General features: G+C 43.0%; 6 protein-coding genes and 1 long non-coding RNA gene across 11 annotated transcripts; 5 read left to right on the top strand and 2 right to left on the bottom strand.

Moving 5' to 3' along the window:
- Positions 1-18,575: 18,575 nt before the first annotated feature.
- pask (PAS domain containing serine/threonine kinase) lies at positions 18,576-34,883 on the top strand. Of its 2 annotated transcripts, XM_084369379.1 has the most exons (21): positions 18,576-19,006; positions 19,186-19,407; positions 19,914-20,143; positions 20,228-20,398; positions 20,930-21,064; positions 21,275-21,409; positions 21,612-21,855; positions 22,475-22,656; positions 22,747-22,873; positions 28,806-28,977; positions 30,090-30,292; positions 30,563-30,686; positions 31,004-31,590; positions 31,696-31,838; positions 31,931-32,098; positions 32,321-32,446; positions 32,523-32,657; positions 32,927-33,126; positions 33,286-33,419; positions 33,524-33,673; positions 34,133-34,883. In XM_084369379.1, the coding sequence occupies exons 2-21, from the start codon at positions 19,203-19,205 to the stop codon at positions 34,315-34,317; spliced, it is 3,756 nt and encodes a 1,251-aa protein (XP_084225505.1). In that variant the 5' UTR covers positions 18,576-19,006; positions 19,186-19,202; the 3' UTR covers positions 34,318-34,883. The 2 variants fall into 2 exon arrangements, with proteins under 2 accessions (XP_084225505.1, XP_084225504.1); XM_084369378.1 differs by having other exon boundaries at positions 18,576-19,407.
- A 90-nt stretch (positions 34,884-34,973) lies between these two features.
- Positions 34,974-38,161, top strand: mterf4 (mitochondrial transcription termination factor 4). The gene is made up of 4 exons (XM_084369381.1): positions 34,974-35,460; positions 35,770-36,181; positions 36,311-36,495; positions 37,692-38,161. Exons 1-4 carry the CDS (start codon positions 35,434-35,436, stop codon positions 38,082-38,084), a joined length of 1,017 nt encoding a protein of 338 aa, XP_084225507.1. The 5' UTR covers positions 34,974-35,433; the 3' UTR covers positions 38,085-38,161.
- A 555-nt stretch (positions 38,162-38,716) lies between these two features.
- Positions 38,717-41,626, top strand: LOC311266256 (putative G-protein coupled receptor 148). Its single transcript, XM_084368540.1, has 2 exons — positions 38,717-38,785; positions 39,778-41,626. The coding sequence occupies exon 2, from the start codon at positions 39,852-39,854 to the stop codon at positions 40,809-40,811; it is 960 nt and encodes a 319-aa protein (XP_084224666.1). The 5' UTR covers positions 38,717-38,785; positions 39,778-39,851; the 3' UTR covers positions 40,812-41,626.
- Positions 41,627-45,307: 3,681 nt separating this feature from the next.
- klhl24a (kelch-like family member 24a) lies at positions 45,308-66,503 on the top strand. Its single transcript, XM_084369380.1, has 8 exons — positions 45,308-45,582; positions 47,045-47,163; positions 47,300-48,144; positions 50,024-50,208; positions 54,269-54,387; positions 60,002-60,190; positions 61,911-62,099; positions 62,211-66,503. Exons 2-8 carry the CDS (start codon positions 47,089-47,091, stop codon positions 62,409-62,411), a joined length of 1,803 nt encoding a protein of 600 aa, XP_084225506.1. The 5' UTR covers positions 45,308-45,582; positions 47,045-47,088; the 3' UTR covers positions 62,412-66,503.
- Positions 65,708-68,916, bottom strand: LOC311266814. The gene is made up of 3 exons (XR_014623772.1): positions 68,829-68,916; positions 68,004-68,086; positions 65,708-65,793 (listed from the first exon to the last, which is right to left on the bottom strand). It is a non-coding gene; the product is annotated as an uncharacterized lncRNA (long non-coding RNA).
- A 50-nt stretch (positions 68,917-68,966) lies between these two features.
- On the top strand, positions 68,967-91,366 carry yeats2 (YEATS domain containing 2). 4 transcript variants are annotated; one of them, XM_084369376.1, is made up of 30 exons: positions 68,967-69,134; positions 69,522-69,627; positions 69,743-69,840; positions 69,986-70,078; positions 70,168-70,401; positions 70,496-70,605; positions 71,994-72,155; positions 73,555-73,666; positions 74,415-74,459; positions 74,546-74,714; positions 74,841-75,083; positions 75,508-75,675; positions 76,647-76,738; positions 77,449-77,634; positions 77,756-77,987; positions 78,225-78,383; positions 79,482-79,618; positions 80,632-80,778; positions 82,189-82,389; positions 83,733-84,105; positions 84,230-84,364; positions 84,891-85,022; positions 85,304-85,454; positions 85,729-85,805; positions 85,924-86,003; positions 87,714-87,918; positions 88,472-88,707; positions 88,870-88,944; positions 89,289-89,362; positions 89,987-91,366. In XM_084369376.1, the coding sequence occupies exons 2-30, from the start codon at positions 69,528-69,530 to the stop codon at positions 90,093-90,095; spliced, it is 4,335 nt and encodes a 1,444-aa protein (XP_084225502.1). In that variant the 5' UTR covers positions 68,967-69,134; positions 69,522-69,527; the 3' UTR covers positions 90,096-91,366. The 4 variants fall into 4 exon arrangements, with proteins under 4 accessions (XP_084225502.1, XP_084225503.1, XP_084225500.1 ...); XM_084369374.1 differs by having other exon boundaries at positions 68,968-69,134; positions 84,888-85,022; XM_084369375.1 differs by lacking the exon at positions 68,967-69,134 and adding an exon at positions 69,177-69,274 and having other exon boundaries at positions 84,888-85,022.
- A 1,820-nt stretch (positions 91,367-93,186) lies between these two features.
- Positions 93,187-103,112, bottom strand: map6d1 (MAP6 domain containing 1). Its single transcript, XM_084369304.1, has 3 exons — positions 101,812-103,112; positions 99,778-100,108; positions 93,187-93,903 (listed from the first exon to the last, which is right to left on the bottom strand). Exons 1-3 carry the CDS (start codon positions 102,339-102,341, stop codon positions 93,826-93,828), a joined length of 939 nt encoding a protein of 312 aa, XP_084225430.1. The 5' UTR covers positions 102,342-103,112; the 3' UTR covers positions 93,187-93,825.
- Between the last annotated feature and the right edge of the window lie 2,986 nt (positions 103,113-106,098).

Raw genomic sequence — 106,098 nt, 5'->3', positions numbered from 1 at the left:
GGTGAATATTTTAGTGAAAGGGGGCCATTTTTCATGAAAACCTCGGCCGATTTTTTCAATAGCTTCCAGGTCTTTGGACCGATTGACTCGAAATTTCTCCCAAACGTGGTCCTATACTGGCTGAACGAGACACAGCAGTCCCCATTGGATTCGGGTGAAATTTGTATTTTTGGTGAATATTTTAGTGAAAGGGGGCCATTTTTCATGAAAACCTCTGCCGATTTTTTCAATAGCTTCCAGGTCTTTGGACCGATTGACTCGAAATGTCTCCAAGATGTGGTCCTATACTGGCTGAACGAGACACAGCAGTCCCCGTTGGATTCGGGTGAAATTTGTATTTTTGGTGAATGTTTTAGTGAAAGGGGGCCATTTTTCATGAAAACCTCTGCCGATTTTTTCAATAGCTTCCAGGTCTTTGGACCGATTGACTCGAAATTTCTCCCAAACGTGGTCCTCTACTGGCTGAACGAGAACGAGATGAAAACCTCGGCCGATTTTTTCAATAGCTTCCAGGTCTTTGGACCGATTGACTCAAAATTTCTCCCAAACGTGGTCCTATACTGGCTGAACGAGACACAGCAGTCCCCATTGGATTCGGTCGAAATTTGTGTTTTTGGTGAATATTTTAAAGAAAAGCGGCGATTTTTCATGAAAACCTCGGCCGATTTTTTCAATAGCTTCCAGGTCTTTGGACCGATTGACTCGAAATTTCTCCCAAACGTGGTCCTATACTGGCTGAACGAGACACAGCAGTCCCCATCGGATTCGGTCGAAATTCGTATTTTTGGTGAATATTTTAAAGAAAAGCGGCGATTTTTCATGAAAACCTCGGCCGATTTTTTCAATAGCTTCCAGGTCTTTGGACCGATTGACTCGAAATTTCTCCCAGATGTGGTCCTATACTGGCTGAACGAGACACAGCAGTCCCCATTGGATTCGGGTGAAAACTGTATTTTTGGTGAATATTTTAAAGAAAAGCAGCGATTTTTCATGAAAACCTCGGCCGATTTGTTCAATAGCTTCCAGGTCTTTGGACCGATTGACTCGAAATTTGTCATGAAAACCTCGGCCGATTTTTTCAATAGCTTCCAGGTCTTTGGACTGATTGACTCGAAATTTCTTTCAGATGTGGTCCTCTACTGGCTGAACGAGACACAGCAGTCCCCATTGGATTCGGGTGAAATTTGTATTTTTGGTGAATATTTTAAAGAAAAGGAGCAATTTTTCATGAAAACCTCGGCCGATTTTTTCAATAGCTTCCAGGTCTTTGGACCGATTGACTCGAAATTTCTCCCAAACGTGGTCCTATACTGGCTGAACGAGACACAGCAGTCCCCATCGGATTCGGTCGAAGTTTGTATTTTTGGTGAATATTTTAGTGAAAGGGGGCCATTTTGTCATGAAAACCTCCGGCAATTTTTTCAATAGCTTCCAGGTCTTTGGACCGATTGACTCGAAATTTCTCCCAAACGTGGTCCTATACTGGCTGAACGAGACACAGCAGTCCCCATTGGATTCGGGTGAAAACTGTATTTTTGGTGAATATTTTAAAGAAAAGCAGCGATTTTTCATGAAAACCTCGGCCGATTTGTTCAATAGCTTCCAGGTCTTTGGACCGATTGACTCGAAATTTGTCATGAAAACCTCGGCCGATTTTTTCAATAGCTTCCAGGTCTTTGGACCGATTGACTCGAAATGTCTCCAAGATGTGGTCCTATACTGGCTGAACGAGACACAGCAGTCCCCGTTGGATTCGGGTGAAATTTGTATTTTTGGTGAATGTTTTAGTGAAAGGGGGCCATTTTTCATGAAAACCTCTGCCGATTTTTTCAATAGCTTCCAGGTCTTTGGACCGATTGACTCGAAATTTCTCCCAAACGTGGTCCTCTACTGGCTGAACGAGAACGAGATGAAAACCTCGGCCGATTTTTTCAATAGCTTCCAGGTCTTTGGACCGATTGACTCAAAATTTCTCCCAAACGTGGTCCTATACTGGCTGAACGAGACACAGCAGTCCCCATTGGATTCGGTCGAAATTTGTGTTTTTGGTGAATATTTTAAAGAAAAGCGGCGATTTTTCATGAAAACCTCGGCCGATTTTTTCAATAGCTTCCAGGTCTTTGGACCGATTGACTCGAAATTTCTCCCAAACGTGGTCCTATACTGGCTGAACGAGACACAGCAGTCCCCATCGGATTCGGTCGAAATTCGTATTTTTGGTGAATATTTTAAAGAAAAGCGGCGATTTTTCATGAAAACCTCGGCCGATTTTTTCAATAGCTTCCAGGTCTTTGGACCGATTGACTCGAAATTTCTCCCAGATGTGGTCCTATACTGGCTGAACGAGACACAGCAGTCCCCATTGGATTCGGGTGAAAACTGTATTTTTGGTGAATATTTTAAAGAAAAGCAGCGATTTTTCATGAAAACCTCGGCCGATTTGTTCAATAGCTTCCAGGTCTTTGGACCGATTGACTCGAAATTTGTCATGAAAACCTCGGCCGATTTTTTCAATAGCTTCCAGGTCTTTGGACTGATTGACTCGAAATTTCTTTCAGATGTGGTCCTCTACTGGCTGAACGAGACACAGCAGTCCCCATTGGATTCGGGTGAAATTTGTATTTTTGGTGAATATTTTAAAGAAAAGGAGCAATTTTTCATGAAAACCTCGGCCGATTTTTTCAATAGCTTCCAGGTCTTTGGACCGATTGACTCGAAATTTCTCCCAAACGTGGTCCTATACTGGCTGAACGAGACACAGCAGTCCCCATCGGATTCGGTCGAAGTTTGTATTTTTGGTGAATATTTTAGTGAAAGGGGGCCATTTTGTCATGAAAACCTCCGGCAATTTTTTCAATAGCTTCCAGGTCTTTGGACCGATTGACTCGAAATTTCTCCCAAACGTGGTCCTATACTGGCTGAACGAGACACAGCAGTCCCCATTGGATTCGGGTGAAAACTGTATTTTTGGTGAATATTTTAAAGAAAAGCAGCGATTTTTCATGAAAACCTCGGCCGATTTGTTCAATAGCTTCCAGGTCTTTGGACCGATTGACTCGAAATTTGTCATGAAAACCTCGGCCGATTTTTTCAATAGCTTCCAGGTCTTTGGACTGATTGACTCGAAATTTCTTTCAGATGTGGTCCTCTACTGGCTGAACGAGACACAGCAGTCCCCATCGGATTCGGTCGAAATTTGTATTTTTGGTGAATATTTTAGTGAAAGTGGGCCATTTTGTCATGAAAACCTCCGGCAATTTTTTCAATAGCTTCCAGGTCTTTGGACCGATTGACTCGAAATTTCTCCCAAACGTGGTCCTCTACTGGCTGAACGAGACACAGCAGTCCCCGTTGGATTCGGGTGAAATTTGTATTTTTGGTGAATATTTTAGTGAAAGGGGGCCATTTTTCATGAAAACCTCGGCCGATTTTTTCAATAGCTTCCAGGTCTTTGGACCGATTGACTCGAAATTTCTCCCAAACGTGGTCCTATACTGGCTGAACGAGACACAGCAGTCCCCATTGGATTCGGGTGAAATTTGTATTTTTGGTGAATATTTTAGTGAAAGGGGGCCATTTTTCATGAAAACCTCTGCCGATTTTTTCAATAGCTTCCAGGTCTTTGGACCGATTGACTCGAAATGTCTCCAAGATGTGGTCCTATACTGGCTGAACGAGACACAGCAGTCCCCGTTGGATTCGGGTGAAATTTGTATTTTTGGTGAATATTTTAGTGAAAGGGGGCCATTTTTCATGAAAACCTCTGCCGATTTTTTCAATAGCTTCCAGGTCTTTGGACCGATTGACTCAAAATTTCTCCCAAACGTGGTCCTATACTGGCTGAACGAGACACAGCAGTCCCCATCGGATTCGGTCGAAATTTGTGTTTTTGGTGAATATTTTAAAGAAAAGCGGCGATTTTTCATGAAAACCTCGGCCGATTTTTTCAATAGCTTCCAGGTCTTTGGACCGATTGACTCGAAATTTCTCCCAAACGTGGTCCTATACTGGCTGAACGAGACACAGCAGTCCCCATCGGATTCGGTCGAAATTCGTATTTTTGGTGAATATTTTAAAGAAAAGCGGCGATTTTTCATGAAAACCTCGGCCGATTTTTTCAATAGCTTCCAGGTCTTTGGACCGATTGACTCGAAATTTCTCCCAGATGTGGTCCTATACTGGCTGAACGAGACACAGCAGTCCCCATTGGATTCGGGTGAAAACTGTATTTTTGGTGAATATTTTAAAGAAAAGCAGCGATTTTTCATGAAAACCTCGGCTGATTTGTTCAATAGCTTCCAGGTCTTTGGACCGATTGACTCGAAATTTCTCCCAGATGTGGTCCTATACTGGCTGAACGAGACACAGCAGGCCCCATCGGATTCGGTCGAAATTTGTATTTTTGGTGAATATTTTAAAGAAAAGCGGCGATTTTTCATGAAAACCTCGGCCGATTTTTTCAATAGCTTCCAGGTCTTTGGACCAATTGACTCGAAATTTCTCATGAAAACCTCGGCCGATTTTTTCAATAGCTTCCAGGTCTTTGGACCGATTGACTCGAAATTTCTCCCAGATGTGGTCCTATACTGGCTGAACGAGACACAGCAGTCCCCATTGGATTCGGGTGAAATTTGTATTTTTGGTGAATATTTTAGTGAAAGGGGGCCATTTTTCATGAAAACCTCTGCCGATTTTTTCAATACCTTCCAGGTCTTTGGACCGATTGACTCGAAATTTCTCCCAGATGTGGTCCTATACTGGCTGAACGAGACACAGCAGTCCCCATCGGATTCGGTCGAAGTTTGTATTTTTGGTGAATATTTTAAAGAAAAGCGTCGATTTTTCATGAAAACCTCGGCCGATTTTTTCAATAGCTTCCAGGTCTTTGGACCGATTGACTCGAAATTTCTCCCAGATGTGGTCCTATACTGGCTGAACGAGACACAGCAGTCCCCATTGGATTCGGGTGAAATTTGTATTTTTGGTGAATATTTTAGTGAAAGGGGGCCATTTTTCATGAAAACCTCGGCCGATTTTTTCAATAGCTTCCAGGTCTTTCGACCGATTGACTCGAAATTTCTCCCAAACGTGGTCCTATACTGGCTGAACGAGACACAGCAGTCCCCTTCGGATTCGGTCGAAATTTGTATTTTTGGTGAATATTTTAGTGAAAGGGGGCCATTTTTCATGAAAACCTCTGCCGATTTTTTCAATACCTTCCAGGTCTTTGGACCGATTGACTCGAAATTTCTCCCAGATGTGGTCCTATACTGGCTGAACGAGACACAGCAGTCCCCATCGGATTCGGTCGAAATTTGTATTTTTGGTGAATATTTTAAAGAAAAGCGGCGATTTTTCATGAAAACCTCGGCCGATTTTTTCAATAGCTTCCAGGTCTTTGGACCGATTGACTCGAAATTTCTCCCAGATGTGGTCCTATACTGGCTGAACGAGACACAGCAGTCCCCATTGGATTCGGGTGAAATTTGTATTTTTGGTGAATATTTTAAAGAAAAGCAGCGATTTTTCATGAAGACCTCGGCTGATTTTTTCAATAGCTTCCAGGTCTTTGGACCGATTGACTCGAAATTTCTTTCAGATGTGGTCCTATACTGGCTGAACGAGACACAGCAGTCCCCATTGGATTCGGGTGAAATTTGTATTTTTGGTGAATATTTTAAAGAAAAGCGGCGATTTTTCATGAAAACCTCGGCCGATTTTTTCAATAGCTTCCAGGTCTTTGGACCGATTGACTCGAAATTTCTCCCAGATGTGGTCCTATACTGGCTGAACGAGACACAGCAGTCCCCATTGGATTCGGGTGAAATTTGTATTTTTGGTGAATATTTTAAAGAAAAGCAGCGATTTTTCATGAAGACCTCGGCTGATTTTTTCAATAGCTTCCAGGTCTTTGGACCGATTGACTCGAAATTTCTTTCAGATGTGGTCCTATACTGGCTGAACGAGACACAGCAGTCCCCATTGGATTCGGGTGAAATTTGTATTTTTGGTGAATATTTTAAAGAAAAGCGGCCATTTTTCATGAAAACCTCGGCCGATTTTTTCAATAGCTTCCAGGTCTTTGGACCGATTGACTCGAAATTTCTCCCAAACGTGGTCCTATACTGGCTGAACGAGACACAGCAGTCCCCATTGGATTCGGTCGAAATTTGTATTTTTGGTGAATATTTTAGTGAAAGGGGGCCATTTTTCATGAAAACCTCGGCCGATTTTTTCAATAGCTTCCAGGTCTTTCGACCGATTGACTCGAAATTTCTCCCAAACGTGGTCCTATACTGGCTGAACGAGACACAGCAGTCCCCTTCGGATTCGGTCGAAATTTGTATTTTTGGTGAATATTTTAGTGAAAGGGGGCCATTTTTCATGAAAACCTCTGCCGATTTTTTCAATAGCTTCCAGGTCTTTGGACCAATTGACTCGAAATTTCTCATGAAAACCTCGGCCGATTTTTTCAATAGCTTCCAGGTCTTTGGACCGATTGACTCGAAATTTCTCCCAGATGTGGTCCTATACTGGCTGAACGAGACACAGCAGTCCCCATTGGATTCGGGTGAAATTTGTATTTTTGGTGAATATTTTAGTGAAAGGGGGCCATTTTTCATGAAAACCTCGGCCGATTTTTTCAATAGCTTCCAGGTCTTTCGACCGATTGACTCGAAATTTCTCCCAAACGTGGTCCTATACTGGCTGAACGAGACACAGCAGTCCCCTTCGGATTCGGTCGAAATTTGTATTTTTGGTGAATATTTTAGTGAAAGGGGGCCATTTTTCATGAAAACCTCTGCCGATTTTTTCAATAGCTTCCAGGTCTTTGGACCGATTGACTCGAAATTTCTCCCAGATGTGGTCCTATACTGGCTGAACGAGACACAGCAGTCCCCATCGGATTCGGTCGAAATTTGTATTTTTGGTGAATATTTTAAAGAAAAGCGGCGATTTTTCATGAAAACCTCGGCCGATTTTTTCAATAGCTTCCAGGTCTTTGGACCGATTGACTCGAAATTTCTCCCAAACGTGGTCCTCTACTGGCTGAACGAGACACAGCAGTCCCCATTGGATTCGGGTGAAATTTGTATTTTTGGTGAATATTTTAGTGAAAGGGGGCCATTTTTCATGAAAACCTCGGCCGATTTTTTCAATAGCTTCCAGGTCTTTGGACCGATTGACTCGAAATTTCTCCCAGATGTGGTCCTCTACTGGCTGAACGAGACACAGCAGGCCCCATCGGATTCGGTCGAAATTTGTATTTTTGGTGAATATTTTAAAGAAAAGCGGCGATTTTTCATGAAAACCTCGGCCGATTTTTTCAATAGCTTCCAGGTCTTTGGACCAATTGACTCGAAATTTCTCATGAAAACCTCGGCCGATTTTTTCAATAGCTTCCAGGTCTTTGGACCGATTGACTCGAAATTTCTCCCAGATGTGGTCCTATACTGGCTGAACGAGACACAGCAGTCCCCATTGGATTCGGGTGAAATTTGTATTTTTGGTGAATATTTTAGTGAAAGGGGGCCATTTTTCATGAAAACCTCGGCCGATTTTTTCAATAGCTTCCAGGTCTTTCGACCGATTGACTCGAAATTTCTCCCAAACGTGGTCCTATACTGGCTGAACGAGACACAGCAGTCCCCTTCGGATTCGGTCGAAATTTGTATTTTTGGTGAATATTTTAGTGAAAGGGGGCCATTTTTCATGAAAACCTCTGCCGATTTTTTCAATAGCTTCCAGGTCTTTGGACCGATTGACTCGAAATTTCTCCCAGATGTGGTCCTATACTGGCTGAACGAGACACAGCAGTCCCCATCGGATTCGGTCGAAATTTGTATTTTTGGTGAATATTTTAAAGAAAAGCGGCGATTTTTCATGAAAACCTCGGCCGATTTTTTCAATAGCTTCCAGGTCTTTGGACCGATTGACTCGAAATTTCTCCCAAACGTGGTCCTCTACTGGCTGAACGAGACACAGCAGTCCCCATTGGATTCGGGTGAAATTTGTATTTTTGGTGAATATTTTAGTGAAAGGGGGCCATTTTTCATGAAAACCTCGGCCGATTTTTTCAATAGCTTCCAGGTCTTTGGACCGATTGACTCGAAATTTCTCCCAGATGTGGTCCTATACTGGCTGAACGAGACACAGCAGGCCCCATCGGATTCGGTCGAAATTTGTATTTTTGGTGAATATTTTAAAGAAAAGCGGCGATTTTTCATGAAAACCTCGGCCGATTTTTTCAATAGCTTCCAGGTCTTTGGACCAATTGACTCGAAATTTCTCATGAAAACCTCGGCCGATTTTTTCAATAGCTTCCAGGTCTTTGGACCGATTGACTCGAAATTTCTCCCAGATGTGGTCCTATACTGGCTGAACGAGACACAGCAGTCCCCATCGGATTCGGTCGAAGTTTGTATTTTTGGTGAATATTTTAAAGAAAAGCGGCGATTTTTCATGAAAACCTCGGCCGATTTGTTCAATAGCTTCCAGGTCTTTCGACCGATTGACTCGAAATTTCTCCCAAACGTGGTCCTATACTGGCTGAACGAGAAACAGCAGTCCCCTTCGGATTCGGTCGAAATTTGTATTTTTGGTGAATATTTTAGTGAAAGGGGGCCATTTTTCATGAAAACCTCTGCCGATTTTTTCAATACCTTCCAGGTCTTTGGACCGATTGACTCGAAATTTCTCCCAGATGTGGTCCTATACTGGCTGAACGAGACACAGCAGTCCCCATCGGATTCGGTCGAAGTTTGTATTTTTGGTGAATATTTTAAAGAAAAGCGGCGATTTTTCATGAAAACCTCGGCCGATTTGTTCAATAGCTTCCAGGTCTTTGGACCGATTGACTCGAAATTTCTCCCAGATGTGGTCCTATACTGGCTGAACGAGACACAGCAGTCCCCATTGGATTCGGGTGAAATTTGTATTTTTGGTGAATATTTTCGTGAAAGGGGGCCATTTTTCATGAAAACCTCCGACGATTTTTTCAATAGCTTCCAGGTCTTTGGACCGATTGACTCGAAATTTCTCCCAGATGTGGTCCTATACTGGCTGAACGAGAAACAGCAGTCCCCTTCGGATTCGGGTGAAATTTGTATTTTTGGTGAATATTTTAAAGAAAAGCAGCGATTTTTCATGAAGACCTCGGCTGATTTTTTCAATAGCTTCCAGGTCTTTGGACCGATTGACTCGAAATTTCTTTCAGATGTGGTCCTATACTGGCTGAACGAGACACAGCAGTCCCCATTGGATTCGGGTGAAATTTGTATTTTTGGTGAATATTTTAGTGAAAGGGGGCCATTTTTCATGAAAACCTCGGCCGACTTTTTTCAATAGCTTCCAGGTCTTTGGACCAATTGACTCGAAATTTCTCCCAAACGTGGTCCTATACTGGCTGAACGAGAAACAGCAGTCCCCTTCGGATTCGGTCGAAATTTGTATTTTTGGTGAATATTTTAGTGAAAGGGGGCCATTTTTCATGAAAACCTCTGCCGATTTTTTCAATACCTTCCAGGTCTTTGGACCGATTGACTCGAAATTTCTCCCAGATGTGGTCCTATACTGGCTGAACGAGACACAGCAGTCCCCATCGGATTCGGTCGAAGTTTGTATTTTTGGTGAATATTTTAAAGAAAAGCGGCGATTTTTCATGAAAACCTCGGCCGATTTGTTCAATAGCTTCCAGGTCTTTGGACCGATTGACTCGAAATTTCTCCCAGATGTGGTCCTATACTGGCTGAACGAGACACAGCAGTCCCCATTGGATTCGGGTGAAATTTGTATTTTTGGTGAATATTTTCGTGAAAGGGGGCCATTTTTCATGAAAACCTCGGCCGATTTTTTCAATAGCTTCCAGGTCTTTGGACCGATTGACTCGAAACTTCTCCCAGATGTGGTCCTCTACTGGCTGAACGAGACACAGCAGTCCCCATTGGATTCGGGTGAAATTTGTATTTTTGGTGAATATTTTCGTGAAAGGGGGCCATTTTTCATGAAAACCTCGGCCGATTTTTTCAATAGCTTCCAGGTCTTTGGACCGATTGACTCGAAATTTCTCCCAGATGTGGTCCTATACTGGCTGAACGAGACACAGCAGGCCCCATCGGATTCGGTCAAAATTTGTATTTTTGGTGAATATTTTAAAGAAAAGCGGCGATTTTTCATGAAAACCTCGGCCGATTTTTTCAATAGCTTCCAGGTCTTTGGACTGATTGACTCGAAATTTCTCCCAGATGTGGTCCTCTACTGGCTGAACGAGACACAGCAGTCCCCATTGGATTCGGGTGAAAATTTTATTTTTGGTGAATATTTTAGTGAAAGGGGGCCATTTTTCATGAAAACCTCGGCCAATTTTTTCAATAGCTTCCAGGTCTTTGGACCGATTGACTCGAAATTTCTCCCAGATGTGGTCCTATACTGGCTGAACGAGACACAGCAGTCCCCATTGGATTCGGGTGAAATTTGTATTTTTGGTGAATATTTTCGTGAAAGGGGGCCATTTTTCATGAAAACCTCCGACGATTTTTTCAATAGCTTCCAGGTCTTTGGACCGATTGACTCGAAATTTCTCCCAGATGTGGTCCTATACTGGCTGAACGAGAAACAGCAGTCCCCTTCGGATTCGGGTGAAATTTGTATTTTTGGTGAATATTTTAAAGAAAAGCAGCGATTTTTCATGAAGACCTCGGCTGATTTTTTCAATAGCTTCCAGGTCTTTGGACCGATTGACTCGAAATTTCTTTCAGATGTGGTCCTATACTGGCTGAACGAGACACAGCAGTCCCCATTGGATTCGGGTGAAATTTGTATTTTTGGTGAATATTTTAGTGAAAGGGGGCCATTTTTCATGAAAACCTCGGCCGACTTTTTTCAATAGCTTCCAGGTCTTTGGACCGATTGACTCGAAATTTCTCCCAAACGTGGTCCTATACTGGCTGAACGAGAAACAGCAGTCCCCTTCGGATTCGGTCGAAATTTGTATTTTTGGTGAATATTTTAGTGAAAGGGGGCCATTTTTCATGAAAACCTCTGCCGATTTTTTCAATACCTTCCAGGTCTTTGGACCGATTGACTCGAAATTTCTCCCAGATGTGGTCCTATACTGGCTGAACGAGACACAGCAGTCCCCATCGGATTCGGTCGAAGTTTGTATTTTTGGTGAATATTTTAAAGAAAAGCGGCGATTTTTCATGAAAACCTCGGCCGATTTGTTCAATAGCTTCCAGGTCTTTGGACCGATTGACTCGAAATTTCTCCCAGATGTGGTCCTATACTGGCTGAACGAGACACAGCAGTCCCCATTGGATTCGGGTGAAATTTGTATTTTTGGTGAATATTTTCGTGAAAGGGGGCCATTTTTCATGAAAACCTCCAACGATTTTTTCAATAGCTTCCAGGTCTTTGGACCGATTGACTCGAAATTTCTCCCAGATGTGGTCCTATACTGGCTGAACGAGACACAGCAGTCCCCATTGGATTCGGGTGAAATTTGTATTTTTGGTGAATATTTTCGTGAAAGGGGGCCATTTTTCATGAAAACCTCGGCCGATTTTTTCAATAGCTTCCAGGTCTTTGGACCGATTGACTCGAAACTTCTCCCAGATGTGGTCCTCTACTGGCTGAACGAGACACAGCAGTCCCCATTGGATTCGGGTGAAATTTGTATTTTTGGTGAATATTTTCGTGAAAGGGGGCCATTTTTCATGAAAACCTCGGCCGATTTTTTCAATAGCTTCCAGGTCTTTGGACCGATTGACTCGAAATTTCTCCCAGATGTGGTCCTCTACGGGCTGAACGAGACACAGCAGGCCCCATCGGATTCGGTCGAAATTTGTATTTTTGGTGAATATTTTAAAGAAAAGCGGCGATTTTTCATGAAAACCTCGGCCGATTTTTTCAATAGCTTCCAGGTCTTTGGACTGATTGACTCGAAATTTCTCCCAGATGTGGTCCTCTACTGGCTGAACGAGACACAGCAGTCCCTATTGGATTCGGGTGAAATTTGTATTTTTGGTGAATATTTTCGTGAAAGGGGGCCATTTTTCATGAAAACCTCGGCCAATTTTTTCAATAGCTTCCAGGTCTTTGGACCGATTGACTCGAAACTTCTCCCAGATGTGGTCCTATACTGGCTGAACGAGACACAGCAGTCCCCATTGGGTTCGGGTGAAATTTGTATTTTTGGTGAATATTTTAGTGAAAGGGGGCCATTTTTCATGAAAACCTCGGCTGATTTTTTCAATAGCTTCCAGGTCTTTGGACCGATTGACTCGAAATTTCTCCCAGATGTGGTCCTATACTGGCTGAACGAGACACAGCAGTCCCCATCGGATTCGGTCGAAATTTGTATTTTTGGTGAATATTTTAAAGAAACCCGGCGATTTTTCATGAAAACCTCGGCCGATTTTTTCAATAGCTTCCAGGTCTTTGGACCGATTGACTCGAAATTTCTCCCAAACGTGGTCCTATACTGGCTGAACGAGACACAGCAGTCCCCATCGGATTTGGTCGATATTTGTATTTTTGGTGAATATTTTAGTGAAAGGGGGCCATTTTTCATGAAAACCTCGGCCGATTTTTTCAATAGCTTCCAGGTCTTTGGACCGATTGACTCGAAACTTCTCCCAGATGTGGTCCTATACTGGCTGAACGAGACACAGCAGTCCCCATTGGGTTCGGGTGAAATTTGTATTTTTGGTGAATATTTTAGTGAAAGGGGGCCATTTTTCATGAAAACCTCGGCCGATTTTTTCAATAGCTTCCAGGTCTTTGGACCGATTGACTCGAAACTTCTCCCAAACGTGGTCCTATACTGGCTGAACGAGACACAGCAGTCCCCATTGGATTCGGGTGAAATTTGTATTTTTGGTGAATATTTTAAAGAAAAGCAGCGATTTTTCATGAAGACCTCGGCTGATTTTTTCAATAGCTTCCAGGTCTTTGGACCGATTGACTCGAAATTTCTCATGAAAACCTCGGGCGATTTTTTCAATAGCTTCCAGGTCTTTGGACCGATTGACTCGAAATTTCTCCCAGATGTGGTCCTATACTGGCTGAACGAGACACAGCAGTCCCCATTGGATTCGGGTGAAATTTGTATTTTTGGTGAATATTTTCGTGAAAGGGGGCCATTTTTCATGAAAACCTCCGACGATTTTTTCAATAGCTTCCAGGTCTTTGGACCGATTGACTCGAAATTTCTCCCAGATGTGGTCCTATACTGGCTGAACGAGACACAGCAGTCCCCATTGGATTCGGGTGAAATTTGTATTTTTGGTGAATATTTTCGTGAAAGGGGGCCATTTTTCATGAAAACCTCGGCCGATTTTTTCAATAGCTTCCAGGTCTTTGGACCGATTGACTCGAAACTTCTCCCAGATGTGGTCCTCTACTGGCTGAACGAGACACAGCAGTCCCCATTGGATTCGGGTGAAATTTGTATTTTTGGTGAATATTTTCGTGAAAGGGGGCCATTTTTCATGAAAACCTCGGCCGATTTTTTCAATAGCTTCCAGGTCTTTGGACCGATTGACTCGAAATTTCTCCCAGATGTGGTCCTCTACTGGCTGAACGAGACACAGCAGGCCCCATCGGATTCGGTCGAAATTTGTATTTTTGGTGAATATTTTAAAGAAAAGCGGCGATTTTTCATGAAAACCTCGGCCGATTTTTTCAATAGCTTCCAGGTCTTTGGACTGATTGACTCGAAATTTCTCCCAGATGTGGTCCTCTACTGGCTGAACGAGACACAGCAGTCCCCATTGGATTCGGGTGAAAATTTTATTTTTGGTGAATATTTTAGTGAAAGGGGGCCATTTTTCATGAAAACCTCGGCCAATTTTTTCAATAGCTTCCAGGTCTTTGGACCGATTGACTCGAAACTTCTCCCAGATGTGGTCCTATACTGGCTGAACGAGACACAGCAGTCCCCATTGGATTCGGGTGAAAATTGTATTTTTGGTGAATATTTTAGTGAAAGGGGGCCATTTTTCATGAAAACCTCGGCCGATTTTTTCAATAGCTTCCAGGTCTTTGGACCGATTGACTCAAAATTTCTCCCAGATGTGGTCCTCTACTGGCTGAACGAGACACAGCAGTCCCCATTGGATTCGGGTGAAATTTGTATTTTTGGTGAATATTTTCGTGAAAGGGGGCCATTTTTCATGAAAACCTCGGCCGATTTTTTCAATAGCTTCCAGGTCTTTGGACCGATTGACTCGAAACTTCTCCCAGATGTGGTCCTATACTGGCTGAACGAGACACAGCAGTCCCCATTGGGTTCGGGTGAAATTTGTATTTTTGGTGAATATTTTAGTGAAAGGGGGCCATTTTTCATGAAAACCTCGGCTGATTTTTTCAATAGCTTCCAGGTCTTTGGACCGATTGACTCGAAATTTCTCCCAGATGTGGTCCTATACTGGCTGAACGAGACACAGCAGTCCCCATCGGATTCGGTCGAAATTTGTATTTTTGGTGAATATTTTAAAGAAAAGCAGGGATTTTTCATGAAAACCTCTGCCGATTTTTTCAATAGCTTCCAGGTCCTATGACCGATTGACTCGAAATTTCTCCCAAACGTGGTCCTATACTGGCTGAACGAGACACAGCAGTCCCCATCGGATTCGGTCGAAATTTGTATTTTTGGTGAATATTTTAAAGAAAAGCAGCGATTTTTCATGAAAACCTCTGCCGATTTTTTCAATAGCTTCCAGGTCTTTGGACCGATTGACTCGAAATTTCTCCCAGATGTGGTCCTATACTGGCTGAACGAGACACAGCAGTACCCATTGGATTCGGGTGAAATTTGTATTTTTGGTGAATATTTTAGTGAAAGGGGGCCATTTTTCATGAAAACCTCGGCCGATTTTTTCAATAGCTTCCAGGTCTTTGGACCGATTGACTCGAAATTTCTCCCAAACGTGGTCCTATACTGGCTGAACGAGACACAGCAGTCCCCATTGGATTCGGGTGAAAATTGTATTTTTGGTGAATATTTTAAAGAAAAGTGGCGATTTTTCATGAAAACCTCGGCCGATTTTTTCAATAGCTTCCAGGTCTTAGGACCGATTGACTCGAAATTTCTCCCAGATGTGGTCCTATACTGGCTGAACGAGACACAGCAGTCCCCATTGGATTCGGGTGAAATTTGTATTTTTGGTGAATATTTTAAAGAAAAGTGGCGATTTTTCATGAAAACCTCGGCCGATTTTTTCAATAGCTTCCAGGTCTTTGGACCGATTGACTCAAAATTTCTCCCAGATGTGGTCCTCTACTGGCTGAACGAGACACAGCAGTCCCCATTGGATTCGGGTGAAATTTGTATTTTTGGTGAATATTTTCGTGAAAGGGGGCCATTTTTCATGAAAACCTCGGCCGATTTTTTCAATAGCTTCCAGGTCTTTGGACCGATTGACTCGAAACTTCTCCCAGATGTGGTCCTATACTGGCTGAACGAGACACAGCAGTCCCCATTGGGTTCGGGTGAAATTTGTATTTTTGGTGAATATTTTAGTGAAAGGGGGCCATTTTTCATGAAAACCTCGGCTGATTTTTTCAATAGCTTCCAGGTCTTTGGACCGATTGACTCGAAATTTCTCCCAGATGTGGTCCTATACTGGCTGAACGAGACACAGCAGTCCCCATCGGATTCGGTCGAAATTTGTATTTTTGGTGAATATTTTAAAGAAAAGCAGGGATTTTTCATGAAAACCTCTGCCGATTTTTTCAATAGCTTCCAGGTCCTATGACCGATTGACTCGAAATTTCTCCCAAACGTGGTCCTATACTGGCTGAACGAGACACAGCAGTCCCCATCGGATTCGGTCGAAATTTGTATTTTTGGTGAATATTTTAAAGAAAAGCAGCGATTTTTCATGAAAACCTCTGCCGATTTTTTCAATAGCTTCCAGGTCTTTGGACCGATTGACTCGAAATTTCTCCCAGATGTGGTCCTATACTGGCTGAACGAGACACAGCAGTACCCATTGGATTCGGGTGAAATTTGTATTTTTGGTGAATATTTTAGTGAAAGGGGGCCATTTTTCATGAAAACCTCGGCCGATTTTTTCAATAGCTTCCAGGTCTTTGGACCGATTGACTCGAAATTTCTCCCAAACGTGGTCCTATACTGGCTGAACGAGACACAGCAGTCCCCATTGGATTCGGGTGAAAATTGTATTTTTGGTGAATATTTTAAAGAAAAGTGGCGATTTTTCATGAAAACCTCGGCCGATTTTTTCAATAGCTTCCAGGTCTTAGGACCGATTGACTCGAAATTTCTCCCAGATGTGGTCCTATACTGGCTGAACGAGACACAGCAGTCCCCATTGGATTCGGGTGAAATTTGTATTTTTGGTGAATATTTTAAAGAAAAGTGGCGATTTTTCATGAAAACCTCGGCCGATTTTTTCAATAGCTTCCAGGTCTTAGGACCGATTGACTCGAAATTTCTCCCAGATGTGGTCCTATACTGGCTGAACGAGACACAGCAGTCCCCATTGGATTCGGGTGAAATTTGTATTTTTGGTGAATATTTTAGTCAAAGGGGGCCATTTTTCATGAAAACCTCGGCTGATTTTTTCAATAGCTTCCAGGTCTTTGGACCGATTGACTCGAAATTTCCCCCAAACGTGGTCCTATACTGGCTGAACGAGACACAGCAGTCCCCATCGGATTCGGTCGAAATTTGTATTTTTGGTGAATATTTTAAAGAAAAGCGGCGATTTTTCACGAAAACCTCGGCCGATTTTTTCAATAGCTTCCAGGTCTTTGGACCGATTGACTCGGAATTTCTCCCAAACGTGGTCCTATACTGGCTGAACGAGACACAGCAGTCCCCGTTGGATTCGGGTGAAAACTGTATTTTTGGTGAATATTTTAGTGAAAGGGGGCCATTTTTCATGAAAACCTCGGCCCATTTTTTCAATAGCTTCCAGGTCTTTGGACCGATTAACTCGAAATTTCTCCCAAACGTGGTCCTCTACTGGCTGAACGAGACACATTAATCAAATTAACGGTCTATAAAGTTCATTATTAAGCTTGATGAAAGGAGGAAAATGTATAGCCTAATGTCCTGTCATCTCTTCTTTTGAAAACTTAAGTCTTCTGTAACATTAATGATGTCCTCAAAATGTCATTGAGAATTCTGCACGTTACCAATTTCCAACATCTGAGGTCCAGTGAGTTGTTTTCTTTCCACCTGTCAATCCTCTGACAAATATGATGAGCACAACGTCACAAAACTTAGCCACATACACTACACCTCTCTACGTTTGCTAGTAAACACAACAATGGAGTGCTGTATGCATGTTTTTGAAAAAGATGGTCCTGTAACCCCGTTTACAGACACAGGATGGAAGAAATGTATTACTGCTGTGTTTCTGTGGAAAGACCTTAGTAGGCTACCAGAGAGAGTACTGTGGCAGAAGAGGCAGTGTTGAGATTTAACCTCACAACCCAGGTTTGTTGTCATACTACATAGTGGTTGTGTTATGTGGATGGCTTTAGCTTGTCAAGAGACTGAAAATGTGTGTGTGTGTGTGTGTGTGTGTGTGTGTGTGTGTGTGTGTGTGTGTGTGTGTGTGTGTGTGTGTGTGTGTGCGTGTATGTCTTTTTCAATAAGTTAACTGTGAACCTCAAACTTCAGGAACCTGCTGCTATTCCAGCTAACTGTGGCTACCACAGAGACGGCTACAGCCACTTCACCAACGTCACAAACATAAAACGAGCCCAGAGAAGATTTGAAAAGTCTTTATTTCAGAAAGAGGCTGAAAAAGAGGGTAGGTGTCAAATAAGAAAATAATACTCTTGTCAATGTGAATCTTGAACTTCAGCTGTGAATCTGTGAAGAAAAAGAATAGAAATTAGCATGGAAAAAAAAAGAGAAACAAATAAAACACAGATAGATGGATAAATAAACAAAAGTAGATAGATAGATAGATAGATAAACAAAAGCAGATAGATAGATAAACAAAAGCAGATAGATAGATAAACAAAAGTAGATAGGCCTAGATAGATGGATAATGATAAAGAGATGGATAAAGATAGAAAAATAAATAAACAAAAGTAGATAGATAGATAGATAGATAGATAGATAGATAGATAGATAGATAGATAGACACACGCTTAACTTCCAACAACTTGGGTTATTCACATCGTGTGAAGTGAATAATGTAATAGTCAGCGATATTGAAATATAGATTCAGGTCTCCTGCGCTTCACACGTGAAGCTCAAGCTTAATTGACTGGTTCAACTGACATAGCAGGCTGCGGCGTTTGCCTGCAAATTTAACGAACTTTAAACTATGATTATGAAAAGATGTGCAAGAATCACGAGTGCCAACAAAGAAAATCTGATTGAGAAAAAAATAAACTTTAAAACATAAAAGATCCAGGTTCTCCCTCCATGGGGATAATTATTTTCGGCCCACCGTCTTGTATTTTTGGTGAATATTTTAATGAGTTTGTTTTGCTGTATTTTTATTTTGTTGCTCTTGTGCCATGGTTTCCATGGTGACAAAGGCGGGCGTTTCCGGTGAATCGGCCAATGAGCTGTTCTTGTTTAGAAGCGTGATATTTGATTGGCTTCGAGGGACTTCCGCGAATCTTCCCGGCTGGCGCTCGAGCCCGCGGATTATGAAAACTGCTCCCGGTGAAATAGCGAAAAAGTAGCACTAAAATCTTATTTATTTCCTTAATTATCCAGCTGGAATCGGGCCAGGGTTGCGCTAAGGCTACGGGAACGTGAATTCGGAATTAAGTCGGTCAAGACTGCCGTGGGAACCCAGCTATTTCGGAACCAGACAAAGCACGGCTGCGTTTGTTTGTTTGTGGTGGCAGTCAGCTAGCAGATGGCTAGTTAGCCTGATAGCAGAGGGGAGGTAACGTTACCTTGTCAACTAGCGTCAACTGAAACTGCTCTGCTGTTTATCTGAAAGTGCAGTGCTCGTTAGCGACTTTGAAACACAAGCCGCACAGTTTCTTTCTACGACTTGAGGTGAGTGTTGTGTCGAAATTCATCTTTAAATCAGACGGTCGTCCCTGAGCAAATCGATTGTTGTCAACAAAACACCTCCTCTGTTAGCTAAAACTGCTGTATTCGGCTAACCTATCCGCGCACATCGTTGCTGCAGTACATTCACTCTCTCTATCTGGGTCAATCGTTTTCAATCCCAGCTGGATAACTCACAGCAATGTCGCTGTCGACTGAGGCTCATTTTGGGTTGAGCCACAGCAGCAGAGGTAAAGGAGACACTATTTGTGTGGTGCCCGATCTCGCCTCTGATGTCCTGGAAGATGACTTCGACCTGAATAAGTCCTATCCATGTACTCGGAGACCGATGTACAAAAAGAGCCTTTTGGCGTTACAACGTCGTTATTATCCTGGTTCCTTGAGAGGTGAGTCAATAAATCAACTCAAAATTAATCAGCACAAGTTTTGGTAATCGTCCTTTAAACAATGTATGAAGCATAAGTGAGCCATATTAGTATTTGCTGTGTTTCTTTGTCTTTGATGAAAGTAAATGCACTATATTTGAGTCTGGAACTTTTTTGGGGGGCAAAACAATCTTATCTAAGGTGACCTTTTGTCAATGATTCCTCAAATATTGTCATCAGAAACTAAAATATTGAACCAGGGGCAGTATATCAGTCCACTTAAACTGTAAACTTCATTATCCAAATTACTTTTTCAGCACTATCATCTTTCAAAAGAGTTTTCATATTGGCACATGTCGGGCAGCATATGTCCCAATATTGATATATCTTTGATAGGCAAATATCAGCCAACCAATGTATCAGTCAGGCTCTATTAAAACATATTGTGAAAGACAAAAATAATTGTGAGGATGAGGATGGGAAAAAGTGGCCCTCTAAAATCACCTTTCCCCAATTTTTGCTTGCAGGTGAACGTCTTGATGGTTGTACTTCTGTCGCAGCAAGAAACTGCCAGATCTCTAGCTTACATCCTTGCTCCCAAGTTTCTGCTGCCTCCCTGCCACGCCTCTCTACTGTGTCTGAGTTGGAGGAAAGCTTGTTCAGTCAACTAATCTCTGGAGATTTCAGCCTGCCAGGATCTCCATCTGCCCTCAACCCAAACAAAGCCATTCTGACTGTCGACCATAAAACCAGAGAGGTACTGTGTGCTCAGTGAGCAGAATTGACCGAACAGTACTCCAGCAAGCATACCCCGTAAATGTGTTTTATCTGACTTTTTCAGATTTTGTCAGCAAATGAACAGGCCTGCAAACTGTTTGAGTGCACAGCCAGTGACCTAATTGGAAAAAAACTGTCCTGCATCTTGAAGAAAACCAGTCAGGTCCTGGAAGAAGCATTGGAGCAAGATTTTCCACTAGTTGATGGAACTGTTGCAGCTGTGTCTGGGAAAGTGGTATGAGATCTGCTGACTTTAAAACTTAAAAATGACTATGCTTGAATTCTTGTAGAGCAGATTAATTAGATTGAAATACTATCATAATCACAATATTGTCAATTGCAATATCCACATTGCAGGAGGTTCATTTTTTTATTGTATTTTTAAAAAAATTATAAATTAAGCATTGTCATGCTACAGAGAGGTTTCCATCCTACAAATCATACTCTCCAGATGTAAGGGTACATGATTTTCTGGTTCAGACCTCAGCACAAATCATATCATCCTCGTCATTATTGTTTATTTATTTATTTTTTATGAAAATGAAGAGCAAAAATTATCAGTCCAACTAAAATCATGACTCATATTGCAATCTGTCACAAGAATCACAAAGTGTTTTCATTTTAGCATATCAATTTTCCTCAAAGCACAATACATCGAGCTACTGTTTAGTCAAATGTCATTAATTTCCTACAACACCATTGTAAGAATGTGTCTAATGTGTTTAAGAGTGTCTTTTCTCTGTTTGACATGCTCCTTTTTCCGTAGGTGGATGTTGTGACATCATCTGGAGAGGTGCCAGTGTCAGTATGTACCCACAGACAGTCACAAAATGAAGAGAACTGGCTTGTCATGATGGAAAATGTGGACCGGCTATCAGCCTTTCTGTCCTTTTCACAAGATGTGAGTGCAGCATTATTTATCAGCCTTAGTAGTGTGTAGTTAGTAGTCTTTTGTGCCACATTTTTAATGAGAATTTAGGCTTGCTCGTCTTTGAAAATTGTTTTCACAACCTAACAGTGTTACCATCTTCACTTAAATGCTACTGAGTGAATATATCACCATTTTCTAAAGCACTAAAACAATTCTTTATTCTGCCTTTGTCATTTCTAGGGCAGCATCCTAACCTGTGACTCAGCGTTTGCCCAAGTCCATGGATACTACCACCCCGACGAGTTAATAGGAGCGTCTGTTAAGGAACTAATCCCTTCTTTACAAATCCCCCTCTACAGTAATGCATTGCCCAAAGTAAGCACACTTTACAACCAAAACTGTCCCACTCAGCTAAAGAAAGAATCCCTTTCTTAAGCTTTGCTTTCAAGTTTCTGTTTACCAATGTGCTTCTTAGACAGTTCACAAACACAAGAAAAAGAAATTGTGTCCCACAACGTTTAAGCTCATGTATTTCTGTAAGTCTGCCATCTTTGACTTTGCGTTTCCCTCCTTTCAGATGCTACGGGTTCAGAGAGTGTGTGGTAAAAGTAGAAGTGGTGCATCAGTCCCACTGTGTATCAAACTTCAGGGGGAAGTGGTATGTGGGAGGCCCCAACACTTAAACAATGGGACTGGTTGCACCAGTCCAACAGAGAGTCTTGAAAGATCAGATGCACAGGACACGCAGCCACACTCTCCTCTCTCAGGGGGCTCAAACCCTGAACACTGTGACCAGCCTCATGGAAAACATCAATACTCTGGTAAGATGTTGTTTTTAAAGACAAGGTTGGAGCATCATGCTCGGTCAGAGAAGGATTTGAAAACACTGACTATTATTCTGGAGAAACTGGTGCATAACTTGTATTCTATGTTATGTTGCCTAAGCACTTTAAACATCCTGCGTATACACCCTTCAGCCTTTTGTAAAAGAAGATATATAGAAGATAGATACGATAATGTTAAACCCTGATGGAAAAGCAATGAAAATTTGAAGAAACTGGCTTACACTGATAAGAAGGAGCTGTAGTAAAGATGAATCCACCCGACTGGAAAACAAAAGAATAACAATTGTCATGGTCCAATGAAAGCCATGCTTCTCCTAATTTGGTGATTTAAAATTTTTCAGCTAAACTGAAGAAATACATGTTCTTTGAGAAAATTGTTTGCAAACACATTGGATCTGAAAAAAACTGTAAACTAAACAGAGCTCCAGAATAAGTAATTTGCAAGTCACACTGGTGCTCCTGGTTATACAAAAATGGTCACAAGATGCAACTAAATGGTCGCAGTCTGGAGCCCTGACTATACCCTGCATACTGTCATGTAGTTGACTTTCTATGACAAAATGTGCATCTTCAATGTGTGTCTCGACTCTTACAGAAGTCAAAGGGGACAGCATCGTCCTCTCCCAGAGTCTTTCACTAGAGTACTCTGGAACAGTGTGGGTGCTTGCTCCTCTGAGCGGTCTCCTCCTGCTTCACCCTGATGGCTCAATCTACAGCATCCACAACCACCTGGCTCTCAGTCTGTTTGGCTACAACAAGGACGAGCTGCTGAGAAAGGTTAGCCAACATGACCAGCTGAACACGGCTATTTGAATAGACGATGAATGCCAACTCTCAATTCTGTCATTGCTGGTTTGTCATCAACAGAGTGTCACGTTTTTGATGCCCGGTTTCTATGGATGGATGTCTGACTCGGACAGAAAGGCCAGCTCTTTCTCTGAATTTCATCCAGAGGCTAATAAAAGTGCAGCCTCATCCAAAATATCAAAATCTGGTGAGCATTTGTATGTACAACATGGTAAGCCACTTCGGGTGATTTGTCTAAATCCAAAGGTTATCAAGCTGTGAGGTGAGAGAGTTGAAGGGCAGGAGTGGAGGGAGAGGCAAGCATGTAGTGTAGTTGCATGAGTCATAATCCATGTTTTTAGTTTTATGGTATCTTCCCAAAATATCCTTATATTCGCTGTCCGTCTTCAATAAATCACTTAGAAATTGCAGAAAAAAATTATAATACATGCTTGTACATTAGTTGATGCACTGCAAGCACAAACCTCTGATAGTTGGTTGACATACTTTTTAATGATCCACATTATGTCAGAATCTGTGGTGTAACTGTAATATTTAGAACTACGGAGTCTGTGAGTGATGACATCACAGGTGGACCGTAGCCTAGGTGACAGGTAGCAAGTGTAGAGAGAGCGGACAGAGAGACGTTAGTTTAATAAAGATTCACGTTAACTTACAGTTGGACTCACGTAAGTTATTTTAATAACACGACATGGTGTCAGAAGTCCTGTAGTTGGCGTGGAGAGAAGGAGAGAAGAAGCCCGACAAAACAAAAAGAAAAAGGATCGTTTTACACCTGGAAGGAAAGAAAGAGAAGGACAGGATGAGCCACGGAGGAGACGCTAACGGCAGTAACCGGCAGGTAACGGCAGCACAGAGAGTCGCCGGGGGGTCCGGGCCGTGCGCTACATTTAATATCCAGCCACCGGAGTCCTTCGACTTTTCAAAGCCGAAAGAGTGGGACAAATGGATCCGGAGATTTGAAAGATTACGCCTGGCAAGTAACCTGAATGTAAGCTCTGAAGAGAATCAAGTCAATACATTGATATACTGCATGGGGGACGAGGCGGATGACATCCTACGTGGGCTTACTCTAACGGCTGCTGAAAGAGACACTTACAAGGGGGTACGTGATGGTTTTCAAAGTTTCTTCGTGGTCAAGAAAAATGTAATCTACGAGCGTGCTAAGTTCAACATGCGCAAACAGAGAGAAGGAGAGCCAGTTGATTCGTTTGTCACTGCATTATATGCGCTAGCAGAACACTGCAACTATGGGGTGCTACATGACGAGCTTATCAGAGACAGACTCGTTGTTGGACTGTTGGACAAGGGGTTGTCTGAGCGCATGCAGCTGGACGCAGAACTTACATTGGATAAAGCTGTCAGGATGGCACGTCAAAGCGAGGAGGTGAAAAAGCAGCAAGCTTCTCTGCGAGGTGACATCAGAGCACAGGCAAGTGATGCCAAGTCTGTGGATAGAGTCAGAGTGCTCAGGAACAGCAAGCCTGCTAAAAACAAACCTCAGTATGCAAATAAGCCACACAATGCCCAGAACAGCAAAGGAAAATCTTCACAGTCGCAGTGTCACAAATGTGGCAGTTCTCCATCACATCCATCACAAGATTGTCCTGCAAAAGAAGGTAAATGTCATGCATGTGGCAGAAAGGGACATTATAGTCGTGTGTGCAGGGCACCAAAATCTGTGCATGAGATTGAAGAAGAGGAAGAGGATGCTATTTTCCTCGGCAGCATCACGGCAGATGGTGATCCCTGGATGGTCAACATAGGCATCCATGACAGCAGTGTGACATTCAAAATCGACACAGGTGCCGACGTCACAGTCCTGCCACACGCTGTATTCTTGGAGATATATAAGAACAATCCACCAATGCTCCAAAAATCAACAAAGCCACTCCTGGGACCTGGAAGGAGTCCACTTGACGTTGTCGGTGTCGCCAGGCTGCTGCTGAGGAGAGGTGAGAAAGCGGAGATGGAGGATTTATATGTTGTTCGCCATCTGCACACTGCCTTGCTGGGAAGATCCATGAGCTGTAGGCTGGGGCTGGTTACACGCCTAGACAGTGTCACTATGGAGACATTAAAGCAAAATTACCCAAAACTATGCAGCGGACTCGGAGAATTGCGCCAGCCATATGCCATAAAGCTGAAACCAGGGGCTCAACCGTTCTCACTCAAAACACCAAGGAGGATCCCATTGCCACTGATGGACAAAGTCAAGCAGGAACTGTCCCGCATGGAAGACCTCGGGGTGATATGCAGAGTTGAGGAGCCGACAGACTGGTGTGCTGGCATCGTGGTGGTGCCCAAGAAGACGGGTGCTGTGCGCATATGTGTCGATCTCACCAAACTGAACGAGTCTGTGTGTCGAGAGAAGTTTATCCTGCCATCAGTGGAAGAAACACTTGGAATGCTGGCTGGAGCCAAAATTTTTAGTAAGCTGGATGCAAATATGGGGTTCTGGCAAATTCCCCTGACAGAAGATTCAGCGAAACTGACAACCTTCATCACACCCTTTGGGCGCTTTTTCTTCAAGCGGCTTCCCTTTGGTATAGCATCAGCTCCTGAACACTTTCAGAACAGAATGGTGACAGAGGTCACAGAAGGGCTCGAGGGTGTGGTGTGCCACATAGACGATGTGCTGGTGTGGGGTCGTACACAAGAGGAGCATGACGCTCGCCTGCATGCTGCACTGGAGAAGATCCAAAAGGCAGGCATCACCCTTAACAGTGAGAAATGTGACCTGTCAAAGTCAGTGGTGAGCTTCCTAGGTCATGTGGTCTCTGCCAGTGGCATCAGCCCAGACCCAGGCAAGACAGAGGCTGTGAAGAGGATGCAGGAGCCGACGACAGTGAGTGAATTAAGATCCTTTCTCGGGATGGTAAACCAGCTGGGCAAGTTTATCCCACAGCTGTCTGAGAGAGACAAACCTCTGCGTGATCTCCTGTCGAAAAAGAACTGCTGGATGTGGGGTGTTGAGCAGGCCAAAGCTTTTCAAGATCTGAAGGATACACTGACGTCACCACCTGTGCTAGCCATGTACGATCCCAACAGAGAATGCAAGGTCTCAGCGGACGCGTCGTCATACGGGCTAGGAGGAGTGCTACTCCAAAAATGGGATGAGGAGTGGAGGCCAATAGCATACATGTCGCGGTCTCTCACACCAACTGAGCAGAGATACGCGCAAGTGGAAAAGGAGGCATTGGGACTGACCTGGGCCTGTGAGAGGTTCCGCAACTTCCTGATTGGGAAACACTTCCAGCTGGAGACAGATCACAAGCCTCTCTTGAGTCTCCTGGGGTCTCAAGCACTGGATGCTCTACCTCCTCGGATCCAACGCTTCAGAATGCGTCTGATGCGCTATTCCTACTCCATATCTCATGTGGCAGGGAAATGTCTGTGGACAGCAGATACACTGTCACGAGCGCCAGTCAAGAGAGGAGAAACACCGGCTGACAAAGAGCTGTTTGAAGACACTAACATCTATGTAGACATGGTAATGGAAAACCTACCTGCGAGCACTGCCTACCTGGAGGAGCTGAGAGACCAGCTGCAGAGGGACAGTGTGTGCGCACGTGTGATGCAGCTGTGTGCGGAAGGATGGCCAGCCCATGGTACCAATGAACCTGCACTCAAGCTGTATTGGGGTGAACGTGCTCTTCTTACAGTCCAGGATGGTCTCCTACTTAAAGGACAAAGACTTGTTATACCCGCAACAATGAGAAATGACGTTCTCGTCAAGCTGCACGAAGGTCATCAAGGCGTGGTCAAGTGTAGAGAGAGGGCGCAACAGTCAGTATGGTGGCCAGGGCTGAGCCAGCAGCTGAACGAGTTGGTTCTTAACTGCCGAGCATGTTGCCAGGAGAGACAGAACCACAGGGAGCCGCTGATGCCAACACCGTACCCAGGCCGACCATGGCAGAAGTGTGGAGCAGATTTGTTCATGCTAGGGAGCAAGACCTACCTGCTAGTGGTGGACTACGCGTCAAGATATGTGGAGATCGCTCTGCTAACCCCCACAAGGTCTAATGATGTGATCCACCACCTGAAGTCAATTTTTGCACGTCACGGGATCTGCGAGACCCTGGTCACTGATAACGGGCCACAGTTCTCAGGAGCAGCCTTTGCTGAGTTTGCAGAGTCCTATGGGTTCCATCATGTGACCAGCAGCCCAAAATACCCCCAGGGAAATGCTGAAGCCGAACGTGCAGTACAGACAGTGAAGGGGCTCCTGAAGAAGTCAGATGATCCCTACCTTGCTCTGCTTGCATACAGGGCTACCCCACTTCAAAATGGATACAGTCCAGCTCAACTTCTCATGGGGAGGAGGCTTCGTACCACTGTGCCTATTCTTCCTGCTCTGTTAGATCCTGCTCTTCCTGACGGAGACACTGTACTGCTGAAGGAAAAGGAGAGGAAGATGAAAGATGCACAGCGCTACAATCTGAGACACCGTGCACGGAACCTCAACAGACTCACTCCTGGGCAGGCCGTGTGGGTCACAGACCAAAGAGCAGCTGGAGCTGTCATCGGAAGCCACACCACACCCCGCTCATATCTGGTGGAGGGACCCCATGGGATCATCAGGCGAAACCGTCGCCATCTCATCTCCATGCAGCCCTCACTGGAGCAAAGCAGCAGTGGTGCAGCTGAGCACCTGAGGAGCGGAGGTGTTCCAGACCGACCTTCAACAGAACAACCTGCAGCAGCACCATCACAGCAGAACGTTCCAGAACCACCATCTAGTCCTACTCTCAGAACCAGGTCTGGGAGAGCTGTGATAAGACCGACCCGGTTTGGTTTTTAATTTTGCTCATCACAGACTTTACAAAGACTGAGAGATATTCTAAAAAAAAAAAAGAAAAGAAAATATGTGTTTGATTTGAATGTAATGTGCAAGTTTCAGGGTTTAGAGTAAGGACAGACAGCACAGGGTGTTTTTTGTTATTGTATTTGTAATTTATTGTTCCAAGCTAAGGTTAATTGCTGTGTGTCTGTTGTGAGTGTGAATGGCTCAGATAGGAGCAGACCTTCCAGCCACAGGGGCAGAATAACCCCCTAAGGTCCTGCTGAATCAATGGCAGTCTACCCATTGATTCTAGAAAGGGGAGATGTGGTGTAACTGTAATATTTAGAACTACGGAGTCTGTGAGTGATGACATCACAGGTGGACCGTAGCCTAGGTGACAGGTAGCAAGTGTAGAGAGAGCGGACAGAGAGACGTTAGTTTAATAAAGATTCACGTTAACTTACAGTTGGACTCACGTAAGTTATTTTAATAACACGACAGAATCTAAACAAATACATGCTAAAAACAGGGCTCAAGTTGAAGCCACACTGGCAATGCCATGGCAACATGGTTCTTACTGTTTACAGCCCTCCAACTATGGGAGCTGAACTTCCTAAAATTAGAGCTTTATTATCCCCAAAATTAAAGAAAGACAAAATATAACATACAATTCCAAATCCTTTAATGTTATCTTCAAATTGCACTTGAAAACTCCTTGTCTAAACTGACAAACATGCATAGTTTTATGTGGTATAAAAACTATGTGATGTGTCTTTACGACCAGTCATTTTTGTGTTTTTCCCATATGCAGCTCACAGTGGAGTCTTATCGTGCCAGTGCTGCTGCTATTGTTCTCTCAGTCTGACTTTATGCCCTTTCTGTGTTTATTTTGTCTTGTCATACAGTCAAGGCTGTGATTATTTTCATTATCGCTTAAACTGCCAATTATTTTCACAATTAATTAATCCTTTCGTCTATAAAATGTCACACAAGAAAAGTGAAAAATGCTCCTTACAATTTCCCAGAGCCCAAAGTGACGTCTTCAAATTGCTTCTTTTGTCCAAAGAACACATTAAAATCCAAAGACTCTTTGATTGCTGTCATAAATGACAAAGAAAAGCAGCAAATCATCAGATTTAAGAAGCTGGAACTAGCAAAAGTTTGACTTTTTTGCTTTAAAAATGACTGAAACAATTAATCAATTATCAAAATAGTAGGAAACTTACTTACTTTTGATCAAGTAATCTGTTAAGTAATTGTCGCAGCTCTGTGTCCAGTACTATTTGATTACTCTGCCTGATTTTAATCATTTCTTTCTTTGTCTTAATCATAGACCCTTCCTCACTCGTGGCTGGTGATATGGCCACGGTGCATAATGCAGTCCTGGGAAGAACCTCCACAGGGAGAGGAAGGATCTTCACAGGAACCTGCACCAGGCTGGAGAAACCAGGCAGTGCTTTGTCTACCCTTTGTCCGCCTGCTGTCTCCTCTACTCGTGTGGTTATGTAAGTTGTTATCCTTATTTCCTTGTTGTCACAAGCTCCCTGAATGCTTTGTATTTGACTTCATATTTCAAGGATAATAAACTTCTTGAAAAGTGGTCGTTATACACCTGCAGAGGAAATGATATCTCTGGGGACATTGGAATCGATCATAAACCAAATCTGTGCTTTGTATTTTCACAAAGAGTAGCCAGACAGAAGCTGCTGTAGCCACATCCATGGACATGAAAGCAGCACACTGCATGTATATTTAATGTGTCTGGCAGTGAATCTGAAAACACAACAACTCTGTGGTCAAACCTGATATACCCTCCGTGTATCTAACCAGGAGAGGCACTAAAACTCTCTTTAAGTAATAGCTTCCCACTGTTTGTCTTTTTTTCCCTGTGAAAAGTTTCTGAAATTTTTTTTATCTCAATCAAAATTATTTTCGTAACATAAAGGAATCAAATGATCCTGGCTGTGATACTGGAAGATGAAGCTCTCAGATTTGGATTTACAGTGTTTGGACACCCCTCTATTTTGCCATCTGTTGGACAAATTACGTCACAGCATGTTTGGTCAAAAAAGATATATTGATTTACAGTACAAGTGACTTAAATATTCAAAGTATTGCTGTAGAGTTATATAAGTTTTTTTAATTTTTTTTTTATCATCACCCATTTATTACAAACACTACCAAGAGAAGTTAGTAATCCCATCATCCACTTCAGCTTAGAGCAGATAACAGGCTTTTTGAGGGGTCAGAAATGGATGAATGCACTGATTATAAGCAACAAGACTGCCAGAGGTTTCAACATTTGTTCTGTGTGTGCGCACTTCACTACTCACTTTTTCACATCAAGAATAAGTGAGCTAGTTGTAAACTCTATTATGCTTTCCATTTTTATGTTTTTTGGGGTTTTTTTTGGATGAGTTGTCTTCTGCACACTTAATGCTGCTAATACAGATCTTATAATGTCCTAGATTTTTAATATATATATATTATACAGTATTTTCACCTTTATATATAATACCTGATTTGATTTATTTGTATCTATATATATTTTTATTTCTTATTTGACCCCAATTGACATTACAATACTTAGACTAAACTCAAGCCATTATTTCCTCAGGGCGGATGACACTACAGAGCTGATGGAAGAGGCAGCCCAGGTTGCTCCCTGCAGCAGCCAGCTGGACAGTGCAGACACCACTCAGGCACTCCTCAAGACATTTGCCTGGGTTGAACCTCCAGAAGAAAACACCTATAGCCTGATTACCACCGAACCACCACAAGATACTCAAGATCAGCAGCACGACTGCAAGACTATCCCAGGTATGATGCGTCTAAACTGTTGTAGTTTTTGTTTATAATAATTTATGTGTAGTTCTTCTACGTAGCTGAACTGCAGTTTGTGTTGGAATGGATACTGAAATACTTCCTCAGAAGAAAATGAACAAGACATTCTGCATAACATGCTACCTGTTAAGATTTCCTGTTTTATGGAGGGATCTCATATTTACAGTTAGCAATATGATTAAAGGCTGAAAGTCTTTGAGGAACTGTATCAAGCATTTTTCAATGTTTTGTTTTTTCGTTCTTTAGACACTCAGCGTGGAAATGCTGCCAGCAGGGTTGGTGGCAACTCTCCAGATGTAGGCAAAGACCGCCGCTCATCTGCCTCTGTCCTCCAAGACTCTAGCTTTGAGGTCATCTCACTGGAGAGCAGGTGAGAGGAGAAGTTGCATTTCACCATATTTTAACACCAGATATACTTGTTTTACCCTTCCTTGCATGTAACCCCCCTATCTGATATCTAATTAAGACAGTCCATCTGTTATGTCAGTAACAAAGGCAAAAAGGCAAGGAGAGAGACTGCATACCACATCACTGCAGTCATTAAAATCTTTTCCACTGTTTATTTTATTTTTTTAATTTTTTAAATAATACCATCAGGATGTGTTTATTCTGAAAAGATTTGCCGGTCTACTGCCATCAGTTGATGTTCTTTATCATGACTTTTTGTATTGAAACTCAATTTCCCAGGTCCTCCTCTGGCTTCTGTGAGCAGTCTGCTGGCCATGGTGGTTCTGATCCAGGGCAGACTGAGGACTCTCGCTCACCACACGTAGTGGACTCCGCCAGCTGTTTCCTGGACCTTAACAGCAATGGTGATCTGGTGACCCACGCCCTGGCGGACCTGGATCTGAACAGTAGTATCGAGCTGCTCAGTGGCGGAGGGTACAATGATGATAACCAACACTCCATGATATCCTGCGATACAGCTGAGCTCCTGCGTACACCCTCTCCTTGTGTGGTAGAGTCTGACCATGAAGCAGAACCTTTTGAGACTGGGAACACCGCTGTTGGTGTAGAGGCCAGCAATGGCTCAAGTGTAGAGCAACAAGAAAAAGACCAGGTTGAGGAGGATCAGCTGGCAACCATGTCTTCGATTCATAAAGAAAATAGCCAAGGGTTCTGCATACAAATGAACAATGGGATTCAGTCAATGACAGACATTCCCGCCACATCCACGCCAAAGAAACAGAAGGTGAATGGACACTCAGATAATACACAAATCCTGGAGGGGCGATACGTAGGAAGCGCGTACCGCAGAGATGGCACAAGAGTAGGTTGGTACCCGCTACACATCTGTTTCTCTCAAAAACAATTTCGACAACACGATTGTGTTACGTAAAGCAAAAAGAGTCAAACCTGTGCCTCATTTTTGTTTCCAGATTTGCAGTGTGATGTGCACAGGACTGACCTCCTTGATGGAAGTTCTTTGTTCTGCGTGTGGATGAGTCGGCCCGGCCAGCAGGGGACTCTGTTGCAGACGGATCGATCACTGCACAACCAATCAGGAGCCAGTCTAGGAGAGGTCAGGAAAGACCTTAAATAGTAGGAGTATTAGTATTTCTTTATCTTGTGCTGATTTCAACTCATCATTCTTTACTAATTTCACCCCTTTAGAGGATTTTTGAGGCCAGCCATGGGGAAGCGTTACGCTCCACCATGGACCTGGAGCAGTCTCAAGCCTGTGACGGGCAGTTTGAAGAAGAATACCAGCCTCTTAAAGCTGTGGGGAAAGGAGCCTTTGGTTTTGTCTGGAAGGCAGTAAGGCGCGGTGATGGAGAAGAAGTAAGAACATTTTAGTCAATGCAGAAACACATCCCATTCCTATTGTATACAATATCTATGTACAACCCCAATTCCAAAGAAGTTGTGACACTTTGTTAAACATAAATACAACAGAATGTGATCATTCGTTGTTGTGATCGTTGTTAACACTTGTGTCCACAGCCTGCCAACAACCAAGTTTTGATGATGTGGCCTCTTTATCTGTATTTTTTAAATGCGCAGGTGGTGGTGAAGTTTATTAGCAAGGTCAGGATAGTGAGTGACTGCTGGGTAGATGACCCCATGCTGGGACGAGTCAGTCAGGAGATCGCCATACTGACACGAGTACAGCACCACAACATAGTCAAGGTAACTGGGTTACATAAAAACCTTTATTTATTGTGCTAAATTATTTTGCTCATCATATCTGTGTCTGTGCCACCAGGTGCTGGAGGTGTTTGAGAATGGGAGTTACTTCCAGATGGTGATGGAGAAACATGGAGACGGCCTGGACCTTTTTGAATTCATAGACATGCAGCCGAGGCTGGATGAGCCCCTGGCCAGCTACATCTTTAGACAGGTAGATACCTAACCAAGAATATACATATGTTAGGGATAATTAATTACAATCACTTTATTACAGTCCCATCGGCTGTTAGCCTGAAAGCTAATGTTATGTTAGCCAGATTCAAAGTCAAAAACATTGTGTACGGTTGACAGTAAATATAATTTTACGGTATGATTAACATTTTTATATTAGGATTGAATTGACAGCCAATCAGACCATGTCATAAGACAGGAGAATGTGAAGTCGTCATTCATTAAACTGGACGTTCTGTCTCTTCCCAGCTCGTCGCCGCTGTCTTCTATCTAAGGTCTAAGAACATCCTTCACAGGGACATAAAAGACGAGAACATCATCATCGACAAATGTTTCCACATCCGACTGATAGATTTCGGCTCTGCAGCCATGATGACAACCAAGAAGGTCTTTTACAATTTCTGTGGCACTCTGGAGTACTGCTCCCCGGAGGTGCTTCGAGGAAATCCGTACGTAAAAAACATCTGAGAATGACGGGGGTTCTTTGCTCCTTCTCATTTAACAACAAAGAGGAAATGTTATACTGGTGAATTTTAATGGTTTAGCTCAAAGGGGGAATAATTGATTGTCTTTAATTAACTTTGTCTCATTGTTGGGTTTTGTTGTAGCTATGAGGGTCCGGAGCTGGAGATGTGGTCTCTTGGTGTGTTGCTCTACACTCTGCTGTTCAGTGAGAACCCTTTCTGTGGCGTGGAGGAGATCCTGGAGGCCAAACTAAAGCCCCCATTCCCCCTCTCTGCAGGTATGCTGCAGACAGCAAGTAGCGTTCATTGACTGTCACACAGAAAAATCTTTCCCAAATTTTTAAACAATCAATACTGAAATGTTCTCTATTTACACTCTCAGACCTGCATGGTGTGTTATGTGGGCTGCTGCAGCCTGATCCCACTCAGAGAATGACTCTGGACCAGCTGCTGTTGCAGTCCTGGATCAGCCAGCCCATTTCCCTGGCAGACTACAGCTGGACAGAAGTTGTCCCTGCGACTCAGAACTACTGTGAGTACCCTGACACTAGGGTTAGCCTGACAATGGCCAGACGTGTTTGCCATTTCAGATAAGATTAGGCTCCATCTGTAATTAAATGTCATTAAATGAATCTCTTTTCACCCAAATTAAGATGGTAGATTTATCTACATAACTTTAATAAGCTGCAAACCCACTATATATACCCACAATAAACTTCCGACTGATATGTTTTTGAACTGGCCTTCAAAACCCGTAGGGTCAAACTTTAAAGTAGGATGAAATGGCGCCTGTCTAGGCTTGTTTTGTTCAGTTTCATCTTAGAGTTTCTAAAATACTGGTAACTTATTAGTGGATATTTTGTGATACTACTTTTTTCTGTGTGTAGAAGTTGGCAAAGAGAATGTGTCTTATCTGTAGTCCTCGCTGTGTGAATTAAAGATGGTGACATATTCGAGCTCATGCACTCAGCACTCTCTACTCTTTCAACAGGCTCACCACAGTACCAGGAACCTAGTCCTAAACTCTACATCGGGCAAGGTTTGTTCCCGGATCAAGGTGATGAAACTCTTCCTGATGATGATGAGGAGGAGGAGGAGGAAGAGGAAGATGAGGATGACAGGTTGTCAATGGTAGCCCTGGAAACAGAGCTTCAGAAGTACCTCCATGAGGATTGAAGACTGAACTTAAAGGGAGTGCAGCCGAAACAGCTGCCCCACATTTGGACTGCAACAGTGCAAAGAGGACATGAAGTGCAAAATAAGAAAAGGGTAGCTTGTTTTTGTCTAGACAGTAGTGTTTGATTATGGCCTTGAACGAAGTCTTTCAGAGACAAATGGACTTTGCCTTTTTAAGTATACACAGCGTGTGTGTAATGAATGTCATTATCAAACTTTTGCTGGTCAGAATGTGCTTGTTGATACATTTGTGATTGCGGGGTGCAACACAGGAAGGCAAAGGCATCATGATGTAACAGAAGTTTTATTTAATCTTTGTTTTATTTATTCTTAGGATTTTAGGGAAAAGTTGAAGCATTAAAATCATAGAAATGATTCGCGCACATTCAGCATTGCCACGGAAACACACAAGTGACCGCTGCCTGGAGTTGTGTCCCTCAGAGACATTACACCGAGTAATTTGATTGAAGCTGAAGGAAATCTGTTGATCCAGCTTTTATTATGTGCATGTCTTTTTCTGTTCATGATTTTAATCTCTGATCTTTTAATTAAAAAATGTAAGTATATTTACAATATTTTATCTATTTATTTTTACACACGAATTAATATTTTTAACCAAATATTTTTGTCTTTGTACTGTATTTTTCAATGTGATGATTAAAGAATTGTGTACTCATTTTGTTTGTCATGCAAACATTGTAAATTTATTTGAATTTCATATTCTTTATGCAGCCAGTAAACACAGAAAATCATTAAATGGCAGTGCAATCAATTTTTCTGTTGATGTACCAAATGGCACCAGCTGCTTGGCCTGACTGATTTAAGTGGAACAACTCTTAGGTGGATTTCATTTGTCAAAAATCTGAAGAAAAGCCTAATATTGAAAATAAACTTACAAAATAAAACCGTGTTATTTTTAACTGGACTTAAAATAACGCGGTGAAGTTAGTTTTAGGTTGGTTATTGGACAGACATTCACTCCGGAGACACCCAGCGACGTCTCTTACTCAGTTTCACCCAGTGTTGGCAGCAGGAGGACGGTTAGCTCTCTGAAGCGGAACCTTTGTCTTGCTGCGCTAAAGCTGAAACACGGAAGCATATGTACGACGGACAAGCATGGGTACCCGAGTTGGTGCGCGTCAGGTGAATGAAAATGCTACAAAACATGAATTTCTTTAACGTATTATAACATAGATACTTTGTAAAACGTTTGATTTAATGAACCAAACATTTTAAATATGTCGGACAAATGAGTGACAGCCAGACGGCTAACGAACTTCCGCTGTAACCTTCATGTTTGCTAACTTTTGCTAATGATATCACAGCTTGTTTATTAGCATAATTTCTGCTAACATCTCAACATCATCTTTCTCTGCAGCCGTAACAGTGACCATTGTCCTGCTCTGTCTGTAACTGCTCTCCGTGTTTATAACTATGTTTTCTTTTCCTCAGCTTCTTCGGTGGACGATAAGAAACGCCTCTTCTGTTGTCAGTCCACCTCAGTTTTGGAGATGCCACCTCCAGCCTCTGTGCACCGGTTGCAGATTGTTGTGCTCCTCCACCAGCCTCCACCATGAACTCAGTCCTCTATCCGGGAAGCCAAACACAGAGCTGTCCCTGCGCACTTTTCTTGATATGGGATTCACAGACACTCAGGCAGAGCAGCTCTACGAGACTGTGTCCAAACTGAGAGGAGGCAGTGCTGCCAAACATGCTCTGTCAACTCTCACAGCTCTGTTCGTCCTGGGCCTCAATCCCTCCAGTGTGCTCAAACTGCTGGACAAATGTCCTGAACTTTACAGCGTCAAGGAACCACAGCTCCAGCAGCGGATAGACAACCTGCGGAAACTGGGTTTAGGTGAAGGTGAGGTCTTGATATTTGTGGAGCACAGTTCATCATATAACTGTTGACCAATTGCTTTAAATGGAAGAAATGAATATGAATCTCTGTATGATTATGAAACTAGTGTTTTTCCTTATATCCCCTCTTTAGGCAGTATTCAGAGAGTGGTGGCCTATTACCCTCAGATCCTGACTGTGCCTGTGAAGACTATAAAAACTGCAGTAGGCTTCCTCAGGGAGAAATGTCTGTTCACTGTCCAGCAGGTCACAGACATCATCAGAGACAGTCCGGCCGTACTCACGGAAAACCTGGGTCAGCTGGAGTACAAGTTTCAGGTCAGCATGTTAACCAACTGAGAGAGCAATAGGACACCAAAGAGTGTTTTACAGACTTATTACTGAAGAAAGAAAGTTGAAATGTGGCAATTAATTGATTCGTAGATCTTTAATACAGTATCTTAGTTACTCAGACAAAACTTTGGGTTCTGGAAAATTGTGATTAGCCTTCTCTTTCTTTTTCTTTTTTTACATTTTAGACATTTTATGGAACAGATGACAATGAGAAATTTTCATTACTTGCAAGCCTTGATACAATATAGTACCTTCCATACAGTTGAATTAATTCCATCCAGAGACAAGCAGCTGTTCCCATGTTCAAGTGCTGTTCTCATGGTTAACTGTAGATTTACTGACTTCCTCAAAACTTGATCAAACAGCATCAAAGGTCACCCTACCTGTAAGAGATAACACCAAGGCAGGGGGGTTCCTGTTCAAATAGGCTGTGTACCAATTCAGACTAGACGCTAATTACACACAGAATGTAATATTAACTTATTTTTATGTTATGTATTTATTTAACATTTACTTAACCAGGGGTCCCATTGAGATTAAAGATCTCATTTTCAAGGGGAGGTCTGGCTGACAGCCAGCAGGATGAAAAACCATAGTTACAGACAGAAACAACAAGAGGACACACTTTTATAGCATGCTGTTTTTTTCCACTTAGTATACAAGAATCAGCAGGAAATGATACAAGACTTGACTTATTTTCAAAGATTTTGATTTTCCAATAGTTTTCCGCAGACGTTCCTGAAGCTGTTCCACCACCATTTACACATTTGATGCATTTATTACAACTCTGAGCAGCTCGTCTCTTTCCTTGCATTGTGGGACAATAGTGTTCATCAACAACACACTGAAAACAAAGCACATCTAGTATGGACACTTTTTGAGCAGAGTTGTCACTTTTCCGGTGTGAACACACTGCATACTCTGAAGCTGTTTAGTAGTTCTGAATTGTGACACTGTTATATTACTCCCTCTGCTGGCCATTATTGATCTCCACATCCTTCAGGCTGTATAACACATTTACAATATGATCCAGTGAGTTACTTGTTATGCTCTTGCTGTAAGTACATAGTTTTTGTATAACAGCTATTATTATAAGTCATTATTTGAGGTTATGTTTTAGTGATTTTTGACCCTCCAAACTGATAATTTATTGTTGTTTGTATCAATTCATCTTCCCACAGTACGTCTACTTCCGAATGGGTGTCAAACAGGGGGAGATGGTGAAGTCCAGGTTGTTCCGCTTCACTCTGGACGAGGTGCGCCATCGACACAGTTTTCTGGAGCGCAGGGGCCTGTATCAAACCCCGGACAAGAAAGGACAGACGGTCATCATCAACCCCAAACTGGACAGCATCCTCAGCGTCGACCAGGACACCTTCCTCACAGAAGTTGCCAATGCGTCAGCAGAGGAGTACGACATTTTTAAGAGACTGATGGCAAGGGAATTGCAGGAACAGGAACAGCAGGGGGGCAGGATTGAAGCTGATAGTGATGATGAGGAGGAAGCGGAGGAGGAGGATGAAGAGGAGGAGACTGGAGGAAGAAATGCATACAGGAAGAGGAGAAAGAAATGACAATGGCGGAGGGACTGAGAGGAAAATGACGTACATAATAAATGAAAAATAAAGTGTTTCCTTTACTCTTTGTTGAACTCAAGCACGTCATTATGTGTCACAGGAAATTCTTATCAAAAACTCCACATAGAAACGTCACGTTGTGGTTATTGATATGAAGCTTGTTCTCTATTGATAGCAGCAGATTGTACAGGGTGAACCCTCTGGTTTGAAGTTGATTTATGTGTTTATCTAAGTGGCCACATCAGGACGCAAGGTGTGATTACGTCAGTGTGAGTTTATGATGAAAAGTAAGGTCTATATATAAATGAATTACAACAAGCATGGTAAAAATGTTCTCCCATACATTCATTCAATCTCCAAAAGGTTTTTGACCTTTCGAAATCAGTTTGAGAGGTGTGAATGTGTTGATGCTTGGCGCACAGAAACTAAGATCTTCGAATGAACATCTTGGGTAGAAAACAGCGACAAAGCAACTGAGTGAGGAGCAGCGGAGAGGACCAAAGCTCCACCCAGTAACTACGTGACGATCAAGTGGCCGTAGCTTTCTCCATCCCTGTATTATCTGTATGAGTCAACAAGGAGCGCATCAGATAAGGGCCAGTGTGTGAGATGAGTAGTACCAAACGGCCATCGATTTATAGAGGGGTTAAATCTAATGGATATGCAACACAGAGAGGTTTTTCTGTTCTGGACATCAGGTAAGAAAACTTACCTTTGGCCAATCAATAAATAGCCAATAGGTGTGTCGGAGCAAAACTTGAACTTGAACTGAAGGAAGTGATTTTCTATAATAATAATAATTTCTATATAATAATATATCATAATAATTATATAATATGTTATTTGTTAAGTTAAATGCATGTTTTCTAATGATCCTTTCATTGAGTTAATTATTTACAACTTTAACTACTTCATTTGCATTTTCTATCATTTGCAACAAAACACTCAGGGAACAGAGTCCATCACTACATGATGTTCATATTTGAATATTTGGCATAAATTATCTGGGATATTTTTAGTCTGGAGCATTACATAAGCTTTATTAAAGTCATTATGATGAAGACTGAGTCAGCCAAGGCAGTGCGTGGGAAATTATGTAATACAGGTGTGCCCAGCTTGCAGTATATCAAGATGATGGCTATATGAATGCCTAGAGTGATATTGTTTTTTTATTAGCTGTCATTAAGAGACCCGTGTTTGGTTATAGCAGTTCATTCACTCATAGTGTGTTTAAAGGTAAAGTTCACCCAAAAAAGATTCAGTGATTATACACTCTTCTTCTGACAATGGAAAGTCAGGTGACGTTTCTTAGTTCACAAAACATTTCCGGAGCTTCAAAGCGTTGCAGCATTCTCGTATGCAACTGAGGAAGATGAGGACTATTTTAAGAACTTAAAAAACAACTGAAAAAAACAAACATAAAATGGCTCCAAACAACTTACCTGACATAATCCAAGTCTCCGCAAGCCCCCAGATCCCGAACTGTTTTGAAAAGACATTATTTAAACCTGTGATGCACGGACTAGCTGAGTGTGAGTAGATGATGACCAAATTTTAATTTTGGGGTGAACTGTACCTTTAAGCTGTATATATGAAATGTTCCATAAATTAAATTTGTATGCGTTTACATCCTTAAACTTTAATGTTGGTCCACTCTCTTGATATTTATTTATGGTGTTTTGTTTTGCAGGAAGCTTCTGGAGGAAACAGTCAACACACCATAAAACACACCTCTGTCTGAGTATCTGTTAATCAATAGACAAAATGACATCATCAGTACTCATTGCAAACCTCACTCAGGACTGGGTGGAGAGCCTGCGGAGGTGGCATCTCGAATTTTTCTTCATCCCTACCGTAGTCATCACTCTGGTCACTCTGCTAGCCAACCCTGTTCTCCTGATGTGCATTTGTCTGTCGCGTACCCTGCGTCAGGAGACACGTTACCTGCTGGTGGCCAACACCCTGATGGCAGACATGCTCTTCCTCATCCTCAACCTGGTCATGGTGATCTGCAACACTGTGAGAGTTCCAGTACCCTGGCTGCTGTGTGAGCTGGTCACAGCTGTCACTGTCACCGCCTACTGCTGTGCCATCCTCACCGTCACCCTCATGGTGGTGGACACCTACGCTGCCGTTCGCTGGCCTCTACATTACCATGACATTCTTCCACCTGCCCGCACCCACCGCATACTGGTGGGGGTGTGGGCACTGGCGGCTGTGTACCCTTTCACCCTGGTGATCATGATGGAGGTGGAGAGGGGAAACCCCCATGAAAGTGTGGCTGTGTGTCTGGTCCTCATCTCCCTCGGCTTCATTCAGCTCAAAGACGTTCTCGGGGTCCACATCTACTTCTTTGTAGCTGCACTCATCTGCACTTTACTCATTTTTTACTGCTACATTCGGCTCTACATGGTGACAAAGACCCAGGGCATCTGGCAGAGCCGCTTCTCCAGGGCCCGGGTCACGCTGCTGGCTCACGGGGTGCTGCTCCTGCTCTACTTCGCCCCGGGCTTTGTTTTCGCCCTGGAGCTCTCCCTGTTCCACAGAGAAGACATAAGTCAAGATGTTCGTGTGTGGATCAGCACGGTCAATATGTGTGTGTTCATGCTGCTGCCCAGAGCCTTTGCTCCATACATGTATGGGCTGAGGTACAGGGATCTCTCTGATACTCTAATGCAGCTGCTGCACAAGGACAGGAGACTCAGCCAGATCACTGTTTCATGAAGACACTTATGTGCTGTCTATTATTCAGAGTTATTAAATTTCTCCAATGAAATTTAAATATTCGACATGTTTTCTCAGTTGTCAACAAACAAAGCTGTAACTACAAGGGCGGTAGCCAGGATGTTATAAATACTGAAGTCATGAGTCCAAATTCCCCTAGTTAAACCCCACCACAATTTAATTTCACTAACCACTTAACATAGTCTATTTGTTTCCAATTTTTGTGAGAATCAACATATTATTTATTTGTATATATTGTCTAAATCAGCCCAATGGTCTACCACATAAGGCTTCATTTGTCCCAGTTAAGGGAACTTGGCAGTGTTGTAGTCAGGACCACCTAAACCGAGACAAAGTTATGAACAAGAGCAGAGTGTATTGTTTAAGTGCACTATGAGAAATGTGTTGATAAAAAAATCAAAAAGCATTTCAGGGGTGAATTCTCTGTGTGTGGAATTTAGATTTGTTTTCTCTGAGCAAACACGGAGGAGCTGAAATCAACTTAACCATCTTTATCCAACACTCCTTTGCCATGTTCTGTCATCAACAATACACATTTTTTATGCAGGAATCAGGTTTTCTGGGTCACTCATCTTCCCATAAAAACCACCATTAAATACAATATGCATTAAACAAATATTCAATACAGTGATATCTCTACAGTTGTGGTCGTGACTGGTCTTTAAACACTACAGTGTACTCTCAGAGTCTGTGACCAAGAACGAATGTGGTTGATTCTGATAAGAGACTGAGACCTTCAAAAAGTGGTCTTGAGACCTAAACCAATCTCGAGTACTTCAACACTAGAGCTTGGGATCCTTGTACCAATTTATATCTTAACACAATACGATAGAATAGGTTTTGCTTTTGGCCCTCCAAGGGAAACAGTTTGAGCACCTTTGGTCTAAATACTGTCTCACAAATCTTTCCACAACACCAACAATGTAATTAGAGAAGCACCAGAATCCACTGTGAGAATAGTAACTCTGAAACACTACGTGTAATTTGTGTGTAAGTATAGAAGATAAATTCCACCTCAGCTTGTTAAAACCCCAAAATCCTCAGAATCAACACTAAGAATATGTTATCTGTGTTCTCAGTGGTAGCAAAAGCCTTGGTCGCTGTCATTTCCATGTTCTCCATTATGTAGTGTTTTTTTTATAGAGCCTGACCGATACTTGATTCTTGGGGCTGATTCCGACTTTCCGAGTAAAGAATTCCAATATCAATATATCGTCCGATGTACACACAATTATTAGAATGATCTCTCAAATGTGGGTATCAAAAAAATAAGAAACGGAGGCAGGATATTTTACAGATCCTTAATAGACTTAACTGTCTAAAAATGACTGGAAGATTTTTGAAAGTTAATTCAAATAAACGTGAGCTGTATTACAAGAGCAGCTAGAAAGAAAAGTCTTGTACCTGTTACTTGCATTCAGGAGTTATGGGGATCAATTTGACAGCTTACAGTCGGGACTTCCAATTTTTATAAGGACCTTATAACATCAGTTCCCAAATAATAAGGGTGCAACAGCAACTTTACTGGGAATGTAACTAAATTGATTAAAATATATAAATATCCCAAGCATCTTTTTGTGTGTTATAATCTCTTCAAACAAAATTTTCATACTGGTACATACAGACAATATATATAACCTGATTTGTTTTATCTGTCACAGGCCAACATCGTCCAACCGGTATATTGGTCAGGCTCTATTTCCTCCATCTCAGACCTGCCTTATTGTTGCTCTAATCTAAATGATACATGCCATGGCAACAGTCTGCTCTCGTGTGTGTTTAAAGCACTTAATGGTGGTGCTGAGCATGTTTTGTAGATGCATGCAAATGTGTTTTTTATGAGGGCCATAAGAGCTCTTTGCCAGCCGTGTCGGTCTAAATGAGAATATGTGGAAGTCCCTTGCTTTTCAGGTTTATTTCTCAATGTTGACATCACCGTGATCCCTTTCTTTTTTTCTTTTTTTTTTAAAATAAACTGTTCAACCATAATGTGTGTTATTTTTATCATCATCATTATGTAATGTTAGAACTGGACACTCAGTTCTGTGACCGTAGCCACGAAGCACTTAAGACCTTCTGCACTTAGGGAGCCGTGTTTGTCTAAAACTGGATGTCCAAGAAGATCATTAACAAATGTCTGACTGACTTGGCAATTTGAGGCACCAGAGGGAGGCGTGGTGCATAGAAACGCTGAGTCAGACATCCTGGCTGTGGCGTCTCTTTCTGACTGTGCTGTGTGCCATCTGTGACTGGTACAGCAACTCAACAGCAGAGGGACACATTCATCTGTCTGTCGCTGCTCTTCCCTGCAGCATGTATATGTCTGTTTGCTTGGTATCAGTAAGCCACTGGGACTTGTTCTAAACGTCTGCGCCTGTTGCTCACCGCCAGCATTTCAATACCTGCAGGTGGATCAGATGCGAACAAAAGTCACCTTTGCCATTGTTTGACATTTTTGTACCAATTTCCGTGGTACTGTAATTACACTGCTCTATTGATATCCGATTCATTTCTACTGACTGACTGACATATTTGCTCTTCTTGGCAGCGTTGCCTATCCTGCTGATCTTACTGATGGTGTAATCTGATTAAACCGTTTTGTTCTGGTGAAAACATACAGCAGGTGCCTGGAGGACAAAACAACCTTCATTGTGCAATATGCTCACCTGTTCCCAACCTGAGCTCAGTAAGTGTATTTACTCAAGTTGGTTGGTTGAGTCGCTGACGTCTTGTCAAGCGTCTCAACTTGCGAATGTTCCAGTTAGTGTGCACTACTAATGGGGACAAAAGCCCCCCCACTGTACCTGTATGACTTCAGGGATAGAGACCTGTCACTGTGACTGAGTGTGTTTACAATAGCGGTGTGTAAGAGGACAAAGACAGGACTGTGTCATACCTTATCAGGATCAGAATCAGCATGCCTTTAATGTCATTGTAAGCTACTGAGTGCTACTCTGTATGGTGCAACAACAATATAGAATAAAAATAATACAAAAAACAATAAATAACATACGAAGAAGAAGAATAAGAGTCTCAGTGTTGTTCTGTGTTTAGTGTGGATATGGCCTTGGGAAAGAAACTGCCTTTGAATCTTGAGGTGCATGTTTGGGGCTGACCTGTAGCGCCTGCCAGAGGGCAAATAGTTGTGGTGACCGGGGTGTGCGGGGCCTCTGATGATGTTTTTGGCTCTGCTGAGGTAGCGTGAGGTGGTGATCTCCTCCAGGGAGGGCAGTGGGCAGCCAGTGATTCCTTCAGCTGATTTAACTAATCTCTGCACGGCTTATGGAAAACATCCTGGAATATGCAAAAGCGAGCTTGAGAGGACAGTAACATAAAACCCTACTGTACCAAAGAGTTTGTCAATATGGTTTGATATGTCATTAAAACTTATAATTTGTGAAAATTGGTTCAGAGCAGGAGTGATGTTAAAGGAAGACATGTTCAATAGGAAAGTTCTACTCTCCTTTTAACAGCTGGGGTCTGAGTTATATACACAGGAAAGATTTTTGGAGGTTAACGACTTAAAATAGTTGACAAAAACATGTATAAACACGGTGATGGAGGGAGTAATACCATTCCACTTACAGTTATATTTACAGATAAGGGTTGTTATTGTGTGATAGCTACTGTTACACAACGTCAAAAGGAACATTTCATGGTTGTGAACTTGCAATGTAAGTTCTTATACTGGAAAAGTAATAAAAGACCATTTAATAATAGAAAAAACAGGATAGAAGGATGCCTGCAGGCATGCTTCAACTTTGACTGACAGACTTATGGTGTGTAAAGGGTACACATCTGCCCGGCACTACTATGCATGTGGTCCAAAACAGAGTTAACTGGTTCATTCATCACACCGTGAACTCTTTCAGAGAACTCAGCTGGGATCTCTGAGAAATATTTTGCAGTTTGAGGAAGTTGTGACATCCTTTGTCCCGACTGAGCTCCTCCTTCCTCCTCACCTGGAAAAAAAAACGTAGCATGCTGCGTTTCATCCTGTTTTCACATACCTATAGGATCACATTACAGATACCTTGTTTTCTTTTAGGCTATGTTTTTTTGTTTACTACTGTATAATCTATGAACTTTATAAAACTATAAGTATGACCTATATAAATCAAGTTCGTATTCGGCTGGTGTTTTGTACATATCGACAACTGTATGTAAAGACTTTTTTAAGGTGAACACTGTCTTGTTAACAGTTTATACCAGTGACGCAATAACACTGGTGTTGTTCTGCGTGTGTTGCTCAACCTCCCTCCCTCTCTCCTTGTTGTGAACTTTTTCTCCCCTAAAAGTTCAGTTTGTTTGCAAACAAAGGACAGCCACGTGGAGAACCACAGGCGCTTGGGAAGTGTGTTTCTCACTGGGCAGACAGTAAGCGACAACACGATTAGTTGAACTCACTTTCCCATGATGCACCGGGAGCACCAGCTGAGTGGGCGCAGTGGGCCGGATTTTTTTTTTTTTTTTCCCCTGACAAGTATATATTGGGTCTGTGTTTACAGTTAGCTAGTTAGAGCTCTTTGTTTTGGCCATTACCTGAAAATCAAAATGTCCCGGCGAAGTTTCAGCCTTCATTGTTTGACATAACTGTTCGAGGGCACATGATTTAAAAGATACTGATAAACTTTTTTCAGGATATAGATAATTTTTTTTCTCCATACTTTTTTTTTTTTTTTTTGGTTGTTTTTGTTTTTGCTCCACTTGCAACTGAAGAGGAAGCTTCATCTGGAAACTTCTGCATAAGGTAAACAACTTTTAGCACCTAGCTTACAACAAAGGATGTTGTTAACGTTGAATAAGGTCTGAATTGAGTGTTATTTCTTGCTTTTTGCTCGACTCTGGTCACGATTCGTTGAGTAAAGCGACGGCTCAGCTGCTTTATTTTTAAACAGTGTTGTCAAGGGCTAACGGTCGGCACGAGGCAGGTCTCCTTTGTCCGGTAAACCAAACTAGTGTTTTCTGCCTGTTTTAGCTAGCTAACTGTCCGTGCACATAAACACATTTTAGTCGATTGTCTGTTATTAATACTTAAATAATACGATATTAAAAACACATTACAATACATGAATATTTTTAAAATAGCCAAAAATAACAGTAAATAATGGTATTACTTGGTCATAAACTTCTGTCAAGTTCAATTTTAGGCTGCTTTTATGTCTCCTTGACACAAGACAGTTAAAACATAACTATAAACCTGTTATTTCATTTTACTTTTTTTTCGTTGTATTTTATGTCATTTTATTGTTTTCATCCTCAGTGCACATGAGTCATTCAGTTAATCTTTCATGCGTCAGACACCTGTGGATAAACCTGTCCTCCGGTCTACATGACGAGGAGGTGCTGCTGCTGCTTGCATACAACGCACGTGAATAGGTCGAGACAGAGTTTAAAAATAACCTGAGATAAATGACCTCACAGGAGCAAAGGCTAGACCTGCTGCCAACACATGCATATGGCCATAGATAACAAGAGTCTAATGTTTGGATCGGACTTGAACTTGACTGTTGGCTGTCCTGAATACACACAGTCTTTGTGAGGGGTGAACAAAGCACCTTGATTGTTTGCTTTAGGTGAGACAAAGAAACAGGACAAATGTCTTAAGACTTCAGGTTTAACTTAAATAGAACATATTACTCAGCGTTATCAATAGCATTGACTTGCTGCACTTGTTTACCAAGCATTGATCATGTCTGATAGCATCCCTGCCCCCACTCTCTTTCAAAACAAACCTGATTGACATGTAGGTTGGCCTTCCAACCGTTGCTCAACCTCTCTTCCCTCCTGTGTGTCTTTGTCATCTTCCGCCTCACGCAGTTCATTGTGCCGCAGGGCACAACTGTTTTGCACTATTAATGAGCCAGAGGACCTGACACGCAGATTTGTGTGCAGCTTTCATTCCTTGAAACGACTTGTCTTACACAGTGATGTGAGGCAATTTAGCACTACCCCATGGGCTTGAGAAAGTTGTTTGCAGGAGTCACATGTTTTCTGTATACACGCTTTGTGGCTATGCTCTTTGAGTGCTTTGTTTGGCTGTGGCGAATGTTCTCAATTTGTACAACAGTGATCCAATTATCTTGCTATTTATGACTTCATGACCTTTTCCTTGCTATCCCCCTACCACATCTGATATGATGCCATAAAAATCATGCATCCTGCAGTACATTTTGCTTAAGAGTACCATTCGGCCTGCTCTCCATCCTCAGGTCATCTTAAACTCTAGAGGAGGTCTTCATTGAAGGTGGCAGCTATGGTGTTGATTCTGGGCAGAAGGATGAACCGGGAGGACTCTGGGATCAGAGACTCACCAGCTGTCAAACGCAAGGTGCTGTCAAACAAACTAAGCAAAATTAACACTGAAACTAAACAACATTATTTATGTTCTGTATCTTGCAACTTATGTCTCAACTAGTGAATGTCACAATATTTACAAATCTTTGTACATGCTATTGTCCTCTAAGGTGTTTGAGGTTGACTCCAAAACTTTAGCCAGCCAGGATGTCTTGGACTTCTGTTCTGGCTCATCCCACTCAGAGGGCATCCTGCAGGTCTTCAATGAATTTCGCGACTGCCGCCTGTTCACAGATGTTGTGATTAGCGTGCAGGGCCGTGAGTTCCCCTGCCATCGCGCTGTCCTCTCTGCCTGCTCCTCCTACTTCAGAGCCATGTTCTGCAACGATCACCGCGAGAGCCGCGAGATGCTGGTGGAGATCAACGGCATCCTGGCTGAGGCGATGGACTCCTTCCTCACCTATGTTTACACCGGCCGTGCAAAGATCACCACAGAGAATGTCCAGTTCCTCTTTGAGACCTCCAGTCTGTTCCAGATCGCCACTCTGCGTGATGCCTGCGCAAAGTTCCTGGAGGACCAGCTGGACCCGTGCAACTGCCTGGGCATCCAGCGCTTTGCAGAGGCCCATTCCCTGAAGCAGCTAGCCAGCCGCTGCCGTGGTTATGCCCTGGCCAACTTCTCAGAGGTGGCTCAGCATGAAGAGTTCCTCGACTTACGCAAGGAAGAGCTGGAAGAGTACAGTGGCAGCGATGAGCTGGCCATCGGTAAGGAGGAGGTGGTGTTTGAGGCGGTGATGCGATGGGTGTACAGCAACGTGGAGCACAGGAAGCCCATGCTGAAGGCCCTGCTGCACCATGTGCGCCTGCCCCTTCTGCACCCCAACTACTTTGTCCAGACAGTGGAGGGGGACCAGCTCATCCAGAATGCTCCAGAGTGCTACCAGCTTCTCCATGAGGCAAGACGCTACCACGTACTCGGAAATGAAATGATGTCACCCAGAACTCGTCCGCGCAGGTAACTAAAGTGTTGACTTGAGCTATGAGGAAGGTGACAGTTAATGTAACCTAGATGTTATCTACACAGGGAAGCAGACACTGGTTCATAAATCAGTTTGTCCTGTCTCAACACTTTGGCTCGTGGAAGTAGTGTGACTTGTTCGTCTGATGAAATGCTTATGATATATCCTGTGCTGCAGTCACACGAATGTTACCTCTGCTTTGTCATGCAGCAGTTATTTTCTATTGTCAAAGAAGACAAGATGCAGTTTGATCTTTTCTGACAGCCTTTTTGTCTTGTGTCTCCACTGGGATGACAAAGGTCAGCGGCAGATACGAAAACGTGCATTTTGAAGCAGTTAGGTCTTTTATCCCACGTTGTATAGCCAGAGGTTACAACCAGCGCATGAACTTGATGCTCCTGGCTTTGTTGTTGTTGCGTCTGAGTGTGTGTGAGAGCGAGAGACTGGGAGGGTTATTGTGCTGAACAGACAAGCGTGTCATTGACTGAGCTATGTTTTGTAGCCCTATTTTGAAATGGAAATGATAATGAGGGAGGCAGGGCATGTCCGTACACGGACGGGTTGGCTGGGAAAACAAAAAAATCATGTGATGCAAGAATCAGCAATCATGAAATGTTGAGTCTTGTTATCATACCAGCGGTTTAACTCACCTGGCTGATGTGTTTTTGGTTCTGAGAGTCCCCACCTGTTCACTTTGTACCTGTTATTACCAAATGGTGTCTTATTTCCAGTGTTTTTTTTTTTTTGTTTAGTTTTTTTCTTGTTTGGAAAGTGTCCAGTTGGATGTAGTGTTGACTGAAACCTTATGAATGAGATACTAAACAGACCATATGGTAGCCTGCTGTACAGCAAACAAGAGTGCAGCTGCCTCTGTGTGTTGGACCTGATGTAAGGGTTAAAGTGCTGGTGAGCAGTTGTCAGTTATTCAGGCTGTGTGAAGTGCATATCAGGTGTATTGTGTCAGTATCCGGGCAGATCTGTTCAGATCAGCATTGCAAGCCAATCAGACACTTAGTCTCCGCACTGTCGGCTTCGTTTGCCCTCGGGGCCAAAGCTGCTCCTGCTCAAAACAGATGCCTGCTTCTCCCCTTTCTGTGTCTACAGTGGGGCTTTTTTTTCGTTGGATGTCTTTTAGAATAGAATTAATCACATGCACAAACATAAAGTCAAACCGCTCCCTGGGCTTTTTCATCTCTTAAATGTATACAAGCCCATGAAACCGCCCTAATCTGATACCTGCATCACATACTGAGTAAACAGAGAGAGAAATGTGGGGGAAAGTGCAAAGAAACATATTTTTGTACCAGTTTGTACTGACATTGGTATCTAGAAGGTACTGGAACTTTGACACAGATAAGGCACTGGTCTTTATTCAACATTAGTATTTTTCAATAAGAAACCATAAGAAAAGAAGCTGTTGTTAATTAGCTCCCCCGTAGGAAATGCTGTCATATCCACGGCATGTGTTGAACAGCCAACAATAGGAAAGCATTGTGATCATGGAAACTCAGCTGTCTAGCCCCAAGTGTGTTTGTGTTGTACCCTAGATTGATACCTTTCATTGTAAGCTGAACTTTGCCTTGAAGATAAGTGAAGATATCCATGTGGAAACCACCACTCTGTTTCTGCTGTGGCACGCATGTCTGCCCTCTGTAATTAGAAATCCCTCAAAGTGTTGACATGTGTATGTTTACATGTCTCCATAACCTTTGTATAGGCCTACAGATGTATAGTATTTAATTAGATACCATGTCTGTGATTTAATGATGTTCTTCCTATGTTTGTGTTGTTATAAATTTGCTGTTATTCCCCCTCCACCTTTTAATTTCCCATGTCTGTCCCGTCATCTTACCTCTTCTGCTTCCTTCCGTGCAGGTCGACCGGCTTCTCTGAGGTGATTGTGGTGGTGGGGGGTTGTGAGAGAGTGGGCGGCTTCAACCTGCCCTACACCGAGTGCTATGATCCAGTCACAGGAGAGTGGAAATCACTGGCCAAACTACCTGAGTTCACCAAGTCAGAGTATGCTGTCTGCGCCCTCCGCAATGACATTCTGGTGTCAGGTAAGAACCCTGCTGCATTTGTTATTAAGAGTTCAATAGCATGGTGATATCAAGGCTTGAAATTAACACCATCCAAACTGCAATGCACAGGTATCTAGAAGGGATATGTCTTATGATGACTGACTGTTAATCCAATTCCCATTATTAGTGATCTTTGAGACTGTTCACTATAATTGGAGCTGATTACACAGATTTCTTCTGTGCTTAGACTCTGTATGGTCTTGGTTGTTACAAAGTTCAGCTTCTCTTAATAGTTGTAAAGATTGTGTCATACCCAAAAAAGATTTGCTAGTACACACTTAAGGGCCAGTGTCTGCCCATGCTCAGCTTGCCATCTAATCCCCCAGTGGAGCGGCAGGAAAGGCCATGGTGGCAGTTTGCCTTGTGTTATTTTTACAGCCACAGCCTGTTTGAGCTCAAGGAAAATATGAGAGCAACATCTGGATGCTCACTCTGGCCTCAGTGCTAAGAGAGCATTCATTGGCTGGCTCATTCCTCCTGACTTCCTTCTGCCAATCATCGGGGTCACCACCTTTTTACATCGGTTCAGCAGCTTTCTGGGATCTTCCTCATGCAACAATCTAACATCCCTTTTTGATTTTAGACTTCACCGATAGGTTGTGAGGTTACTAACTTCAAAAAAACCTTAATCTAGGATATTGTAGCTCTCATGGATTCCTGGCAAGGCTCCTGAATTTTTGTTATTTAGCATGGGCCAAGTGTGGCGTAAGCCCCTTTTGGTGAAAACAAGATCTAGATTAAACAAGACATTAGTGTGACATCATTCATCTCAACTGATGAGGTCAGGATGAAGGTAGAATCATAAGCCAAACACTGTGAATGCGAAGATGTGTTGTGTACAAGAGTCCAGTTATTTGATGGAGGGCATCAAGGTTGAGGGTTTTTCATTCCTTTTTTTGTGAAGTTGTTTCCAAGAATATGCATCGAATTTAAAATGTTCCTGCTTGAACTGTTCATGTTCAAACATGCTTCATATGAGCTGCAAAACGGTGCTGGACAAAAACAGCCGTTGAAAGATATAGAGAAAAGGAAAAAAAACTGCAGACGGAGACGGAGAAAAAAAAGATTCTTCTCCCCCTCAACAGAGCTGCTCTCACTGTGCCAAGTCCTCACGTGTTCGCTATCAATTTACCCTCGAGCGCTGCCTGGAAAAGTCAACATAACCCCCTTCCCCCCCTTGTCTCATACACATACATTCACGCTATTAGCCTACATTATAGCATATTATCATCTTGATTGCAGCGTTTTTCTTTTTTGTTGCCCCAGATGCCTTGACACATTAATCCCCTTAATTTTATCTTGCACTCTTTCAATATTTTCCCACACATACCTCCGTTCTGTCTGTCTGCCCCTCTCCTCACACTGGGAACTGGTGCAAATACCTTGGAGGGGCTCCAGTGTCGAGCACAGCTGCAGTTAGCTGTGGTCTTAAATAGCACGTTGCTTGATTGAGTGTACAAAACCCCTTAGGTTTGTACAATAACAGGGACTCTTTTGCATCAATATGATACAATCAGTCAGCTCTGGAGGAAGCATGGTCGATTAACACTGAAGTGTTTTGAGTTCAGGTGTACTTAAGATTACAGTCAGCTCAATTATGATCTAGATGTGTTATGTTTGGTTTAATGTAGCAACATGAAATACATTTCTCTTTGCTCTCTTACCTCACTCCAGGAAATGAAAGACATTTGGAAAATGTCTAATCAGCTAATGGGCAGCAAAACACATGCGCTTGCATCACACATTACAGAGGGTTGCATGTCATAGTCACACTAGCATTTGTAATGAAACTCCGTGTAACTGTAAGCAATGCATAACTCTTAAAATGCGGTCAAAGGGACCTCCAAAAGTCACTGCCTCTTGTTCCTTAAGAACAGTGATTAGCAGCAGTGGTTGAGTTATTGTGAGAAAAGACCCCAACTGGAATGTCTTTACTCTTTAAACTTTTTAGGTCTGAAAGGCTCTCTTTGAAGTGACGCAGCTCTGTCAACATGCAAATCTTTGGAAACATATGCCTCGAGGGCAGCAGACTGTCTGACTCTTACACTATCCAGCAGATTATTGAGCAAATACATGCAGAGACTAACTTCCTACCCTTGTCTCCTCTCATCTGTGTGCTACAGTGTAATTTAAAATGGCTGAGCATTAATTACCCCCCCTAACAAAAAACAAGAAGAGGTAGACATGTATAGCTGCTGATTTATTTAATTAGATGACCTTTCAAGGGGGTGATGTTTTTCTTTTGTCCTGATAAAACACATGTCTAATAACCTAACCCACCTGTCCAGTCTGTCAGCTAGCCAACAATGCAAAAAAGAACCCTCCTCTTTGTCTGCGTGTGAATACAGACAAGGCCTAGACACCTTTTGTTTACACTGGTAGGTTTTTTTTTAGCGCCTTTATCATTGCTCCATATAACCACCCACATAGCTCTGTACAAAGAAAACACCCAGCAGCAAGTTGCAGATGCTGCCACAACAAAACGTCAAGGATTGAGACATTTTTGATTTTGGTTTCAAGAGTTGAAAGTATCTTTATCCCAGCTGTTAAGTACTAAAGAACACAGAGTTTTGAAAGTGAGAGGTGTGATTTGAAGGTGCATAATCTGTATTCTATTAATTGATATCACCACCATGTGATCAATTTTGGTCCCCATGTGAAATAACACAGATTGTCACTGATCTTTCTGTTTATGTGTTTGAGTCTAGTTGGTATCTGTGCTACACCCAGGCTCCAAGGTATATTTCTCCTAGACTCATTGTTGGTTAAAAGCCAGCAGATAATTGCTTCCAGATGTAATACCAGGGTGGGAGTCATAAAATTCACCTTGTTTTTCAAATGGATTTGAGAAAATATTACATTTATCCCTTTTCCTTATCCTCAACTTAAGAAACTTCCTGTTTTGTTGAGTCCAGCGACTCCTGTGGACAAAAGTCGCATGAGACTGCTGTCCTAAAGGATCTTGATCTGGCCTGTGCATTTGGTTTGGAAGTGAGTGAAAGAAAGACGGAGTATAGTTTTAATAACATTAACACCCAGTGATGTATATCAGCAAGATATAGCTCAGTGGTGAGGCCAACATTAGCCATTCTGCTGCCTTCTAGCAACACAGAAGTATCCACTGCCGTACCACCAGACTACAGAGCTTCTTTCTTCAGGCTGTGACACTCCTCAATTCATCCAAAGCTCTCCGCCGTAAAAATTGTTTTAATTTAACGACTTATTTCCCGGGGAATCCAGCCTGATGTCAGACATTAAGAATATAGAGAAATATAATATAAATGGCCAATCTTCTCGGTTTGCTAATGTAGGTCATGTAGAGGCATCAGCATTTGATTGAGACTGATTAATAACCAGTAACTCCTTGTGGTTTACTGGTTTCTTCTGGCCTTGGTCGGTTAACCTACATTTAATCACGTCTTTGTCAATCCACCATGCTAAATAGTTTTTCCTCAGTCTGTTGAGAATCAACTCACAGGTGTGTGTGTTTGGTTGTGGAGCAGCGACGGGGGGGTTACAGAGTGAACAAGGCTTGTTCAGGCTTGTTAAAAATGTGCCGGTCACAGCATAGCCTGGTCGCGTGACTGTTATTATCCTCTACAGCTTCTTAGAGTGGATGTTTACCAAGAGACAACAGATGAGACACTCAGTCATACTTCACTAGTCCTGTTAGCTGCAAAAGATCCTGATAAAGGCGTGTTTGCTTTGAAGATAATTTAAAAATAGCCAGTTATTATAACACAGGTGCGTACATAATGAAACATGATACTACGTCTGTGTGCGTACTTGTGTATCTTTACATAGACTACTATCCGTATTTGACTGTGTGTGAGGAAACCTTCTTTTTGCTAGGCGAACTCATTAGGCACAGGTCAACTCTGCCCCAGTTATTACATAAAACATTACTTGGACATAAATTGATATCTGATCAACTGCATTAAGAATGATGAGAATTGACTTCTACCACTTCTACTCAAACTGAACCCACAAACTGTCATCTTGAATATGAACTGTTATGTTTGCCCCTTTGTGCTTTTAGGTGGCCGTATCAACAGCAGGGACGTGTGGATGTACAACTCTCAGCTCAACCTGTGGATCAGAGTGGCTTCTCTCAACAAAGGCCGCTGGAGACACAAGATGGGCGTTCTACTGGGCAAGGTGAGGAGGGAGCCTCAAGCTACGTTTACGCATCTGTGTGTGGGTTTACCCTACTGTAGATGCCTCTGATGTAGGAACAGAAGTGTCAGATTTCACTCGTTGATAGCAACACTAGACAGCTATGGAGGATACATGTGTGGCTCTGTTGCTACGCCATAGACCCATAACACACAAATACACAGCACACGCACTTTCAGTGAAGCAACAGTTTGGTTTCTCAGGAAAATAAGATGGTGTTTAGACAACTCGGAGTCAGGTGTGCTTCAGAGGAAAAGGAAGTAAATGCAGTGTCTCAATTACCTGTCACTGGCTTACCTGAGGTAAAGTGCAAGGTGGTGGACATTACACCGTGAGGAAATTCTGTGGAATCACCTCCTGGAAAGCCAATAAAAATTTTCCATGAAACTTTTTGACTGCTTTAGGTACACACCTTTCAAAATCATAAATCTCATCCAACTGTTACACATATATTACCTGCAGGCTGGGAGGAATTTGAACACTCTAACTGATTCTTTTGTGATGATTCACATTAACTATCCTGCTTAAACCTGAGTCACTCAACGGTGGCAGAAAAAGAGGTCACATGGAGTAATTCTAGTCCCATTTAGTTTTCTGCTTAACAGGGATCTTCCGTGTTGGTCTGTGAGGAGCCAACAAGTCTTACAAGGAGCAAAACTATATTATGTTTGTATATGACGCATCCATCCGTTGCCCCAGGGTTTGTAAACAGCTGCTGCCAGCTCATCTCACGCATCCCGGATACACAGGAGCAGTTTCAACAGCGAGAAAGAAGTTTGTCTTTGTCAATGCCAGCATATAAATGAGAGAGCCTCAGCTCCTGGAACGACACATGACATACCCCACACATGGAAAATAGTTTAGTCATTGCTTTCAGTTACTCCTGCAAATTTTGTGTTACACATTTTCATGTCCTTTCTATCATATGTCCCTATGAATATCACCCAATACTCTACATATCAGACCGAAAACAGAGATCTGGCACCAGTTTGGTTATGAAATTTCAGTAGAGCTAATGTCTACACGTGAGCTGACCATTAATCCTCGATCTCTGCTTCCACTTTAGAGCTGTTTCTATTTACAGTCTCTAGTATAAGACTAGGTGGACATTCTTGTTGAGGGCAGTGGAGGTTAATGGGCCTGTGCCAACACGTCACACTTCCAAGTTAAGGACAAGCTTAGTCCACTTGCCCCTATCATGTTGCTCACATCTCTACTCAATCACATAAGCTTGGAGTGGCCATAGATGGCTGTGAAAAGCCCTGATAAGCGTGTAAACACACACTGGGGTTTGCATACGTGGGCATAGTTTACAGTGTAATATATACAGTGCAAGGCTGTTCATGTTCCTATGGTATGCTGCATTCTAATCACAAGAACCGGAGCTCTATCATTATATTAAATAACTATGTATATACCTAACCTGTAAAATGTTTGTAATCACATGTTGTGTTTTGAAATGCTCGTTAACCAGATAGTCAAGTCTGTCTTCATTTGTGCAGACTTTATTCAAAACAAATGTTGACCGCTTGTAAGACAATGGCATGTGTGTCTCGCGAAAAGTCCCCGAAATGTAATTAACTGTCATTAGTGTTGTGTAAAGGAGAATGGCCATTGATTGTCTTGGTTGAGTATAAACAGAGATGACTCAGACTAACACACCACTGACAGTCATGTGTGTGCTTTAGCCATCATGCAAACAAGTACACACACTTGTATAGACACATGAAGAACATGAACACAAGTACAAGTATTCTTGGAAAGCTTTAGGCTAAAACAGCGCATTGTTTACTTTGTCAGAGGGGGCATGACTCAGGATGACTCTGTCATCTGCAGCAATTGTGCAAACATACGGTTTTTATTTTTATGGCGGTCTCCTTCAGGCTGATCTGAATTGAATTTTCAGTGACTTACAAACAACACCCAAAATGCTTAGCTGCCTTGCCACAGAAACAACAAACACACGTGTGTGCATTCAAACTGCACACTGGTCCTCCTCCTCCTCCTTCAAAGCAGTGAGGTAAGCAGCTGGACGATCACACGGTGGCAATAAAAGTCAGTAATTAACTCCAACGTGAGTCATGCATCAAGGTATGGTGAAAACAAGACGACGGACATGGCTGCCATTTAACTTGACTCTTAAAGAACTTTAAAGGAAGTTTAAACTTTCTGATCTGCAGCTGACTGTCATGCAAACATTATTTGATGCTAAAATTAGACAGCATAGTAAACGTTAGTACCTTATATGTACTGTATGTACATACTGAAGTCCAAGGCCTGCCTACAACTTAGGAGTTAAACTGGCCAGGCATCAAACACAGCATATAAGAGGCAGTGGTACATATATGGTGCATAAACACGCACATTTGTACCCTTCCTTGAAAAACAGATTCCTTGGAGATATTAAATCCCAAGTTAGGCTCTTGTCTCTGACCACTTCCTGTATCTGTCACACACATGTGGTTATGTCCTCTTTTTTTCCCTTCCCTTCTCTTGTTTTTCTTCTTTCTGAACAACTCTTAAGAGTGCAGAGTCGAGTGGCTTCGTCCTGTTTGGTACCTATAGTCGGTTACTGCCCATTCTGCCGACTGAAGATTAATAACTCTGAAATTACCTTATTTCGTGTGCTCTTATCTCTAAGTGCTTTTTGTTTTATCATTTTTCCTCTGAACACTGCCAGTGTTTGGCTCATTTCATTCCTTGCATCCTTTCGTCAATGGGCCAGAAAGAACCTTTCCAACGAACACTTTTGTTCTATGTTTTCATTCCAGATTAGATGTGCCCTCTTATCTCAATTACAGACAGTGTCTCTTTCGTTACGGTGCATATCTTTGTTGCTGGTTGTTCCTCAGAATTCAGTCCCCCCCTCCTCCTGAGTTTTACCCATTCATTTCCTCTTTCAGTCTGTAATTTCCCCTTTTGATGTGCAGCACTGATGCTCCAGTCGCAAGTATGGAGAACCACGGATGGGTGCTGTAAACAAGCCTGTGTAATGAGTGTGTTTGCTTCTTCATGCCTTCCTCCTCACTATTGAAACAATTTGCATCTTGGGTTGACAAGTCAAACGTTTCTTCCTTTGCGCAGGAACGCCTCCATTGCTCTTTCTGTAGTTGTGCACACCATCCATTTGCTACAGTACATCCATTCACTTACTCCTGCAGCAATCTTGACTTCTTAAGCCACTTTTACTGGGATATAAGTAGAAGAACACACACACTTGTCAGCGTCCTGCATTCTGTCTTGTCCTTGTTTCAATAGAGTATTAGCAAAAAATAGGTCACCAGTTGTTTTCCTCTCCCTGTTATGGCAGCACTTGGTGACGGCTGTTCTCATCTATCATAAGGTTTCACTCACTCTCTCTCTCTTTCTTTCTTTGTTACTCCATCAGTCTGTCTTTCCCTATCTTTCTCTCCATCTTTCCACTACTACTTCTCACTTCTCTGCGTGCTAAGGAAGCAGTTAATCATTCAGCCATTGTAAGTGTTTGTACGTGTTCGTAAGAGAGGCTGTGAACGTGCTCGTTCAGTGTTTGGCAAGTGTTTCCACAGAGAGTCATGACTCATGTTAGCTCAGTGTTAATGTGATAGCCATATACCTCAGGTTGGTATAGAGTATGTGCTACCATCGTCGAACTAATGTGGAATGTGCCTTTATTGATACATTACACTTTCATGGTGTATTGAAAACTGGTGGGATGTTTTATTGAGTGACTGCACAGTGTGGAGAGCGAAAAGAAAAGAGCGATCCAGCACTCCCCATCCCCCACTCCTTCCCACTACTGTCTTCAGACAAGGTAGTGTCTGGATATTCTCAATGGAGCATTAAAGGGTCAGTTCACATAAATCCTGGAAAAAAATTCGTATTTGCCCCTGTCTGACCCTGCTATTCTGGATTACTGTCACTGTTCACTGTCAACACGGACTACTCTTTGGTAACAAGTAATTCAAATAAACTCCAGCCAGACCAATATTCGATTATAAAAGCTGATACCAACATTAGGTAGTAAAAAATCATGATGTCGATATATCTGCCGATAAACACATTTTTTGCACTTATCCCTCAAATGTGGTTATCAAACACTTTTATGACAAAGATATGTAACGGAGGCAGTTTAATTTACAGTTTTACAGCATATACACTGATGCCAGTACATCTGTGATAGGCCCATTTTGGCCAACTGATATATCGGTCGGGCTCTAAAGTGAATTGCATTCAGCAAGGTGTGGGACATGGTTTTAGTAAGATATTGCTGTTAAATTTTTTGGTCAAATAAAACCTGCGTGGCTTTAAAATACATGAAACCAGCCCTTCAAAGCCAGTGATAAAGAAATGCTTTTAAAGCCTCTCTGAACATATTCACCTTGCACTTAAACTTTATCTCTGTGCCAAACACTCCTCTTATCTCTCTATTGTTTCTCTCAGATCGCTTTCATTTTTGGCAACAAACAACCAGCATTTACCATTTGCTATCAGCTGTATCAAAGAGTATGAAAATAAACAATTTTCAGTTGATCTAGGCGCCCATTGTCATACAGTTTGGCAGTTGAGCTCCACTGGATGTGGGTTGGAGTGGCATGTTGTTGTCATTGAAAACACATTGAAGTCAGACGGAGACAACAGTACTTTGGAACCACCATCTGAGAAGTTAGAGAACAGGTTCATGGTGGTTTGGTTTTTCTCTGTATCAAAATTTCAGTTAAAAAAGGCGGCAGTGCTCTCAATCAGCCCAGGTGTTGATGCAAATATCCATGAACCCCATTCACTTCCCTCTTTTTGTTCCCTCTTTTTCCTACAGCTTTTTTTCTCTGTCTCTGTCTCTGCCCTCTGCACTTGTTTGTTTCAGATTTTGTGGAGAGGCAGAAACAGCCCGAAGGTTTTTATTGCATAAGATCAGCCTGTTGATGAGCAGTGTTGTGCTCATAACCAGAAATGCCAGTACTTTGTGATCTCCTTTCAGAGAATGTTATTGAGGAAATACAAATTGATTATACCAGTAAATCTCTACCAGCATTTTAAAAAACTCTCCTTCTCTTTATAATTGTTTTCCCCCCAGTCTTTATGTCTCACCTTCACCATTTTTTCTTATTTTGCCCAATCTTTGCACTCCAGGAGGGCAGTATGTGTAACCACAAGGCACGTGTCAGAGTTCGTATCTTATGGCAACACAATGCGTCAGCGTGTAACGCTTTGGCTTCCAGTCAGGTTTATGTATGTGTATGTTTTGTACGTTGTGTATGTTCGTGGTTCGGGTTTAATTATCCATTATCCTACTGCAAACAAAGAAAAGAAAATGTGGCTCAGGTTTTGGCTTAAGGTATTCTTATGTCGATACTGATAGTAGGGAGGAAGTAAAGTTCAAGGTAAGCAAATTCATTTGTGCCTGCAGGGATCCAGGTTAGTGTTTACTGCACCTGACGGACTGGTTCTCGAAGTGCTGACGTAGAAACTATTGTTCATCCTCACGAAACTAGTAACCTTGAATACATATGTGTTTCTTTCTACGTAGTGTAGTTGGAAACTTGTATATCGCACGTTAACATTACTCATAATTTCCCTAACTCTCAATTTCATGGTGTGTTTGTGTGTCTGCCCTCAGGTCTATGCTGTAGGCGGCTATGATGGGCAGAGCCGCCTTAGCAGTGTCGAGTGTTACGACTCCTTCTCCAACCGCTGGACGGAGGTGGCTCCAATGAAAGAGGCGGTCAGCTCTCCGGCCGTGGCAAGCTGTGCCGGCAAGCTCTTCGTCATAGGAGGCGGGCCCGACGACGACACCTGCTCAGACAAGGTGCAAAACACACCACACACTTAGGCACATAGTGATGACAGCTGAGGTGCTTTTTGTGTCAGTGGCTTGTTTTTGGTAATTATAACTTTTAAAAGATAGAAGGGCTGTGCGAAGGCACATTTTATTCAAAGTATGCTTTCAAATGGGTTGTGAACTTGAACTCAAGTTAAAGAGGGGTAGGCAGTGCTTTAAATAGGCTTTTAAATAACAAGCTAAAGTGTCGTGTTTGCAGTAATAATAAGATAAATACATTGTTAAACACTTACAGTATGTGCAGCCTTGCTCTAGTTCACAGACTGTGCATTATTTTATGATTTAAATGAATGATGAAATGTTAATAGGGCATACTTATAGACCCTCCCACTGGCAACTGAAGAGACAAAGTAAGCCTAGCCAAATGTTGTTGCCTATCCCGAAAGATAACATTTTTCCTTGGTAAAATGAGGCCAAGAATAAAGAGGTACAATACAGAAACAAACAGAGACTGCACCTCTTCCTGTTGAACATCACTGATTGGCAGTTAAACCGATGCGATAACGCTTATATCCTGGTCAGTCTGGTTGATCCTGATAAAACGTGCAGTATTACAGGTTTTATTTCACAACTGTGAGTCATATGTAAACACGGAAACACTTAATGAGATGGCAATGATGTGACATTGCCAATTGAAAAAGGGAATAATACAGAAGAAGATAGCAAGTTAAGTCGGATCTGCCATTTTCGGACGTGCCAGCGGTGTCACTGTACAGCCCTGTGGCCCAAGAGATTCGTGCCTGACGTTCATTGTGTGTTTTGACTGACAGCTGGGATGCTGGTAGTAAACAGGAAGGCAGTGGCATTCGCAGGAACCCAAATTTCAGTAGAAGCATTTTCTTTTCCTCCATGGAATAGCCGTAATGTTTGTTTATGTCTGCACAGGCTAGAAAACACACATCCACAGACAGAGAGGCAGCCTGATAAGAGCTAACATCAGTTTTTTCTATAATGGCATTGCTGACTGTTTGTACCTGGCTTTACGTGGCCTCAAGGGACAAGAGTTCTCGTTGGCTGCAGTTCCTGAGAACTACTTATCTCTGGAGTCTCCTCACGGGGTCATTCACAAACATCCCTAAGGTCCTTGTCCGTGTTAGTGAGAGCTTGTGTTCGCGTTAGCTGGAGTCGGAGACAAAGCTGTTTGGAAGGAGGCTATTTTAAAGAGAAGTGGGTGAGAGAATGCTTGGATTGTACGCTAAACCCACATAAAGTCAGGCATTTGTCTGCCCACAGAGCAGTCAGTAAAACCTCAGAATGGGCTACATATATTTCATTTTTTTTTATATGCAACAGCTATTTCCCCACCACATGGTACACATTAAAGACATATGAGGAGCATGTCCTTTTTCTTCTCTCTGCACAGTGAACAATGAAGCGGAGTGAATGTCCTTGACAGGGCAAGAAAGAAAGAGGAAAAGAGAATAATCCCTAGCAATAATAAAAGAGATAAAAAAATAAGTCAATGATTTACACAGTAGTTTACGTATAACACCGCAGGCTTAACACAATGCACAAAGAAGAAACAAGCAGTCAACTAACAAATAATAGAAATCTGAGTATTCCACGTATATTATCATACTCAGTAATATATACAATCGATTTACAAACTCCACTCCCGCTAAAATATTGCGCAATTGTCATTCAATGCAATAAAACACAACTAACTATGTGTAACTGTATATCACAGGTTCAGTGTTATGACCCAGAGACAGACTCTTGGTTGCTACGGGCCAACATCCCCATCGCCAAGCGCTGTATCACAGCAGTGTCCCTCAACAACCTGATCTACGTGTGCGGTGGTCTCACCAAGTCCATATTCTGCTACGACCCCGCAGAGGACTACTGGATGCATGTGGTTCAGACCTTTAACAAACAGGTAACGGAATAGAAGAAATGCAGATACAAAGCACTCGAACTGTTATAAAACTTCAGCTGCAAGTGTCATGGTAAGCTGCTACTGCTAACTACTCTCCCTACCTCCCTGCAGGAGAGCTGTGGCATGTCAGTGTGCAATGGTAAGATCTTCATCCTCGGCGGCAGAGGGGAAAGCGGCGAAGCAACAGACACCATCCTGTGTTACGACCCGGCTACGGGTATCATCACAGGGGTGGCAGCCATGCCACGGCCAATCTCCTACCACGGCTGTGTAACCATCCACCGCTACAACGACAAGTATCACAAGCCCTGACCATAAACAAGCACGAAGAGCACACACACTCACACACACACACTAAAGAACTTAAGCTCTTCAAGTTCACCCCATGCACAGCGCAAACACACACACTTCTTTCAAATGGGCACATTTAGTAGCTCAGTCCACAGCATCGTTGAGCTAATTTATTTTTCTTACAGTGTCATGTAGCAGTGCTCATCGGGTGCTCTGAATCTTTTGCTGTTCTGCACCATAATTATAGCTCCTCTGTCGAAAATTGTCAGTAGCGGATAATGTTGATGACTTATCGTGCGTGTAGCCTGAGCTAAATTGGAGTCAGATCAACACGACAGACATTCTTGCATTAGTAGTGACTGCACAAGGTGGGAAGTAATGGATCATATGTGAGAGAATTAAAGAAAACTGAAAATGATGATGAACATTAGTCTGATGTTCGGGGCAAACATGCATGATAACTTGTTGAATTACCAAAAATGCTTATTTTGATTATCATGTCATTGTAATTAGAGCTTGGAACCCCCCTCATAGATTTTTTTTTGTATTGATAATGAACTCAATCCTCTCCCAACGCTGTGCTTTCACTACTGTGCAAAGTAACTTTACACTGTGATCTCAGTCGCTCATGAGCTGGAATGATCACAGGTTGTACTCATGAACAAAACAGTGCCTTCGGGCAAAAATATAAAAATGCCGTCACAAGAATGAGCCAAGAATTATCTGCCGGCCGAATAAATGTATTTTTTAATGCACAGATGAGCAGCGAGGTCACATTTCTAACCCCACTGCTCTCCATGCAGTTATACACTTACTGGTAAAGAACGTAAAAAAAAAAGTACTGTCCTCCTGTTTTTTTTAACTCTTTTCCTTGAGACTCAAAATGACCTGATAAAAACGTGGTAAACAGTCGGTCTGCTGCTTTTCCACAGTATCAGTGTTCATAGATATAAGTCCGTCTCGCCCGTTGACCGACAGCAAGGTTAACAGAAGAGGTAAAAAACAAAGGCTGTACCAAAATATTGGAACGTAGCCACTGTTAGCTCTGCACCCTCGTTTCCTTTTTCCATACTTCCCTGCACGTTATCACCTGGTTCCCCTTCCCATGTGCGTTTCCCCTTTTCTAGCTCCAGCTGTGTCATCACCTCACATCTTCTCATCCACACTGACATGTCCCTTTAAGCTTTGCTCCATTATAATAATTATTATTACACTCATTACTGACATTTTATTTTTATTTTTTTATTTTTTTAAGTTATACTTTTTTATATAATTGAATGTGTATTGTATTATAGGTAGCTTTAGTGTGTCAGTTTCATATCGATGTGTTAGTTCATTGGTGTACTGGGCTTGTGGGTGGTTTTGTAGATGTGAGAAGCCTTTGTAGATCAAACTCGAAGACTGCTCTGAATCAGTGGTGTGCATGTTCGGTATGTATGTGTGTCTGTGTGTGACTTTTACGACTCGGTCTGGTCTACGTTTGTTGGAGCCTAGGAGGTTTGTCAAAGAGACCGTTTAGACCTGGCATTGACCTGCATCTCGGGTGATCCGATCACAAGTGGACAGCTCTAAACACACGGGTAAATGACCACCAACACACGTTCAAGCCACTTGTCGAGGTGGTCTGGTATGCATCTGACGACATATCTTCTGTAGTGTAAACACTAATGTGTGGCAGCATGCCAGTGTCAGTCCTGGGCCACCTACTCAACTTACGTGCTCTGCGAAACAACAGAAGAAGCCACAACAACAGGCATAATGGATTACATGCAACCCGATCTTCATTTTGTTCATCGCTGTAATGAAAATTATGTTTTTCGGGCTCTCTTACCTGCCAATGTAAGCAGCAGCAGATGTTTTTGAACACTGTTTCAACAGATTCCCCCATTATACTAGTAACTGCAATAACCCCAGACTCCATTGAAAAACAACACAATTTTGAGAGTTGTTGAGTGAAGAGAAACTTTAAAAAAAACTGCAACAAATTGTAAATCACTCCACCTTCTTGTAAATTCGGCATTACGTTTAATACATCAAGTCGTTTCTTTCCTTGTTAAAAGTTTCCGTTTGTCGTGGCAACGCAGTGCCAGTCTGTCTGCTACGCCGTGTCTTACCTGCCAACATTTAGCAGCTGTATGAACACACTGAATTCACACTAAATTCATTGAATAAAACCAGATGTTTATTGAGGGTAAACATGTCAGATTTTTACAAATACAGTAAACAGTAACCAGTATAGGCTACTTTTTTGAGAGAAAGTCCCCAGACTCCATTAAAAAAATGACCCAATTTTGTGAGTTGTTTAGTTAAGATAAACTTTGGAAACGCTCGAAACAACCTTCTTGTAAATTCTGCAAATATTACACATCAAGTTGTTTCTTTCTTTGTGCAAAAACATCGTATCCGTTGGTCCCAGTGATGTACCAGAGTGGTTAAGTGGGATCCGATCACCGGTGGTCACTCGCGACGTGTTAATGCCGGGTTCAAACAGGCTCATTGGATTCTAGTGTAATCACTGCACCACTGCTCACTTCTGTCAACAGAACTTTTCACACTGATAGTGGCACCTCTCACCTGTGCACTTACATGTTGCGATGTAACTCGGGGTAACCATAGATACCTCCAGGTGTGTATGTGTGTATGCGTGTTTCTTGGTCAGCTACAGGTGTAGGTCGGTGTAGCGGTGCTACGCCTCGACACAGGGAAGAGGTTGAGAGTTCTGAATGACGAGGATTTTGTGGCTCATGGTCAGTAAAAGTCACCTTTTACTACAATAGGTGTTGATAGACTAGAGATATTGCTGTGAATATAACTTTAATATGTTGTCTTTGTTTAATTTGTATTTAAATGTATCTCTCTTGTTTTTTTGTGTGTTTTTATTTCTGTAACCGAGAGCCCCAATTGTGCACTTTGACAGAATCCTGTTAATGTAGAGTTATATGACAATGATTTTCTTTTTTCTTTTTTTTTTTACTGTATCAGTAAATGTTCTTTGCTTTCATGTGACGTATGGTAGAGGCAGTAAAAGGGCCTGTCAGCTCCTCCTGTTGGCCGATACCTGCCAGGACTTGATATATTCTGACATAAAACAACAAAAACTGCGACAAGACAAAAGTCAAGAATGAGTGCGAGACCTTTTATTTCGTGCTGAAAGTGTCCGAGATCCGCGAGTTTGACAGACAAAGTGTAACATCGTTAACATAACAGATGTGCCTCTGTGTGTCAGTCACAGTGTTAAAAACAGATGGAGGTATTTCGGCTTAAACCGTCCTCCAGGCGTTTTCCTAGAAGGATGAGGTCCGGTGTCGGGTCTTCAACTGAGAAGAAAAACATCCTCAGGCCCACAAACACTCCTTTGCGTAGTAGCATACTTTGGGTAACTCCGGAGGCCGGCAGGAGGAAGCTGAAGGGTGAGGATGAGGTGAAGCAAAAAGAGAGGCAGTTAGATAAATAGTGAGAGCGAGCGAGAGAGAGAGAGAGTTTGAGTGTGTGTGCGTCTGTGATTTCACTGAGTGTTTACCTAAAACTGTCTTGTTATGTTGATTTATTGATTTTCATTATTAGCTACGTTAGAGGCTTTTCCAACATTGTTTACTTTGATACAGTTGTGTTCTTGATTATGTCGCTTGTTGTGGTGAGTTGTGGGACTGTTTGTTGCTGCGATACGTCGACTCCCAAATGCTAATGCCGTGCCTTTTTGATTAAACTCTGAACATGTGAGCATTTGAAATGGATCGATTGGAGTTTAATATGAATGATGTAAACCAAAGTGGATTCGATTCGATCCCAAAAGGTGATTTTTTTTGTCGTAAACTGTCAATGGGTGAAGTGTGCTTGCATGCGAGCTGGGGGGGCTTTAACCTGTTGCAGAGTGCTGCCCTATGTGCCGTTGATAAAAGGATTAATGAGTTGGGGGGTTTAAAATCGTGTCATTTTGATAAAAAGTTTTATAAATGTGTGTATGATGATGTGATATTTTAACACCACTTTCTTCTCAGAGGCTCTTTTGTCTAACCTGCGAGAAAGCTTTGGATTTTTTTAATCTGCAGTATGTTGAAATGTAACGGTTGTGTGAGAAAAACATCAATAAAGTTTTTCTTTCTTTACACTTCACACTTGTGTCCTGTCTTGTACTCACTCATACTCCTGTAAAATAAAAAATATTATTATTAGGTAATAGGTTAGCAGAGTTTTGGTCTTTTTTTTACAGTGTTCATCACTGCATGGTCAATATATGATGGTATTTTCTGGTGTTTATTATCCTCATCAGTTTTTTTATTTCAAATTCCTTCTGATGATATACTCTTTTTGTAAACTAAACTTTAAAGGTACACTGCAAGAAAGAGAGCACTCTTGATACTTGGAATAGAAGTTTGCAACAGCTAACAAGAGCTTCAGAAATACTTTAAAGCCACACGTTTACATTTGTATTTGTTAACACTAGAGCAGAACAGGCTTGTATTTTGAGTTATGATACCAGTACTGCCCACGTAGAAGTCCCACAGTGAAGTGATGCAGGACTATGTAACCAAAATTGTGCTAATAAGAGTTCAACACACAACAAACGTCAGTACGGGTCGTTATAAGCTGCTTTCAGTCGACCTCTAGGGTCGTTTTTCTGATGAGGACGGGCTGAAAAACTTCCGCAGTGCGGTTTCAAGTTTTGACTCGATAAAAATGAAATGAGAAGATTGAGATGAAAGGCAGCTGTCACTTTAGATTTCAGTGACAATCAACACATCGGCCTTCACTCATTAAACTATGGAAGCCGGAGCCAAAGTGATTACGGTTACTGTATTAATGATCGTACCCACAGTTACTGTCAAGACCAACCAGACCACAGGTTTTTAATGAGGTCATAAATCTCAGGGAGGGCACGGCTGACATGACCCCTCCATGTAATTTCAATAACAGCCTAATTGTCAAAAGTTTTCGACTCCCAAGATTTGTATTCATCACTAATCTTCACTGTCACTCCTCCTGTTAGATAACAGGTAGCTGCCACGGTCACATCACCCAGTGTCTGCGAGATGTTTGAAGAAGCTGGTGCTGCACTGTAATGTGACAAAGTCCATTAACAGAGTTGCAGCGCTGCTTCTGTTGCACCCCACAGGAATTACTCTTGAGAAAATTTCCCCTTCAAAGTCGACATCAGATTTTCGCCCCCGTAAATAAACACACCGCAGATTTTTATCGCAACAAGAAATACATTATTAGATCTTATTAAAGGCCCCCCCGCAGTCCACTTTATATGGCTGCTGAGTCTTATTTTATTAGGGGGGATCAATCAGTCATGTTGTCGATGTTATTATGAGCCATTGTGTCGAACAAGAGATAACAGTTTAGTAAACCAGCCCGCACTGGGATTGAGCAAGTCGTGCTGCAATACTCATTCATGAGGCCCTCTCTGTTGTGCCTTGTGTTGTGATTTACACATCGTGGTTCAGCTTAATCAAAACCACGGACATTCCTCTCACAGATTCCTATGGGCACAATGTCCCCGGGTTCATCACAAGGAAACTATTCACACACACTCACAGACGGGAAAACAATGCATATATCAAAGCGTTTGTCAGTGTGTTAATTTAACTCAATATGGCAGCGTGCAATCACCTCACGCCTGCTGTCTGGTGAAGACCACAGAGTCACAGATTGATGACCCTCCATGGTGAAGAGGTGGGTGTAATTGTTCTGGCCTTAACAAAGAGGAGAGAACACAAACATGTGAAGCTGACCTACTTTTAAATACTATATACCAGACGTGGAAACTACAGTATGCAGTGCCTGTAAGGTATCTGCTGCAAGAGAGGCTGTTTTACTGCGGGAGGGAAGTCAGACATGGGCCCATGAGAGGTTGGTTCATTGCCAGGGTGTTGCAATGTACTGAAACTATATCTGGAAATGTGCCAGAATTATAAAACCCCTTGTTTTTTACCATCTAGTGTGTTCGTGCGACTGAAATGAAACACTGACACACATTTCTATTGTGCCAGAGACCTGGATGATGATGATGATGGTAAGGCACGTGTAACTGATGAACCTCCTGATCGTCAGAAAACTTGTTCCTCCTCTTGTCACGTGTTGGCTTCAAAAGTCGTGTCATGCTACCTGACAGTAGTGTCAAGCTTAAACATGCATGATTAAGAGTAGGCTCATATAGACATATAGCTACTATAGTGGCTCTAAAGAAAGCATGTGATGTTCACCACTGCTCTGAAAGAACACTGCACTCAATGCACTTTAGATAATCCTGACTGTGGGGTTCCTGTGCAGTATGCATATGTACAGCATTGTGCAATGCAAGCGGATGATGTTTGCACTCCTGGGTGTGAGTGTGTGCATGTACGTTTTTGACTTAATTACTCTCTATTTCACTGATTACCTATTTATTTATCTCATTCTTTCATTTTTTTCATCTCATGTTGTTGATAATCTCACCTAAAACCCATCTCCCAGTGCACAAACCCACAGAAAGATGATGGAGCCTCATATTCCCACAGTGCTCCTCAATGGCATCATCTATTCTGTAGAACAGCGGCGCCTGGTGGCCGTTTTGCTGAACTGCAAGGCTAACGTTCACTGTCTACTGCTTAGCTAGCTTACTTATCCACCTCGAGATTTTAGCAAAATCTACTAAACACAAGTGTGTAAGATGGAGGTAGTATAACGCACGGGACAGGCTCTCGTTGAATTGAAACACACGCCTCACGGAGAAACGTTGCTCCGCAGCGTCGGGGCACTCCAGTAAGTCTGCATTTAAAATGAATCGGTGTCTACAAATGTGTGCTAACGCTAGCTAAACAAGGATAGCCGTTGCTAACGTTACAGTGCTACCGGCTGCACGCACGACAGGCGCGGATTTCTCCTAGCAAAAAGAAAGCCTGGTATGGTAACGTTGAATGTTTTTATTTACACGAGCTTCGTGAAGGCTATGGTTTTGCAAACAGTCAGAGATAGCTGTAACTTTACTGTACAGCAGCGTAACTAGCTAGCTAGGCAGCGCTAAAGTTAGCTGCTCTTATGCTAGCCGGCTAAATCGATGCTAAGCACCATCACAACTGGCCATAGGGAGCATAGCTAACGTTAGCTGTTTTGATATGCATTTGTCCTAATATATACCCCTCTTCACAGGCAGCCATGTCAGGAATTAAAAGGAAAATAGAAGGCAGTGACCCCGACTATGAGGACATTTCGCTAGTCCAAAACAGTAAGAGAAACAAAGCAGCGGAACATAATGGTAAGTACATGCTCTGGACCTGGAGACACCTGCTTTACATGTTGTGACAGCTAACAAGTAACTGTACCCAGCTGATCCCTGGTCGTCAATATGTGTTTATCCTGCTTGTTTTTAGCCAGAGAAGCAGCAGTGCAGAAGATTGAGACCATCATCAGGGAGCAGTTTGCTTTGGAGATGAAGAACAAAGAGCATGAGATAGATGTGATCAGTCAGGTAACTGGATGATACTTCATTACAGTACACTACATTTCACTTGTTTTGTGTGAGTAATGGAGTAAACGTGTGTGATGCAGAAAGGCACTGACAGGATTGTACAGCATGTTTTGGTTTATTGTTTTTCTTCCACATTGTTTTGCAGCGGCTCAATGAAGCCAGGAGGATGATGGACAAGCTCAGGGCATGCATAGTGGCCAATTACTATGCCAATGCTGGAATAACGAGACTCCCAGAGGTATATTCGCTTTACACAGACAGCAATCAGCTGCTCTAAGACACTTGTGTGGTAGAATAACAATAACCTCCATTTCTTCTGTTTCCCAGCATGCCTCCAAGAGCGACCCCGCCGTGCTGAACCATCCAGCCATCCGCCGGTTCCTGGAGTCCCCGTCCCGTTCCTCTTCCCCCCTCAACCAGGGCTCCGACACGCCTTCTCTGGCCCACTCCGAGTCCGAGTCCCTCTCACAGCAAGGGGAGGGAGCCGAGAGGGATGGAGAGGCGGCGTGGAGAGAGGACGGCAGCAGGCAGGAGCGCAGACCCGGACGCAATACAGGAAAAGTGAGTTGAACGTGATGATTATATGAATGCCGTATAGACGTTAATGTTTCATCTTCATTCTTCATCATGACGTGTTCTCTGTTACTTGTCATAGGATACATTCGGTGTGCCGTCGTCAGAGCACAGGGTGACATACCACACGACTGGAAGCGAGGCCTCGAGACTCTACGCGAAGAAGACAATCGTAGTGGGAAACGTGTCCAAGTATGTAACAGAGACGAGCAAAAAAGTTTGACTCACTCAGTCGTCTGTCTGGCGCGGTATGTTGTCGAGCAGGTCTTTCCAATTTGGGAGCATTTAGGAGCAAATATGCATCCCTTTATCTAAATGAATTCAGAGCCGTTGTGTCAGTGTTTGTATTCTCATCGATCTCTCTGAAAACCTTAAAGATCTTATCTGGCAAACGTGTCGATATTCCTAATTTACAGTTTGAGATCAGCTGAGAGGTGTTATTGAGTTATAAAACACACACTGACTTCATTTTTCAGCATTTAGGTACCTAATAGATATTGTTGTATCCATTTAAACATCATAACCGAATGATTTAAAGTATCGAACATCCTTTGAAATATAGACATGGCACCGAAAGTGACTCAAAATACTGATGGGAGTCTTTTCCTCAAGTACAAACTCAAAAATAGCTGTTTGTTGATGTGTCACTAAAGGCGTTGTTTATCATTTTGAGTTCCTGCCTCTCTAGAACAAATATTCCTCTCCTTCAGTAACTTTGCGCTCGAGTGTTTATGTGTTTTTCAAAGCCCAGAGTCTTCGTTGAATTTGTCTCGTTTTTGCACGACTGTGCATCGGAGAGCGAGCAATAATTCAGATTTTCTGCAAGCCCAGTCTCGTTGCAGTACGCCTGCTCACTTCATTTATCTTCCCCTGGGCCCGAGTGGATCCAGATGACTGACAGTTTCCTCGAGTCCACTCGGTTCAGTGTAACACGAATCAAATGTTAATTCTAGGAAATCATGATTGACGAGGCACGTGTACTGTATCCCACGCTCACTGAATGTCTCGGAGGGTTAAATGGGAAAATCATTTCTCCTGTGGGAAGGCTTAAACCTGGCACAGCAGTCGTAGACGTTCATAAACGATGGATGGGATCAGACGAGTTTAAGTTGACCCAGATTGTCGACGAACGTGTGATTGATTGTCAGTCGTTCTCTTTGTGAAGCTGCGTTGAAGTGTTTCCACTTACCGATCATTGGTGGCTTGTTTCTGATGATCTGATTTGTTTTAAATTGAACTTTTGTTTGTTTTAATGGCTACAAATCACCAAATCGATATACATTATCCCTACTGTTTACTGGGGCTTACTTTTCATTCCCCCTGGTTGCTTTTCCTCTTGGTCTCTTTGGTACAAAGTCGTAAAAATGTTTTATCTTCTTATAAAAAAGAAAACAAGAGAATGTAGTCTTGGCTTTCCTGTCGCCTGCTATTTTTATTTTGATGTTCATTGTCCTGTTTCACTTCCTCATTGTTGTTTTGCTGTTACTTCGTGGCGTGTTATGTGTTATACAAGAGGACTGCAGTGGCAATGAGCATTGTGTTTCAGATTAATGTATTCCTTCATTCATTCACACCCTCAGGTACATTCCTCCTGACAAGCGGGAAGAAAACGACCAGTCGACCCACAAGTGGATGGTGTACGTCAGGGGCTCCAGGAGGGAGCCCAGCATCGACCACTTTGTGAAGAAAGTCTGGTTCTTTTTGCACCCCAGCTACAAACCCAACGACCTGGTGGAAGTCAGGTTGGTCCTGGTCTGTTTTTCTACATATCTGAGGTAGACGGTGTGAGTGGGGTAGGGCTGCTCTCGGTGCTGTTTTTATGCGGTTACCTCAGGCAAGAAGAGAAGTTGCACAGACAGGGACAAACTTGTTCCAGTGAGATCTTCCCTCATGATGTTTTGTTGCCCTAGACACAATGTTGCTTCTCACCTTATATTATTATTCTACGTTAGTAGTTTGCCGCACCTCTTTCCATGGGCCACCTGCCAAGGTGAAGAAACAATTGTGGAAAAATAGCACCTGGATGCTAAAAAGACTGTTTTAATCATCAGCTGGTGTTTAATTCAGGACAACTTCAGCCTCTGAGTGCAAAAACAGTCTGCTGACAGTCACATTGTGTCACACAGACTGAGAATCCTTGAATAAACAGTGCCCCCTTGTGGATATGTGACGACGCAGGTCATCCGTCAATCATAGACGAAAGAGAAAAAGCAACACTCGTCTCTCTCCGTCTGTGATACTTCAGTTAAATCTTGCCGGTGGCTTTTATTTACGCAAAAACAATGAAAACACATCGCGTCAGTATCCAGATTGTAGACAAACATCAGTAGGTGGGGTCTGTGATGGTAATTAGCAGATGATGAGTCAGACTAGAAGTCAACAACAACGTGGGCACACCTCAGTCACACACGTGGTGCTACTCGCTCTGAGAAACAAACATGTGTGGTGTTCGTTTATGAATTGCTCGGAGGACTTCGGGGCCTGCAGTTCTGTGATTAAGTCGTTTTCAGATTTCATCCGTCTAAAAGGGGGGGGCAGAGGATTTGAGTTTGCCCGTGGCTTCTGAATAAATGATCTCTTTCATCAGTCAGCACTTCTCATCCTGAGCTCGAAGCCTACTGGCTGTTTGAGCTGACAAGGCGCTCACGTTGCCGTAGCAGCCGCTCGTAAGCCCCCCCCACCCCCCCACCCTCCCGACTGACTCGAGTCTTGATTCCCAGTGAACCTCGGGCAGGCCCAGTCGTCTCTGCTGACTCTCGACACAGCCTGAATGTAGATGTGACGGGATGAATGAAAGTCGGGGAACAAGAAAAATTTCTCACTCATAGTGTTTATACTTCACACACACACACACACACACACACACACACACACACACACACACACACACACACACGAGGGCAGTCAGATCAGTTTCTGCTCTGTGGGGATGAAAACCTCGAGCTTCAAAGGAGGAGAAGAGCCCTTCAAGTCATTGATTTTAAGAGATTATTAACTCAGTCTTAGTCAGAAGCCAGGGCGGGAGCTTAGGATTTTTCTTTTAGGATTTTTCATTATGACAACTTCTATAGATTTATTTTTTTTTGTGTGTGTGTGTTTTGATGACATTACATAAGGCTTTCTAAATGTGTCTGTTCTCAGCGAGCCTCCCTTTCATTTAACACGACGCGGTTGGGGCGAGTTTCCTGTGAGGATTCAGATCCACTTCAAAGACCCTCGCAACAAACGTATTGACATCATCCACCAGCTGAAGGTCAGACCGGATCACAGACCACATCACCACTCTGCTTGGTTTCCTCTTCTAATGAGAGACACAGTATTTTTCCACATGCACAATTAACTGAGCCTCTTATAGACCTCCTGATATGTCTGTGATGTCCTTTGTGATGATTCCTGTCCTGCTACAGGCAGTTATAAATTAGACACTAGTAGTAATTTATTGTCTCTTGAAGTTGCAGACTTTGATCTACCTAACTGGTGTGGACACATTACCAAACATTGAACATTACAGGATTTAAAAACAAACTTAATAAGAACAGGTATGTGTTGTTTGCCAACATAGTACGCTTGGCGTTCAGGTGTTTAAGTCATGAGAACCCGGCTGCTAGACAACAAGGACGCCAGTAGTCTCCTCATTGTTCTCTTGTCATCCTTCACTGTTTTACAAGAGATGTTGACCTACTTTTATTCCAACGCCATCGGGGAAGAAAGAAAAAAAAAACCTCTTACAATTAAAACGGCAAGATATTAACAACTTCCATGGCCTCCACCATTTCTGAAAACATCAGCAAACACGTCACAACATGTGAACTCAGAGCTTCTCAGTAAATTTTTCACTCTTGAGATAAGAGGTCCTCTTATGAACTCAATGAACACGACCCTATTTGAAGGCAGCAATTATCATGAGTGTAATTTAGTGGACTTAACAACAATTATTTTAACTCGGAAGTCTTCAGTTTTTAACCTCTCTTCTTCTTCTTCTTCATCTTCTTTCCCAACAGCTGGACAGAACATACACTGGTCTGCAGACACTCGGGGCAGAAACTGTAAGTTGTAAATGTTCACTCTGTTTCCTGCAGTGGCGTGTTTTTTCTCAGAGCTTTACTCTGATGCTGAGCTATATTTGTTCCAGGTGGTTGATGTGGAGCTCCATAGGAACTCTCTTGGGGACGACTACATCCCTCAGCCCTCTTCCTCCAAGGTGACTCACAGAGCGGCCAGCCCCATGTCGGCCGCCTCCTTGACCCAAAGTTACGGACGCTCCAGTTCTCCCATCTTACATGAGCCCAGTGTAGACAAAGGTACACACACAGAAACATTTGTCCTTATAGAAAAAAAAGTGTATCTATATTTTATCGCTTAAACAATGTAGCATCTTCTTGCTCCAAACCAGTTCAACTGAAACACTCACTCCTATTACCTTCTAGCATTCATCAAAGCAGAGATGGGGAGGTCTGCAGGTGGCCACAGCTCCAGCCTCACTGCTGGTGAACGCACCCCAACCCGGCCCAAAGCCAGCGACAGGATCACTCTGGGTTCCCATGGCAACTCAGCCTTCCAGCCCATCACAGCCAGCTGTAAGATCATCCCACAGGGTCAGCCGCCGAGCCCTGCCGAGTCTCCCGGGAAATCGTTCCAACCAATCACCATGAGCTGTAAAATAGTTTCAGGTAAATGTCTCCACCCAGTGGCCACTTTGCATTTTTATATGAGACTTTCCAAAGCTTTTCATGCTTCCTTCCTCATGATTAAGACATTTTGTGAAAATGGAAAATAGAGGCAGTGGACAGAACGATATCACTGGTAGACTGGTGGTACAAAGGGCAACAAGAGGGGAAAGAATAGACGTCATTTAAATGTTTATATACCGAATTACACTTTTCATATATTCAGATTGCCAAAGAAGCTGCACGAAGTTTTGAAAACCCGTAGCAAAGCTGCTTCTAAAAATGATGTGTGTGGTTTGATGTAGTTGTACACATTGCCTGTTGTTTCACTGAGTTAAAATAATATTCACCCAACCCTCATTTAATTGTAAAAAACATTCTTACAGATTATTATTCGTCTAATAGTCCGTGCACTTTCTCCCCGCAGGGTCGCCCATCTCCACCCCGAGCCACTCCCCGCTGCCTCGCACGCCCACCACCTCAACCCCTGTCCACAGCAAGCAGAGCTCCTCATCAGTGCTCAACAACCCTTATATCATTGTCGACAAGCCGGGCCAGGTTATCGGCATGGCTTCCTCATCCGCCGCCTCCGCAGGTACGCGTCTCCTACTCGGTGTCAAAGTGCCGCTTGAATTCGGAAGTGGACCTGCAACAAATATCGAGAAGCAGTGTCTGAGCCGCCCACATAGAATATAAAAATGGCTGTGAGGAATGTACTCTATAGCAGAACAGATGATGAACAATACCCTTTAGACTCTTTCTCTATTTTGGACCTTTTTTTCCGACTTGTCCTCTTTAACCTCTTTTAACTTTCTTATCCAGCTTTGTACTCACTCCCTTCTCACTCTTTTGTCCCTGATTTGCACTCACAAAGTATGACGTTCGGTGAGCCAGCAGGATGAGAGGTTGCCATGGCGACCGAGCTGCTGTGTTTCATTGCCATATTAGGACGATGAGACCCCACGCTCACATCAAGCTTTGTGTGCGTGTGTGTGTGTGTGTCTAGTTCCCCGTAAACAAGGTGTGCAATTATCTGGAAAGATGGAGTGTGTGTGTGCACTTGAAGTGTGCGTCACCCATCGCGGACAGAGTCATCTTACATCACCAAGGCTGTTGCATTTACTTCTTCACATCAGCAGCGTCAGTTCATATTCCACTTAAGAGCTCTTTCCCCTAGATTGCTCACCCGCTCTCAGCCACTCCCACACTTCCTCCACAAGAACTGGCAGCAGGGCTGGAGTGCTATTAAGTGATGTTTTATCAAGCTGGATGAGGCTGATGTGGGTGTTTTTGGCTGATTCACCAATCCCGGGATGAAACAGATTTTAATGCAGTAGGTGAGAACGAAACTTTAGCAGTTCTCGGCTCTGCGGGTAAATGCAGCAACCGGAGCTTCGGCTTCGACGCCCACGCTGAGCAATCCTGGCATGAAGCTGTCACCTCACACCACAAAGGCCTTGATGTCTGTGGAAAAGGATGGCAGCAGCTGCAGCGAGCTATCACCAGTACACTCAACATCCTCTGTGACTTATTTGTGTGTGTTTTTGTGTGTAAATCACTCCACAGGAAGCCCCTCCGCCAAACAGTCTGCTGCTCAAGGCACTCGCTCTCCAGCCCCCAAAGTTCACACTGGCACCTTCCTCTCATCCGGGGTGAAGGTGAGTCGGGAGAGGCTAAACAGTGTCACCCTTCTTATGAGCTTAATCATTGTTTTACTGATCTGTTCCTTCCAATGTGAATATAGTCTGTCCCTGTAGTATCTGTATCTTTAACAAAGCAGGGTGGTATTAATAGTAGGCCAGGCTGCTATCTTCAGCAGATGTGAGTGCCTTGGCAAGCTATTTAAATGGGACATCGTTCTGAAGATAGGAGGGGGGTGTGAGGGGAGCGTCGCAGAGAGAATTGCATGGTTTCTGTTTCAGTCAGTGTCAATACCCCGCTCTAAAAATCCTCCCACTCCCGCATGCTCATCATCTCATCATTATCCACAAAGAATGAAAAACGCATCCTTCTACAAAAATTTCAGTTTTATCACCGAGGTGCTCTGATTGGCTGCTAGTGTACACTGTTGTAGGCTGCCGGCAACTGCTGTAGTACTAAAGGCCAGGGCAGATGGGGAATATTAAAACATCTCCATGATGAATAAATGATGATGCTGATTTTCAAAAAATCTGTCTTAAGCCACAAATCTCTTCTCACTCTGTCTGTAGCCTGTTGAAATCAAACGGTCACTTAATTTTATGGTCACAATGGATCATATTAAACACCCGTGATAACAGCTGCAATATTACCAACCTGTTGTGGCTTGTGGCAGCGTGGCCATCCTGCTCTCATCCTTCTCACCATGTGCACTCCACTTCTTGTGCAGGTTATTATCAAGCAGGAGCCAGGGGAAGTTTCAACACAGCAGCAGCAGATGGTTTCCACAGTAACCAGCCAGCAGCAACCTGCCGCTACGGCAGCGCACCAGTTTGTCGCAGTGAAAGGAGGTCACATGATCTCCATGTCGGCCCAGAAACAGGCAGGAGGGCCTTCAGGGGCCACAACCAGCAAGGTCAGTCTCTCATGCATATACTCACGCAGCGCCGCACAGAAGTACCTCAAATCATTTACATTTAAATTGTGCTGAGATATAAATGTGTTAAAACTCCATATGACACTTGTCTCATTTCTAGATGTTAGGCATTCCTGTTAGCTCAACGCTTCAGTCTGCAGTCAAACAGGTTGCCATCAGCAGTGGACAGATTTTGGTTGCCAAGGGCAACCCTTCTGTCTCCAAGGTGATGGGAGGGAAGCAGGTTTTGGCTCAGGGAGTCGCTAAAGCCATCGTCAGTGGAGCCAGTGGCATGTCTGGTCAGCAGGCTGCTGCCAAGGCGGCTGGCAGTGGTTCAGGTGGCAAAAGTGGAGGTCAGAGTTCAAACACACTTCTTCCACAACAAATTAAACGCAACACATTTTATTTTTGTCATTGTGTCTCTTATTATTAGGAAAAATAATTGTTTCATATACTTTAGCTTGTTACTTGAACATATACTTAAGACTAGCAGAGGAAAAATGTATTTATATTGTACTTTAAGCTCATTTTGCAGTACAATTTCAGAGGTGTGTAAATAGGTATATTTTTCTTTCTGTGTATGTCCTTAGTGATGGCTACTCTTCAGCTGCCAGCCAACAACCTGGCCAATCTGGCCAATTTGCCTCCAGGCACCAAACTCTACCTGACCACCAACAGTAAGAACCCCTCAGGGAAGGGCAAGCTGCTTCTCATCCCACAGGGAGCGATCCTCCGAGCCTCCAGTGCAAGTGAGTGCTCATAATCCTATAATCCTATAATCCTATATTCATCTTTTTAAATACAGACATTGGCAAAAGAACTAACCAACTAATATTCAATTGATATTCATTAAGCCAGTTCCAGTCACATACTTGACACACTTCCATCAAGCTCTTGGAGTTTCTTTGACTGTCTGCAGATTTTCTGTGGCAGCTGTTCACAGAGCATGAGCCAGCAGATAAGTGCTTGGGGTTGAGTTGGGCTTCCTGAACACTTTAAAGGCCTCGCAGACAAACTGAAGAGAGATGGGTAAAGACTGGCTAGCAACTATAGTGTTACTCAACCAGGTCAAGTAGAACACATTTTATGAATGCATAAATATCAAGTATTAAATCAAAATATAGTGCAGCCTCCACTTTTTAGTGTTTCCAAGAAAAAAAAACCATTTTCTTCAACTTTGGTCTTTGTCATAATTTAATGTCCTAGTACATTATTTCTCAGGAGACTTGTAATAGCATATATCTTGAGGTTTTATAGCAGTACTTTTGTTTTCTTTGTGCCCTACATGTACAGTTGAGATTGATGGCTCTGGGAACGGTTTTGGACCAACTGAAACTAATACATGAGTGTGTAGGTGACTCAGTATCTGTGGTTAGTGTCCCAGCCAAATGACTTTCGCCCTGACATTTTCCCTCCGAGCCTCAAGCTGGAGACGGCTGTATTAAAAATGTTGTTGCTTTGGGCTCATCATAAAGTTCGGGGGAAAAGTAAGAAACCCACTTCTGCAGAGACGCACAGATTGTGGCTGCTGCACTACCTCCTGGACAGTGAGTCAGTACTTGTCATCTATTTCTTTCTGCAGTCTATTTAATGTGCACTGCAAGCTAGGATCCGTCACACAGGAACACTTCCTGTCAAATAAAGAGATTTAAGAGATTTAGCAGCATCCCGTAGTTGATAAAAAACTCCACCGCAGTAAACCAATATTACTCATTTGTAAGTAAAGTAAAATATACTTTTTTAAAATCACTCAACTTAACAAATAGAAGAGAAGCTGTTATTTAGGTTAAAGAAGAACAGGATTGTTTATCAGATTTGCGACTGATGTGTGTGTGTCTGTAATTTAGGTCAGCAGTCCCAGAGCAGCTCGTCTGCAGGCGCTGGGGGCTCTCAGACCTCCTCCTCTTCCTCCTCCTCTTCCTCTTCCAGCAGTCTGCCTTCCAACCTCTCCTACACGTCCTACATCCTAAAACAGACCCCACAGGTGGGTAGAAACACATTTACGCTATCGCACAAACCTTAGAGACACCCGTACTCGAGTATAAAAATACTCTCTTTGATGTCTTTTGTGTGGATTCTCATTTTTGAACACCAGAGCATTAGTGTTTGATTTGCTGGCATGTTTTGAGCAGCGTCTAAAGAAGTCTGTGTGAAGTGAAGATGCTTTCACATTATCCATTAAATAGTCATCAACACAGTTACAAAAAACTGATTTTAGATTTTTTTTTTTTTCCCCCCCGATAGCAATAGAGAGTCTGCAAACGGGGTTTCTTCTCCTTAGTGAATGTTGGATTTTCTGTAGAGCCTGGTGTGCTCTTAATTAGACACATTCATTACAGCAGCATTGATCCTGCAGCCAGCTTTAGATCAGCGCTGCCTATGTATTTAACCAACAGCACATAATGAAGTTGTCTGCAGAGGTTTCCACCTACATTTAAAGTAAGGATCTCGGCTGGGTTCACTAATTATGGTCAATCTTCAAGGTTTGGAGTGTCTTCTAAGTGTTATTTTTACGAATGTGCTCAAATATAGTGCTTAAATGGCTAAAGAGTTAGTGCGCGCACACACAGACACACACAAAAGCCCCAGTTAATTGATTTCAAAGAAGGCTAATTGAATTTTCTGTAAGCTATTAGGAGATATTAAAGATGAAACCGCTGATGTCATTGTACATGCTTAGAACCATCATGCACATTATTAAAATGTTCTGTATTTTATAATGAGTTACATGTTAATAAAGCCGTAAGATTGGTTTTAAAAGGCAAGTGTGTTTTGTTAATGTTTTGTGGGGCACCGACCAATTTTGCACATTAAAGTGTGTTTTACAAGTCTTGGGAAGCTCTGCTGCATATGTGAAAAAAGTCACATAAAGCCTTTTGTGGCTCCAGCGGTTAAATTTAATTCAAAGTCAATGCAAGTGTCTTGGACTCGATTCAAAGTGATATGTTGTTGGATTTCTACACAGTCCTCTAACCCCGCTTTTCCCATTTCACCCAGGGCACGTTTCTGGTCGGCCAGCCAGCACAGGGTTCGGGGAAGCAGGGAGGCTCCAGTTCGGCAGGTCACGCAGCATCATCTCCAGCAACTGTTACCCAACAGGCCATCCGGGTGACAGCTGGACAGAAAGCGGCCATTCTGGCTCAGGTCAGCATGAGTAACACGACAAAGGGCAGGACTTTACTGCTGCCTCTGCACTGCGTGATACTGATGGAACGATTCTGTAGTTACTGCTGTTATGTTTGTGTCTCTTTACTGTTTCACAAGCATTAACAGCTCTGTTCTGATATAGTTACAAGCACTCTCTGTGATTTGTACCCCAAAGACAAGCCGGTAAATATCAGCGGATCTCCCAGGACAAAGCCCAGTACAGTTTTGAGATCCAGTTGAAGAGCTTTCGTTCTTCCTGAACACCTCTGGCAGTCCTGTTTACTCTGCACACTGAAATATTGATTTTTCTTTTTTTCTTTAACCTCATTCTTTCTCACAGTTTCACACCACTTCTTTTATGAACTGTTCTTGCTGGCCTCTAACTTTGACAGTATGTCACCCCATTTTGTTTCCAGTTTGACACCACCGTTCTATCAAATCTCAGAGTTTACAGGTTAAGCCGATGGTGGAAATGTTTAACTATTTAATGCTGTTTTTGGCAGACGCTGATGGAAATACATTTTTGAATAAAAGAAAAGAAAAATAAAGAACATAAAGACAGGCTGTTGGCAAGAATCACTGTGGACGTCATGCACAAAATTTGTCTTATTTTACACACTGACTGACAGACATGCCTGATCAACCAGCCGCTTACCAAAGACATTTCCCACCATCGACTAAGTCATCAAACCTCTTTCATGGGTCTGTGATTCCTCCATAATTGTAAGATTAGAATTAATGATTAAAGAGATCCGAGTCGATAATTATGGCTAAACCACCTCATTTCTAAAATGCTGTTCTTACTTCCCTCTGTCAGTTAACTTGATGAGTTTCTCCGATCTGAATTTTCTCTGGTGATAAAAGCCTGTTTCAAATGATTATTTTATGAAAGCAGCTTTATCATCAAGTCAGTTTAAGATGGTATAATCACTTTTTATTGTGGCCTTCTTTCACACCAGACCAGGGTCCACTCCCATGGTCTTTGACAACGGTTACTATTTCGTTTGAAAGCATAATTAATTTCCATCTTGTTCAACTCAATATGTAAGTTGGTGGCTGATTGTAACAGCGAAGAACTCCACGCATCAGCTGGTTTAAATCTGACTCACCTATGTGCTGCTGGGCTGGGGGTGGACAGTCCTCTCATGCTGTTTAATCCTTTTGACTTTGCACTCTTCACACTCTTTGAGTACTCGCTGTAGGAAAAACGATTGAGACTGTTTGAGTTTGTCAAAGTCTGGGAAGAAAATTTATTTCAGATTTGATATAGATTCATTTTCTGCCAGCTCACTTGCTTCTTTGCCAGTTTAAGTATGTTCATATAGATTGTTCTTGTGGCTCGTAAGTGAGTGGTTGCTCCTAGTTTCGAATTCTTAATTCAACATCGTGATCTTCTATGATTCACAGGTGGTGGGCGGCTCCCAGGGTGCACAGGTGAAGCTTTCTGATGGGTCTGTCAAGACGGTAACAGCGGCGGCAGCAGGCCACTTGTCCAAGCCGGGGACTACCACGTTGAGGATGACGGGCGGAGTCATCACTGCTGCTAGCTCCACCCCCGGCTCCGTCAGCGCTGCAGCAGCAGCAGCAGCAGCAGCCAGCCAACAGCAGGCGAGTTTCACAGCCCTTGTGTTTTTCTGTTTCATTCTGCCTGACAGCTGGTTTGAAATTACTTTTAAAAAGGGACAAACAGCAGTAACATTAAAATGGATTTTGAGTATTTATTTTATGCTTGCTAAGTGGTATTTTTATTGTCAAGTACTCCATTAAGGTTTGAGATAAAGTTTGTTTTTGCCGATGACAAATAATTTGTTTCAGTGTGTGTTTTTGTGATAGAGGATTGTTTTGCGATGAAGTTAGATTCTTCTGCCTAAGCAATAATCCCAGATGAATTTTCATTGTTTATATACTAAAGCAGAGGGGATAAATGAAAAAGTGGGATAAATGTACTAATGATTTGCCACTGCAGTATGAATACATGGAAAACAGGATGAGTGCAGTAGCAAGGTCAGAGAGAGCATAGAGTTTAGATGGTGTGTGAAGAGCCCTAAGCCGTTCATCAGCAGTGGTCTGGGTTTGGGTGATTACAGCTTCAGAGTCAGAGGCCAGGCCTCATTAACTTGAGAAATGGAAACACATAAAACAACTTCCTAGAGGCCGCAACACAAAAAAAACAAATATGTATACAGCATGTAACGGATAAAAACACTCCCTCTCTCGAACTCTGCTCTCAAAAAGACTGACGTAAACACAAAAGTGTAATACATCACTGCTTTTCCAGTTTTGGAAAAACAGCCCTTTCAGGACTGTTAATTGAATGATGAGGTAACTCCGTGAGAGAAGTCGACTCTTTTGTCTTTGAGAATTCCTTAAAACCGGTGACCTGATCAGCATGTGTCCCTCTTGGAGTTGCACGGCATCGAAAACAAATGTGACCAGAACGCAGAAAAGATATTTATCACAAACTCTAAAGTCCTGACATAGTGAATGTAGTTTGAGTCCAGCATCATGATTTACATTTACATCATTTAAGTCGTTGCAAAATAAACAAATCATATTACATATTCGATTCGCTTGGTGCTCTTTTGAAGCATTTTCAGTTTGCTGATGATGGATTACTTAATTTAAATTAAGGATTTTTATTTACTTATTTTCTTATTTATGAATGTATGTGTGTATTTATTAATTTATTGTTTTGGGTAATGCTTCAAGTGTTAAAAAGTGACATTAAAATGTAAAAAAAGATATTATGTACAGCCATAATTGTAATTGTACACACTAGAGTAGCAAAGTTTGCCATCACAGCAATATCTTATAAAGTTAAACTGTGTCAGGACTCCATATGTTTGTTGTGCCTGGCACAGCTGACTGACATGCACATTGAAAGAGAGCAGAATGACAGTGTTTGTGTTTGTCTCCTGATTGACAGCTGTGTTTCTGTGCACTCCCAGCAGGCTGGAGATGCTGGGAAGTCATCCTCTCAGCACCACTCACTCCTGGTGGCCGCCAACCAGGCCGCAGTAATCAGTGCCGCTAAGAGTGCCAGTGCTGCGGCTGGAGGCAGCCTGTCGAAGGCGGCTGTGGCCACCTTGGTCAAGGGGGCCGGCAGCTCTGCCACAATGACGAAGACTGCTGCCGGTTCAACCGGCGCCGTGGTAACAGTTGCCAAAGGCATCACCAACATGCCCGTGGTCAGCATGTCCAAGGGGGCAGGGGCGGGGACCGTGGTGGGTGTGCCCAAAAGCAGCGGCACGTCATTGGTCACCGCAGCCTCGTTAGTCAGCGGAGTGGCAGCAGGAGGAGGGAAGACAGGTGCTACTCTGTCAGGTATGCAAAGAGAAATATCACTGTGTGCTTATCACCTAGTTTGAGTGTGTGTTTTCTAACAAATCTAGCTCAGGTCCAGCTGCCAATAGCTCTTCATCTGGAATGTATTGTGTTTTGTCTGCAGGCATGTTGAAGATCCACTCTGGAGGTTCCAGCTCCCAGCAGACAGTCCTCACCATCCCTGCCAACCAGCTCAAGCAGCTGGGGGTTGGCACTGGGTCCGGAGGGCTGCAGACCATACTCATGCCTGTAGGGAAAGGTAGGCATACCCGAGACTGAAGCTCACTGAAACACAACAATCAGCCTCATCGTGAGCTCATATGAAGAGAATGTTATAACCAGAATGTCTGCATTCCACATAGATGCTGTGTACTCGACCTCAGAAATAGAAATCGCATCTGAACGTAGATAAAAGGCAGCAAGGGCACTGAATAAAACATGCAGTATTGACTACGATTGCTTTGTGGGCGCGCCAATTTTCTTACAAGTTTCTGAAGAACAAATACTGAAATGATAAATACTGTTCTCTCTAATGATTTGAAGAGAAGACTGTAAGACTGGAGTAGCTAACAGCAACTTCATCCATTTTATCTGTCTCTTGCTAATAGATACGACTGCATAGTGTGAGTTATTTGAGACAGAGGGTCAAAGATGCCATAGATTCTCCTCTCTCTGTAGTACATCATCTTCCTCCCCTCTCATATTTCATCTTACCGTTAAGCCTATTTACCTAATGGGCCATTGATCCATCCTGTGTGTGTGTGTTTTCTTCTGTGTAATAGTAGTGTCTAAAGGCCCAGTCTCCAGTACTCCTTCCTCCTCCTCTTCCTCCACCACCCCTGGAGCAGCTGGAGCTGGTGCCTCTCCCAGTCCTGCCAGCCAGGTGTCCCCCTCCCTTGCCCTGCCTCTGGCACAAGGTGAGAGGGGTTCATCTCCACTCCACCCACTCTTCTCTCATTCTTTGCCTCTTTTATTCCCCACCTCAAGTTTCTTCCGTTGTGTCAGTTTTGTATTGCCGCTACTGTCAAAAAATGAGTTTTGGCACTGATACCAAAAGGACAAACAAGGAATAATATTTTTTTTCTACAAACACAAGAAAATACATCACTCCTCTCAAATACAAAGAACTACAGACTTGTATTTATTTATATTTATTGAAATGAAACTTTCTCTTGCATTTGCTTTTCTGCCGCCACAGTGAAGACAGAGCCAGGTGCTGGCACAGCTGTCACATCTGGTCCGTCCCCTCCGGTGACTGCCCCTGTCCCCACTTCTGTCCACGTTGCCTCTGCAGCCACCACAGTCAAGCAGGAGCAAGGGGCGGATAGCTCGGGACACGACCTCATCAAGTAAGAACGAGTCACGATGCTGCGTTAACAAACAGCACATTAGCTGATTCTTGGAAGATAGATCATTTATTGCCTGTTGAGAGGAAAGGTGCAAACGCAGAAACAGATTTTTATAACTTGCTAAACTCCACGAAGAATCTCGTAGCCTCATGTATTAAAGCTATCACACAGCTACCAGTATGTAATGGAGGGTTTGTAGACCATTTTCTCTTCCTGGCAGCCATTTCAGTGAGTGTCTCGGGGGGAAACCTGACAATACTGATTCCCTTTTCAGCACTGAGCACATAGAGACCATGATGCAGCTGCTGACAGCCGTGGTGAAGAAGTTCCCCCTGATTGTGCCGGATAAGAGTGAGTGACCTTTCCCTGCAATTGCTTTAAAACCAACTCCATATATTAAAACAGACAGAGGGCTTATACACTTCAAGCTGTTTAATTCTGTGTTTTGTTTGTTTGTTTGTTTGTTTAGCTGAAGACTCCCATCCATTCTGTGCCTCTTCAACAGAACAGTATTATTCCTGGACTATTGGCAAGCGCAGAGCATCAGAGGTGACTTTTAGTTGTTGTGTGTGCATGATGATGAATGCTGTACATCATCCTCTGGCTGTGAGTGATTATGAAGCCTCAGTGGAGTCGATCTGCTCACAGGACGAGTGTATCAGTTTTTTTCCACAAGTGTCTTGCATTTTATTGATTTGATTTTATAGGGCCACTAGTGATTAGTTTTCGATATTATTATTATTATGCAGATTTTTTTAGTTGTTGAGTCTTTGAAATAAAAAAATAAATAAAAACTATGAAAAATGCTCATCACAATTTCCCAGAGCTCAAAGTGACATCTTCAAATTGTTTCTTTTGTCCAACCAACAGTCCAAAACCCAAAGACTCTTCATTCACTATCATAAATGTCAAAGAAAACAGCAATCCCTTACATTAAAGAAGCTGACACCCGCAAATGTTTTGACATTTTTGCTTAAAAATGTACTTAAAAATGATTGGCTGACTATTTTATTGATCATTTTATCATTTCTTTCTTTTTTAACTAATGGATTCATCGACTAATCATTACACCTGTTGTGCGTTTTGCCTTTGTTGAACATGTTTGGCTGCATCTCTGCTGCTCTTCAGAAAGAGAAAGCAGGGTCTCTCCTTTCTCAGGATTAAGTGTTCTAGTGAACACATTTCACTGCTCTGCGTGCAGCAATGTCCTTGAATTAAGGTTTGAATTAACCTCATTATATCTCACAATGACAGCATCCACTTACTAGCAGTTACTCTCCAGTTTCCAGGGTGAGGGCGTCTGTAATGTCAGTGATAATTTGCATTGTTTGCAGTTTTGTTGTCTGTGTAATCTGTCTTGCTGTTCTGTGCTGGACCCCTGACTCAGCAAGCTTTCCGTTTGCCTCACGTCTTCCTATCTATCTGGTCAGATGTGTATCTCTGCCGGGTTGTCTCCTCTCATCTCTGCGTAATGGGTTCATCAATAGCTCATACAGACCAGCCCGTGTCTTAGCTGTCTGTTCTCCTTCTCTGCCACTATAAAAGGCTCTCAGACAATTTATTTATATCTACAGGTCACTAATTTACTTAGGGGACTCAAAACACATCATTCGACAGTGCAGGGACAGGAAAAGATGAGGCTGCAAGCTAGTCATTACTGGACTGGAGGGATTTTAGGTGAGCTAAAATGTATGCACATCTGGGGCCCCATTACAGACACTTCTTAAGTCGGAAATCCTACCTTAACTCAGATTAGGATGACAAACCGGATTTTTGGTATTACAGAAACATGTTACCTAACTGCCTTTAGGAATAAATCCTTTCTTATCTTAGCATACGAATTGAAGAATTTCCAGACTTAGAAATCCTACATTAGGACGGCATTAGACGCTGTCCTAAATTCAAGATAACTGCCAAAAATGGCAGCACCACCGTTGTTACTGTCTGTATGACAACGACAATGATGATGAAGGGAATCACAATGATGTTAGCTTCTCAAACAGGTCAACATTGATCTTAGCCTATTGGAAAACTAGCCTTGATGTTAGCCTGTTAGCTTTATATTACCCGTACTTTATATTAATGGGTATATATCCTCTCCTCCACCGACATGATTAATTTCCCCAATTGAACAATTTTACGGTTCTTGTTCATTTTCTTGATAAGATACAAAGTCTGAGAAAGGACACAGCCAGTGAGTTTAGGAATTGCTTCTGTAGAATGAGTTTACACGATATATTTTGCCGTATGTCTGTGTAGCTTCAGCGAGCGGTGGCGGTGAAGCGGGTCGTCCAAGACGTGCTGGACCGCTCACCCCGCCTGCAGGCCCTCACTCCCCCAAAGACCAGAGAGGTGGTGCAGTGGTGCCGACAGAGGGGCTACACACCGCCTGACCTCGAGCCCCAGCGCAAGAACGACGACGAGTCCATCGAGGACATCCTCACACAGATCGACAACGAGCCTGGTGAGTTTGTAAATGTTTTTTTTGGTGCAAAGCTCCTGATTTACTTTGGCCTGTTTTTGTGATTTCACAGTCGACTCTTTTCTGTTTTGTGGATCAATATTTCCCTTCAGTGTTGCATGTGTGGGTGTAGTTCTTCTGCAGATACCAGTTAGTCCAGTAGTGTGTGAGGGTGGCCAGCGTGCAGCTTCACTGTGGGGCCGTGTTGTTTTATTCACAGGGAGTTCTCATTAATTCTGCCTTTTATCTCGAAAGGGTGAGAGACGAGGCTGCTTAGCTCTGTGAGTCACACACTTGCCTGAGCCAGACAATATGATAATCTGCATTTGTGTACTCTTGCTTTCGCACAAATACCTTGATTTATAATTGTCACATTATTGAACCAGTAAAATGAGCCAATAATTCCCTAGAGCCGATCTCACATTTTCTCCTCTTTCCTTTTCAAACACGCAGCCACACATCAGGAGTGTAATGCTGCTGCGGTTGCTGTTTCTGCTTCGCTAGGACGCCGCTGGTTGTGAAACGGTGTGTAAAATACATGTGAATGTGTCCGCAGAGTGCCCGACAACCCTGAGTAGCTGCGAGGAGCTGATGCTGCGGTTGGAGCAGATGCAAGCTCTGCTGAAGACCGAACCAGAGGAAGCGGACGACGAAATAGTCGACATCGTCACCGTGACTCCTCCATGCCAGAAACTAAAGGTCAAAGAGGAGGAGCAAGAGGCCGACGCGGAGCCCAAGTTCTACCTGGGCCCGTGCACATCCGCCCAGTTTGTCAGCGAAACAGCTCAGCAGGTCAGGAGCCTCTCCGGGGTTTTGGAAGTGAAAATGCAGGGAGAGCTGATGAATACAACCATCAACATGTTGTTATTGTTCTGCTATAGCAGCTGAATTTTTAACTAGAAGAAGCTGCACCGCTTTCTCCATTTTCATGTGATGTCTCTCCGTCTCTCTCAGATTGGGGTAACCTTCCACCCAGTGGAGGTGGAGAAGAACGTGTTCGCTCCATCAGTGGAAACCATGATCCTGAAGGTCGGTCACTATACAGGCCAGAACAGGAAAAAAAAAAAAAGTTGGCTGTTTACAGTAGCTCATCTTTACCTCAACATACCCTTGACTAGAATGATGAATGTACGGTGTGTATAAAATGTACACCTGCACAGTATTGATGCGTGTTTCACCTTGTACTGTACGAGAGAGTGGGTTTCTCTGTGACTAATGGTATCACTGTGTGTGTGTGTGTGTGTGTGTGTGTGTGTGTGTGTGTGTGTGTGTGTGTGTGTGTGTGTGTGTGTGTGTGTGTGTGTGTGTGTGTGTGTGTGTGTGTGTGTGTGTGTGTGTGTGTGTGTGTGTGTGTGTGTGTGTCTACACTGCAGGCTACTGAACAGTTTGCCAGTGACATCCTGAGAGAAGCTCTGGCTGGGGCCTACGCCAAATCCCCTCCGAACAGGTCAGCCTCTGTTTTTTTTTCTCTCTCTCTCTCTCGCATGCAACCTGCTTAGTGCTCCATTTTTCACTCCATTCATCATATCTAAGCTTTGTCCAAAACTACCAGTTTACCTCTCAGAATATTATTAACACGTCCACAACAAGAAAAATCTTTATTTCATAAGAAATGTTTCAGGACACTACGGGAGTTACCTCAACTTAACTTTCTTTACTGCATTTGGTGGAGTACTGTGTGGACTCACCTCCTGGTCTACAATTATCATGTGTGTTGGTGATTTGATGATTGAACAATGAAAATTAACTATGACTTTATCCGACTATCTTAAGTATTTTCTGTCTTTCCTTTTCATTCCTCTGTGCCTCAGAGCTCCATTATCCACAAATTATTAAAACACATCAGTTAATTATTCCATTGCACTGAGTGGCATCATCATTACATTGAACATGTGCACTGGAGACACGTGCGCTCACTGACTGCTGTCAATCCTTTCTACAGCGCCGAATGTGTATTAATCCGCAACTGAAAATAGTTCCCAAACAAATACGATGTTTACTATTGTTTGAGTGTTAATGTTTTATTTTTTTAGCCTGTTTTACAATAACTTTGTAACTTTGGGTTTTGCAGGGCTCCAAGAGAGATCACAGCCATGAACATCCACCAGGCTGTCAGTAGCATCCCCACCTGTGACTTCCTCACCAACGCACACATGGGTTACCTGTCGAAGGACAACTGAGGCAACGTAAGAATGACACTGACTGGTAACTGACACAAACGGAGATGTGAGGACCATCTGAACTGCTGCTTATGATGGAGAGACTCGGTGAACTGACAGCTCTACTGTGTGAAGCTTCACACCTGGAAGTAGTCCTGCTGCCTCAGGTTACACAGTTATAACTAATGTACTGTATTCATTAACTTGATCATAGAAGGGCTCAGCTTGCTTCTCACAGCAGCAGAATAACAAATGTTTCTAATACTCTGGGTATATCGTAACATTTTAGTCCTAATGTATCGAGAGAAGCCGCATTGTGGGACTCGTGTTGTTTGACTTTGAGATGCTGTTGTGCTCTCGCTTACCTCATAACAAGATTATTTTAATGATGAAGTGTTTCCCGCCAGACAGCCCTGCTAGTCACTGGGGAAATGAAGCCTGAGTGACTTACAGGACTAAACGATAACATGAGACAGCTGTCCCCTCCATTCTTCATCCTGCTGGCACGTTCCCCTGAACTAGGAACAAGATTCGGTTCACCAGCAGAGGTGGAAACACTAATGAGTATAAGAAGTCTGTATCTATGTCTGGTGGGAGCTTTGGGCAGAGCTAACAGAGAGATTCTGATCTGTCATTTCACCCTTTGATGTATTTCAGTGTTACCTGGCAGAGGTAATTATGGCTCACAGCTGTTTTCACAACCTCTTCAGAAGAGGTAACTGAGGCAAGTTTGTTATTTTTAAGTTGAGATTTCATCAAATCTGTTACTGTCGTTACGAACTCAAGACATCACTCTAAATATTTATCTTGTCTCCTTCACCAATCAGGTTTGATAGCCAGTTAAAAGAACTGCTTTTAAGTGTTCTGTTTAACAATCGTTATGTATCTGTCACGTAATGTACACAGTGTGTATGACCAATATGAAATAGATGGTGTTTTCAAAATCCTGTTTTATTTTTTTACCCTGCAAACAGTAACGCCCAAACAGCAGTGAGTGTGTGTGAGTGTGTATGTGTGTGTGGATAGTGGATGTAGTCATCACAGAAAGTTATTGAATTTGTTGGGGAGTGAGTGCTCGTGTGTGTGTTTTGTCAGCTGATGTAGTGTCTGTAATTCTGTTTCACGTGGAGCTTTGCATTATGTTAATGTGTGGATGAAGTGGAAGTGTTCGGCCTGAGTGGTTGTGATGCCTGTGCAACCAAACTAGTTTAGAAGACACCGTTGTATTTTCATGTTTCAGTGCAAACCAAAAATATAATCAATATTCTTGTAATAAACAAAGAAAAACTCTGGTTGTATTTTTTCATTCACGTGTCTTGTGTCGAACATGTTGGTTTGTTAACACATCAGGATAGATTGCAGGTAGTTTGGTTTAATTCGGCTGGGTTTTAAAGTCTTTCTTTAGGGGGCTTGTACAACAACATGAAGCTGGTTCTGACCAAAAGTAAATTTGTTCAGAACCTGGAAAGCTGGTTCCCACCTGGAACCAAAAATTGCAGGTTTTCCTTGACCTGAAGTGTTGTGTGTATTGTGCTATGCCCTCCATTGATGATGCGTCCGTTGTTTCAACGGTTCCAGTCAAAACTGGTGGAAACACCAGCTTGGTTGTTGGATTACCAGGTAACCAGGTTACAAGAATCTTACCCAGAATTTGTTCAAGAACCAGCGCTGATTTGGTGGCATGTGACATTTCTGCAGCCACTTCAATACAGCTGAGACTGATCCGTCTGTCAAACGGTATCAGTGCCAGTCTGGATAATCCTTAGACCTCATTGTGATCATTTTTCATGTGAACTACTTCATACTTTCAGATGACAGAGAGAGAGGTTGTGGATCATCTAGAGTACAGCAACAATGCTGTTGAACTCTACTATTCCGAAGCAATAGTTAGACATTTTGGGGAATGGGTTTATTTGCTCTCCTGCCGAGAGTTCGATGAGAAGATCGATAGCACTCATGTCTGCTCTGAATTAGCCATAGCTAATTAGTCCAGAGTAAAGAAGCCGGTTACCGTGGGAAATCAGCCAGCCTGGCTCTGTCCAAAGGCAAACAAACATGATAGTATCTAATTTGATTTATTCTCTACTCAATAGTGGTTTTACAGGGAACAAAATGCTTTTAAAGACAGGACAGTTGCCTCCTGAGCCACTTTAATAAGTAATGTTATTTTCTTTCCTCTTGCTTTAAAGGGGAAATGCAACTTTCTCAGATTTCACACATGAAGGTATATCTACAGGTCTTGGGGAGAACCACCTATGTGAAGAAGTAGTATAAAGCATTTTGTGGCTCCAGAGGAAGCTGCACAATTGCCTCTAGTGATGTCACTCAGTGGCTGAGTTGCATTGTGGGTAATTTAGGCACCAGGATATATGTGGTTCTGCTGTCCATAATGAGTCCAGCAGTGTTATAGGAGTGCAACGCTAAACTGGTAGACTGCTTTTCAATACCTAGCACCTACATTACCCACAATGCAACTGCCACTGAGTGACATCACTGGAAGGCAATTCATCAGATTACATGCAGCTTCCTCTGGAGCCACAAAAGCCTTTACACTACTTTTCTTGTTTTTCCACAGACCTGTAAACACACTTTAATGTGTAAAACTGGTGGAGTTGCCCTTTAAGCCTTTACTGTATGCTAAGCTAAGCCAACTACCTTCTGTTTTGGTTTTTTTTGTACCATACTTAACACAGAGACACGAGAATGGCGTTGAGCTCTCATCTAACTCCGGAAAAGACGTCAAACGAGCACATTTACCAGAATTACTCATTAAAACTTCTCCTCTCCATAAACAAATTTCCATTCACCTTCAGTGTTTTAGTCGTATCTGTTGAGGCAGCTGTTGTGTTTGTAATTTGAATGTACTGAACAATGAGCACTGAATATAAAGTCAAAAGAACATAAATATCCTGTGATTGCCGGTCATACTTGTCAAATTGCTAGACAGCTGAAATTTTTCAGACTTTTAAACTCCTACCTTCACATCACCTGACGTTTGGTATAATAGCAGCCGACTGTGATTAGCACTCTATTCATCAAATCCTCTGAAACACTAACAACAGCCTGAACTGTGTGACACGCAGAAAAAAGAAGAGCAGAGTGACATCTGATAGAAAGTGCTAAGAACCTAATATTCTTTTATTGTAACTTCACTTACATGATATATTTGCTCTTTTTCTTTAACAATAGATTTACAAAATAATAGACCGAACAATACTGTTTTCTCAAAATAGCAAACTAATTGAACACTGGAGGAAATAAATAACCTTTTTTGTTTTTTTGTTGTTTTTTTTTCCAAGCAGATTTCTAGCAACACCAAGGGGGTCGACATCTTTAAGCATACACACTTAACGACCAACCGCGTCATTCGTTACCGGCGCAGACTCGACATTATGTACAACAAAAGGACACATCAGCAGGCGCGCACACACACACACACACACAAACTCACACACACTACCACACAGAGCAGGCAGTTTCTTGTGCATCTATAACTGCAAAAACAAAACCAAAAAAAAAAAAGATCCTGTTTTTAAAACTATTTCGTTACATGCATGTTCATTTCCACAGCGAACAGGGGCGGAGAGGAGGGAGGAGGGAGGGATACTGACGCCGCAGCTCCACAGGCTTCACAACAATACATTCCCTTGCATAGATTCTTGTGTTGTGGAATGGACTGGAAATCATTCCCCTGTTGATTCCTTAAAACTGAAACCGATCAAAGTGGAATGGTTGGAAATGGGAGCAGCTGTCAGATGTTGAAGACCCTCGGTCCGCCTTGGAAGACGGCGGACGGGTTGGGAGGGAGCTTGGTCCTCACCAGATGTTCCTGAGACAAAAGAGAGAAGAGAGGGGGAGAGATACAGGTGTAACAGCAGCAGCTTTTAAAACTGATCACACAGATGAAACCGGACAGGGCGGCAAGCTGTGGTGCTCACACCGGACCCATGAAATGAGAGGAGACTGGCCGGGCTGTGCCGTCAGAAAGCATCAGGTCTGCTGTCGGGGAGCGCTGTGCTGCTACTTCCTGCTCAGTGCTGCTCAGTTCTGCTGATGGCAGCTGTTCTCAGCGCATGACCAGAATCCATCAGAGCTGCGGCGAATAAATGAAAAGTCGCCCGTGTTCTGTAGCAATTATCGGATCTGTCAATGAAAATTTCAATTTACTTGCTCAGCTGTGGACTGTGGCTGCTTTTATCAGGCGGCGCAGGTCTTTGCAGAGATTGACGGCCTGCTGAATGTGGCTGTGCAGCGCTGTGGGTGGCAGTACATGTTGTTCAGCAAGTCAGATTGGTGAGTGAGTGTGTTCACCTCCTCCCACACACACACACACACACACACACACAAACACAGGCTTTTGTGCTCTGTGTTGCAGCCAGGTCTGCCTCGCTCCTAAATTAGATTGGTGCCAAAGAAGACTGCAACCCGATGCAACACTTTAACAGATAATCCATCAGATGGTGCTCACTAAGCCCTCCCCTCCCCGCCTCCCTTTCATTCTCCATCACACGCTGAATCTCTCTCCTCATCTTCCCCCCCCCCCCCTCCAATCTTTTCCCCTCAACCTGCTTTTTGCCTTTCCACTGCTCTTAATTCAATCGTCTCATCTCCTCCACCCTGCCAGAGTCCTGCCAACTTGGCACAGGGCTCTCCCTCTGTGGTCCCGGGCAGCGTGGGAAAAGGGAAGAGGTCCAAGTGAAAGAAGAGGCGAGAGAAAAGCAGGGAGAAAGCCTGGCTCGGTTGGATGTAGAATAAAGGGGGGAAACAAAGAGAAAAACAATGGATGAAGGATCGATGGAGGCAGCAGCAGGAGAGGGTTTAGAAAGTGCACAGTTATTTTAGATGGAAGTTTGTGGCACATTTATATCATGTATAAAAAAATATGTTAAGACAATATTAATAGTTCAGTTATCTATTCAGTGTTGGAGACGAATGCCAAATACAACAACTTTAAATATTCTGATGTGAAATGTTATTAACAAATAGCTGCTACTTGTTACGCGAAATAGCCGACAGCCATGGCTAGTTTATGAGACAACTGGCCGCTGGAGTAGTGGATAAAATGTGTCACCTTGTCACAATGCAAAGCTCTGTTGGAAAACCTTGGGTCCTGGCATTCGCATTGGTACCACTTAACACAAATACTCACTTCAAACAAGGGTGCAAGTTCGCCCACTCATGACGACAGCACTCCCCGGTGGCAACTCCTCACCCAGCAGGACAAAGCACCCTGCCACACCGCAAAAACGATTGGCCCGAGGAACTTGACGAAGAGACGAAGGCGTCAACACGGCCTCCAAATCCCCCCAGATCCCAATCTGATCGAACATCTGTGCGCTGTCCTGGAACCAGACCCAAACACAGAGGCCCACAGGATCCACCAGGTGCCAGACACCACCGGTCACCCCCAGAGGTCCTGTTTACATGCCTCGATGGGTCAGAGCCAAGTCCAATAAAAGGTAGGGCGTCCATTGATCGGACTTGTTGGAGCATGTCCCACAGATGATCTGGGGAAGTTGGAGTCCAGGTCGACACCTTGTGCTCTTCATCACATTCATTTGTGGTTGTTTTGGATGTTTTGAGCTTTATAGCATTGAGTTTCTCTCATTTTTGTATCGTAGTGAACACCACTGTGACTAATTCCCTTTCATCTCAAGCAGACATTTATATTTAATGTGCTCCCATTGTATGGTTTGGTTTCGATGCAGCGATGCCCTAAATCCAAAGACAATGCTCTCATATTAGAAACAATAAAGTAACCTTAATTTCAACCACGTTTCTTACAAGCCAACTACCTGGGCCCCCCCCTCTGTTCCCACCCCTGGGTAAGCAGAGACAGAGGAGGGAACAGGAAAGCACATTTAAGACTGCATTGTCTCTGCAGACTCTTTGTGCTTTTCGTGCAGTTTAAAGCCATTGTGTGCAGCGTTTCCATCCCTCCACTGTGTCGGTGCCGGACGAAAACACAGCGCTGTTAAACATTGTGTTCAGGAGTTAATCAGGGTTGGCCGTGGACTCTTACTGCACAATCCCAAAAAATCTCAGGGGGGAGGGACTGCTGCCTCTAAGCTGACTATAAACCAACCAAGAATTTGCCATAACAAGAGTTTTCCTGCTGAGGTTTCCACTCTGCATGCTAAATGTGTTCCCCGTTCAGCGGTTTTGTCTTGCTCATCCCTGACACACTCTCCGGATTAAACAGCCCCGTCCCTCGCAAATCTGTTTGCCTTGTGTTGCGGTTGGCAGGCCTGATTCCTAACACACGCACACACACAAACACACACACGCACTGTGCTGAGAGTTCAGGGCTGCACTCATTTAAGCCGGACGAGCGAGACAAGCCGGGTTTCAGGTTTAACACAGGTTCATTCTCCCGTCTGACAGCTCGCGATGGGATGTTTTCAGTCAGGTTTGCGAGTTCAGTGAGTTCGAGAAAACACGTCGCTCTCTCTCGGTTGTTCTGATCGGTCTATTGTCTGCTGCGTGTCACACAATTAGAGCCATCGTTTATCTGTTGAGATAGATTTGATGCGTTAAAGTTGGGGGGGGGGGCACACACTCTGACAGATTGATTTGAGCATTAATGAGAATTTCATGGCTGCCCGACTCCTTTACCATCAGGAGCAGATTGATTTTGATTTCAACAGCTTAAATGTGACTTAGCTATTAAATCTTTTTAATGAAAAGATACAATCGGTCGAGGACGCGTCGTCTGCTGGTGATAACACATTCTGCTATGTTGTACAGAGTGGCATCGCAAACTGAGAATGCCCTCAGAGAGAAATACCGGCGGAGGGCCCTGACCCAGTGTAATGCATACTGGAGTGGGATGTGTAATGCTTGGTCAGACACCTCTGCAGGGGGCTGGTGAGTCAATAATGAGTTGGCAGAGAGTGGGACGGCAGTGACCGGGGTGGATTATCTAAGATCAACTTGATTTGCTGCCAGGCTGGTCTGTGTCGCACTGGCAGATAGTGGTTTAGCTGAAAAACTCTATGTGTGTAATATCGACTGCAGCGTTCAGTCCCTGCGCAGAACATATTGCCAGCAGCACATCCCTCCTTAATGTGCCGTGAACTCTCACTCCAACTGGGCCAGCGTTATTAATAGAGTCCGCGTCCTGCCATTGACATCTCTCACTCCGACCTCCATCGGCATCGCACAGGATACTGAGGGACATGACTGCTTAACGGAACAGTCATTATTCAGAAAATTATGCAAATAACCAGGAGGTTATTTTTCCTTTCGTGCATTAATCACTTTATGCTCAACGTCTGAAGTGGTGCGACTGAGGGAAAACACTCACAGGCCCGCAGAAATACTGAGGTCATTAGTTCAAGTCTGCCCTCCACTAGAAAAATGTGACGCCAAAATAAAAGCCCTGTTTTTAGAAAAGAGTTTGAAACATTTAACATGTTAGCTATTCTCCAAACGTAGACACAGACAGAGGCAGGCGGTAATAATGAAAGCTGAAATCCAAAGTCCAAAATCCAAAATGCAAACAACAAAAGGCAGGCAAAGAAAAGACCAAGGAAAACACTTGAGAGGAATACAAAACCGAAGATAAACCAGAGGCCACGGAGAACAAAGTGGGAACACGGAGGACAAAAACAGACTAAGACAGAAAACATGACACATGAACACACTGAACTAAAGCCGAGGATCATGACACTGCAAGCTCCCAACATGAATGTCCCACGAAACCATGTAAGTTCAACTTCTCACAACTTAAAGTAGTACATTTTTTAATAACCGATTCTAAAAATACTTTGTTTAATCCACTAAAGCAGAAATGCATCCATCACCATCCTCCTAAAACCCCTAAACACAGAGGTCATCAGTTTCCACGATGGCAGCTACGACCCTGCAAACACATCTTTTAACACATTTCCCAACCATCTTCCAGTGTGACATTTACTGGGGCTGCAGACAAACCAGCCTGACCCGTGCCAGCCCAAACCCGCCCCAGCTCTCCGCTGCCAGATGGCACCGAGGGCTGTGGGCGGGGAGGAGGGATGGCACTAAACCTCTGGAGATTCCCAAAAACTCTCTCACTTACTGTCACGCAACAGCTGACCTGAGCAACAGGCACCCAGGGAAGGGGAAAGCAGGGGCGTGTCCCCTCGCCCAGTTTATCCTACGATAATCTGGAACAACCTGACTGAATTTGTCGCAGCTTTCCTGAGCAAATCCTCACGCCTTGTTTGGAGTTAGTTCTGCTTCGACCAGACTGTAAATCTGGTTCTCTCTGTCTCATTATGTCTGGGAGCAGGAGGAATCTGGGACAACATGTAAAATAATGTGATGTTTTATTTGTTGTTGTTTGCCACACTGCTAGAGCTGGAATACATGAATAGTCACATATTTTAACATTAAGTGTGTTCATATTATAAGTAGTGTTTCTCTGTAGTTTTTAAGACAGAAAGAACTTTTGACCCTATTTTTATTTTGTTTTATTTTATTTTTTTGGTTTATTAAAGAGCAAATGTCCCTTTAGGTTTGTGTTGTTTCTTTAATACCGCAAAGACACTGTGTTTGAGTGTTTGTCTGCTGAGATAGTCATGTGACAGTGGAGTCTGGCATTGAGAACCAAAACAAAGATAAAATATCATAGTCACCATTTAATTGGCTGTGATTTCCAGCACTTAAAGGAGACATATCATGCTCATTTTCAGGTTCATAATTGTATTTTGGGTCACTACTAGAACAGGTTTACATGCTTTAATGCTCAAAAAACACATCAGTTTCCTCATACTGTCCAGTGCTGCAGCTCCGTATCCCCCCTCTGTCTGAAACACTGTCTCTTTAAGGCCCCTCCCTCCTGAAGACCTCTGATTGGTCAGCTCACAGATGCCTGAGCCAGCACCGGCAACAACAACAGAGCAGCTGTGCTGAATCAATTCTTACGTGCCAAACTAGCCGCTGGGCATAAATTATGCCAATGTGGGACATGGTGACGTAGCGTGATGTCACAAAGTCACTGAATTAAAGGCGGGGCTACTGACGAGGCGTTTGGGAGCAGTGTTTTCTGTGGGAGAGAGGAGCTTCTGTTGGTGTGGATATGGACCTTTTAACTTTACATGCACAAAGAAACAATATTTCTTGTGTATGTAAATGTAAAAAATAACTCTAACCCCCAAACTGACGTTAAGATCAATCGCCTTGAATAAATGAAATATAAAAATATCATTTATATGGAGAAATCGATGTCTAAAATTTTATGGTTAGAATGCAAAGTATGTCTGAAAAGCACTGTTTTCATATTTAGTAGAAATAATTCCCCTTTAAATGTTAAAATAAGAATAATGTCCTCTCCCGGTGCAGCCATGGTCAGAGATTATTTTTACATATTCGTCAACATGTTTTATTATCTGCCCAAATTGGAGCACAGTTGGAAGAATCACCCATTTTGTTCTCATCAAGCAGCAGCTCTATTCAGGTCAAAGTAATGAGTGTAGCACCAGCAGAGTGTTACCTAACGCAGTACATGGCCTGTTTTAAACAGCTGGGTCACTTTGAGCTGCTTAGGGACAGACTGCTGTATCACTTTTCTGAGGCGGCCCAACAGCAACAGGCCACCAGGGAGATGAGCGAAGATGACTTTCAGGAGGAGCGTGCTGCGGTTTAAACCTGCTGCTCCTCCGATGACCTCGTTGAACTTGCGGCTGGTTGGGTATCTTACATGGCGATCAACATTGCTTACCTCTCCTCCCTTGGTCGTTCCACTGAGCTCGGCCCTCTCAGGCGGGACGCTCTGCTGGAGGCCGGGGGGGCTCGTTCTGCTGCCGGCCTGCGGGGCGGCGGGGACGGGCTGGGGGACGGCGGCGGGTTGTATGTAGGTGCTGGCAGACGGGATGATGTGCTCCCCCTGATGCGGCCCTATGGACCTCTGGGCCTCCCCGCTGTAGGCAGCCTGGTAGCTGGTCTCACGCGGGACTTGGGTGGCCTCCGTCCCAGGGCTGGAGTACTGAGCTGGAGGGTTTCTCCTCGCACTTTTGGCCGGTCTCGCCCCCGTCCACGGCCTGTACTCGTGCCTGGAGGAAGACAGATGCATCAGTAGGCTGACAGACGCTCTGTGGATTAGATTCAGTAGGCTGGAGGTTTGTATCAGGCGTGTTTTTGAAGAGATGCCTTGGGCGCAGTGTGGATGGTGGATAATAATGGTGTTGACTGCATCTATGTATACAGCATCAGCAAAGACTGAATTAAAGGGACATTGAGTCAGTAGAAACTTCCTCTGTGGTGTTGGGAGAGGAAATAACCCTGATGATGTCAGCAGGGTTATCTAAAGACACTTTACAATCTGAGGGCGCAGAACTCAAAATATATAAGATGCTACTGAGTTGCATTATTCAAAGTGTGTTGGGGGTTGAGTGGAGATTAGGACTGGGAAATATATTGATATTTTATCATGATATAAGACTATATATTGTTTTTTGGATATCGCTATATCCACATGTCATACATTGTCTTTTCCAGGTATAAAAGGCTGTATAACAGTAAAATTATGTAACTTTCTGAACTTACCAGACTGTTCTGCTTGTTTAAATACTTGCATTTAAACACTTAGTCATTTTATCCACAGTACTGATGATTATTTATCCAAAATTCAGTGTGTTAATATTTTGTGAAAGTACAGATTGTCATCCCTAAAATACTGTCACAATATCGAGGTGTTCGGTCAAAAACGTGGTGATATTTGATTTCATCGCCCAGTCCCAGCATTCATGAAGTACTTTAGAAGAGAGTTCAAATAATTGGGATATATATTGTCTATCACAATATTGTGAGTAGGGATGTGACAATAAACAGTACAAAAAAAACAAACAAAAAAAACAGTCACAATAGGTTGATCGTGGTGAATTTCATTACTGGGATAACCTAATCTTATTTATAATTTTTTGATTGATTGTGCTTCACTTAAAAAAAAGACGTGTCCCATCTGTGTTGCAATAAAACTCTTTGTTTCCTGACCAAATGTAATTGCAATTGCATGTAAGTGCAATTTTACTTTTTAGCTTAACACTTTGAGAAGATTTTCAGGATAATATCGACATCGTGACATGACAATTTCGATGCCTACTTTTAAGGCCATATCACCCAGCCCTCGTTCTGATATCTCAGCCTCTGTATTGGCCCTTATTTCCTCACAACTTCAACACTAAACCACTACAACACCCCATGAAATACCCTTACATTATTATAATAACACTACCTGGAGGTATGGACCACCCAGAGGATCAATTATACTTTTAGTTTTTCTCAATTTTTTGTGTAACTGAGCGGTTTAACTTCTTGGGGCCTCTGAAATCGATTCAGATCGATCAGTCTGACGATGAGGATGATCACCCTTTGGTGGCTCTCATCATATCTCATCATCTGTGAGCAAGGGGGGGATGGTAGGTAAAGATTTCTTCTCTTTGGAGGCTCACAAGCCAAAAAGGTTGACAACCACACACTCCCTGCCCACACACACACACACACACACACACACACACACACACACCTAAAATAAAATGCATAAATAGAAAAATCTTATATTCACACTTAAGCTCTCACATATATAAATAGGAGATGTGTAAGAGAATTATTGATGAAACCCATCTTCATGCAGGCTTTTCTGTGTCGACCCCCTGAAGTCAGTGAACTATGAATAAAACCGTGTGATGTGATCAGGCTTCATCATCAGCACCAGCTCTCCTGACTGGAGAAACCAGTCACAGAGGATGACATGTACCTGTAGGAGCTGGTTTTCCTCTCCTCCATCCCCTGCTGCTCCCCCCACCTCTGCCCCCTGCCCCGCTCCTCTCTCTCCCCGGGGTGGTAACTGTTCGCCGGGCTGTCCGACACACTGTCCGCCCTGCTGCCCCCGTTACTAATCCAAGGGAAGTTCTCCTTCCTGGGAATGGGCCAAGGTTTGAAATCCTGCTTGTACTGGGTGACGCTGGGGAAAGGCACTCCGGGCGGGTGGTAGTCCTCCCGGGGCTTGTAACTGGGCTCCTTCCGCGCCCTGAAGGACCCTCCTCGGGTCCCCGGGCCATCTGTGGGCGCATGAGGGGAGCCGGAGGCGGCACGCAGCTCCGGGATGGAGTAGTTGTTCCCGGGTGCGCGCTCCGACGCGGAGACCTGTTTGGTGACGGACCGCACCTCCTGCTCGGCGATGTCCGAGTAGTTCTGGATGGTGAGCGGGACGGACAGGTCCGATTTGTCGAACTGGTTCCAGAAGCGAGCCAGGCAGCACACTCTGCTGATGCACGGCCAAGCCATCCTACCCCTCCTCCGTCCGGAAACTGTTTGACTTGTGGAGGAGGAGAAGAAGAAGAAGAAGAAGAAGAAAAGAAATGAAAGAAACAGAAAAAGAAGAAGCAAAGGATGAAAAGGTTACATTCAGACGCACTGTCGCCCTCCCTCCGCGTCCGATCGCGGGAAGCTGAGAAAACACAGTGTCCAAGAGTCCATGTCAGCAGCGGAGATGAACCGGTCTGTCGGGGACCGTCATTGAATATTCCTCTCACGTGGTCTGTGGTAGTGCCTCCACTATGCAGAGGAATCTGTGGCAAATTATTCTCCGCATCTCCAGCCGGATCCCCAGAGTCTGCAGCGATCTCATCGGAATAAAAAAAAAAAGAAAAGAAAAGAAAAAGAGAGAGAGAAAATCAAAAGAGATGTTATTTTCTCTCCTCTCCACCCTGAGAGCTTCACCCGGAGATGTTTTAAAGCTTCTCCACCGGGCACCACTGATATTACTGCTGCTAAACTGTTGCCACTGTGCTGAGGGGGTTACATAATTATGATGCAGCTTATAGGCTACAGTAGATGTTGGTTCATCATGTAGCAGAGCTGGAGAACATTTTCTCAGGTCGCTCTCTGCCATATGTTGCATCGACAGGAGACATTTTGACATGACACAGGGGGGAAAGTACAGGTGTGTCCATAAATAGTAGGGGGGCACCGATTAAAGGCCCCCCGACGATTATCAGGCCGATATTAAGCATTTACAGATTAACGCTATCTGTGATTTTTCTGTCTTTTCTGTCTGATTACTGTTAATTAAACTACAACTGCCCACATCTGTTTTCCTTTGTTTATATGTGGCGGACCCTGCCACCTTTCTAGCTTCAAACATTGTGACCTTATTTTCCTCTGAGAGCAGCTTGTTTATTCAGTTATGGAAAATATTTCTGAGTTTGTATTATTACCTCATTAATATTGTAAATATTTAAATTTCTCCTACAAAACTACATAGTGGCCCTTTAAAGGGACAGTTAACCCAAAAATCCAAAACACATATCTTCCCTCTTACCTCCTGCAATGCTGGTTATCCATCCAGTTTGTTTTGTTTGGAGTCCTCTATTGAAAAAGAAATTGGTCATTTTTTGGAATAAATTAAAACAATGTTTACTTTTAGTGTTGAAGCAGGAGGTAACGTTTCTTTCTTGTTACATAAGGACTCTTACATTTGACACCAGAGAGCTGGCAGGTCAAAGTCACTCATATGGATTTAAAAGGCGTGGACGAATGACCTGTTTTTGCCGTTTAGGTATGAGGACTTAATTCCCCTCTTGGCTCCAAGTAAATTATCTGTTGACTAGCAGATACTCTGGCTTAGCCCAGTTACCACTTCTGGAAACATTGTGTGTCGGCGCCAGGATTTATCAGCAACAACCAGACATATAAGAAGGCTAAATAAAAAGTTAGAAAAAACAACAACATAAAGATAGGAAGAAAAGAAGCAAATCATCCTTTACATAATGCCTATAGTCTGCCTTCCAAGGGCTGGAAATGGATGAAGAGACTCTGAAGTGCTCCCTGGTTCTGCTGAGATAACCGATTATTTGTCCATAATGGTGGATTGGCAATAAAAAATTTTAAAAAAGACTGCCTACAGGAAAAAGCTCTTGTGCAGAGAATTACAGTTGATTACAGTTCAGCCACTGTGAAATGGAGGGATATGCATTAAGTTGACACAATGCCACTTGATGCACGAAGGCATCAGAACCGTTCACAGAGAGGAAGGCGAGATCAGCCCCTCACAGCGAGGCACCGCAGCAGAGTAAAGAACCAGTTAGGTGGGTTTGACACAGAAAAAGCAACTCTGGTCGATGAAGATGAACGGGGGCACTCGCAGCACATAAATCATCCTAGTTTTACTTTGAGTTCAGGCTCTCTCTGCACTCGCTCACACCACTGTACTTTCTTTCAGTGTGATAGATGGCAGCGGTTTTGGGGTGTGATTGCCAACACGAGCCAGAAACAATCGCTGCAGGCCACTTTTCAATGACAGATAATAAAATAGGGCCGATAATGAACATTTCCCTGGAAGTAAAATCTTTTGCAAAGAGCAGTGTGATACTACCATCTGCAGGGGAGGGGATGACATTACTCTCCAGAACTGAACTGGTGTTTTTCTGTTTCTTTTCCCACACGCATTACATCCAAAAAGCCAGAAAAGAGAGGAGTATTCTGACTTTCATCTCAAGCTAATCTAATTTAAACTTTTTTCATCTCATAATTTCAACCTTTTATCTCATGGTTATGGCTGTTTCTCTCATTATTATAACTTACCATGGGAATATTTATTCATCTAGCTTAGTTTTCATCTTGTCCTTCTCTTTAACGGGTGGTAATGCGTAGCGTGACAGCAGCAGATAGGCTGATTGTTCATTGAAAGCTGTTGCTGTGAATATTTTTGCCACTGAAAACTCAGTGACTAATTGACAAAACCTGGACGTGGCACATTTTAAATGAATATAGGTTCATAGTTTAGCTCAGGTCATAAAGGCAGTTGCTGGTGCTGTACTCTTAGTTGCTTGTTTTGAGTGTGTATGTCAGGTGAAGTGCAGCCCCTGGGCCCAATGACAGGAGGATACCGTACATGTCCAGCCTGTTTTAATGTAACAAGCTCTGCATGTAGCTCAGAACAGATTTTGTCATCATGCCTCGACAAGCTTCAGAGAAGTATTTCTTGTCACAAAAGCCACATGGATCAGAATGAGTGAGACTTATTCCTTCATGGAGTACTCGAATAAAAGGTTTTGATTGGACATTCATTCCAGTCCAAAGATGTGTAAACAAACTAGTCGGCAACAGCAAGTAAGTAAAGTTTATTTAATATAGCACCTTTCACAGAGCATGGTCAAAAGGTGCTGAACAAATAAGATTAAATAAAACATCAAAATAATGTTGCACCTCTGACAAGCATCACTGACGAGTGTACTGACCACACCCGGAAGAGACTGTCCGCCACCAACATCCCCCCATTACTTGTCTTACAGTCTCGGCCCTGTTTCAGGAGCGGGAGGAGGAGACTGAAACCGGCCGACCCACCTGAGAGATCTGTCCAGCTCTCAGTCAGAAGGCTCAGTCCAGGGGAGCATTAAACTAGAGCTGAGTGGCAAAAGAGATTTCACCTGCCCTGCATTCAATCTTAAATATGGAAGATTTAGGGCTGAAGTTTTTAAAAAGCAAGGGAAGTAAGGGTGAGCATGAAGCAGACCATGTGCCGTCTCACAGAGTTACTCTCTTTATGTACTGTGCAAAGTGTCTGAAATGCATCAAGGACTGGCTCCCTGTGGACTACAAAAATGAAACGACTGAACTTTTCAAACTAGCAGGACCTGTGGTGAGTACGGGATCTGACACTCCACATACAAATGTACACTTTGTTTTTCTTGTGTTTCTTGTTCTCTAATGAAGTATAAGGTTTCAGCGCAGCACCAAACAGAAATAAATGTCATGCAAAGCTAAATGACTTTTCTGAGACGTAATGGTTTTAGTTGTACCCAGAGGACTTCTCTAGTGAAGCTGTTTGAGTGCTGTTTTTTTATTTATTATTTGCTTGATTTTACAACTTTTGTACTACATCCTATTCCTCTGAAGAATAAAGAAGTTTTTCCCCTTTTTGTTTTTTTCCCTTGTTTGTTTGTTTTCCCTTCCACGCTGGCAAAAGAGTTATTTTTTCACATTTGAGCTAAATGGACTTAATACATTCTGGTCAGCCATCAGAATTCAAATTTTGGATCCT

Source organism: Pagrus pagrus (assembly GCF_965226575.1).
Source record: "Pagrus pagrus genome assembly, chromosome: 12".
Lineage (NCBI taxonomy): Eukaryota > Metazoa > Chordata > Actinopteri > Spariformes > Sparidae > Pagrus > Pagrus pagrus.
The sequence above is the reverse complement of the archived record's forward strand: the minus strand, read 5'-3'. Positions and strand labels throughout refer to the sequence as shown.

Bases quoted from the DNA above. Each gene is read 5' to 3' on its own strand.
- klhl24a (XM_084369380.1), top strand. From the start codon at position 47,089: ATGGTGTTGATTCTGGGCAGAAGGATGAACCGGGAGGACTCTGGGATC. The intron at 48,145-50,023 runs GTAACTAAAGTG...CCTTCCGTGCAG, and splicing joins CCCAGAACTCGTCCGCGCAG to GTCGACCGGCTTCTCTGAGG. The intron at 50,209-54,268 runs GTAAGAACCCTG...TTGTGCTTTTAG, and splicing joins CAATGACATTCTGGTGTCAG to GTGGCCGTATCAACAGCAGG.
- map6d1 (XM_084369304.1), bottom strand. From the start codon at position 102,341: ATGGCTTGGCCGTGCATCAGCAGAGTGTGCTGCCTGGCTCGCTTCTGG. The intron at 100,109-101,811 runs GTACATGTCATC...GTCTTCCTCCAG, and splicing joins AGGAAAACCAGCTCCTACAG to GCACGAGTACAGGCCGTGGA. The intron at 93,904-99,777 runs GTAAGCAATGTT...CTTTTGTCTCAG, and splicing joins GAACGACCAAGGGAGGAGAG to GAACATCTGGTGAGGACCAA.
- pask (XM_084369379.1), top strand. From the start codon at position 19,203: ATGTCGCTGTCGACTGAGGCTCATTTTGGGTTGAGCCACAGCAGCAGA. The intron at 28,978-30,089 runs GTAAGTTGTTAT...TTATTTCCTCAG, and splicing joins TCCTCTACTCGTGTGGTTAT to GGCGGATGACACTACAGAGC. The intron at 31,839-31,930 runs GTCAGGAAAGAC...TCACCCCTTTAG, and splicing joins CAGGAGCCAGTCTAGGAGAG to AGGATTTTTGAGGCCAGCCA.
- LOC311266256 (XM_084368540.1), top strand. From the start codon at position 39,852: ATGACATCATCAGTACTCATTGCAAACCTCACTCAGGACTGGGTGGAG.
- mterf4 (XM_084369381.1), top strand. From the start codon at position 35,434: ATGGGTACCCGAGTTGGTGCGCGTCAG. The intron at 36,182-36,310 runs GTGAGGTCTTGA...TCCCCTCTTTAG, and splicing joins GAAACTGGGTTTAGGTGAAG to GCAGTATTCAGAGAGTGGTG. The intron at 36,496-37,691 runs GTCAGCATGTTA...ATCTTCCCACAG, and splicing joins AGCTGGAGTACAAGTTTCAG to TACGTCTACTTCCGAATGGG.
- yeats2 (XM_084369374.1), top strand. From the start codon at position 69,528: ATGTCAGGAATTAAAAGGAAAATAGAAGGCAGTGACCCCGACTATGAG. The intron at 84,365-84,887 runs GTAGGCATACCC...TCTGTGTAATAG, and splicing joins ACTCATGCCTGTAGGGAAAG to TAGTGTCTAAAGGCCCAGTC. The intron at 85,455-85,728 runs GTAAGAACGAGT...TTCCCTTTTCAG, and splicing joins TCGGGACACGACCTCATCAA to CACTGAGCACATAGAGACCA.